This window comes from Macaca fascicularis, chromosome 10, assembly GCF_037993035.2.
Source record: "Macaca fascicularis isolate 582-1 chromosome 10, T2T-MFA8v1.1".
Classification (NCBI taxonomy): domain Eukaryota; kingdom Metazoa; phylum Chordata; class Mammalia; order Primates; family Cercopithecidae; genus Macaca; species Macaca fascicularis.
In genome coordinates, this window is record NC_088384.1 from 80,547,871 (window position 1) to 80,692,049 (window position 144,179).

The following is a 144,179-nucleotide window of genomic DNA, read 5'->3' on the forward strand; positions in this document are numbered from 1 at the left end:
GTGGGGCGGAGGGCGGGGGCGCGCGGCCGCCAAGGGGGGCGCTCGCGCCTCCACTCCCTGTCCTCAAAGGAGAGATCAGCTGGCGCGCCGGACCCTCGCGGGGACTCCGGAGGCGAAATCCAGGACAAATGCAGGGTCAGGGTCTGGCTTCTATTTCCCCTCTGGGCCCGTTATTCAACTTTCAGTTTGGAGTTTTTCGATAATATACAATTTCAAAAAACAAAACAAAACAAACACCTCAATTACAGCGCATTTTGGCATAGCATAGACGTCGGATTCACGCTTCTGTTTCCCCGGAATAGGAGGAAAATTAAAAGAAAACAGGAGGCTGGAAATTGAGTGTTTTTAAACATTAATACAAAGAGATGTATGTATTTACATATGTAAATGCATGTGTACAAATTTCCTTTTACATAAATATGTGTGTGCATTTATTTTCATATCCATATGCATGTTACAGTTATATAAATATATCCAATATACAAAAATATGTACATATATTTCTATATATTCATATATGAGAACATATGCAACCGAAGGTAAACATTTCGGTAAATATATGTCTACGTGTGTGACATGGATGTCATCCTGCTTTACGTGACATGTGTGTAACGTAGACTGTGTGTGTGGCAGCCTGAGGGATGGATGGGAGGGATTTGATTTCTTTTCATGGTACAACCACTTTGTGCCTTGTGATGTTTATCTCACCCAGCTCAGAGGCAGGCGATTAACAGCTCAGAGGAAGGTAAAATAACGCACTGTGTGAACCAAGCATACAGGACAATTTCAGTTTGGGACCTTGGAACCTTCTACTCCACCCTCTTCCATCAGGCCCCCAAGAAGTAGGGCTGTGACACGTGGCCAAGTCACTCCTCAGCTGAATATTCGCTCAAGTCACTCCTCAGCCGAAACATTCCTCAGAGCTGCTGCACGATGAGTCTGGGGCCAAGGCTTTCTGGCCTTCCCAGGATTCCAGGAGCCCCCATGCACAGCACCTCGGGCTTGCCCAAATGATTCCCGAAATCAAGGGCAGAACATTTTTGGAAGAGGCCACGGTCTACTTTCCCAGAGCTATCGGGCCTGCAAACCAGAGAGAAAAAAGTCAAGCGGGAGCTGGTAATAAAACTATTATCCATGTGTATTATTTTTTCGGTGGGGGAGCTAAAATAATACCAGGTTCCGCTCACGTAAATCGGATTAGCAACCCACAGAGGCCAATCAGGCCCTTGCTGTTTCTAAAGGTATGAAGGTCAAATAAGGTATTTTGGAGGAAGCCTGACTACCAGGAAAATAAAACGGGGTGGGGGGAATTATTCAGGAACATGCTACTTTATTTCCTGACCAAAAAAAAAGTGCTATAGAAGTTGATTGTCACTCAGAGTCACTGGACCGCAAACAACTCGGCGATGAAACGTATTCTACTCCTAGACACAGGCTTCTGAAACTATTTCCTTTCCTATCAAGTTTAATTAAGAAGTTAACAGTCGTTTCTGTCATTACTTAGATTGCAAAAACAAAACAAAACTTCAGTGAGATTTAAGTAGCCTTTAAAGATGAAGAAAAGTTGGTAACTATTGGATGCACCCGAAGAAAAAATAAAAAATAAATCTCCTGGGATGACATCAAGGATGTCTTGCAGCTTTAGAACTTCATAACTTGCTAAGTGGAAGCCTTGTCATTTTAGAATCTGAGGGAGAATGGGCACTTCTGAACACTGTTTCATGTTAGTGTTGCCCATTACAGAATCTCTTTTATGTAGGGTGTGTGATTTCTGAGGAATACTTACTGAATGCTTGTCCCAAGCACAACTTACATAAATTTTGGCCCTTTTTTTTTTTTTTTTTTTTTTTTTAAGAGATGGCTGCCCTCTTGTGGTGGAAATGAGTTTGAACGCTGGAAAGAAAGAAGTCCATGAATAAATAAATAGTCTCCAAACACTGATTAGGGATCGAAGTACAGGATGACTGTACCTACCCATTTTCCAGGGAAGAGCAATAGTCAGAAATGACAAATCTAAATAGAGACGAAGTATTTTTTTTTTCCTCTCTTCACTAATGGCTACCTTCCACCTGTGATTCAGAATGCTGGGTTATTTAATACTTTGGGAGAGTGTCTGTTTGCCTTGAAAATATCACTTGCTACTAACCATTGTCAATTCTACCTTCTTCAAAGGTTCATTCAAAGTTTTTCAGTTCAGAGGGTGAAATTCATTCTTGCTGAATTTATCAGATTTGGTGCATCTGCCAGCAAATGTGGAAGCGGCAGAGGTGGGAGTGGGGAGTTGTTTAAGAAAGGACTAGTAGAAGTTGCAAATTCAAGTGCATCAGAGGGTACAGACAAGTTATGTAACAAAGCAAAGATGACCAGATAATGATTCCACATAAAGGAGGTTGTTGCTATTCCATTTCAGTCATTTCTTGCCAGTTTCTCAAGAGATAGTGGGAATTTCCATTTGATTGTGTGTGGATGAAATTAAGTGCTTACAGTCATACTTCAGCAACTTTTACTTTAGCACTTCAGCTCACATGATATTCCATTTTATTGCATTCTGTAGTTATTAGCATTCAGCATTGTTCTTTCTAGGCAAAACATTATCCATATTAACCTTAAAATAGTGATCCTCACATATTGTAAAGTTCACAGCAGGCATTACATGATCCGTCTACCTTATAATTGTCATTCCATGGAAACCTGTGGCAACTGCCCTGAGAAACCCTCTTTGCTTTTTAGCATACGTATCGCTTTGTTACAAGTGTGACACCTATAACCAGCCCTACTTACTTTACTTGGATGAAGTTTTTTTTACAGGAACTTGGAGCCAAGGCAAATCAAATGTTTTCCTTTTTGGTGTTTGATTAGACGTGGTAGAAAGGATGGGAGAAGTGAAGTGATTTATATCAGAAACTAGGCCAAGTTGGCCAAATCTGGATCATTGCTTTCAGCAAGTACCAACTACATCTTCTTAAAAATTAAGAAGAATGAATTTTGTGCATTGACTGTCACACAGTTTAAGATGTACACCTTATGTCTGGAAGCTGTGTTGATCACAGTCCAAGATGTAGTTTGGTGACCTTGGTTCTAATTCCTTCTTCTGTCATGGATGAGTGACTTTAAAATGGTCATCTCTTCTGTTAATTGGGGTAAATAAATATATGTTTGCTTGCTTCAGACTGACATGATGAAGGTCAAATGGATAACATGTGTGAACTTAGAGAGTTTCTGATTGCTACTCACTCTATGTATCTTCAAATGTATTCTTTGGCCTTCTGTTTGCAATATGGCCTGGTTTTAAGAGATAGGACTTTGGATGACTTTCTTCTCTTTCTCTTTCTCCTCCTTCTCCTTCTCCTTCTCTTCACCCAGCTTTTATTAGATTGCTAAACAGTGGATATTTCATCAGAAAGGTCACCACTTGGGTCAGTCAGTCTAAAGCAGAGGTCCCCAACAATTTTGGCACCAGGGACCAGTTTTGTGAAGGAAAATTTTTCTACAGACCAGGTTGAGGGGGATGGTTTCAGGATGAAACTGTTCCACGTCAGATCATCAGGCATTAGATTCTCATAAAGAGCATGCAACCTAGATCCCTCACGTGCGCGGTTCACAATAGGGTTTGAGCTCCTATGAGAATCTAATGCCGCTGCTGATCTGACAGGAGGCGGGGCTCAGGCAGTAATGCTCCCTCGCCTGACCCTGCGGGTTTCTAACAGGCCATGGACCAGTACCATTCATGGCGTGGGGGTTGGGGACCTCTGATCTAAGGCAGTAACAAATTCTCATAGCCTCAGCTCCCTCGTGAATACTCTGTAGAGACTAACAGTTGACTTCTCATGGAGGTTGTGAAGAATAAATGAGAAGATATGTGTAAAGACAACAAAAAGTTGCAAATTTGTATCACTATATACATACAAATTAAGGCCATTGGTTCTGGGTCTTGAAAGATGAGTTTGTCTTATGTGATTTTCTTTTGCCCTTGGTAGATTTCAAAAATATGGGTTGAATGAACATATGCTCCTGGAAAATTATAGTCTTCAAAATAAGACTCCCATGAGAAGCCTGTTGGCTTTTTAGCATGAGTACCACTTTGTTACTAGTGCAACACCCAACACCAGTTCTGATTGCTTTACTTCCATGAAGTTTTTTCATGGGAACTGGGAGTCACAGCAAAAGAGCAGCATTTAGTCATTCAAACGTTTACCTATTTTGCATTTGATTAGACATAATAGGAAGGATGAATGGAGTGGGGTAATTTATATGCAAAGCCAAAGCCAGGCCAAATTGGCCAAGTACGATTGTTTTAAATATCCACTACATACTATTTAATTATCGTATACCAATACATTTGCATACCATGTCAATGATATTAAAATGTTTTGACTTTCTGTTTATTAGACTGTGAAGAGTCAACTATAGTATTTCCTTTTACATACCCAGTCTACAAATATTTATTGAGCAGCAACAAAGTCCATGGCACTATGTTATTAGGTTCCAGTTAATACAAAGATACATAATCTCTGCACATAATTTATTTAGAATTCAATGGAAGAAATGCAACATGTTTACAAGTAAATAAATATAAAATACATGGCATATGAGATAAGAACTTTAAGAGAGTTGAGAAGCAAGTTTCTCAACAGGTTTAATGAAAAGCAACTCACTTCTGAAATGTGGAACAAAAACCTTGCTTAGTGAATGTCACTACCCTTATTTTACAAGTGAAGAAACTGTGCTTAGAATGGCCATTTTTCCAAAGTCACATGGCTAGCAAATGGCATAGCTTACACTAGACTCATGTTTTGGGAGTTTTGGGCTTTTCCCCCCACGATGCTTATGATCTCTCAATTCTATACAGTGATAACAACTCAAAGCCAAGACGTCATGTGAAAAAAATGTAGGATGTTGTTTTGAGGAATACAAAGAGGTGGTTCAAGTTTGGAGGTGGAGTTGGATAGGGATAAGGCTATACTAGAAATTTTTAAGACTATTCTTTAGACTGAGCCCCAGTAGGGAAATGATGACATATTCTAAAGGGGCAGTTGACAAGAGCTGAACAAAGGAACATTATACAAAACCATGGGCAGAATTGAGAGAAAGTGGCAAGGGATCATGAAGTATCGTGGCCCTACATTGGGTAGCCAAACCAGGAACACAGAAGGGCCAGTTGCTAGAGCCCAGAGAAAGCCACAGCTGAAGGCAAGCCATTGACAGAAGCCGGGGAACTGGCAGGGCAAATAAATATGTCAACCTTTCTTTTCTTTTACTCTCTGAACATCTGTGGACAACTCTCATTGGCCTAATTTGACCAGAAGAGCAAGTGTATTAGTTACCTATTGCTGTGCAATAAATGACCATACACTTTGTGGCTTGATGCCCGTTTTATTATCTTGGAGTTTTTGTGGGTCAGGAATGCAGAAAGAACTTAGTTCTCTTCTCAGGGTCTTGTAAGGCTGTATTCAGTTTTGACAGGGGCTGCAGTTTCATATAAGCCTCAGGGTTCTCTTCCATGCTCCGGTGGTTGTTGGTAGAATTCACTTCCTTGCAGCTGTGGAACTCATTCTTGGTTGCTTTTTTCATCAAAGCCAGCAGGAGACTGTCTTTCTGACTACTAGACCCTGTTTTAAAAGAATCACATAATTATATTAAGCCTACCCAGGATAACCTGTCTTTTGATTAACTCAAAGTCAACTGATTAGGAATCTTAATTACATCTGCAAAAATCCCTTCACTGTTACCTTATAACATAACCCAATAAGAGGTGTAACATCTCATAATAGTCATAGATACTTCTCATACTCAAGAGGAGGGGAGTATTCAGAGCTTGCACATCAAATATTCAGACTCTCTGTCTCTGCAGCCTATAGAGGTCGGCCTCTCAGCCACGGAGGAAGGAAAAGAGTAGATCTGCTCATGTTGTGGATCTCCAGGTAGAAAAAGAATATCCAACCTAGAAAGATTTGAAAAGTGATGGACTACAGGATCTTAGGACTCTTGGCTTCTACTCCAAAGTGAAATGTTTTTACAGAGGAATGGCAGGTTGGAGATGCAAGTTACAAAAACAAATCTCATATTTGGTAGAGCATAATAGCGCAGTATAGAAAGTATAGTGAGAGACTGTAGGTAATAGAACCAGTTCCTAGCTTTTGTAACTATGCACAGAAGTGGTATCAGGGGTCATTGGAGCCCAGGTGAAAAAAATCAAAAACAAAAACTAGTGGGACCCTTAACATGGGGGACTATGAGCAAAAGCCTGATGAGAGACTCGGGGATGATTCTTTCTAGAAGTACCTAGAAAATTCTGGTTAAATATCCTCATGGAGTTCTTCTGGAGTGATAATTAGGCACTGGCCTGGAGTTCACGGGGAGGATTAGGGAATTGAGTTGTAGATTTCTGAGCTAAGGCTTAACCATTTGAGGAGGAAAAAAATGCCAAGGAAGTGCATAGAAGATGTCACAGAAAAAGTGTTCAGAAAAATAAAAAGCAGACAATGGTGATTTGTCTTAGAATTCATAAGAGAGGAGTTTTCAGAAGAAGAAGCCGGTCTGCAGTCTTAAATAATGGTGAGGAGTGTGGAACAAATAGATGAAGAGTTTGCAGATCCTTGGTGAGGTTTTTAGATTGTAGATATAGAAGAATAATGAAGTGGAGGGAGGCTAGTGGGGTTGATGTGGGAGTAGAAGGAAAGAAAGCTGAGTTAGAGTGGGGTGTAGCTTTGGAGGATATGTGATTTGGCTATTTAAAAAAATTCAAATAATGAGGAAGCTAGGGTCAAAAGAGAGACTTTAAAAAATTGAATGCAAACATGACCGACACTTGTAGGAACGGGGTGACTTAGAAGAACTCAACTTTTCACCTGAACAATAAATTTGATCAACTCCTCACTATATGGCCCTTTGGGCTCATCTGGCAAATGTTCTCAATTTCTTCAATATGATAGCCAGGAGTTTTCATCCTCAAATGGATCTTTGAAATCAGCCCTTGTGGTAGAAGCCCAGTTATTGCCTAGAAGATGTTTGCTCAAATGTGGAAATGCCTGAGACTTTTCCTCTTTATTAACTTATTCTCAAGATAACCTTCTTCCCAGCAAATCACCTGAGTCTCCCAACCTTTCTGTTTCCTGGTTTCTTGCCCTGCATCCTGGGACAGAGCTAGCTATGCAGAGGTGATTCTTTGCCAATGAGGTGGACCTAAGGTCTTATCTGTAACAATTTGCTAGGAGGTTCCTCTTCATCTGAACTTAACAGTGATCTGTTGGAAGCTCATCACTTCCAACCCGGAACACAGCTTCTTCAGAGTTCACTCTGAAAGAGGACAGGAGTAGAAACCTAAGCACTGCAAAGACAAAGAATTTCTATGGAGATGACAGATTGGAAAATTCTTTTCTCTTCCAATCCAGGACACCAATTATTGTATATGTGTAGGACTTTGAATGGAAAGCTAATAGAAAATAACATGAATGGGCAAGTGCATTTCTAGTGACGTAAAAATAGGAAAATAAGATCTTGTTTCTGTCTGAGCTGATCTTCAGGAAACCCCCCAATGTTGCTCCTCCATATCCAGGTATCTTCATCTCATTTATCTCCCAAGGGAAACTTCTAATACAGCAAAATCAGGCTCTTCTGTCTCCAGCATGTGATGTTCATATTCACCCTGGTGACTTCCACTCATGTCCTTTATTACCCTTGGGGCCACTGCCATTTTCCATAGCGGTCCCAATCCTATTGTTTCTTTCCATTTTGCTTTGTGAAGGAAGCGACCCAATAATCTGTCATACAAACAGATAGGTTTTTTTGAGAGTGAAATGTGAAGATATGAATACACTGGAATAATAGGGGTCAACAAGAACTGTCCCAGGCACACAGGGCCTGTGGTCACTCCATAAAGCCCTCCCTGACATTGCCAGATCTCAGCTCTTTCTCTTCTCTGAAACCCCATTCCATACTTCATCTACGCAACTTTTAACACTATTTCTTGTCTACCTCAGAGTGGTCTTGAGCTTCCTTTCCCTGGCCACATTTATTTGTAATTGTCTTAATTCCTTAAACTTTCTTTGTATGAATTGGTAGTACCTATCAGAGTGATAAATCTCAGTAAACTTTTATAAATGCTTTTAAGTTTGATTTAACTTACTGGGTACATTGAAATATTTTATCTTTTTTATTTTCAAAAACATTATTCAAATAAATAATTAAGAGTTACTAGGGGGCTAAGTACATATAAAATAGTTAGGTCCTTTCCTTGATTGTAAGCTGCTTGAGGTCAGAAATGTTTATTTAAAAAGTAAAAATAATTGTTGGTTTAATTCAAAGTGCCCTCAAGTTTTTAAAAGATTTTAAGTGCCGGATTCAGAAAAGATCTGATTGTATCACAGAAAAAAATAACCAGTTGACAAATGAAACTTTGGTTATTGACACAACTGTTGGAGTTACTTCTTCTTTATGAGTGATTTCTCCAGACATATATTTATCTCCAATAAGTAAGTAATACATTCAAGAGCAGAGGAGGTGATGCAAGTCATAAAAGAAAGTAAAAAGAAGGCATTATCAGTAGGTAGAAAGTATCTCCAAATAGTTCATTAAATAGTTGAAGTTATCTAGAGAACTTCAACAAAATCAACAAAGAGTTTATATATTGGCTTTGCTTGAGAATTTCTGTATGGTCATTGCTTCTTTACAAGACAAAATCTTCCAGGAGAATATTTTATATCTATTTGTAAGTTCTAATTAATATATTTTAATTTAAAAGAATAATATATTTGTAAGTTCTAATTAATACCTAGGCATTCATCATCTACTGATTTGCATATTTCTACACCTTTCACAGCTTGTTGGGCCACAACAAAGCCTAGCAGCCTGGCATAGTTATCTCTGAGCTGTTAGTCATGTGCGTCTCTCCATAGGGCGCAATTGTAAATTGTAAATTATTTTCATCTTGGTTACCTGTTAATTCAGGTGAGATAATTTGGCAAAGGCAAAAAGGGTTTGAGGGTAATGACTTTAGAATTATGATTACAACATACTCAAATTGGACAATAGCAACCCAAGAGAATCAATTTGACAGTGTTTTTTAGTGGATATTCTCACCTGGACATATTTCACTAATTGTCTTAATGGGAAACAAAAGGTTCTGCTCCTTTCCCTAATTAATATTGAACTGAGCAAATAGTCTGAGATATATGTGAGCTGAGAGATTATGAGAAATATCATATTTTATCCTCTTATATTTACAATAACCACTCAATAGCACCGAAGACCAGATGTAGCTGCCATGTCAAGGTCTACCACAGCACCCTCAGCCCTGACCACCCCAGAGCATACCTGATTGCCAACTAAGGGCTTTTCCCACTTGGTGCAGCTTATTCTGCCCACGTGCTGCTGGCCGGATGCCCTAGGGAATTAATATCTCCTAGGGGCTACCCTCAATCAGTGACCAATGGGAGTTAGCATATAAATACCCATTTGCCTCTAGGAGGGGTAATTCTGAGGTGCATGATCCGAACTGACTCTATTTTAGTCAGCCACAGTGATAACTGGCTTAAGAATGCATCCTTCATAGGCTGCCTTCCCTTCCCTATCTCACCTTCCCATTCCCCTAATTGTGTTTTCTTCACCTCCCTCTAACTTACTTGTACTTGAACTCTTGTCATCCAGTAAGCTTCTGGAGGAGCCCAAAATGAATACCGGAGTTTCTGTTGAACTGAGATTGTGCCTATCAAAATGGCTTTGAATTTAAATTGAATGGCACTTTGCCACAAATGAAATAAAACTGTTGGCTTTGGAGACCTATTTCCTGCTGCACTTGCTTCATTTACTCATTCAATGACTTTTACTTTTCCAAGCACTGCTAAGTTTCTGGAGCTACAAAGATGAATAGGGTGATGTATACAAATCAACCAAACAGAAGTTTATACAAGGTACAGAAATTGAACCAAGAATAGAGTTACCACCTGCAGCCGAAGGTCAGAAAAGGTTTCCTGGGAGGACATAGCACTTGAGTTGGATCATGAAAACTGAGCAGGTGTTGGGCAGATAGACAAGGTGGGGGAGGGAATTCCAGGCAGGAGGAACAGCAGGGGTAAAGGCAGAAGGGCATGAAACATCAAGATGCATTAAAGAAATGATCAGCAGCTTAGTATGACTGCACAGAAGAGGAGAAAGGGGTGCCAATATTTTGCTGGGCAAAGGAATTTGGACTTTTCCCCCTAGGCTTTACTTTGCTTTTGAGAAAAATCTCTTTGGTAGAAGTGGGCATGATGCCTTGGAATACAGCCAGATTACAGGCAGAAGGATAAATTAAAAGGCTGTTATAATTGTTTAAGCAAGAGATAGAGAGTCCTTGCACTCAGCAGAAGCGTGGGGTGAAGGAGAACGCTGTAAGAGATTGAAATGGTAAGATGTGGTAGAACTTAATGGTCTACAAGGAGTGAAAAATGAGTTGAAATGATAGCATAGAAAATACAGAAGCAGGAATATGCTCTACTTATAAATGCAAAGAGATTGAGAAAATTCTTGGAAAAAAAAACAAAAACAAAAAACGAACTCATTTAGGTTCCAGAATCCAAATTGTCAATTCCCACAATTGTCAATTACTATTATATCCTGAAAATTAGTCTCTTAAGATCACTCATGTCAGTAGGTGTATATCAAATAGGTAAGCTGTCTTTTTACAAAGTGAGACTAATCATTTTTAGGTTATTAGGGAGCCATTTTTTTGGTTTAAATAATTCATTATTAAAACACCAATTTGCATGTATACAGTGGCTAACAGATGGGCAGTATTTGGTCTGATCCAGAGTAGAGAATAAGTTATAAGATCATTAGGGAAAACAGCTATAATTTCATTAAATGCCTTAAAAATTAATGTTAGCAATAGATCTGCTTTTCTTGCAGTTGACTTTTGCTGACTTGGTATTGATTCAGCAGCTTACTGTTTCAATGTCTTATTACACAAGTAAACTACTAAGTAGGCAGAAAAGATGGAGCTCCAGGGAAGTTAGTTACTTTAATATAGTGAGGAATGAATGCTGATGAAAAATACATGAAAACTTAAAGCTTAAAACTTAAAGGTGAAAACTTAAAACTTAAAGGTGAAATGCAAATTAAATTTTATGTTTTACTTATATGTACCTTATACACAATTATAATAAAATATCCCTGAATACAATTTAATTTATTTTTCAAAATTTTAAGTTTGGTTAGCTTCCTATAATGAAAACCTCAGAAACATGTTTATGGCCAAGTATTATCTTGAACCAGCTGTTATGCAGGAAAAATATAGAAATTGTATTATATTTGTTTTACCATTTGAGACATTATGGAGTGGTTGTTGTAAAGAAGGAAGGAATGAAGAAATCAAGGAAGGAAGGAAGAAGAGAGGGAGGGAAGGAGGGAGTGAGGGAGGAAGAGGAAAAGAGAAATCAAGTCTACTTGTTACTTGTTCATTTCTCATGAAAGCGTTATAGGGAGAAAAGATCTCTAATTATTTGAGTGTTCTTATCTAGTTCAGAGCAAATTTGGATTTACCTCACTTTAGTTAGAGAGCTAATACAGTGTCCCAAAGTGCCAAACATAGAATCAGACAGAACTAGAACTATTTGGCTATTTTAAGTACTGATGTATTTGCCAAAATTTTACCTCGGTCATATATTTTAAGTGATTTTCATTATGGAGCTACCAGGAGATGTCTGAATTACATTCCCACATGTCCTCTTTCATTTTCAGCAGCAAACAAAAGAAGCACTTTTAAATTTTAGATCAATTGACTCTTGTTTAATGCCCTACATCAGTGTAGGACTTACACTGCTATAAAGAACTACCTGAGACTGGGTAATTTATAAAGGAGGTTGAATTGACTCACAATTCTGCATGGCTGGGGAGGCCTCAGGAAACTTACAGTCATGATGGAAGGCAAAGGAGAAGCAAGCACATTCTTCACAAGGCAGCAGGAGGGGTTGTGGGGGGAAGCACCATACATTGTCAAAGAACCAGGTATCGCGAGAACTCACTCACTCACAAGAACAGTGTGGGAGAAACTGTCTCCACGATCCAATCACCTCCCACCAACTCTCCCCCTCAACATGTGGGGTTTACTATTTGGGTCAGGACACAGAGTCAAACCATATCAATCAGTAATTAAAAATCAAAATTGGGCGATTCCCACGTTTTGCTGATTTGGCTTCTAGCTTCAGTTAAGCCACAAAAGGAACTTAATGTGAACAGCTTTTCTGTTCACATAGAAAGTGATTGTCTTTCTATCACTTTTTGAAATAACCTAAGTGAGGTGGATTAACCATAAAATGAATGACTAATTAATTCTACATTGAGTGTGCTTTAATGAACACTTTCAGAATTGTATTCTGAGTTACTTTTCTTCCCGTGCTCCACACTGTTTTCTGAGCACTATGGTCTCTCCACCAAGTTTACCTAATAGGAAAGCCTCCAGGCATATCTGGGATTTTTCTTGTTTTTAAAAATATTTATTTATATTTTATATATGTAGTATTTAACTGACAAAGTTTAAATATATTTAAGGTGTACACCATGATGACCTGATACACATATACATTGTATAGTGATTACCACTATCATATTAACTCACCCATCGCCACTCCTGCAGTACATGAGATCCCCAGAACCTGTTCCTCTTATGTTTGAAAGTTTGTACCCTTTGACCAACATCTCCCCATTACCTTCTTCATCCCCTCAAAACCATCATTCTACTCTCTGCTTTTATGAGTTTAATTTTTTTGGGTTCCACATATTAGTGAGATCATATACTATATGTCTTTATGTGTCTAGCTTATTTCACTTAGCAGAACATCCTCCAGTTTCATCTATGTTGTCACAAATGACATGATCTTCTTCTTTTTAAAGGCTAAGTAATATTTCATTGTTTATATGTACCATAATTTCTTTACCCACTTTTCCCTGGATGGGTGTTTAGTTCATTTCCATATCTTGGCTGTTGTGAATAATGCTGCAAGAAATTTAACTAAGGAGGTGAAAGATATGTACACTTTAAACTATAAAACATTGATGAAATAAATTGAAGACGACATTAAATGTAAAGCTATCCTGTGTTTATGGATTGGAAGAATTAATGTTGTTAAAAAGTTTATACTATCTAAAGCCATGTACATATTCAATGTAATCTATCAAAATTCCAATGTCATTTTTCAAAGAAATAGAAAAAAAATCTTGACATTCGTATGGAACAACAAAAGACCTGGATAGCCAAAGCAATTTTGAGAAAAAAGAACACAGCTGGAAGCAGCACATTCTCTTCAAACTATATTGCAAAGCAATGGTTATCAAAACAATATGGTACTGACATAAAAACAGACACATAGACCAATGGAACAGAATAAACAGCACAGAAATAAATCCCCACACATATAGTTGACTGATCCTTGACAAAGGCACCAAGAATAAACAATGGGAAAAGGAAATTATCTTCAATAAATGGTGTTGAGAAACCAAACATACACATACTAAAGAATAAAATTGGATCCTTTTCTTATACCATATACCATAAGATTAGGACTTAAATGTAAGGTCTGAAACCATGAAACTCCTAGAGGAAAACACAGGGGGAAAGCTCATTGACATTGGTCTTGGCAATAATTTTTTTGATATGACACTGGAAGCATAGGCAACTAAAGCAAAAATAAACAAGTAGGACTACATCAAACCACTAAGTTTCTGCTCAGAAAAAAAAAAAGGATCAACAAAATGGAAGGGCTACCTATATAATGGGAGAAAATACTTGCTGACATTTCTGTTTTTAATCAACTTGAAAGGCCTTGCTTTGGAAGAAGCAGGTTCAGAGCTGGAGAAGGAGTCCTAGGAGCAGAAGGCCACTGTCTTACTATGTGGGCCAGGCTGCCATCAGGGAAAGAGGAGAATGCAGCTGGACCCCACCCCCAAGATAAATGGCAAATGCTAGTCTTCTTTCGCCCCCAAGACATGTCTCACATAATAAACCAGATATGTTGCTCCCAGTTTACAAAAAAGCTGAATATTTTAGGGAATTCTCTCTCATTTTAACATGAGAAGTTTATAAACTATTAAAAATTAAACAATAATGACATCATATTTTATTTTAAATAATATTTTAAAGTATCTTTTTTTAAGACAGGGTCTCACTTGGTTGCCCAGGCTGGAGTGCAGTGTCATGATCATAGCTCACTGCAGCCTCAAACTCCTGGACTCAAACAATCCTCCTGCCTCAGCTTCCCAAAATGCTGGGATTACAGGTGTGAGTAACTATAGTTAGCCAAAGTATTTTTCATAGAGAAAAGTAAAGAAAGAAAAATATAATGACCCATAGTTCTCTTACCCAGATGACCTCTGTTAACTTAAAAAATGATATACACGTTAAAAATTTTAAAAAGTGCCAAAATATATAAAATTAAAATAAAATAATAAATACTAATAAAAGACTTTTTTTCTAAAGGTAAACAGGGCTAACATGCATATTTAAACACGAGAATCAAGGCACTTGCACAGATGTACACATGTGTGTATATTTGTGTATAAACCTTTGCAAAAATGTCTGACATCACAGTCACTAATATCCACATCTTCCTAGGTTTTCGATTTTTTTAAAAATAAATATATCTCGGCCAGGTGCAGTGGCTCACGCCTGTAATCCCAGCACTTTGGGAGGCTGAGGCGAGTAGATCATGAGGTCAAGAGAATGAGACCATCCTGGCCAACATGGTGAAACCCCATCTCTACTAAAACACAAAAACTTAGCTGGTCATGGTGGCGCACGCCTGTAATCTCAGCTACTCGGGAGGCTGAGGCAGAGGAATCGCTTGAACCCTGGAGGCGGAGGTCGCAGCAAGCTGAAATTGTGCCACTGCACTCCAGCCTGGTGACAGAGCAAGGCTCCGTCTCAAATCAATCAATCAATCAATCAATCAATCAATCAATCTTGGAGATCTATTCATACATATCCACTTCATTGTTTCTAAGGGCAGGATTATTGCCATAATTTAATTTCTCCTCCTGATGGACATTTAGCTATTTCCAGTTTTTTTTTCTTTCTGCTCTTATAAGAATGTTTTAATTAATACATTTATAAACAATTTTACCAATATATGCAGAGGGGACATTTTTAACAAAAGATTTTCTGGTCAGAAAATGTACATTAAAAAAATTTAAGATTGTACATGAATTGCATTTCACAAAAGTATGTACTGATTTACTCTATCCTCAATGGAATTCATTTCAGCTCTGGGCGCCATCAAATGTTAGTAAAATGATAAGGTAACAATTCTGCCTTATTTCAACTTGCATTTCTTTTTATTATGAATGAGGCTGAAAATCTTACCTTCTACTTACTAGCCATTGTATTTCAGTTTGCTTTTACCAGATTCGTTGCCCATTTTTCTGGCTTGTTTGCCTTTTCCTCATTGACTTAAAAAGCAAGCAAACAAAAAGAATTACATTACCATTATAACATCTACTTTTCAAAATTATTTTTACAGGAATTTTATCTATTAAAGAAATGTGTCCTGTCTCAGAAATGTGTTATAAATATTTTTCCGTCTATTGACTGTCTTATGATCTTATTATATACTTTTTGTACAAAAAATTTAAATGTTGATGTAATTAAATGTACTCATCTCTAGCTTTGTGATTTCTGTGCTTTCTGCCTTAAATTAAAAGGTATTTTCGTTCTCCAAGATTATACATTTACCAACGCTTTCTCACACTATTTTAATGGATTAATCATTTATTTTTAAATCTGTGACTCATCTGAAATTTATTTTTGTTTGCCAATTTCCCATCACATTTACTGAATTATCTATTATTACTAGTTGGAAATGACATTTGTCATATATTATCCCACTTACGTTTGAGAGTCTTTCATTTACCTGTCCATCCATTTCTTTTTATCTTATCTAGTTGCATTAGCTAGTCTCTTTCTACTAGAGGATAAAGTGTGAGGGAGCAGGGATCTTGTATGCCTTGTTTGTACACAAAGTCCTTCCTTACTTACCATGTCAATAGGTTCTTGGAAACTGCAATCGTAAGTGAAGAGAGGTATAAGAAAAACATTTTTTTCTCATAAAATTATAATAAAATGACTTTGAAAGGAACCATGTTATCAGAGAACCTGCCGTACCTCATTTGGCTCAAAGTCACTGTTTCTAAGAACCTACCAATGATATAAAATGAAGAATTACCATAGTTACATCCATACCACTTAAAACAGTGCCTGGCACATAGTGGTCTTCAAAAACACTAGATGAACACATGAATAAGAGGAAGCTCTATTTCATGATTCGTCTACTTTAGATATAATCTATTCATTCATTCTCCATACTAAAGTGGAGAAATCAGTACACTGACACATCTTCCCATCTCTGCCCCCTTACTTCCTGATATCCTGTTGCTCTATTATTATTTTTGCATTTTTGTTGCCCAGGATGGTCTCAAACTCCTGAGCTCAAGCATCCCCTACATCAGCCTCCCAAAGTGCTGGGATTATAGGTGTGAGCCACTGTGCCTGGCCCCACATTGATTTAATTTTAATTCTGTATGTAAATAGGTTTAGCGCACACATTTGTAGCCTTATCAGGGCTTCCCTTGTTAAGGCAGATTTTATTATGAAGAGCTTATGGACTTCATGAAATTCATTTTTTTCTTATTTAATGAATTAACTAGCAGTTACATAATGCTTTCTATATGCCACACACTAAGTGATTTAAAATATTAAGCAATTTAATCATAAAAGCTATAATTTTTGAATGTTTGCATATAATTCAGTTGGCATCAAATAAGTGTGCCCTCTTGACTTAGTTTAGAATTTTTACATGAACCCTTACCTTACCTACCCACCTCCATCCCAAATAACTTGAGGATATTGCTATATTACCACTAGTAATAGATGTTACTGTAGCTAAGTCTATGGCCAGCTTGATTTTTATCCTTATACTCAATTTTCTTTTTCTACTTGTATTCCTAAGAAAATTCTCATGATCTTTGAAGTTGCAATTTTTGTAAGACATATCTGTGTTTGCTGTCACGTATTCATTTGTTCCAGAACACATTATAAAACACATTCAATAAATTGGCTAGTTCAAATTGCTTTTATTCAGGTAACATTTTCTTGTATTATATATTCTAATCTTCTCTCTTCCATTTGTTAGGATTTATAAAGAAGATACTTCACATAGTCACTGGATTGCCCTCATACCTTCCAAGTGCACATTGCTTCCCATTGAAGATAGGAAGCATGTAGACTTTAAAAGAAGTTCAGTTGCCCTAGGAAGGCTGAAAAAGCTTTCTAATTAAGTCAACTCCTTCAACTCCATCTGTCATTCAGATATTCCATGTAGGATATTCCTGATGACTGGGTTTATTCAAGTTCTTGCTGAACTAATTGGGTGATTTGATTTCATGTTGACCCATCCTTAATTAATAAAAATAATTTTAATTGCTAGCTCCTTTACCATTTTTGTCTGCACATTTAGAGGTTGTGGCAGAGAATGTTACTGTTAACTGTTGTGTTCCAACAGCCATCTTTTGTCTGCTGCTGCATTGGTGGGAGAGGAAAGGACAAATTTGCAGCCAGTCATGTAATTAGAATTAACCTTGGCCATAACGACCCAACAGACCAACCAGCCTGATCACTCCAATATTTGTTTGTCTGCATGTGAAATTCGTGTCTTAGATCATGACACAGAAGGAAACCTTCTTTCGAAATTTTTCTCTATACCAATCAAATTGCTCCATTGGGAAAACATCATAAAGAAATGTCATTGAGTACATTAATAGTAGCATTCACCAGAGCTATTTTTTACAAAGCCACATTAGTCACAAACTCAGATTTTAATGAAAAACAGAATTTTGGTGAGTTGAGTGGTTTTCCCATTATTTTTCAGCTTAAATTTTTTGATAGTCACTGGCCTCATAAATTGACCTTGTATTCAAAAGATTGAGCTAAATTAGTTCAGTAGTTTATAGTTAAGTTAAAATAGAAATACCTACATTTTATCTGAGAGTCACACACACATACACGCACACTCTCTCTCTCTCTATCTCTCCCCAACATCACTTTATTAAAATATTTTTTTTTTCTTTTCTCTCTGCTGAGTATTACTCAAAAGTACCTAAAGGTTTAATATTCAAACTTGGCAGTTGTAAAATCCTCCCAGGGGAGGAAATTCAGGAGAATTTAGAGAAAATTGGCTTAGCAATGTGTTTTGAATATAGGCAACAGAACATTTTCTGTTTGGGTACAACTACATCAATGAAACTTGAGTCCGTGGAAGTCTTGTCCGATGCCATTTAGAATGTTGTCAGAGTTAAGGGAGGCGTTAGAAGAATACAAGTTGGAACAGAGAACTGCCTAAAGGAAAGACTCTATTTCCTTCCATTTCCTGCTGTAGATAAATGAGGACCAAATATAGGAAACCATAAGGTCATTTCAGCAAATAAAAACCAACACACCATTCTGGGTATCGTATATTGTGGTTATTGCTTCTGGTATTTTGCCCAGTGTGATGGATTCAAGCATGGCTGCAAATTCTTTGACGCTTTGACACTCTTCCCACACTCCTAGTTTTGAGTGGGTTCATCACCGCTTTGACCAAGAGATTACAATGCAAGTTACACTAGGTAACTTCTGAGGCCAAATCATGCAAGACCAGGCAGCTTCCACCTTGTTTGCTAGAATGATCACTAATAGAGCTGTGAGCCTTCATGCAATAGGTCTAACCTGAGGCTGCCATATGGAAAAGAATAGTGTAGCTTAGTGGTTAAGAACACAGACTTTAGAACTAGACCACCTGGGTTCAAATCCTGGCTCTACCAACTGCTAACTTTATAACTGTAGGACTATTACTTAATGTCTCTGTTCCAGTTTCCTCATTTGCAAAATGATGAGACATAATAGACCAGTGCACACGACCTGTTCTCATATCTGTACCTTCCATAGCTTGAAAAACTAAAATGTGATAATATTTATTAAGTCCTTGGAATAATGCAGGCAAATAATAGACACTATGGCAGTATCGGTTCAATAAAACATGCACATTATTTTAGATATGCCTTGCAGGTTTAGAAGCAGATTGCACTCAATATGTTTCAGAATCAAGTCATTCTGCATTTTGGATTGCAGAGAACAGATCCCCATGGCAGCAAGTAAAAAGTTGCTAAAACTGTGATGGACATCAGCAATTCAGATGAAAGAAAATTCTAGCATCTAAAAATCAGGATGCTTCTGAAATACTTCTTTTGCTTGCATTTCTCCTACTACATTCTGGGCTAATGTTTGCTGTGTTTATATCATTGAACCAGGCATTTCCCTACTCATGTCCTAGTACTGAGTAAGATATTTGAACTTATAAAATTTGCATGTCTAAAATAGTTACCAACATGTACTCCCTCACCTTCCAGCTTGTCTCACCCTCTGAGGGATTAGGTTATAAAAATGAATGAAATCATTATTCCTGTTTAGTGGATAATCCCAAGGCTAAAATAAAAGATAGAAGGAGGTAGACAGCAAAGAACATTTAAGGAAAAATGAAGATATGTGGGTACAGAGAGACCTAACTAGATATCTCATAGAGCAAATTATTGGCAAACACATCACAGCCTGATTGTGATTTTCCTTCATTCATTTTAAATCAGAATAATAAAAATGGAGCTAAAATTCACTCGTCAAAGTATACTTAAGAGATAGGTTAATTATCTAGGGCAAATATACAAATATACTTGTCTTCTGAGACACCAATGTCCTAGTCATTTGCCAGTTAGTAATAATTCCCATGTCCTGCTCTGGAAACTGCATTTCTAAGGCTGCTTTTCTCCCTGGGTTTCTTGTAGATTTAGGCAAAGAGATGCTCTGTTGGAAGGCTGGAGGGTGAGAGATGGAAGAAGCCAGGGTACTTCTCCCCCTCTGTCTGTGCTTCAGATTACATCCCTGGCAATGGTTGTCTCCTCTATGATTTAATCCACTGGGAAGACCTCACCATGGCTGTAGCTTACAAATTCTGGCCCTGGTAACAGCATTTCCTCCTGCTAACCTTAGAGGTTAATTGCTGTTATTAACATGTGGGTTGCCTCACCATCCCCTCTATGGGTTCCTTGCTCCTCCACATTTCTGTCAAGTCCCTCTATTAAATTCCTTCTGTTTGATACACCTAGAGTAATTTCAGTTTTCCTGACTGTACCTTAGATACTCCACAAGCAATTATTATTTATGATAAAATATATAAAGGAGTAGTGTCGTTTTATTGACCTGACTTTTATAAACCAAACATTTGCCTATACTGAAGATATTTAAACATTCATACTAATTATGATTTTCTTATTAAATAAGTGGTGGGCCATGGTTGTAATACGCTTAGGAGTAATTCCAGCAACTACTCCTGTGTATAGGAGTAATTCCATTTAGTAGACATCGGAGTTGAGTTGCTCAAGAGAGTGAATTGCCTCTCAGATGCAGTCAAATCCTCTCACAGTCACCTTCACATGGGCTTCTCACTGTGCATTCTCTGTTTTTGTCATACCAATTGTGTAATATGTCAAACTCATACATGTCAGACCATGCATAAAAATTCATCACCCAATAGAAAAAGCTACTCTCACTACCATGATTTAACAGATAATTAATTTTTATGCTGAAGATTCTTTTCCTCAAGTGACATTTTTATTGACCCTCAGGACTACCAAGACCTGGTAGCAATCGTTCCTCATAAACCATTTTATTTGCTTGCATTTCATCAATGTGAGTGCCTGGATACAGAATTGAGTGACTGACTACATCAGGAAATGCTGTCCTGAGGGATCTGAACCTCAGCAGAGAAGCTGGGATCCACAGTCAGAGCTGACTGTTTGCACGGAGGCTTTACTGCAGCTTAGCACATATGAAAAGGTTTTCTGTACTCAGTTGCTGGATGAAGCCGATTGCATCACCAGGAATTCCTGTCCTCTAACACATAGTGACCAACACGCCTTAATAAGCATTTGCTTTTTTTATTTTCAGGTCAATAACGTAATACTTTCTGTCCATTATGAAACCAGTTTTTAAAAATATATTTTTTAAGCTAGAAGAAAAGACATAAAATAATAATTCCAGTGCTCTGACTCTGGTATGTCCTGTGCACAAGTAGTCAGTCAGCTTAAGTTAGTGCAAACGATGGGGCAATGTCCATTCTTAAATATGACTGCGTTTCCAAGGCACAGCATCTGGCAAGAAGGGTTGTTGTCAGAGGAAGGAACTTGTATATCCTTCCATGAGGTAGATGCTCTTGGAGGGGGCGGGAAATTGGCTCCATGCAGAGTCAAGGCCAGCATCCTTTTAGCAAAGTAGAGTCCAGGATCCAAGGGTTCAAAGTTAATACATTTTGATTGGAAACACTGACATGAGTAGCTTAGGGATACAGATGTAGCAAACAGGATGCAGACCATCTCAGAAAGCCAGAAGATCTTAATCCAGCCAGCAGGCCACATCAGAATTATGGCAACCCCAGTCAAACAGTGCAGAGGCAAAGAAAGAGGAAGTAGAGGATGGCAATGAGGTCACAAGCTAGAGGTTGGCTGGGAGAGGGAGCTAACCTCAGGATTGCCTCTGGAAGGGCTCCTTCTTCCCTTGCTCTGGGAATTGTCTTGTGACTTCAGAATTGTCTTGTTTCCTTAAGGCTTTCAGATACCACAACACTGTGAAGTATCCCTTTTAGGAGCAGGAACCACTAGGCTGCTCTGAAATCCCTTAAAGGATCTCTTCTGTCACAGCTGTCCCCAACATCCACCACAGTCCTGTACCTAATGCCACTGGTACTGATCTGCGGCCTGTTAGGAACTGGGCCACACAGCAGAACATGAGTGGTGAGCAAGCGAGCATCACCCCCTGAGCTCCGCCTCTGTCAGATCAGCGATGGTATTAGATTCTCATAGGAGCTAGAAACATATTGTGAATTGTGCATGCAAGGGTTCTAGGTTGCGTGCTCCTTATGAGAAGCTAATGCCTGGTGATCTGAGGTGGAACAATTTCATCTCAAAACCATCCCCCTGCCCCAAGTCCATGGAGAAACGGTCTTCCATGAAATCGGTCCCTGGTGCCAAATAGATTGGGAACCACTGTTCTGGCATACTTAATTTTCTATGCTGATCCCTTGTTTGAGGAGCCTTTATCCACACAATGATAAACAATCATTTAGATGGGTTTTCTTACCCCAGGCCAACCCTAGGAATTGCACAATCCTAAGATTTTCCCTAGTGTTTAGTAGACATGATGCTGTTCTCAATGAGATCCAAGTGAGTGCTTACAAATCAGCAATCAACTTTATACAACTAGCAAAGAGGCACCTGGGTATGTATACAGATCATAGGAGCCAGAGGTTTCATATGGCTAACTGACTTTAAATGACTTTGAATCAAGGATAAATTAGGATTTAGTGAAACAGGAATATCGTTATGGAAATATTTTCAAGTTCTAATAGCATAATGCCCAAGCAGGAAGCTAAGTTTTCTAAACACAGACTGGACGTCAAGGAAAGGCATCCTTAGGTAACCAGCGTGTGTGTGCGTGTGTGTGTGTAAGAGTGTCTGTGCGTGGGGAAGAGGTGACTCTGAGAAGTAGAGAAGAAGGTGATTAGGATCCAGGAATGCCCTGAAAGAAGTTGAGTACTTTCTTGGTGGCTTCTAGAACATTCCACAATTTCTGTATTGTTATTATTGTAGAAGAAAATTAATCAGAGCAAACATTCCCTCTCCTTACTCCATGTCCAACTGCCCAGATGCCTTGCATTTGGGTCTCACTGAGTTTAGCAGCTCCTAACTCGTGGCCAGTCAGTAATATCTAGCTTTAACAAGTATCAGATTTGGTCTAAAAAGTGCTTTTTAACTTTTGCAAAATTGTTGCCAAAATCTAAACTTTCGAAATTTTTATATAAAAAGCTAATATTCTGTGTTTCTTTTTTTGTTTTTTGTTTGTTTTTGTTTTTGTTGTTTGTTTTTTTGAGAGTGAGAAGATTTGACAACACCAGCCACACCCTCCTTCCCATGTAGCATCAGTGCGCTGGACCAAAGCAGTCGGGCATCCCTCTAGATGCGATATATGCTCCCCAGTTTTCCATACCCCCAAATACGGGTCTCTGTTTCCATTTGTCATCACACTCACAATATTGTTTTTCTTAATATAGAATAAGACAGTAAAATATGTATTACACCAACATGTCTATTAAATGTAAGAAACAGATATAGGCCTAGAGCATCTATGTGTGCCAAAGTATGCTTTCTTATACCTGTTTTACTTAACTCATGTACATTACCTGAGTTAGACTTACTTATAATAGAAAAGTGAATGAAAATGGGTTGGACAGAAATCAATCTGTGGTATAAACATGAGCACTTGTGGGAGATGGCATTACCTCTGTCCTTTTTCTGTAGACAGACACGTCAACATGGACATCAAAAATATAGAAGTTTGACTGGCTCAAGAATCTGTCTGCTCAGGTCATTGGGATTTATTTGACTCTTTCATTATTGTAAGAAATGATCCCTGGAAATAGCTTTTAAAGGCTAAATGACACCACCTTTATTAACTGTGTGAATGACACAGAACTTTGCATAAACAGGGAGTTATGAAAAGAGTCAATGACCTCTTGGAATCTGGCAGGTTTAGACAGACACAGGTGAGTGGCAAAGCAGTTCCTGTCAGTCAAGACTTCTGAACAAACAGGGGCATGTGGTATCTCAGTGGAATGAGATTTTTAAAGTGACTCTCCCTGAGCTACAAAATGCCTCTTAAAAAAAAAAAAGATGAAAAAATTGTATGAGAAACTCTGAAGTCTTTAATATATTTCAGGTCCTGTAGATTTTTTTAAAACAGACTTCCAAGGTAGTTTAAAAGGGAGGGGAATGCTGTTAGAATGAAACAATTAAAGACCCTTAAAATATGAAACACACATGAATGGACAATAGCAATGACATTTACTAAGAGGCACAGTTTCAAAGAGAAAGGAAATAAAATGAAGGCAAGCACTGGATAAGGCTGATGAATGGAACGACTTGAATCAGTCGGCAACACAAGACCTTTCTTCCTGGGGTACGGGCAATCCTCAATGTGCAGGATGATAGGCACTCTGCAAATCCCAGGTCTAGGTTTTTGTAAATGCACCATAGACAATCTAAAGAATAATTAATCTCAAGGACCAAACCCATTTCCTGGAATTTAAATTCAAGTTAAATTTTTGCATGGTTTCTTAGTCTGGAGCTTCTACAAGAAAAAGATGCCAAAAGTGGATTCAATGAATTGAATGAAAGATTGAAAATTCAAATGTTGATTGTTCTTCATTTGCACTTCCTTCTCCCCAATCCACTCTCTTTGCACTATCCTGTTTTGTGTCCCATTAGGTGATATCTATGGATGGAACCATGCTATCCAGGACCTTGTAGCCTCTGGCTTCTTGCTTCTGGCTGCTACGGGTACTGCCAAGAGATTTGAGGGCAGGTAGAAGGAGATGGAGAGGTCCCTGTTCTCTTCCTGCTGGGTCTCATGTGTGAGAGTCGTTATGATCCCTTATCTATGCTCCAGCTCCCATGGGGTGTCACTCTTGGCATTATTGCTCATTTTCCTTGTGCCTTTAGACCTTGGAGTGGTCACAGTTGCTTGCTGTTGGTAGCTCCTGGGTGTCTCAACATACCTTACCAGTTTCCTTAATTATTCAACTATTCTCGCTGTTCTGCACATGGTCTGGGCATTAAACTCTCTGTAACCAAGTCTCTTGTGTTACAACTCCCTTGTAACCAAGTCTCTGCTCTTGCCAAGACCCTGGCAAGCATAATCCATTGGCTGGAAGTCCTGGATAACTGTAAGTGTTTCAGTGTTATGATCAATAACAATAATCTTTCTAATAATAAAGTTAATTGAGAGCTTTCTGTAGGTTAGACAGTATATCTTATGCCCACTGTCTCATTTAAGGTTCACATCCACCCCAGAGGTAAGATATTGTTTTTACCATCTCTATTTCATATATATAGAAATTAAAATTTAGAGAGATTAAATTGTTCACGGTTCGACAGCAACTAAGAGACCAACCTGAAACTCAAACCTGGGTTTTTTTGAAGCTATCATAGAAGGACAGAGCGGGCAAAGAGCTGTTTTGAAATTTCTGAGGGGCTGCTGTGGAAGAAGATTTGGACTTCTTCTATGGAAGGCCAAAGGACAGAGTCACTCCCCAAAGGTAGAAGCAATGATGTGCTGATAAATGTTTAACAAGTGGTTCTCGGTGTAGCAGAGTGGGTAGTACTTGTGGAGGGAGAAGCCCTAAGCTATAGCTTTTGGTAATTTCTGTGATGTAAACACATCCACCATAGCTGATTTCAAGCCACCAAATTGGCATGCCTAAGTGTGGAGTTGGGAAGAGTTGTGCACAATCAGCTTGAGAGTTGGTAAGAGTAGGTGTGAATCTGCTCCTGTGCACCCCTGAATTTTGTCTAAGAGGAAAAGCCATGCAAAATGGCTATCGGTTGTCCTGTGTAGGAATGAGTTAATCATTATTGTAGGTAACCAGAGGTTTGATGAGCTGTCATGGACCTCATAGAGGGAATTTCTGTGCTTGGTAGGACCTGAGACCATTTAGGTAATGTCTAACTCTAATACAGAATAATTTGTGTTGAGGTTACATGAATTCTAGGTGGAAGAGGAGAGAACTGTTGCATGGATTCTAGGTGGGAGAAAAGAGAAGAAAAGGAAGAGATCTAGACAAACCTAAGGATCTAATTCCAACTTCACGGAGCTGTGTGACCTTGAATAATATATGAAATCCCTTTAAGCCTTTTTTTTTTTCATTTCTTAAAATGAAGATAATAACACCTTTCTCTTAGTACAAAATTAAATGACAGAGCCTTGGAAAAGTTATCCAATGTATTTCCCATGTTTCTCACTCTAACATTTCCATTCATTCCTCTTCTACTAGGGCAAAGAACAAACATCTATATGAAAATGACTTTATAAAAAGTATGCTTGAAGAATTAATATTCAAGATTTCTATTTCATAGTTTGACCTGTGGTATTTAAAATATAAATATAAGACATTGATCTGTATTACAGTGTAGTTCCACTGAAATTGGCTGTAAATTAAAAGGAAAGAGAAAGGGAAACCTACCAGAATCTTGACCACTAAATCTAACTAAAGGCCATGGAACCATTTCGAGATATCAGAAAGTCCAGCCAGCTGGAATGTGTTTTGTAACCCTGCCTGCAGTGTAGCACTATCAGAGGAAACAAACTAATGACCTGCCAAATAGGTTTTGGATACACCAACCCACCTTGGCACAGCACAGCAATGTTTAAAAAGAAGAAAAATAGAGGCCACCCTTCCAAGACTTAAGTCATTTTAAGGGGCAAAGTCAGTATGTGACTCCAGAGCTTGCTTGCCCATTGAAAAAGGCTGCCAACATCCTCCGGGGAAAAGCAGGAAATTTCTTATGCAAATCCTTCCCCTCATTTACTTCTCCAAACACCCTCCTAAAAGCAGAGATGTCTGAATCTTAATTGCGCGCTTAAGAGCAGAGAAGGATGCCACTTGCATGAGCAGCACTTAAGGTATTTCCTTGTCAGAGTGGGCCAAGTAGATAGCAAGATGGAAATCATATAAAAGCTGTTAACTAGCTTTGCCTCAAAGAAAAGGGCCCTAATTACACTTCAGAAGTGATAGTCTCCTTAATTTTGTTTCAAAAAATTATTTGAAGAAGTTATTAAATTTATTTCAAAAGTCACCACCTCATTTAGTGTACTGCTTGATTTCAGAGAGGCTGACAAGGAAGAATTCTTCATTGCCAAACCAAACTAAAGATCTACAAATCATTTTGAGTTTTATCCTCTTATAAACCTGAGAGGCTAAGACCTCTGCAAAGAAGGGCATAGAGAAAGAAATAAACTTTGGCAGCACCTACGATGTGCCAGACACTTTGCTGTTATCTTGTCGAATCCTCATTACAACTCTATTTTCTTTTTGTATATGTAGAAATTGAAGCTCAGGATCAGAAAGTAAGTTCTTAAGATCAGAAAGAACCAAACTGGTAAGTATGAAATTCAAGTTCAGTTCTAACTGTAAGAACTGTGCTTTTTTTGTTGTTTTTCCACATTACTTGATTTCCCACACTACTTAACTCCTTGAGTGGTTTTAATCAATATCAAGCAGCTAGGCTAAAGATATCGGGCAGCAGAAAGATTGGGTGAAAAATACAAAGTCTAGTCCAATAGAGGCATAGCCTATGCCCGTCTGAATTTAGCCCAGTGGGTTTGTGTATGTTAACAGGGCCTACAGAGCTGGACTCTGCAGAGCCAAGGAACCCCATCTCCAGTTGGGAAGACAGAACAACACAGGAAAAATGCTTAGCCCATGACACTACCCAGCAGCTAATTGAGTATAAATGGAGTGGCTCCATATCTAAGCTCAACAAGAGCTCAACAAAAGGAAATGTCCATGTAGGTAGGTGGAAGAGGTGTTATGAGAATCTCTGTAAAGACAGAGTCTTTGTAAAGGGAAGACTTGAAGGTCAGGTTGGCTCCGGTTAGGTCAGGGGATGATTGGAAATTAACTAAAGCAGAGAAATGAAAACTAATGTGTGTGAGGTATGCAAAGTAAAATTACAATGCAATTGTCACCACATGCCCTTCAGAAGAGCAAAAATAAATACTGAAAATATGAAGTACTGGCAAGGATGTGGAGCAACTGGAACTCTCAGACATTGCCTGCAGGAGTATAAATTGATTATGGCCACTTTGGAAAATTATTTGGCAGTTTTACTAAAATAATTCACATGCATACCATATATCCAGCAATTTCTTTCCTAGAATTAAGCCCAGCAAAGATGTGTACATGTGTTCACCAAAAGATATGTACCAAAATGTTCATAACAGCACTATTCATAGTAGTCCAACTGGAAGTTGCCCTAATGCCCACCAACAACAGAATGGATATACAATTTTTGGTGTATAAAGGAATATTAATAGCAAAGAGAATGAACAACCTACAACTACACATGAAAACCATGACGTTCTCAAACATTGAGTGAAAGAAGTCAGACACAAAAGTGGATATGCTATGATTTCATTTATGTGGCCAAAATCAGGTTAAAACAGATGATATGTTCAAAAACAGATTAATTATAATATTAGGTGTAGTACAGTGATTACCCTTGGGGAGGTAATGACTAGAAGTGGGCATGAAAGAGGTTTCTAGGGATGCAATTGATGTTCCCTGTGCTTGTTACACAGGGGTGCTCAATTTCTGACAATTCACCAAGCTGTACACTTACGATAAGTGCAATTACCCATCGGTAGATGATGTGTACACAAATGGTTAAAACTTTAAGATATGTGTAGGTGACAATCCAGGCAAGAATGGATTTCTCTACAATCTCATCAGGGTCTAGTTGCTCTTGTTAAATGGAAAGGGGGACTGGGGTTGCTGAAAGATTTCTCCATCTTTCCAGTTCTCCCAACTCTGATGCTGTTCATGGTGGGTTACCTAAAATGTATCAGTGCCTCCAGATAAGACTGTACAAGCATGCACAGAAGTGAAAAAGTCACTTTCTCCTCTGTTCCTCCTGCCTTCTTCCTCCTACATCTCCAGCCCCCAATCAGCCTCTTGCTAAGTATTAGTTAACCTCCTAAATTAATACGTCTTGATCTTAAACCTAATAGGAAGGAATGTTTACTTTTGTATCTGGGTTCAAAGTACAGACTACAGTAGTTAGCTTTTAAGTTTATGTTATTGGCTTTATTTTCTTGCTCAAATGAGATAAGGGAGGGATACATTAAGATTAATAAAGAAAAAAACATGATTGATAAACTGGCTTATGTGACTAAAGCTCCTTTAGCAACAAAAATATTTGGTACCTTCCCTTAATTATTGAAATCAAGCAATGTGCCTGGATCTAAATGACACAAAATGGTTTGAATTAGAGTCAAATAATTGCCATTCTGGGTGAACATAAACTTTTTCAAGGGGAGTGGTGAGTGGGGATAAAATAATAACTAATAAACTCTGAAGCAAAGCTCACATCTAAGACTTAAGCTTCAAAGCTCTTAAAAAGGAGACTTTTTTTTTTCCTTAAGAGAGAGACTGAGATGCATGCAGAAGGAGGAGTGGTTTTCCCAAGCTGATTTTTCTTACGGGGTGACCAAGCCTGGGTCGGAATGTTACCATGTGATCAGCCCAGACCGTGGCAGCAACACAGTCTCAGCACAGAAGTTAGGACTTTCTGCAGCATCATTAAAATAATTGGGAGAGAAAAAAAATGTTAAGCTCTACAAGCTTGAATCACAAGCCTCTTGGAAAGGTTAATAAGCTTTCTGCTCTGCACTCTCCTCCCCTGTCTTCAATGCCCTGCCACCCCCACCCTTCCCACTTAGAATGACAGACTGGTTATCAGTCGGGAAAAGATTCAGAATAAAGCCTTTGTTTCCAACAGCTGAACAGGCCCCCATTCCACCACTGATGTCTGGGAGGTTCTTGTTTATGATGATGACCATGGAGTTCCAAAAGGGAGCTCTGCTTTTATTCCCATGGCTGGGAGCAACTAAGCTAGCAGACTCTTGGGGTCCAAAGGGAAGTCAGTCCTACAGTATAAAGGTGTGTCTGTCAGAGGAAAGGGGAGGCACTAGGAAAGTGGGTAGTGGCAACACACAGGCTGAGGTTGGACTCTGTTAATGAGAGGCAAGCAGCTTAGATCCAGGCAAGGGAAGACAGAACCGTCTTTAACCAGAGAAGCAGAAACAGTTGTAGCACAGCTCACAGAGAAAGTGCTGGAGCATGGAGTAAATTCAACTGCCTGGGTAGCGTGCCAGCTGGAGGAAGGCAGCAATTGGATAACTGGATTTGTGTCAGGAAAATGAGAGAGAGGAGGAAGGGAGTGAGAGAGACAGAGGGAGGGAGAGAAGGAGATGGAACTTTCTTCTTCCTCCCTTCTATTTGGCCTTGGAATACCCTGCAGACAAAGATGGACTTCCTTTAGCTGAGTCCTCTGGCCCAGGCCACTATCACCTCTGAAAGCCCTGAGCTTGAAACTGGGATCAAGATATGGTTATGAATGAGAGAACAGCTCCCTGCTCCTCCTCCTCATCAGTGAGCTTGAGTAAGTATAGCTGGTGCCAGTGCTGGCTACAGATGGAGGCCAAGAGAGAAATCAGCCTTCCCTAGAGAGTCAATGGCTTTTAAAATTTTGTTAAAACTGGTTGAGTTGGGTGAGCAGAGCTTCTAATGGAAAGAGAGAGCAGCTTAGACCTTAAGACAGATATTTCGGAAACCATATCCAGGGGAACAACTGATTTACAAAGGAAATCCTCACATCCTTGTGTTAAGTGAAAGCTCTCCCTGATGAGTGACAGTGGAAATGTGGACAACCGTGTGGATTGGATTTGGAGCTCATCCCTTGCGAAGGCCACACTCCTTGGCAGTTACAGCTGACTTCCTATTGAATTCAACCTTCTCAGCTGAGTGTGGCATCAGGAGGCCCTCCCAGCAGGGCATGTTCAGACCTTTGCAGCTGAAGTCTTTGCTCTGCTGATTAGCCTTTTATGTTTTGCTTCATTCCACACCCTAATCCCAATGGCTGCTATGCCATCAGCCCTTTTTAAGGGCAATTGCTCTGTTCCAATGCTGTGAAATGGAGTCTTTATTGACTGATATTAAAAAAAAAAAAGTTGAGTTCAAATGTTAGTGTATCATTCACAGGAAGCCTTCCATGTGATCAATCAGTTATCCAACCTCTTTCCCTGTTGTGGCTCTGCCCTCCTCTAGGGTCTTGGAGTTCTCACCATTTAAGTACTGAATGGGAAAGTAGAGAGTAGAAAAGGCATCAGCTTCTAGGGTCCTTTGTTTAGAAGTGGTACAGACCATCTCTGCTTCCATTCTATTGGGAAAACCTAGTCACATGATCCAACCTAGATTCAGGAGGCTCTGGGAAATGCAGGAAAGGACACCCCAGCCCAACAGCAGCTTTCCTGTAAGAGCATAACTCTTTGGTAGACAACCAGCCATGTCTGCCAAGGAAATCTTATTACGTATGACTCCCCCTCCACCCTCACCACCACAGCTGATTGAACCTGGAGTATGCACATACCTTGGTCACAAACTGGACAGTGGCATCCTGTTGCAAAATTATATGCCCCAACTGGCACAACATTAGCTGGGTTGATTAGATAATATCTTTAAGAAACTTGAGCTGCCCAAGTGGAGAAACATACAAGCAAAGACTAACTGATTACCGTTCATGGAAGAGCACAGGCATAGATATCCACAAAATCTTGCTAATGAATGCTTTTCCAGTTCTAGCATTTGCAAGGCCTGCCTATTGTTGAAGCCACATGGTCAGTAAGGAATGATGCCAATATTCAAACTCAGATTACCCTGGCTCCAAAGCCTGATTTTTAATACTAACTACTATTACTATTATTATTTACCTCATGATACCACTTCCCTATTCAATGTTTTAAATAGAGCCTCTTAATATTTTTGGTAAGCTGGTTTGTTTTCTCAATTCCTTGGCACTTCCTATTTTCACAAAATGTATGAACCTTTTGCCATATAACTCTGCAGTTCATTTTCCTAGAAGCAAACTCAATTTTTCTACCCATTGATGGTGGGGTTGGCCATGTGACTAATTTTAATTAGTGAAATGTGGGTAGAAATGACTGTGGGACAGTTCCCAGAAAAGGCTGTTTCACTCACCCCGTCCACTCTTGTGATCACAATAAGAAGAGTATAATACAGGTAGCGAAAGCCTCATGAGTTTGAGCACCAAAATGAGATCATGAACAGATTTGAACCCAACCTAAAGCCTAGAGCCAACCCTAGTCAACTCCCCAACTGAAGCAGAATAATCCCAGCTGCCCTGCAGACCCGTGAGTGAGAAACAAAGGCTTATTGTTGTAAGCCCCTAAGATTTGGGGTGATTTGTTATGCAGCTTTATTGTGGTAAGGGCTGATGAATACAATGCTGTAAAGAAAATGTTTTTCTCTTTGGCACAATTGTATACATCTGTACTTTTTCAGGACCTACTATAAACATTGATATATGCCATATTATTATTTTTGATCCTATGTAAACAAATAACCCTGCTTTAGCCTGAAGGGTAACGTACACCCTCTATGACTAGCAGAATTGAGGTTCTTACACACACATACACACACAGTGACTGTTTAACACTAGAAAGTGTACATTCATTTTCTTTATAGATTAGCAACCAAATTTATTAGAGTTTAAGAAAAGATTTAAGACTTGTCCAAGGAGTTTTCATACAGGTGATGCATTTATGAGGTTTTGCATAGTAAGAGAGGGGATACCATTTCTTTTTTTTGACTCACTAACTAGACTTGGTTTCTCAGTCCTAGCTCAGGCCAAAAATCTCTTTGTTCTACTCTCCACCTGTTTTCTAGGTAAACAAGAAAAACAAATCAACCATTAAAAATAATGACAGCATCATTTCTTTATTTAAATTTTTCTCTTTCTTCTAGCATCAGTCCCACAACTTCTGTCTAGGAGGCACAAGAAACATGGCACCAGAAAGATGCAGAAGGCAGCAGGGGTTGGATAACATGTTGAATGTTTATATGTGAAAGGGATTTTTAATTTCCAGTGCAAATTTTAAGTGTGTTTTTATTATTTACACCTTAAACTAGGAGCAATCTCCAAGTCATTTACTTATGTGTCAGGATAAAAATATGATTACATAGATGAGGAATCATCAGGTTAACAGTATCTTGAGATGTGGTTTGATCCAGCCACATACTCAAAAGGAAATGCTCAGGTCTCTATTCAGTTTGGTCAGTTCCTACATAATTTCCTTGATGTATTGCTTGTTTGAATGAATATTTTGCCCAGACCAGAAATAGAATATACATAATGTCTGTGCTAATACCCCATTGCCCATCCTCTTCCCCACTCACCATAAAGGCACCGCAACAGCAGACATTACTAATCAACTCCGCTATGGCAGACATTACTAATCAACTCTTGGCCCTTTTTCCTGCTAAGCCTGGAAGTGGCCTCAGATTCTGTCTTAGAACAACATTGCCAGCAGTCACTACTAATTGATAGATTGGCATCTGAGATGAAATCTAGTTACCTTCCTTGTCTTAGATATTTTGTGCATTTCTGATATCATCACCAATTCTATGCATTTCTACCTTCTGTCAATTTTCAGTTTGTAAAACCACTTTTAAAATAACAATCAATGCAATCATAAAATGACAGTACTTATAAATTACAGTACTCTGAACACATTGTTTTTCTGCCCCAAGATTGTCTACAAACAGCAATCAATATGATAAAGGTTAAGGGAGAATAAAAATGTTCTCTAAAGAAAACAAACAAACAAAATGAATAGGACACACATCTCCTTAGTCTGTTAGCAAATTTCTGTAAGGAATAGGTATGTTAAGAAGCGCAGCCTCACAGAAAGCAGTGGGAAGGCCTTAACCGTGGCAGAAATGATCTTCCTGATTTAGTACACATTGGGAGAATCTGGTCCAAAAACAAGTGGCTGCTTTTGGGGCAGAAGAACAAATTTTGTGTTGTAACTGTGTGAAATTATTCATAGTAGACACAGTATAGTTTCAGACAAACTGGAGAAAATGTGTTAAAGAGAAAAGACAAATTACCATAAGTGACTCACTGGTGTTTTCAGGCTGAGTGAAACACACAAATCTGAATTTATCAGTTCTGAGCTCCCTCTGCTTTCCTCTCCCTTTCCCCCCTGCCAGGCACCCCCTCCAATGTTCCCTTTTCTCCTATTCTGAATGCATCAGTGTCCCGGAAATTCTGGCAGCCCTCCTAGGCCAGCTGTTGCCTCTGACCTGGACGTTCCCAGCCTTCTTCAAGGTCATGGGACATGCTGTATTCTGGGATTCCTCTAATGGAAGATGGGAAGGGCTTGAGACTATGTGTCCCCACTGTCCCCATGACCCTATGAGTCCCTGGCTAGTGGGTCCAGTTTACAAACACAGGCCTGAGTATCAGCCTTCTGGCCGAAGCTCAATGGATTTGAATTGAATGTATTCCCTAACTTTTAAGTTCAGTACTCCACTTAGCTCCATAACCAACAATATAGCTCATGGAATAAATATTAGTGCTCCCATTCTCTAGAGGGGAAAATATAGACAGGAATCTTCAATTGGAGTGTTTGAATTTCAATATAATGAATTCAATGCCTTATTCTTGTATTTCAGAAACAGCAATTGTCGCCACAAATGAAGAATGTTCACATTTGTTTTACAACTTCTTAATGCACCGCATTCAGTCTTCCTGTAACCTTGACTGCTTAGTCCTTAAAGTATATTGGTGGAGCAATGTCTGCATGCCTTTGTCAATACATCTATTGGCCTGTTTGTCCCAGCATCCCAGTTGGAATGGGAACCCTTCTAAGAAAAGCCTTTATCCTTTATTCACCTACTAACTCACTGGGCACCACCAGAATTGTGGTCATGGGCATACAGCGGGTGTCTAGTCACTCTTTTCTGGTTGTGCCAATAGGGCACCTCAACAGAGAGGAACCAGCAAGAAACTCCTGCTTCCTGACCCATCTCCTTCCTTTCTTCTGTGGTGTAAAGTGGAGAAAACGCTGGAGAGTGTGGTCAGATAGATAGGAAGAAACCATGCAAAGCACACATAAACAAACAAATGAATAAATAAAAGGGAAAAAAATAGGGGACATTTTGAGTTGTCAAGAAAGGAGGAACTCTGAACTTCTGGCACAGACTCAAACCTGGAAACCCAGTGAGGTTTGCCCATCACTAATGATCACATAATAATATGTTCCCAGGGGAGGGGCTGAGAGAGGCTATTAAAATACCGCAGCTCTGGTGCGCTATGGGAGACAAGCTTTCTGAAACATGGTCCCTGTAAGATTTCCCTTGAGAGTCAAAGGAAAAAATGACTGCAGCTTGGCTTCTAAAAGGTAAAATGTTGGGAAAACTCACTGGGGAGGTTTCTTTCCCCAGCCCAGGGTTTGGAAACGCCTGCGTTTGCGTTGTATATTTTAAATGTGGTGATGGGCCAGCTTGTTAAGTGTGCTGGCTTGCTCACTGGGTGACTGGCAGGCAGCCGTAAGTGAGCGGAAACAAAACCATTTGTGGGGTATGAGGTGGCCAAGGTAGCCAGAACCAGCCTTTTGTGATGTCTTCAATCAAAACAGTTATTTCAAAAGGTGTTGGCAACTCGGCCTTTTCTTCTAGAAAGATAGGATTCTTGGGTGGAGTACACATGGGTCTATGGGCATCCTGACTGATCACTGTGGCCCATGAAAAGCCCTAATTTCACCATATCTTATGGGTTACACATGGTAGGGCTCAGTAAAAGGTGTTTTTTTTTTTTTGGTTTTTTTTTTTTTTTTTTTTTTTTTTTGAGACGGAGTTTCGCTCTTGTTGCCCAGGCTAGAGTGCAATGGCATGATCTCGGCTCACTGCAACCTCCACCTCCGGGGTTAAAGTGATTCTTCTGCCTCAGCCTCCTGAGTAGCTGGGATTACAGGCATGCGTCGCCACGCACAGCTAATTCTGTATTTTTAGTAGAGACGGGGTTTCTCTATATTGGTCAGGCTGGTCTCGAACTCCCAACCTCAGGTGATCTGCCTGCCTCGGCCTCCCAAAGGGTTTCTTGTAAAATAAACTTTATTGAGGTATAATTTAATACAATTAAATTATCATTTTAAGTATATAGTTCAAAGAGTTGTGATAAATGGATAGACCCATGTAACCACTACGGAAATCAAGACAGGACATTTCCATCACATTAAAATGTTCCCTCGTGCCTTTTTGCAGTGAACTCTGCCTCCTGACTCATGGAAACCGCTGATCGGTTTTGTCACTCTACATTGGTTCTGCCTATTTTAGAATGTCATACAAGTAGAATATTACATGTATTCTTTTGTATTTGGCCTACTTGGCTTATCATGATGGTTTTGAGTTTTATGTATGCTGTGGGTATCCAGAGGTCACTTATTTTTTATTGTTGCATCGTGTGCTGCTGTATGCATATGCCACAATGTATTTGTCTACATGCTGTTGGACATTTGGGGGTTTTAATGGAAAGGAGTTAACAGTCCTCCAAGGAGTGCAGAGAGTAGAGAAGATAGAAGGAGATTTTAAGAAAGATATGGAAATATGGGCAAAAGGCTTACTCTGGCAGTTCAACAAAGACAATATCCAAATATCTAACATCTGTGAATTTAAACCAAAACAAGTTACCAAATATCCTCACCAGAATGGCTGAAATCAAAACCTCTGGCAATACCTATTGTTGGCAAGGATGTAGGGCAAAGAAAATTCTCATGCTGTGTGTAGGGTAATGTAAATTGAGCCCGCTATTTTTCAAAACTGGCAGTATGCACTGAACATAACATATACAAACCTGTGATCTGGCAATGTCACTCCCAGGTTTATATGCAATAGAGTTTATATACATATGAGCATCAGTGAACGTGTACTAGAATATTTATAGCAGTGCTATTTATATCTCCAAACTGAAGATTACTTGAGTGATCATTGATGGTAGAATGAATCAACAAATTGTGGTAAACTTATAGATTACTAGACGGCTGTGAGAGTCAACATTATACAAGTACACATAACACTATGGATATTTCATAAACATTATGGTGAGCAAAAGAGCCAGATACAAAAGAGTATACTGTATGATACATTTATATATGTGTCTAAAATTCATGTATAGTGTTAGAAGTCAGAAATAGGGGTTATTCTTGATCAGGGTAGCGACAAGAAAGGAATACAATAGGAACTTCCATGGAGCTGGTAATGTTCTATTCATTTATCTAGTTACTCAAGTGTGCTCAGTTTGTGAAAATTCATCTACATCTGCATTTAATAATTTGTGCACTTTTTGGCCGGGCATGGTGGCTCTTGTCCATAATCCCAGCACTTTGGGAGGCTGAGGCGGGCGGATCACCTGAGGTCAAGGGTTCGAAACTAGCCTCGCCAACGTGGTGAAACCCCATCTCTACTATTAGCTGGGTGTGCTGGTGCATACCGGTAATCCTAGCTACTCAGGAGGCTGAGGCAGGAGAATCGCCTGAACCTGGGAGGTGGAGGTTGTGGTGAGCCGAGATCGTGCCATTGTACTCCAGCCTGGGCAACAAGAGCAAAACTCCATCTCAAAAAAATAATAATAATAAAAATAATTTGTGCACTTTTTATAAGCAGGTTATTCAGTGAAGAGTAGCAATTGTTTTAAAAAATTTCTTTCGTATTTTCAATCCTCTACCTTCATTTACACACACATACACACATAAATGCACACACACATCACAAGAACTGAGGAATTGCTGGCCAGGCTTGCTACTAACTTTGGTTCATAAAATGGGGTCATAAGGCAGGAGCAGCTGCCTTACAGTCCAGGCCATTAAGAAGCCCCAGATAGTTGCGATAATAGGTTCAGTTGTGCTAGGTAAGGCATCACAATCTACTTGTAAATATAAATACCTGTGATAACTACATAAGGATACATCATAATATTGGTGTGAATCTTTGGAAATGTCCACAAGAGTTCTGGTCCTCATTCTGACAACATAAAAAAGGAGGTGCAGCAAATTGCCCTCATCAGGTGATGACCCACACGAATCCTTCTCAATGGTTGGTCTTTGGTCCTGGTTTTTCAAAAAGTTAATTAAGTGGTTAGGAAAAACTAATGGAGAGTTTGGCATCACAGTTGCAAGCCAAATGAAGCAATAGGAAGGGTAATATAAAGCTCTCATAATCCTCAAAGTATCTTCCCTAATACTGTTTGAAATAGTACTGTTGTAGATGAACTTGTTTTGGTTAAGGCTTTTCATCTGTAAAGAAATGAATGATTTTTTGAAAAATAATTATCAGCGATAGCTGGCAACTCCTTAGTCTAATGACTCCAGATTTTGCCCAGTCTTTAGGTAATAGGGTGGCTGCTAGTATAACCATGGTTATTTCTAAAGGGCACTCAACCCTTCCTACCTCTGCTGCTCTACTTGACATAAAACAAACAAACATACAAGCTTTTCTTGTTCTTTTTTTGTCGATACTTACAAGAAATTTTGGAATTTTTCCAAGGAATTGCAAAATTAACAATAGTCCAATTTTTAAAATGATAACATACAAAATACCCACCTCTGTTTCTTAAATGTCTATAAGATGCCTGGGTTTCTCTCTGTGTTTTGCATTGACTCCAGGAAACAGCCATAGTTAAGTGAAAAGAAATCTTCACGTTGCCGTCATAAGACATATTTGAAGCCTAGGTCTTTCGCTTAGTGTTGTATGAGCTTAGGTAAGACCCTCAGTCCTCATTAGCCACAGTTCCCTCATTTGTCAATGACGAATGATGTGAGAATTAAACAAGATAAGCTGTGTGTATGTGTCTTCTGAATTATAAAATGTACAATGGCCTCTGGACCAGCAGTGTCCTCATTACCTAGGATTTGTTAGAAATGCGACGTTTCAACCAGGCACAGTGGCTCACACCTGTAATCCCAGCACTTTGGGAGGCCGACAAGGGAGGATCATTTGAGACTAGAAGTTCGAGACCAGCCTAGGCAACATAGTGAGACCCTCTTCTTTACAAAAATAAATAAATAAATAAATAAATAAATAAATAAATAAATATTAGCTGTGCATAGTGGTTCATGCTGTGTTCCCAGCTACTTGTGAGGCTTGCACTACAGTAAGCTATGATCATGCCACTGCATGCCAGCCTGGGTGACAGAGGGAGACTCAGACTTAAAAAAAATTATCAGGCTAAACCCAGACCTAATGAATTGGAAACTCATGGGGTGCAGCCCAGCAATCTAGTTTAGCAAGCCTCCCAGGTGTTTCTGATGCTGACTTAACTTTGAGAGCCACTATGCTGCATGGACACATGCCTGCACTTAATTAGAAAACTGCTCTTGTCACCCAAAGTCTTGACTCAGACCCTACCTAGGACACTTCGCCCCCTGAGAAAGTATGGGGAGGAAGCTTCTCCTCTCTCTCTTGTGTCTTTCCTAATTCCTCCTCTGCAGGGTGGAGAACGACTTATTAATAGTTGATGGTGAGATGGTGCAGGGTCAGTTCTCCGTGTGGACTGGGCTGTTTGTTTTTGGCCCTGTCTCTAGCAGGTCCCTGCTCCCAGCTGTTTATTCTCTGTCTGCTTCCATATAGGAAGCACTCCTGGTGCAGGTCAGGTGGTGCTGGCCTCTTAGAGATAGGCCTAAAACCTTGGGGGCTCCTTCCCGGGGTGTGAGCTATGGAGTGACCCCCATGGTCTGCCCAGTGTCTGCTCCACAAACCCAGCTCTTCCTGCGGGTGAGTTCTAGATGAGGAAGTGAAGAAGTGGGCAGCTCCCCTTGGCCCTTAAACTCAAGCCCTGTCTTTCTCAAATGCAAAACACAGGAAATCCTTCATTTGGAGGTCAAAACACTGATACTGGACTTGAATTCTCGTTGCGTCTGTCCTCAATTGATTTAAACCAAGAAGGAAAAAGTAGCATGATCATTTGGCACCTCAAACTCCAGTCTTCATCTACTGCAGTAGGCCAGCCCTGGGGACTAACTTTGATATTGACTCTGGACACCATCTTCCCTGAGAATCCACACCAGGGCCCTGCCCTACTCTATTGGCCCCATCTCAATATTCTCATTTTGTTCCCATTTCTAGTCTGCTGGACGAAACTACTTTTTACTTCTCTTGCATTGTGGAAAGGATGAACATACTTCAAGCCCACCAAATATTTCTCAAGTCTACCCAAGCCCATTTCTAGCTCCAATTCTCAAAGCTGTCCACATTTTTAAAAATCTCATGTCTATTCCTGCTCCCTTCTCTATGAGAATCATATGTTATAAAGATGTGTCTAATAAACCACCCAAAAGCTTAATGGGTGAAAATAACAATAATATATCTTGCTTACAAATTTGTAAGTGGAGAAGGGCGCAATGGGGCTGGCCATATCTTCTCCTTGTGGTGTTAGCTGAGTAGCTTGACTGGGAGCTGGATCATGTGCTTGCAGTCAAGACAGTTCATTCAAATGGTTGGCCAGTGGGTGCTGGCTATCATCTGGGAGCTCAGCTAGGGATATGGTCAGAGGCCATATGGACCTCTCCATGAGCTGCTGCAATGAAGTGGCGTGATCAGTGGCTTTGATCACTTAGCCTCAAACTCCTGAATTCAAGTGATCTTCCTATTTCAGCCTCCCAAGTAGCTGAAATTACAGGTGCAAGCCACCACACCCATCTATTTATTTTTATTAAAGAGCCGCTTAGATTTTATTACAGCATGGTAGCTATGTCCCAAGAATGAGCAACACAAGAGAACAGGCTAAAATGTATGTCATTTTAAAGACCTATCCTTGGAAATCACATGCCACCACTTCTACCATACCCTATTGGCCAAGGCATCTACAAAATCTTGCATATACCAAAGGAGGGTACATAGATTCTACCTTTGATGGAGGAATGGAAAGTTTCTAGAAAAGATTGTAGGATGGGAAATATTGTTAGAGTCACCTTTAGAAAATACAATCTGCTACTGAATTCGCTCATGGCATCAAACTAATTTTATTGAAATGCAAAGATTCCTATAAAGGCAATACAATGAACTGTTACCAGTCAATGCCCTATTGAGGATTTTTAAAAATTATATACTCATCTCAGAGGAAAAATGACATATATTGATTAAAGATGACAATAAACTTCTAGTTTGCATACTTACTGTATGTCAAGCACTATGTGTTATTGTCTACACGTGTAACCAACCTGTGAGACAGCGATTATTGTTCACATTTGACAGAATGTGAACATTTGAGAAACACAAGGTTAGATAGGTTTGGGGAACTAGTTTGAGGCCACACAGGTCGTAAGTGATTGAACTGGGATTCCAACCCAACAAAACTGGTTTTACCTCCTCAGTCTGATTTCAAGCTTTCTCCCAACTTACCAACCAAAACTTAAAAAAAGAAAAAGAAAAAAAAAGTATTTTAGTTTGAAATAATTTTAGATTTACAGAAAAGTTGCAAAAATAGTACAAAGAAGTCCTGGATGCCCTTCCTCTGATGTTAACTCCTTATATGACCATAATACAGTGATCAAAACAGGGCCATTAACACTGGTATTGTTAAAAGAAAAACTAGAAAAATTAAGTTTAACAGAACTTAACTGAGCAGAGAACAGCTCTCAAATTGGGCAGCCCTCAGAACCAGAAAACGTTCAGAGAGCTCACCTCACAGCACGGGGAGGCAGCCTTTATGAACAAAGAGCAGAAGTGAGGTACAGAGACAGCCTGATTGGCTCCCGTTCTGTGCTTGCCTTATTTGAACATGGATTAATCATTGGAAGCCTGTGATTGACTAAGACAAAGCTATTTATTACAAAATAATAACTAAACTAGGCTTTCAGTTAGTTTATGTACCAAGTTAGGTTGTAATTTGTTAAGGCCTCAAAGTATGAAGGCATCCTCAGGTCAACTGTAGTTGAATTTCATGGTACAATGTTAACTAAACTACAGATTTTTTTTTGAATCTTACTAATTTTTCCAAGAACATCCTCTTTATGTTACAGGATCTAATCTAGGATCCACGTTCCATTTAGTTGTTACGTCACCTTACTTTTTTTCCCAATCCGTGACAGTTTTTTAGTCTTTCCTTTTCTTCCATGATATTTTCACTTGTGACGAGTACTGCTCAGTTATTTCAAAGAATGTCTCCCTATTTGGATTTATCTGATATTTTTCTCATGATTAGATTGAAGTTATGAATTTTTGACAGGAACACCAAAAAAGTGATGCTAGACTCTTCTCAAGGCAGCACATCAGAGGATATATTATGACAATATCTCTCATTACTAGTGTCAGCTTTGATCACTTACCAGGTAGCATTTCTAAAGAAAGAGGTGGGAGAAAAAGAAACATGTGGACTTGATGTGGCAGTAGGCAATTCCATGCAGAAATGTTGTTATAAATAGGATGATGAATAATTATTCTTTTTAAAATTTTTTTATAATTTAGCTGGGATTGCAGGCATGCACCACCACGTCTGGCTAGTTTTTGTATTTTAGTAGAGATGGGGTTTCACCATGTTGGCCAGGCTGGTCATGAACTCCTGACCTCAAGTGATCTGCCTGCCTTAGCCTCCCAAAGTGTTGGGATTACAGGCGTGAGCTACTGTACCCTGATGATGAATAATTATAACAAACCTTCATGTGCCAAGAACTTAGCACTTTATTAAAATTAACTAATGGGCAATCCGGGATGCAATGATTTCTCAGGACCTTGGTCTCCACAACCTGTTAGGGAATTTGTTTGATAACAGAGCCAACTTGTGAGCGTCAACACGCATCTTGTGGGGCTCAAGGAAATGAGGGTGGAAAATGGGCATTTCTAGAGGGAATCTGGGGCTTGTAAAGAGCAGATCAGCATTTTAGGTCACTAGCTGAACTCCAGCAACTGACATTTCTGTCCTAAGTGCATGGAGCTTCCCTTCCATTGATCCATTGAGAGGCAGCCTGGCTAGAAGGGTTTGTGGTCCAGAGACCTGGCTCCGTGGGATAGCACCCCCTTTTACTATCATAAATGGAACTTCTTCAGCTTCAGCTTCTCTGCAAAATGATGACGATGCCTATTTGTAAGCAGGAAGGCTATGAGAATAGTGCTGTAAGGATAGTGCTGACAAGTTTCTATTCTATTAGTAATCAATCAGTGGGAGGTAGTGTTTTGAGAGCAATAACATGGTATAGAAAGAAAGAATGGAATCTTTAAGTTGTACACTCCTGTCTCTCAGCCTCGGGTCTGCCACTTTCTAGTTGGACAAACTTGAGTAACATAAAACTCACAGCATCAATTTCTGGAAAATGTTGAGAAGCATCCATAATTTGTAAGCATCCCTGGCTTGTGATAGTAATAATGTATTGAAAGCTCTTGGTATATATTAGGTGTCCAAAACCAGTCACTTTTATTTTTATTATTGTTGATTATGTCTTTAGTTAGTTAATTCTAAGGTTTTCTATCTAACCTTGGCCTTTCTCCAGCCAAATTCTCCCTTCAGGGTGCCCTCATGAGGGACTTCAACTAGGTGGGCTCTTGGCTCTTGAACTGGGCTCCTGAGTAGAGCTGAAAAATCCATGAGTATCCATGGTACCAAGGATAGAGCAGCAATGAGATTTTTAGATTTTATTTTAATGGCACAACTGTTGGCATCAAGACAAAGAAGAGATTTTTTTTATGACTCAGCAGTGATTAGCCTCTAAACTCTCAAAATATTTGCAAACTCTTGTATTCTCTATGGATACACAGGTATTGGTATGTTTCTAAAGAAAATATCGATGCAGAATACAGGCAGTTTGGAAATGGCTACTTGCCGAGATGATTAATATTTTATGACAACAGTTGAACCGAAATGGATTTTCCTTCTGGTCCTGTAATTGCTGGTGGCATTTCAGAGTGGAAAGAAAGCCTCGGTTTAAAATAAAACAAAGCTGTTGATGAGAATATCTTCAGCAGACTGGAGTTTGGGTTGAAGATGACTCCTCTGAAAGTGAGGGGGTACAATTAGGGCAAATTGTTGCGTCTTGTACGTAACTGTATGTGAAAATGAACTGTGGTGCTCACAGTTTTTCCAGTTGTAATGTAAGTGTAAGTTACTGGATTGGTAGGAGGAGACTTGGGTTCCAGACTCCCTTCTGCCATGTACCTGATATGTGACACTGGGGGTGTAGCAGTACCTGCCTTGTACTTGGTTGTCTCATCTAGAGATTTGTAAGAACAATATTTCTATAACCACATGCTCTGGATATATCATAATGTCCAAATGACTGTGGCCAACAGATGTACACAGTGGGTGCTTAGCAAGCACTTGATGAGTTTAGTAGAATTTAGCCTAGTCCATACTTGGCATGAATGGCCTTGGGCACATCCTATAAAATAAAGATGGTGGGCATTAAATGGCCATAAGAATTGCTTCCACATCCAGTTGTCTCTCTGTATCTTGGTGTGCATGTCTGTGCCGTCTTATGTACCTGTACAAACATTCCACCATAGCTTCCAAGTAGGCATTCTAAAGCACTGGCCACCTGTCTCAAAGGCATTCCCAGATTGAAAGCCTAATGTACTTTGCGTTGTACCCTCCAGTTCACTATGTGCCAAGAACTTCTCAGGAAAAAGCAAATAATGGAATATAAAGTTTCCACTGAGGCTGCATTTCGAACAATACGCAGAAGTAGTTTATTTAATCAAATGAGAATCTTTATATTCTCTCTCTCCTTAAAGCAGTTACAATTCCTAAACATCTCAAGGGAGTTTCCTTCGAGTTTCCAAAAATATATACCACAAACTAAATTTTAAATTTTCTATACAAATATGATTTACAAGGCAAACAAAACTAGCAACTCTGAAAAGTCGGTTTCACAAAGAGCATTCTTAGAGGAATGTTTCTTAATTCCCAACAAGTCATTGGCAGGTAAATGTGACCATAACTGAACACACATTTTCCTATACCTTCAAAACAAATGGAATTCGATCAATCTCTCATACTGATACAGATTTTTAACTTCAAGAAAAAGAATACTACTAATTAAAATTGCTTACAATAGTCATCAGCCAACATTTCAAAAGCTACTTTATTGCTTTTCAAAATGTATTTAAGTGTATTAGTTTCCTAGGACCACTATAAGAAGGAACCACAAACTGGGTAGCTTAAAATATCAGAACTTTATTCCTTTACAGTTCTGGAGCTAGAAGTCCAAAATCAAGCTGTTGGAAGGGCTTTGCTCCCTCTGAAATCTATAGGGGAAAAATCTTCTTCGCCCCTTCCTAGTTTCTTGTGCTGCACTTTTGCCGGCAATTTTTGGCATTTCTTGGCTTGCAGTTGCAGCACCTCAGTCTCTGCCTCTGTCATCACATGGAATTCTTCACTTGTGATATATATATACACACACACACACACACATATGTATGTATGTGTGTGTGTGTAGATAGACAGATATATGTAGATATATTGATGTATAGATACATCTGTTGGCCTTTTTTCCAGTGCATGCACTTTTCCACATATGTTTGTTGTATTGTGGACTAGATTCTGCTTGAAAACCCCAATGGCACTGAGTTGACTATTTCATGAGGGCTACAACTCCATTTTTGATGAAGGCTACCACTCCATTTTTCTACTTTCTTGGTTGTAAAAGATTCTCCTCTTAGCAAGTCTATTGGCTAGGATCATGCAGCTACTGTCAGTAATCTTCCTCTCCAGATAAGCCCAGGGTCTGGAGGGGTCTCCTTACCCCTTATGACAATTCTCCTGATATTTGATGAGAGTTAGAAGTGCTGTATTATGTTCTCTTCGCTTAACTTCTAATCCATACAACTCAGCTGCTGTAGGAATTGCTGTGAAAACCTATTCTAAACAATCTCCAATGCAAGTTATTTTAAATCGACATTAGCCAAATATAACTTGACAAGAAATCTGTGCAGAAATGGTCTCAGGATATCTAATGAATCCTTTCTCTTAAGTGGCTCCGTTTTCCTCCTCGTAGTCATATGTAGTTCTCATTTTCATTGACATCAGCAGTGTTGGACAATGAACATACCTTCCCTTGGATTCCTGTCTTTTAAAACTTGCATTAGAACTTACAGTTTTAGTTCTCTTCTTTACCTCTCTGATTACCTTTATGCTATTTTCTTTCTTCCTTCTTTGGTTTCTCTTTCCCGTCCAATGGGAAATTACATATATGATGTGATCTACACACATAATTCCATCTATCTTCACTGTGCCGAGTGCAATATTTGTTCATAATATTTTATTCCCTTGTCCTTGCCATGCCTCCTCACTCCATTGACTTCAGGCTTGGCTGTGGGACTTGCTTTGGCCAATGGGATGTGAGTGGAAATTATGTATGTCACTTCTGAGCAAGACTTTAAATGTGCTTGTGTGGTTGGCTCTGTGTCCCTTCTTATTCTGACCTTTCACTAGGAGAACAGTATGCACCAGATGCATATGTAACCCTGAACGGAGTAACAAAGCCCCAGGCAGAGCTACAACTGACTCACAGGAGACGTGCTGTGTGAGCAGCAATAGGCTTTTGCTATTATAAGCCACTGAGATTTGGGGGCTGTTTGTTAGGCAGCATAATCTACTAAACTATGACAAATTCAATGACCCTCAACCCTACCATGGCCTTTTTCCAGCACCACAGGGTCTATTTTCTAACTGCATATTTTGTTGGCATCTCCAACTCAGTTTGTTTAAAAATTAACTCATTAGGGTTGTTTTTTTTCTTTCCTTTCAAAAAAGTTCCTCCTTCTGACTTCCCTGTTTCTATAAATATGACCTTGATCTTTGAGTTAACTTGGACTTCAAACTTTGGAATCAGCTTCCAATCTCCCTCTGTCTTGCTACTTCCACATTTAGTTAATTTCCAACCCTGTTGAATTGTTTTCTTGACCTCAATAAATGCTTATGGAAACCTACTATATATCTAGCATGGCCCTTGTTTCTGTGGGGTTTAGAGATGAATATGACACAGCTCCTGCCCTCAAGAAGTTTTCAGTCAGATCTGGGAGCAGGATCATAAAGATGATTTCAGCACTATACTATTCGTGCTGTGATACAATTGTCTTGTAGGCGGAGAGAAGAGGCACTTAACCCAGCCTGCACATTCACGGAAGGCTGCCTGGGGGGAAATGATGCCTGAGCTGGCATTTCAGGAATGAGTAAGCAGTACTGAGGAGAGGGGGATGGGGACAAGGCAAGCAGGCAGACTCTTCAGAGGAGAACCAGGAAGGCATGGTTGAGTGTGGTGGGCTTGGAGAACTTTATGTGACACAATATTATCTAAACACAAACTGTGAGGTGAGGGTAGGAGATGAGATAGGAGGATGAACCAGGGGCCAGGCCATGGAAAAGTTTCTACATTCTGTTACCCAGCTTAGATTCCAGCCTACAGAGTTAAGGAAGAGAGGCATGGTTAACATCACGCGTCAGTGGAAGGGTGGATTATTTTCTATTTTAATTAAAACGGAAAACATTATATAGCACCTATGACATGCCAGATGTCATTCTAAGTGCTAGGCAAATATTAGCTCATGTAACTCTCCTAACAGCCTACTCTGATTGACCATCTTACAGATAAAGAAATGGAAGCAGAAAGAGCTAAATCTGTCCACGGCCATAGAGCCAAAAGTGTGAGAGTGGGGCTTTAAACCCAGGAAGTTTGGGTTCAAATTCAAATGTTGAACCACTACATTATTTTGATATGGCTGGATGAGAGAGATCTGATCACTGTGATCACACTGGTAATGTGATTGTACAATGATAGGATGAGCTAGAGATAGCCTGGCTTGTCACGAGGGGCTGATTTAAGAAATGTGTATGTGGTTGGATAAGGAAGACTTGAGGATGATTGGATGAACAAGTCAATCCTGGCTCCTTTCTCTGCTGAACCCTTGTTCATCTGACATTGGTGGTATCATGAGTGAGATGTGGAATTTAAGAGGAGGAGCACCTCCTTTTCTTGTCTTGTTCTTCCTGAAGTGGCCTATGCAACATCTTCTAGCTTTATGTTCCCAGTTATCACTTGCTTTTTCACGGCTCTATGTTTTTGTGCATGTCGCCTTCTACTCTCAATGCCTGCCTAACAGAACCGTACCCTTATTTCAAGACTCATACAAGACACCATTTCTTCCATAAACTTTCCTTAATTACTCCAGCCAGGAGGGGTCTTTCCTGTCTCTCAACCCCTACCATTGTATACAGTTGACACCTCACCTGGCACAGGCTTATGCCCAATGGCTACTTACCTAAGAGATTCATGTCTCATTTCAAGCCTAAAGAACTCTGTACACATTTTATATTCTTTCTATTACAAATGCATATTAAATTAATTACATTAGTCAAGATCAAGGTGAAAAATCATGGCTTTGAGTGTACCAACTTAAAAATAGCTTACCTTGCGGCTTTACAGACAAGTAGCCATCTTTTTCCGAATTCAACCTTCTTGGAAGGTGTGCCAGTTGACTTTTTGTCTTTATTATCTCCGACATGATATGGAAAGAATGAGGGAGAGGGAGGAATCATTCCTTTTGAATATATTCTCTAAAGGTTTTACAACATTTTAAAAGCAGTATGCTAACATGATGGCTATTAAGCCCACAAAGAAAAGATGTTAAAAGTAGCACTGTAATAGCAAATACATGAAGGAGTGCAAAGAGACATTAACTTCCACTGAAGTTTTCAAGCTCAGGTATTTGTGGCCATATCAGTCCCAAGTTTCATCTTTTCTGCAAAACAGGGAACATATCTTGGTGGGACCAGTTCCTGCAAGCCAAGATGCCCATTGGTTGTAACGTTGTGGGCATGGTTGTTTTGCATGGTTATTTCCATTTTCAAACATGCATGAATAGTCTCCCTGAGCTAGATCACGAGTGACGGGGCAACAGAAACTTATCTCCCTGTGGGTTCCCTGTAGAACCTAGAGAAGAATGACTTAGAGGAGTTGCTTTATAGATGTTTACTGAATGGGTCACAGTCATCCCCAAAATCCCAGGCATGTTTCTCAGGATCAGAATCTTCTGTGAGGAAAAAAAATGGTATACCAAGTGAAACTATCATCTTTTTAATTATATATTTTAAAGAAATTGTTAGGCAGGAGAAGCCTGAATGAACTTCATGTTTTAAAAAATTACTGTATTATTCATTTTCCTCCTGGGCTACTCCTGGGGAAGGGCTGTGTGTGTGTGTGACAGAGAGGGAGAGAGAGAGAGATTCAGTTCAAGTTTTCTACACAGCAAGCATGCTTTGCCTTAGCGGCGCTAAAGAAATTTCCTTTTCCGCATCTGTATTTAAATGAGGCACTAACTAAAATCAGGTTTCATTATCCTAAGCCTCAGCTCACACTTAATGAAAGAGCTGGTATAAATTATTTACTGAATGTCATACTTCAGGTTTTAAATTCAATATATTGTGATACATATCCTACATAATTTAAGAGGCAGACAAATTACAATATGGCACCTGCCCCTGTGTCTCTATTCGGTCATTCCCGATGCCTGGGTTAAAAATCTCCCTCACATCAATATTTTAGCAGAGACCCTCCAGTTCTCCCCTTTAAAATAAGCCACTATCCAAAAACCTACAAAGGGAAGTAATCCATTTAACTTAGGACAAATCTCATATGCTGAATGATTTAACAGCCCAATTCGGAGCTTCAATAAGTCACTGAAACATGTTGTGAGCAGACGTATCAAATGTGAGAACAGAAAGTCTCCCCAGCCAGCTTGACTCTCCTTCTTTCGCTGTCTTTGGGTCACTGCTCCCGGTGTGTTAAATTTTTTTGTTTGCACTTAACCGTCAGTCTGTTCCCCTCTCGTGGGCCAGAATCCATTCCGCCCGTCCCGCCTGCTCCTTTGCTCTTTCTCTTTCCTCTGTTTTCTTTCCCATTAGTAATTATTTATTAGTCTCTGAGGTGCAGCCCAGGATTTTTCACGGTATTTCTCCCACTTCCTCCAGCCCATTTGGTCACTGCTGAGTGTTCAGATGGGAGAGTAGGTTTTGACATGCCCCGTTATGTGGAACTGGAGCAGTATGCTGGAAAAGCTATACAATTACCGGTTCCCTGGCATCGTTTCCTCTCAGCGTTTTGGCCAGGAGGGACTGGCTGAAGAGGAAGTGTGGTCCGATGTTCAGAACACGTAGTGGTACAGAAGACTGGGCCCTGGCTCTGTCTCCTGGCTCTCCCATCAACTCCTTGTCTCAAAGCAATGTGCCCTTAGGCAATTTATTTTTGTTGTCCTCATTCTCTCTCTCTCTCTCTCTGTCCTTTTCTGTCTGTCTCTCTGAAGTCAAGGTTTTGATTGCTGACACCCTCTCACCTGGCATAAATGAATGTGAGACAGAAAACAGTTCATTAAGCCTGCAAAGAATTAAAACGGATGTTTCTAAGGTGCTTTGACATCCTGTGAAAAATAGACTCCCCTTCTATTATTCCGTGGAGAAGGAGTTTCTCATATGAGCATGGTCAGAGAGAGCTGAGAGCAATGGAAAGAATTTGTATTTACTCTTCCCTTACCCATCTGTAAGCACCCTGCCTATTTTTAGAGTAGTGTTTCTAGAATTTTAACTGGCACACACATTACCAGGGGATCTTGGTAAAATGCTGATTTTGAGTCAGTAGGTCTGAGTGGGTCCTGCATTTCTAACAAGCTGCCAGGCCATGCCTATGCTTCTGGTATTTGGACCACACCTACTGTGGCCAGGTGTTAGAGAACTCTCTGCAACCCCAACTGTTACCTTCTCCACAGTGTCTAGACTGTCCTCTCTGGCCGATCCTCCTCTTCTCTCCCGTCTCTGTCTAAACTCACCAATCCTATGTCCCATTGTCTGAGATCCTCTGTGCTATGTCACCCTGAGGAAGAGCAGTTTTATGGCAATTTCATAGATACAGAACTACTTTTTCTCCCATGGGTAAAAAAGCTCATTCCTCTTCGAAGTTAAAGCCTATGGCACCACTTCTCTGCCCTTATCACTGGCGTTGTGATTTTGTCCATCCGAGTCATTTGGTGGAGGCTGGCACTTAAAACATAACCATAGTCACCCATCCACCTCTTGTGATCAGTCTACAACAACTATACAGTCTGCCTCTTCAATACCTGCCCTCACGGTTTTTTATTTTTTTTTTTTAATAAAAATGAACTTTACCTTCGTTCCACTGCAGCTACCACTTCAAGGACCACACCCCAGACTTGGCCACCAGCCAGAACTGCTGTGTATCAGAGAACTTCAACACTGATAACCTACTCCGTGACCTCCTGTCTTTTCAAGTCTCTTCCTCCCTCCCTATGGCAGTGCTTGTTCTTTCAATGCCTTCATCCTTGATGTCACCACTGTCTCTTGACCTCTTGCCTTTGTGTCTTCTATATGACCACCCCGACTTTTTTTCTTAGAAGCACACTCAATTTTCTTGAGTTTGTTTTTCTCTTTCTTTCTCTTTTCTTTCTTTCTTTCTCTTTCTTTCTTTTTCTTTCTTTCTTTCTTTCTCTTTCTTTCTTTCTTTGTTTCTTTCTTTCTCTTTCTTTCTTTTTCTTTCTTTCTTTCCTTCCTTCCTTCCTTCCTTCCTTCCTTCCTTCCTTCCTTCCTTCCTTCCTTCCTTCCTTCCTTCCTTCCTTCCTTCCTTCCTTCCTTCCTTCCTCTCTGTCTCTCTGTCTCTCTGTCTCTCTCTCTCTCTTTCTCTTTCTTTCTTTCTTTCCTCTCACTGCATCTGGAACAACCCATCACCTGCCCTTATTTTTCCTACACCTGGGAAACTGAACATGGCTAGAGAAAAATTACCCAATTGTGCCACCACAAATGTGTTGTCTTAACCTCTGCTGGGCCTGTGCACAACTCTACAATGTATTCATTTATAGATGCTCAGGTCCTTGAACCACTCTTCTGAACTTTCACCTTCTCCTCAAACCTCCAATTCAATCCATGCCACGGCCCTCATCTCAGTAAATAACCACGCTTCTAGTACACAAAAATTAGAGAAGGCTTCCTAGGTGAACCTTCTTTCTTCTGCTATCTATAACCTTGTCTTCATCCACCCCCATCTTTACTCGCCTCTTTCTCTACCTTCTCAGATGATGAGGTGCCCTTCCTTTTGCTAAGGCCAGACCTAATCACCTGCTCCTGATCACCTCTCATCTCATCCCATTTCTTCCAGGATCAGCTCAACTATTCATCTCTAGCCTCTGTTTTCCTCCGACCCCCTTTTCCCACATCTGTGGCATGCTATATGTTAATTCTCCTCCTCTGTAATTCTCCAGCCTCATCTCCCACAATCACCCTGCCTCACACATTCGCATGGTTTCCATGCTCCTCACACATGATGCTGTTTCATGCCTTGATAATTTTGCTGAGGTTGTCTCTAAATGAAACATTCTTTCTTTGCTGTACAGTCTGGCAAATGTCTATTCATCGTACAAAACTCAAATTGGGTGCCTCCCCCAAGCAGGCTTCCATGTCTCCCACAGTCCCAGTCTCCTTGCTTCCAGGTTGCCACCCATGTCTTAAGATTACCATAGTACCCTTAATTTATTTCCTATATTTTATCATATTATCTATCTATGTGTCTGTTTCCCTTGTGGACTAGGTGCTTTTTGAAGGCAAGGACTATTGGCTTATTTGTTTTTCCCTCTGAAATGACTGGATCTGGCTGGGCGCGGTGGCTCATGCCTGTAATCCCAGCACTTTGGGAGGCTGAGACGGGTGGATCATTTGACGTCAGGAGTTTGAGACCAGCCTGGCCAACATGGTGAAACCCCCATGTCTACTAAAAATATAAAAATTAGCTGGGCGGTAGTGGTGTATGCCTGTAATCCCAGCTACTCAGGAGGCTGAGGCAGGAGAACCGCTTGAGCCTGGGAGGTGGAGGTTGTGGTGAGCCAAGATTGTACCACTGCACTCCAGTCTGGGCAACAGAGTGAGACCCTGTCTTTAAAAAAAAAAAAAAAAAAAAAAAAAGACTGGAACAGTGCCTAGAATAATGTGGTTAAGAAATAAATATTGGTGAAATGAATGAATTAATAAATAGAAATCACTCATAAAATAAATATATTACCTTACATGCCACCTTAGTTCCAAATGGCTTTATTTCACAGACCTCTTTTGGGGTCTATTTGTATTTTATCACAGGACCAGCTTTTGAAGCTTACTTGAATAATAATAATAACAACATAGGTAATAAAATTTTTGACATACATTGTCTGTTTATTGAGTTTGTCTTAGGCACTGTGCTAAATGATTCACATACATTATGCCATTGAATCCTTACGACAGCACTGTGAAGGCAATCTTATTATCATAATTTTAGAGGCGAGGAGCCGAGGATCAGAAAGGTTAAGTACATACCACAGGTCACATGCCCAGGAGGTTACAGAGCTCGTTTTGAACCTTCGCCAGACTGGCTGAAAGATGCATGCCCGGTGTACCACATTTGACTTCTCTTTTGGCCCCTGCCTGCTCTTCCCTAGTCCCTGGCCTCTCTCCTTCCTGGTAACATGCAGAGCTTTTCCCAGGCTTCTTCAATATAAGCACACTCCTCCCCGGCCAGTCTCAGAGCACTGTTAAAAGGGTGGCATTCGGTTCTATATTTGTCCATTGAGTCTACAACACATAATAGTTATTTCAAAGAAGCCTAAGGGTTGAGAGAATTCATTTCTTAATAATCGTTAAGTAATGAAATGCTACTTAGCACTGCTTGCCTTAGACAGAAGTGAGGCATTCTGTGGTTTTCAGTAGAATGAAGGTTGAGATAGTTGGAACTGTTGAGCTCTTTCTTTTCTTCGTTTGTCACTAGCGACACTTTGCAGAATAAATTCTGCATGTTCACCTTCAACAAGGAATGAATGAAAATCCAGAACCAAGGCTTATTAGAAAGCCAAGGGGATTCGAGGCCTGGCATGTGTGACCCTGAGACAAGGAGAATTAGTGGCTCCTTTACCTGGCCACCAGGGCAGGATGCATTTTACCCATATATTCACAGAGGGTGCTCTCTATATAGACTGCTTCAAGACTCTGGATTTAGGAGAAAATCAGGTGAAAAAGATTTGATCAAGGGTTTACCTGATGATTCTCATTTTTCTTATTGTCAGTTAACTGGATATTTGTTTAATGCACAGAATTATAATAAAGTTTTTACTGAAGGCTATATAACTTCATGCTAAATAATTATCAGGGCTTTTTTTAGGACCATCACCATCTCCCAACTTGGTCCAGCTTTCCCAGGTCTATAATGTTAACGTATTGCTATGCCTGCTATAATGTTAATGACATAATAGCTTTAGATGATCATCCTTAAATCTGAATTTTATTTCCCACTCAACCCGCATTTGAAGCCTGCATTCACTTGCCACAAATATCTCACCCAATTAAATTGAAAAAATATATGTATAACTAACAGTCTAAATGTGCACATGCATGTGTTTCTTAAAATAATAAAATCTGAGCCGAAAAGAAGTTTAGTCATTTTGAATTGTTTAGACATATATTGGGGGTCTATATTATTAGTATGTCTTCTGTATATAATTCTGTAAATGTAATCTTACATGTTATTGTTAGTAGTGTTTTTTTTAAATCTCTCATACATGATAGAATTCTATTGTGGAATTTTTATGTCCTCTCACAGGGTTATTTCATCATTAAAAACATCCTTTGGTTTGTTAAATGCCAAGTACTCAAGGATGCAATTGAGACCATTTCAATTTATTATTCACTTTTTTTTTTTTTTTTGAGACAGAGTTTCTCTCTTAGTACCCAGGCTGGAGTGCAATGGCGCGATCTTGGCTCACTGCAACCTCTGCCTCCCAGGTTCAAGTGATTCTCCTGCCTCAGCCTCCCAAGTAGCTGGGATTACAGGTGCCCACAACCATGCCTGGCTAACTTTTTGTATTTTTAGTAGAGACAGCATTTCACCATGTTGGCCAGGTTGGTGTCGAACTCCTGACCTCAGGTGATTCACCCACCTTGGCCTCCCAAAGTGCTGGGATTACAGGCATGAGCTACTGTGCCCGGCCTATAATTCACTTTTAAAACTTTTGACTTTAGCCTTATTTCCTGTAATAAATGCATATAAAGCAACAATTTCTTTATTGGCTCTTTTCAGAGAATAAGCATCTTCTCAAGAATACATATAAAACAAGCTTCCCAGACCAAGGTAAACAGAGATCTCCTAAACCTCTGCAGGCAAATGCAAAGACTGATGCTCTTTTGGTCCCTTCTAGAAATGGGGTTGTAGGATTCCATGGAGGCGATGGCTATCAGGAACAAGGTACGAGTCAAAAGTCACTCTTTTAGATCACAGAATCCCCAGGGGTTTGTCTCCCAGATAACACTCTGATAACTGTTGGTGTCTGAATTAAAACTAGAATGCCTTGCTCTTTACCCTCAGCACTAAGCCCTATTTCTCAGTGTAAACAGGCCCTATCTGCCAGGGTTCTTTCTCCATCTGAGATCAAAATATTTCAACTGTGACATCACCATTGGTTGTTGAGGAAATAATGAGGTTATCACAAATAAAGGCTGTCTCCTTGGCATAAAATGATGGAGCAAATGAAAGCACAGGAATAAAATGCCTGTTTCCTTCAAACATTCTTAGCCTTCCATGCGGAGGGCAATAAAGATGACCTATGGAGAAGGAGGCTTTGGTTCAAGTTCTCTGGGAGAGGTTAGAAAAGTAGCAAATTAACCTGTCTGATACCTTATCAGTCAGTTTTGAGTAATCAACTAAGTTAACATTCTTGCCTTTCACAAATCATTAAATCATACACCATGGACCCGGAAATCTCCTAGTTCCTCCACCATAAGGTATGGCTGGAATGTGAGGAAACGTCAGATTAGGGGGACTTTTCCCAACAAAGGAGAGTTAGTGATTCCCTTGGAACTTTAACTCTTTTTAATCTGAGTAAAGTCCTTCGCAGTTAGATCAGGAAGGTAAATTGTTCCTGATTTATGACACTGTCTGATGGGTTAAATTGGAACCTACTGGAATTCCACTAAGTTCTCAAAGGAACAGTGATGCATACAATAACCCACAACATCATGCACACAAATACACAACACGGCATACAAATGGATTAAGCTTGGGTTCATTCTTCATGGTTTCAGTTAAAGAGTAGCAGGAGGGACTGGCTTGTAGATAATCTTTTTTCTACCTTTCCTTTCTTCTCTTATCAATGTCCTGTCTTCTGGGGTTTGAATTAATGCTGTAAACGTTAACTCTGGCCTCAACTTCTCCACACCTCAGGGAAATTCAACACAAAGAATGGAGGTAACAAAACCAATTAGAAATAGCAGAAGCAACAGCAGCAAATTAAGAAACACCCCAGTGCCCAGGAAAACATGTCAAGAAGACTTTTCTATCCTTCCGCAATTGGTTCCGCTTGGGGCTCATATAAAATAGAGATTCCGTAAATTCTTGCTAAATATTTAAGTATTTCCTTATTCACTGAGTCACTGAGGATAAATCATCTGCTTATTTTAAAATGTGTAGCCCAAGGCAGATGGCTCATCTGAGGTCAGGAGTTTGAGACCAGCCTGGCCAACACGGTGAAACCCCATTTCTACTAAAATTACAAAAATTAGCTGGGTGTGGTGGCGCATGCCTGTAATCCTAGCTACGTGGGAGGCTGAGGCATGAGAATCACTTGAACCCGGGAGGCGGAGGTTGCAGTGAGCTGAGACCCCGCCAGTGCACTCCAGCCTGGGTGACAGAGCAAGACTCTGACTCATAAAAAAATAAATAAATAAAAATAGTAGGTATCAGAATTACCTGCAAAACCTCAAAGACCTGTGCACTCTTACGCCAGCAGACAGAGCTGGAGTGTATGAACTCAGGCTTGCATTCTTGTCCCAGAAGCCAGCAGGGCCTAGGACAGCTCTCTCAAGAGATTTCTGAATCCCTGCCATGCTTTGGCTAGGTGAGATTTGATACAATTTGACACCAAGGGCAACTCTGAAAGTAAGACATATAAAAAAAAGTAAAACCCAAGATGGTGTACTTTTTGCAAATAGAAACTATAGCTTATTTATCTTTTTGTATCTTTAAGGTGACTGCCCAAGTGTCTGGCACAAAACCTCCCTTAGTGTCCGGTTGGTGGCCTGGGCTTCTCCTCTGTCTTCTGCTGGACAGAGGGCACATGAGTTGGTTGTATGAACAGCACCAGCTGCTTGAAATAACGCCACCTGCCATGCCTGCATCCAGCCTGCAGGGCTACCTACACCAGTTCTAACCAAGACAGAGACCATTAGAAGTCTCCTCACCAGCAAGGGGGAAGATGAATGGGTTTTCTCCCATATGCACGTACAGTCCATACAAAAACCTGTACATTCTTATTTTTGCCAGTCTTCTCCCCAAAGAGCTGTACTTTGGGAAGATTCTGGGGTTTCATTTTAAGCCAGAAAGACCACAAGGCTGGCACTTTTCTGTCTAAATTTCCCTCTTCCAAACCTCACTTAGCACATCTAAGAGGTTACAATCTTGAATTCTGCCTGAGTTCCCCAGGACCATTCGGACATTGTTTCAGTTATCTATGACTGTGTGTGCCAAATCACCTCAGAACACAGTGGCTTAAAACAACTATCATTTCATTGCTCATGATCCTGTGGGTCAGGAATTCGGGCAGGGCTGAGTGGAACAGCTTGTCTCTGCTTCACGTGGGATTGGCTGGACTAACGCAGCTGCACTCAGCTGTCGGTTGAGCTGGGTTGGGCTGGGTTGAGCTGGAGGATCTAATATGGCCCTGGTGCTGGCTGGCTGCTGGAGCACCTTGGTTCTTCTTGTGGCCTCTCCTTGAGAGACCTCCATGTGGTCTCTTATGCTCCAGCGCCTTCCTCTCTACCTAGCCTCTCTCTCCAGCTGGGTAGCCTGGGCTTTTTCATGTGGTGTCTCAGAATAGTGAGAGTTAAAGTAGATCTCTTAAGGCCTGAGTTTGGAAATCCCAGAACCTCCCTTCTGCATCATTCAAAAGCTTAGTGTAAGGCTCAAGATCAACCCAGATTCAAGAGGTAGGGAAATAGACGCCCCCGATTGATGGGAGAAGTAGCACGCATATGCAGACTTGAGAGAAGTTGTGGCCTGTTTTCTCTGTAGACAATCTACCATAGACCCTGTGGTTTGGACCACTGACAGATGCTGCTCTCTGCAGCCATGCTGATATGCAAGGTAACCCTTGAATTCTTGCTTTTCTCAATTTCAGTTTCTCTCTTCACCAGACCAACTACGTGATATGCCTTAGCTAACCCTTGCTCACTCAAGACGTGGCCTGGGACATTTCCTGGTATACATACTCATGACGCCAGTCACCATTCATGTGATGGAAGGGGAGATTAAAGCCTATGCCTTCCAAAGACATCCAGGCTACTTCCTAAGAGAACCGTGCTGGGGAGTAATTTCTACTCCGTCTCCTTATCTCCAGCCTGATCTTCAGTCTAGGTCACCCTGCAAACATTCTTACAGACATGGCTCATTGGGTCTTACCCAAACTTACTCTCCCAACTCAGAGTTTAAGTGCCCTTAAACACCAAGCTGTATGTCCCTGCCATGTTCCAAGACCTATGGTGTCAGCCTGTACTACCTGTCCTTTCCCTAACATCTCTCTGTTGGTTAAAATGCCAGCATCGCATGTTGCATGGGGTGGAGAATGGGAAATGGCAACTGATTAGAATGCGTGGGTTCAGCCCCACCTTGACGCTGATCCTTTGTTGCTGTCCCCCTCCCTACAACCTTAGGCCATATTCCAAGAGATGATCTTTGTTCTCTATTGAGAAGAGTTGTAATTGACACACCTCCTAGGATGCTTTTCTATATCTCCAAATGGGTAAAAGGTCACATCACATATTTTATATGCACCTTCAGGCTTTGGTAGAACATTGTGATTGGATGAGGATTACAGGAAAATAAAAATCAGGATGGCATCAAGGAAAACACAACTAAATATTGTCTGAAAACAAAATGCCTAATCTGCATTTGGAGACAAACCTATACTGCATATCAATTTCACATGACTAATCTCTACGATTTCACATGGTACTGTGGTTCTTAAGCGTCATGGACCATGTTTGTTAGAAATATAAATAAAGGGGGATAAACTATTTTCCCAGAAAAATGCTCAAGTAGATAACATTTTGCATTCATTTCAAAACATTTGGCTATCCCCTGAGTTTCATCCATGAATTTCTTATAAAGAATTTTAGATGAAATGGGAGGTGACCTTTTGGAAAATCTCATTTACAATGACGATCAATTTAAAGTAATTTTATTGAGAATTATATGGTCAGGACAGATGCATCCTCCTTAAGCATTCCATTTTAATTATTGTCTCATGTGGATCTTATTACGTAGGTGACCTTCTGCCCTTTGGTCATCTCCACCTTTCTTTCGAAAGATCTGATGGAAGTACCTTTAATAACCACGTAAGCTTTCAAGCCAGTGTCCCTTCCTTGGAGAAGGAAAAAGCTCTCTTAATCTATGCCTCACATGAAGTACATTGCTGAGTTTTGTAAGAGGAGGATCCTACCCTGAAGGGTTTTGGTGACAATCCAATTTTCACATGAGCATCATAAACTGAAATTACCAGTTGCTATACATCCTGTCTATTCTCCTATTCTTCAAAGACATACACAGTCCTCTAAGGAGACAGAAGTAAATGCGCAAAAGGTCATGTGTAGTTTGGGCATTTCTGGGGCCAGGTACTAAGTCCATTTTGATGGGCAACGTCAGTGGATGCCTTGCTCTTAATGATTTACCATTTCTAAGGAAATCTAAGTAGAGTCATGAAATGTAACCTGACAGAATCTGAAAGTAATTAAGATTTCTTAAGATGTAGGTCAGCACCACATTTTGTGTATATAATTCAAGTGCAATGCCCAGTTCAATAGATATCCAATTGTTGAGGCAGCCTTCACATATGACGTTTTACTAATTTGTCTCGTTTCTAAATTATCATGGGTCTGATCCTGACTATGAAGAGGAAAATAAGATAATGTAATAACACCCTGGGCAGGCAGAATGTCTTTTATCAGTGATCTCAAAACATATCATAAGCATTAATTACTTCTGAAAACATGCTGAGAGGGAGATGGGACTATGACCATCGTGCTGATGAGGAAGCAGACGCTGGTTAGGGATTGGTGACTTATGATAAACCACAGGATCTTGACAAGGTCTGGATGAGAAAGGAGGAAAAATGGCCAATCCTGAGACAGAGCCTTCAAGCTAATTCCTTGCCCAGCTTTGTTCATCAGCTGCCTGCCTGCTCTGCTCTGGCTGCACCCATCCTCACCACTTCCTGTTTCCTTCTTGTCTGATCATCTCTGGTCTCATCACCAGGCCCCTCTTTGAAGCAGATAGTGTTCAAACTGAACTTTATAAACTGGGCTTCTTGCAAAGCAATAAAAAGAAATCAAGGGAGAACTAAGTATCACACATTTCTCTGGCCTTCCAGAGGATTCATTTACAGCAGCCTGGGTTGTAAATCTCAGACTCTATCAAACCCGCCTTGGCCCTTGAAGACTCAGTTTTTAATGAGTTGTCCTTCCTGTGGTCACTAGTGATAAGATACTATCTAGCCCCATAGCATTCCAACACATTGGGTGAAGAGCAGCTAATTTTAGCCTTGTGTGTTATACATCCCACAACATAAACTAGGTGAAGCACTGTTAAGAAAGTAACTCCTGATCACTGGGTATGCGTGCTATGATTTGCTCTTTTATTTTCCTTTATCTTCATGAATCTTTTCATTTTCTGGTCACACTCAGGAAAACACATTCAAGCCTCTGTCCAGGATTAGCATCTGAGTCAGAATAAAGCCATATCATGAATGCTCACAAGAAGATTCAAAGAAAATTCTAGAAGCTTCTCAACATGTCACAGCCCCTCCAGTGGACAACACCCTCCTCTCTGGTATTACTATATAAATTTTGTGATAAAACAAAAAATACATATCATTCTGAATATTTCTGCTTCCTTCTCTTCTCCTTTGCCTTCTTCAAAATAGGCAACACATAAGAGATTAAGTTTTAAACAATGATAGCCACTGTAGAATGAAGTATGGACTACAAAATAAAATCATGATAAGTTCGTTCCATGCCACGTCACTAGAGAGGAAGGTTATACACAACTAGGGGAAAAAAAATCTTTTTTTCCATTGACCCACTCAAAACAAGCTATGACTTCACCAGGGCAGGATATCTGGTGAGTTCCACTAGAATATCATGCTCTGGAATTTAGGAATTAGAGGAAGGGGCCAGAGGAAATTTTAAAATAGACCTAGAGGGTGGTGAGGCCTGGTTCACAGATCTGCTGCGCTGTGTAACCCACAGCCCTCTGGGAACTGTAGCAGTGATGTGTTTTACTTTTCTATTTTGAGCCTGTGACTCACATTACAAATATTGACTTCTATTTCTCTATTAGCATCAGATTTTTTCTTGAATCCTCCAAATTGACTTTGACTATAACTTTGGTTAATATTAAACCTCTTGGGTCAACACATTTTTATAGCTGTGAGCTGCTGCAACCACATGGAGTAGGGATTGGCAAAGAAGCAGTGCAACCAGGAGCAGGACACGGAGAGGCTCTTTCCAGGCCTCCCTTCCCCGCCCCCGGACTACCCTGCATGCTCCTGCCAGATTCATCTTCCCAAAGCACCAGTGGCATCATGGTTTCCTGGGTAAAAGCCTTCCATTTGGTACCTCTTTGCCAACTAAGGAAGATTTGAATTCTACACCCAAGCACTCCAGGATATGGAAAGGCTTCACTCTCACAGACCCCAAGGACTTTACCCAAACAAATCACTTCCATACACATACATCGTTTGTCCCTTGCTTTAATACTCCAAGCACTTTGGGCCTTTCCTTTGATACGTAAGTCATACATGAGGAGTGTGTAAATTCTCACTCAGCTTCTCCTGCCGTCTCCACCATAGGCCCTGACGTATTCACCTTTGTACCCTCTAAACACCTAGCACCAGAGCCAGGCACCCAGGAGATAATGAATAAACCTTTCCTGAGCTGAATTCTGTTTCAAAGTTTATCTGTTTCCTTTAGGCACATGATTAATAGTGACATGAAGTAATCAAAATAGCTGCACTGCAAGGTGGTTGGAACAAGATGTCTCAGGGAAAATGGAATGATTTTTGCTAATACCCAGCTAAAAACAAAAAACACACATATTAGTATTATTTTTCACCATATCTGGGATAGTAAAATAAATCACACTCAGAGTTGTAATAAGCATGAAAATATAAATTATAATACAATAAAAGTAGAAACCCACAGAGAACACAGCATCCTAACCACCCTTGTACCATGAAGTCTTTTTGAGGATACATTAAACAGAGCATGAGATGCATTTTTCGCTTACCTTTGCATATTTTCTAGTGGGTGATTGTTAAAGAGAAAACAATGGAAAGGCAGGAAGAGGATGCAGAAAGCAGGAAGAACTGGAGAAAAATTTAAAAGGGAGAGGAATCTAAAAACCAGGTATCTCACAAAACAGAAAAGGAATCCTTGACAACATAAAGTGGATTTGACCTCTCTCTTTTACAGAACTGAAAGCAAGCAGATAAGGTCCAATCACTTTGTTTGCAGTTGAGAAAATGGAGTGGGGTGGGGGGCCAGGGGGCTAAATTATTTCACTTCCTCGGGGTACAAGTACTGTAACTGAAGGCAGACATTTTGGTCATTATAGTTGGACATCCTAATCAGGTTAAAAAATCAAATGGAGACCAGGTGCTGCTGATAGAGTCCTTCCAGTTGACAAGTGTTTATCATGTCCCTACTCAATACCAGATCCCGAGGATACAGGAGGAAATTCTTGATTTAATCAAAATAAATTCAAGAGTGTAGATATGCCCTTTTTATTCTAGGGGACTGAAAAAAAAAAAGGCTGAATTATTCTAAAAGTTGGTTCACATGTAGCATTCTCAGCCATGTTAGGCAAGTCTTCTAATTTTCCACAGGTTTGATAAATGCCTTTAGCTCATATATTATTGCCTAGGCTCAATCATTGATTGGCATTTGCTTTCCTGATCTCAGATCATCTTTGTGGCATTTCCAATCAATTGCTGATATATTGGTCTCTTTGGCAATGCAGGCCAAGGTGTGAGTGCAGTTGCAGGTGGGCTTCTGTGCCCACTGACCCATCTCTCATCCACTCTCTAGTGTTTCTGCAATAAAAATAGTTGACCCATATGCAATTTGGGCCTTTCATCAGCTGCTTTTTTTTTTTTTTTTTTAAATCAACTTTGCTTGTTTGAAACACAAATACCCATTTGGTTTCAGAAATATTAAGGAAGTGGTAGGCTATTTGGTCAAATATTTTGTGAAATCAACCTTTCTAGAAAGTCTACGAGCGATTTGTGAGTTTTCTCATGGTTTGTAATAATGGACAAACAGGGAGCATATGTTTCCATTTGATCATATCCCTGTGGATGCTGAAAGTCCATATTTTCCTGTTGCTAAAATTTAATGGAAACAAAACTAAATAAAAAAAAATCCCTCAAAAGGAAAGTAGCAACACTTCTCTTATGACTCATTTTCAATGTCAATAGAAAGATTTGTTTCCTCTGAAGGAGCACTTCAAAAAGGAAAAAACAACTAAAAATTCTAAAGCAAAATAAAAATCCCACTACATATTTTATTATTGTAAAGCCAAGAGAAAAAGTGTCTGTGACCAAAATATTTTTTTTTCATTCATTTGTATATTCTCACTCTTTCCTTCTTTCAAAGCAAACAACTGGACCGTCTTCACCTTCCCATATAGTCATGTGTAATACATATGCGATAAAACTCAAAACTGAATATTCACTGAGGTTTGTTAGGAATCAAGTCTGAGGTGAGGTTACCTTGCTCCAGACATTCAACGATAGGTCTATCAACTTAATATCTGACTGTGTCAACTTCCCTGTGCAGTTTTTATCAGTTTTAAATAATATTGACAGCCACAACAACAACAGCTAACAGTAGCGAGAGCTTGCTAAGTCTCAAGCACTATAGAAGCAGGCCAAATTTAGAGGTAAAACAATAAAGTTTGAATTATTACGAAAAAAACTCCTAGGCCCAGCACTTTGGATTTGAATTGACTTTGCTTCTCAGAGCTCAGGAAAGAAAGATGGAAGGAGATGAGTTCAGGAAGTCATGATGACCAACTCTGACGTCTACTGAAAAGGTCAGGCAAAAAGTAACACAGAAGAGGAGGACACTCCCTCCGGGTGTCACCCCTCACAATTGCACCCTAGTACAAGGCATGTGCCTGGTATTTAGTGTGTTCAGTAGTCATTTTCTGCATGGGAGGAAGGCTGCTTCTCTCCTGCATCCCAAGGGATTTCTGGAACATTCACAACCTCTGCTCCTAATGGCACATGGCCCCCAGGACAAAAGAAAGAGAGAGAAGATACAGGCTAAATTGGAGTACTATTATGAGCACTTCTGCTTCATCTGATTCTGCTTTGGAATATTAAAGAGTCAGGAGCTGTTAAAGACCAAATTGGGCAGATGGGAGTGCCTGCCTCCTCTGGGCTCAGGACTTCTATCCTCTAATGCCTGCGGTTTCAAGGCTGTCACAAAGCCTTGACAAATTCTCACTTTCAAACACTAAATGGGCATGATTAGCCTGTGATCTATGTAGGATTAAATGCTCAGCTTCCCTTTCCTGATTTCTTCCAGCTCACGAGACCCGCGGGCCAAAAATACACTCTCCCTGCTGCCCACAAGGCTGCAGAGCCCCGTCATAGTTCCTGCCCTCTGAGTGCCCTTCCCGTTTTCGACCCCTTTTGCTATCACAAGCTTCTTTCCTGTTGTGCAGTCTAATTCACCAGTTAGCACAGGCAAAACGTCCAGCAAAAATCTGTGTGCCTTGTGCTTTCTGCATGCTCTGTCCCTATCCTTAAGCTCCCATCTCACATGTTAACTGGACTCCCTGACTTATTTTGCACCTCCTGCGGCCCGTACCCTATTGCTCAAAATAAGACATAGCTTCATGCTTTCCAAGGTCATTACTGTGCTGGCCATCGGACCAAAATGTCCCTTAAATCAAGCTGTTTCCCACTTATCATCAGATGCACACCTCATCTAACAAGAGTATGACTATCCAGCATGTCATTTTCAGGTCCAACTCCCAGGCAGTGACCATTGATGGTAATTGATCTTATAAGAGCATCTGTGCTAATGTGGTATTTGTCTTTGAGGCAACTTTGCCTTAACTAGGTGGGAAAGCACACATTTTCAAAGGTTATTCAAGACCTAGTGTGATAGTTTGGATTTTGGCACAGTGGAAAGTCAGGGGCCAAGGGTTATTGGAATGCCTCTCAACCACACCAGCAGGTAAGTGTTAGTGTTTTAAAGTCTGATTATGTTTCCTGCAGCCTCAGCCTTTACTGCTGCCTCTCTGCACTTAGAAGCCTGTCCTCCCTGTGGCCCTCAGTGAGGACTTGATAAACCATTGACCTCAATTATTAAGTGTGGTGCAGAAACAATATTAAACCTGACTCTTGGTTCCCTGTTGAGCTATCATGTGTCTCTCAGCAACTTGGCAGGAACCTTTTCCTCACCCCATGTCCTTCCTATTACCCTGCAGCATGTCCTGAACCCTCCAAAGCAACCCCAGAAACTCAACTCTGGCTTCTCAAGAATGAAATTGTTGGACACCTGTGCTGGTAATTTTGCAGGTCAGCACTTAATCAACAGGCTCCTTCCTGCTCTAGCGTTCTGATGGTCACCTGGGGTCATGAGGGTTACTCTTTTTATCGCTAATCACTGCTGATTCCTGGGAAGCAGAGTTGAGCCTCCCAAAAAGGAAATTGAGTCATTCGCAAGTAAAGAGTTGCTTTTGTGTTTTGCTTTGTTTTAAAAAATCTGAGTCTTAGAGGAGTCTGGATAGGGGTTTGGAAGGGACTTCCTCCTTCCAGGTCAGCACAGTCTGCAATTTCTAGGACACCTGATGGCTGCATCATTAACCAAAAGAAACCCAGAAAATCCATTGACTATTAAAATACTTACAAGAGCAGATTATATTTATTTACCAAACACATTGTGACATGAATGTCTTCTGTATCACTTAATTCTCACAGCAATCTTAATTGCTGTGAGAATTAAGCAGGTACTGTTACTATTTACCATTCTAGAGATCAGGAATGAAGTAAAAAGTCAGTGATGTGCTGGTAAATCTCACAGCTGACTCTACAGGCCAAAAAGAAAGAAAGAGAGAGAGAGAGAAGAGAGGAAGGAAGGAAGATGGAAAGAAAAGAAAAAGAAAGAGAAAGAAAAAAGAAAGAAAGAACGAAAGAAATAAAAAGAAAGAAAGAAAAGGAAAGAAAAAAGAAAAGAAAAGAAGGAAGGAGGCAGGGAGGGAGGGAGGGAATGAAGGAAGGGAGGGAGGGAGGCAGGGAGGGAAAGAAAGAAAGAAAAAAGAAAAGAAAAGGAAAGGAAAGAAAAGAAAAGAAAAAAGAAACCCACCCAATGTGCAACATTTGCCAGTTTCTGAAGGGGTAAATCTTCACTACGTCATAGACTTTTTTTTTTTTTTTTTTGAGATGGAATCTCACTCACTCTATCACCCTGATGGAGCCCAGTGGCGCAGTCTCAACTCACTGCAACCTCCGCCTCCTAGGTTCAAGCAATTCTCCTGCCTCAGCCTTCTGAGTAGTTGGGACTACAGGCGCCTGCCACCATGCCCACTAATTTTTTCTTTTTGTATTTTTCGTAGAGACAGGGTTTCGCCATGTTGGCCAAGTTGGTCTGGAACTCTGACCTCAAGTCATCTGCCCACCTCGGCTTCCCAGAGTGCTAGGATTACAGGTGTGAGCCACTGTGCCCGGCCTGTCATGGAAGATTTTAAACTACCAGTGTGATGCTGGTGAACACAGAGTTGGGAGAGATGTGCACAATCGGCTTTTTTGAATTGGCTCCAGCACAACTCTCCAGACAGAGCAGTTGTTACTTCCCTCCTGTCACAGAGCATGTACCTGGTAAAGCTGAAGTTTAAACACAGAGAAGACTGGCTCCAAATTCCATACTCTTAACCACTAACAAAGCACAGCTAGAGCCAACGACTAGGGCCCCTCTGATCAGCAGGTTGTTTGGAATGCTTATTTTAAGTAATCAGTTAATTTCACAGATAATCACAATGGTATTTGTTGGCAGAGATGAAATGACAATATGTCTCGATCATTTTTGTCTTCCCTGCATCTGAGATAGTACCAGCATGTTTGAGGCACTCATACATGTTATTGGAATTTTACCAAGTATAATAGGCTGGCATTAAAAGGATGTGGGATGTTCTTTGGTTAAGTCCTTAGAGGATTGAAGATTAGTATTCTGGAGATGGGGCAGGTGGGAATGAGGATGGGGGAGCTACGTGCCAAAGTGCAGAGACTGGCAGAGTGGGGTGGGGCAAGAGGCCCTTGGAGTAGACTTTTCCCACTTGCCTCTTTCCCTAGGCTGACTCTGCTCCTCAGAACTCTGAGAGAAGCATGGTTGGGGGCACCCTACCTGCTGAGACTTATTTGTCTTCTTTGCTGCATTAGGCCGCTGATGAGTCACTCTGCTTTGGCTTTCAAGTAACAGGTGGAGACAGAAGAGGCAGGGCCCTCTTCGCAGATCAATACTGGCAGCTGCCTTAGGTATGGAGCTAGAATGTGTGACATCTCCCAGTTTTGCCTCCAGATCAAGGGATGAGTTCACAATTTTATGCCTTCAAAGTGAAAACTGCAAGGCTCTGCCACAGGTCAATTTGACTGACCTGAGAAACAGAGAGGGATGGTTGGGGTGCCCCTGCAGTATGCCAACGTAAAATCTAGTTAAGGCATAAGCTATGATTGGCCCAAAATCCTTATATGATCCCTGGTGAAGACAAACCTTCATCTGGGCCAGACAAAAACAGCACATTTGCACACGTGACCTCATTTGATCCTCGCTAAAACTCTGAGTAGACTGTTGTTATCCCCAGTTGTCAAAGGAAGAAACTCTTCTGGCCTGGCAGGAAGTTCCCAGTCCACTCAGATACTGAACGGAGAAGACTCTAGAGAAGTGACTGCATGTAGAGGTGTGGACAGGATGAAGGGGGAAGCAACAGGGGGCTTAGCCATCAGGGGCTAGCAACAGTGGGAGCCTGTACCATCCCCAGGCTTAAAGCAAAGGGGAAGGGGCAATGCCACAGAACCCAGAAAGAACTGTGGCCATGGGAGGGAAGCCACTGACTGGGGTCATGGACATTAGCAAAGGCGTGATCACTGTCAACACCAGAACCGACCTGAAGGAATGTGGAGACAAACACTCCAATTCTCTCTCACATCATGGAAGCTAGGAGGCACAGGAAGTGGGCCCCAAGGGTCAGCCTCCTGGGCACAGAGCAGGACAAAGAAGGGCAGAGAATGCATCTGGGGGGACACACGGAGAACGACCAGCATGTGAAGCAACTTCTCTAGGATAGCAGAGGGAGTGTCTGCTAGCAAGACCTGAGAGGGAACACAAGCGTCATCCTGTTGCAAAAGAGAGAGCCAGGAGACAGGGTCCAAAGCCCATGAGTCCATGTGGCATTGACCAAACCACTTCAGTTCCCTTGGTCTCAGTTTTTCACCTCTAAAACCGAACACCAGACTTAAGTAACCATAAAACATTGCCACTTAAATAGTCATAGTTCTTCGTTTTCCCCCAAATGATACTCTTTGCATCACATCTTGCTGAAATTGGAATTAATTTCCCTCTTCTCTTCTTTTCTCTCTTTGAACATAAAATGATTAGGGCATACTACACAAATGACATATAACAACAAATGACACCACAAAAGGTGAGGATTTCTCAGTCACCATTTGTCAGCCCAATGAACTGGACTCATGAGACATGGAGAATTCCTGGTTACCCAAGGTGGCAGCAGGAGTTACTGTTGCTTGGCTGGGAGTCCTGCCGCACAGCCCTGGCCTCCGTGTTTACTACAGGGCATGGGGCTTTAGAGAGGATGAGGGGACTGGCTACCCAAACAGTGTTGCTGGGGGAATGGTGGAAGAAGCTAGATGTATAAACACACATACAAACACACACACACACACACACACACACACACACACACGGCCACACACAATCTATGCAACTTTTCTGGACATAGTTTTAGGATGATTAGTGTGTGCCACACTGTGATTCATTAAGATTATAAAATGAACAGAGGCAGCATGGAAGCCTTGAGGAGTGCCAAAACTCTTGAAGTTTTTTGTCTTTATTCAGCCATCAGGCAAACTATTTCACAATGAACAAATTCAGGGAGATGGAAAAGACTAGAAAAACTTGTATATGCAGTAGAAGTTCAGCCTATTTATGTCCTAAAATGGAATCATTCATAACTGAGAATTTATGTAAATGACACAAAATCATGATTCTGGGCCTGGAATGCGGTTGGACACCCGGCCTTCTGGATTATTCTTTTGCTATTCAACTTTCCTTTCAAAGACAAGACAGCTGACATTTTTACAATCACTGTACTGTAAAAGGAACAGTTGAAAAACGAATGTCCAGTGAACAAACACGTGTCTGTATGTGGGTTATCTACCCACGTCTCTGAGTAATCTGGCTAGCAGGCCCACCATACCCTTTTGGGTCACCTGAGGTCACCTGCAGTAGTTCCCAACACACAGATGGCCTCCTGTGTCTCTCTGCCCGAGGTTGGTCTCTGGCCACAGGACTGCTTGACCCATGTGCCAAGGCATTAGTGCCGTAGGAGCAACACGTCACTTCTGAGGTATGGAAATTAACATGGCAGGAATACCGCAAGCTCTTTACCCCTCACTGGGACAGCTCTGAGCATGTTCCACACAGTGTCTTAGAACAGGGCTCCCCAACCCCTGGGACACAGACTGATACCAGTCTGTGGTCTGTTAGGAACCAGGCTGCACAGTAGAAGGTGGGCGGCAGGCGGGAGAGTGAGTGAAGCTGCATCTGTATTTACAGCCATTCCCCATCGATCACATTACTGCCTAACTTCTGCCTCCTGTCAGAGCAGCCAGGGCGTTAGACTCTCATAGGAGTGCAAACCCTATTGTGAACTGCTCATGGGACGGATCCAGATTGTGTGCTCCTTATGAGAATCTAATCCCTAATGATCTGTCACTGTCTCCCATCACCCCCAGATGAGACGGTCTAGTTGCAAGAAAACAAGCAACAAGCTCAGGTCTCCCACTGATTCTACATTATGGTGAGTTGTATAATTATTTTATTATATATTACAATGTAATTGTAATATAAATAAAGTATACAATAAACATAATGAGCTTGAATCATCCCCAAACCAACCCCCGCCACCTCAGTCCATGGAAAAATTGTCTTCCATGAAACTGGTCCCTGGTGCCAAAAAAGTTGACCATTGTCTTACAGGGTCCATGGTGGGATTAAGCCTCAATTGCTCATAAGGGTAACCACTCATCCATTCATTTGGCCTTCCTTCCTTCCCTTTCTCACCTTACTTCCACCACTGTTCTCCCCAGAATTACCTCTCAAAAAAACTACCTGCATCCAAATTCTTGCCTCACACTTGCTTTGGGGGAACCCAAACTAAGATAATATCTTTGTGCAAATTAGAAAATGATGCCCCTTCCTCCAGGCCAGTTTGCAGCATGTTGGGCAGAGCACAGGCTGGGTTCCAGTGCCCCTCTCTCCTCACTGTGCCCCTTGTGCAGTGAACAACTTACACCACTGCACACAGGCACTCTGGTATCACAGACCTCACTTCTTTAATATAAAAATTAAATAAGTTAGTGCATGCAGAAGTGCGTGACACATAGTAGGTGTGCCTAGGTATTTCTTCTAATGCTATCCCTCCCCTAGTCCCCCACCCTCCGACAGGCCCTGGTGTGTGATGCTCCCCTCCTTGTGCCCATGTGTTCTAATTTGTTCAACTCCTATTTATGAGTGAGAACATGCAGTGTTTGGTTTTCTGTTCCTGTGTTAGTTTGCTGAGATTGATGGTTTCCAACTTCATCCATGTCCCTGCAAAGGACATGAACTCATCCTTTTTTATGGCTGCATAGTATTCCATGGTGTATATGTGCCACATTTTCTTTATCCAGTCTATCATTGATGGGCATTTGAGTTGGTTCCAAGTCTTTGCTACTGTGAATAGTGCTGCATTAAACATATGTGTGCATGTGTCTTTATAGTAGAATGCTTTGTAATCCTTTGGACATATACTAAGTAATGGGATTGCTGGGTCAAATGGTATTTCTGGTTCTAGATCCTTGAGGAATCGTCATATTGTCTTCCACAATGGTTGAACTACTTTATAGTCCCACCAACAGTGTAAATGTGTTCCTATTTCTCCACATCCTCTCCAGCTTTCATTGTGAACAGGCAACCTACAGAATGGGAGAAAAATTTTGCAATCTATCCATCTGACAAAGAAAAATTTTGCAATCTATCCATCTGACAAATCTATCCATCTATCCAAATCCATCCAGAATCTACAAGGAACTTAAACAAATCTACGAGAAAAAACCAACAACCCCATTAAAAACTGGGAGAAGGATATGAACAGACACTTCTCAAAAGAAGACATTTATGCAGCCAACAAACATGAAAAAAAGCCCATCATCCCTGGTCATTAGAGAAATGCAAATCCAAACCACAATGAGATACCATCTCACGCCAGTTAGAAAGGTGATCATTAAAAAGTCAGGTTGTTGTGTTTTAAAGGCTGATACACACTTCAAAATTTGTTAAGAGGGTAGATTTCATGTTCAGTGTTCTCACTACTGTAATTTTTAAAAGATCACATGTTACTCATGAGAAAAGAAGTAATAGAAAACTCAGGTCTTTGCTTGCTCTGTTTCACATTCAAACTTGATAAAGTAAAATTGCTTGTAGCTGAGTTTAAGGTTTCCTGTTGAAGTAGTCGAGATAACCACTGGAAATGGGGAAGGAGAATCTGCTGAGAGGGAATGTTGCCTTGAGCCCAAGGCAGTTCCTTTAGGAGTGCCCCAAGAGTCCAGCCCTCCTAGGAATGACGGCTGGAAAGATCATTCGAGGACAAGCAGCTTTGCCTACGCTGGGCTACTGACTCGCCTACTTTACCTGAACTGATTCTCTAACTCAGTGAAACAAATGGTTTGACTAATATTTTTGCCCTGAATCAACCACTTATTTGGACATCTTGCAAACACAGGGTTTCTGTGAAATAAGATCAGGTAATGTCAGCTCTCCACTGGCAGACAGATACAGACCGGATGCACAGCATGTTTTGAAAGCAACGGCAAGAAAGTAATTTAAAGTTTGTTACTGTTTAGGAAAAATAAAAAGATAATTAGGCATTTATTATTCAAGCTTAGGAAGGAAATTAGCCACTTGCCCTGAGAGTGGATATCATCAACCCGAAATACACAGCTATTTGTGTACCTATTTAAAACTGAGTTTGAATGCCTGGTAATAGGACGACGGAACAGATGTTCTTTTTATCCAGTTGTTTTAAAACTGTGTGGTTAAAAGACGCATCTGTTTGGATGCTGTTCCCCTTGGGATTGCCTGACTTGGATTTTAAAAACCAAAAGGGTTTTTAGCTGGACACGGTCATTAGCTGGGTACCATGCTCTGTGCAGAGGGGAGGACCTGAAAGTGGCCTTTCCTTGCATTGCAATGAAGCCTCCCAGGGGTGGCATTGCAGAGCTCCAGCTGCACGAGGCCTTTGAGGCCGGACGCAGTATGTTCTTCTGAGGATGGGTGATTGATGTGAGCGAGCTCAGAGGCCCAGGAGTAAATGAGTCAGCAGCAGGGAGCAGGAGCAATGAAACAGGGGTATTCTCTCGAATCCTTGCTTATTTTGGGACAGCCCGATGCTCTTCTCAGAGGGAGCAAATAAATAGTGGAGGGAGACGCGCTTATGTAACTCATTTCTAAAACAAGTGGGTGACGTCACCGAAGGAATCAACACCTTAATTAAAGAAGTTAAATAGAATGGATGTAAACACAGCTGGCCTCCTTTCAATGTAGACTCATACTATCCTTAGCACCACCACTAATTAACTGTGTGAACTTGGACAAGCATGCTGGGCCTCAGTTTCCTCAAATATAAAATGAGCAGGTCATCCAAGGCAATGGCCCAGCTACTTTCTAGATCTAATATCCCTCAGTTCTATCAAATATAAATAGTGGCAGAAGTTTTCACAATTGTTGCAATGACAATAGTACCTAATATTTCCCAATATTACCTAATAGTACCTAATATTTCCTGAGCACCTCCTATGTGTCAAGCACCATGCTAGAGGCTTTAAAATATATTCTATCAAAACACATGATCTCATTGTTTCCTTTAATAATCTCATGAGGTAGAGAACATTATTATCCTGATTTTGCATGTGGAGAACCTGAGGCCATAAAAGATTATGGCCCTTGGACAAAGTCACGTAGTAAGTAGTTGATTTTGTAAGGGTCTCAGCAGGAAAGAGATGACATATTCAAAAGAATTTAACTGAGAATAACTTAATATAGGGGCTCCTTATGGATCTGTGGGCAGAGCTAAAGCAACCAACGGGGAATGGTCAGGCACTGGAACTGTCAAAAGCAAGGAAGCCCAAGGAGACATGGGAATGAAGTGGATGTCTCTGGAGCTTGGGGAAGGCAGAAGCAAAGGAGACGGGACACCTGTCTGGAGCTGGAGCCATGGAGGAGCACAGCCACCATCAGAACCACAGATGAGCAAGGAAGAAGCAAGAAGAAGAAATATCCCAGCCTCTCCTTCTTACTGCCCTCCTACATCCTGCTAGACCCTCTCATTGCCTATACACAATCAAAGCCAAAGGATAAAGGAGCCAGGGAATGTAGTCCCTGAAGTCAGCCTCTTGGTACAACAGCAGGGCAGAAGAAAAGAGAGAAGGGGTCCGGAGACCACATGGAGAATAATCAGCAAAACAGAGCCAGGGTTGTAGCATTGCTCTCTCTGAGTCCAAAGACCATGAACTTTCCCACTGGGTCCATCTAGAGGACAGATGTGTAAGAAGGCGTATTGCATATTCCAGACTATAATAAGATTATTGGAACTTGAGAAGCTGTAAATTCCTTGCCAATGCCTCCATGGTCCTTGTCATCAATGTTAGTGGCATCACAACAACTCATATCATAGCATCCTCACTACGTTTACGGTTTTTCCCTTGAAGACATATCGGTGGGTTTCTAGTGCTGCAGGAATGGGAATGTGGGGCGGGGGGGGGGGGGAGGGGGCGGGGGAAGAAGAGCATTACACGTAAGTCTTTTCTTACATAATGTAATAATATTTAACTTTTGAATGTAAGTTCCTATAAAGAAGCAGCCCCAGATATGCACAAACACATGGAGTTGTACACTCTTTGGTCTACTATTCTTTTTTTTTTTTTTTTTTTGCATGGTACCCTATATACCCTCAACCCACCTCTCACCTCCTAAGAGACATTACCATAAGCCCATTTCCATGCAGTCATCTTTTGCACACACTACTCCCTCCGCCTGCAACAACCTCTTTCCTTACTTAGTGAAACTAGATTTCTTCTCCAGGAAATGAATCAAAGTTCACCTCTCCACTGTGAAGCCTTCCTCACTTCCCTGTTCACTCCCTTATCTACATTTCTTTGCGCTAACGTCTATTACAGCACTTTGAAGTTGTAAATATTTCTGTTTGCTTCTGCAGTGGACTGTGAACCCATGAAGAAAGGTGTTGGTTAAAAAACAATAAAAGGAATAACACTAACTAACATTTATTTAGCATTTACTAAACAGCAAGCACATGGATTAGTTCAACTAAGCCCCACAATAAACCTACGTGTTGGGCATAATTTTTATTTCCATTTTGCAGATGTAGAAACTGAGGTCTGGAAAGATTAACTTGCCTGAAAGGTCATCTAGCTATATTTATAGATGTTTCAGATGTTTATAGATTTTTTTTTTTGAGACAGAGTCTCGCTCTGTTGCCCAGGCTGGAGTGCAGTGGCGTGATCTCGGCTCACTGCAAGCTCCGCCTACTGGGTTCACACCATTCTCCTGCCTCAGCCTCCTGAGTAGCTGGGACTACAGGTACCCGCCACCATGTCGGCTAATTCTTTGTATTTTTGGTAGAGACGCGGTTTCACTGTATTAGCCAGGATGGTCTCTATCTCCTGACCTCGTGATCCACCCACCTCGGCCTCCCAAAGTGCTGGGATTACAGGTGTGAGCCACCGCGCCCGGCCTATAGATGTTTTTAGAAGTCAAGCAAGTAAATGTGTTCTCTCAAACAAAATGTATAAAAAGTATAGCAGAGTGGGCATAGGAGCCAATCCTGGCTATGTAAGAATTGGACAAAACATTTCAACACGTGTTTATTGAGCAACTACTATGTACCAAGCACAGATACAGGAACAGTGTGATTAAGTAGTGTAAATATTGAATCCTTCTATTCAAACACTTAAATTGTGAGCCATTTTTAATAAAAACTTAGGAAGTAAAAAGAATTGAATTTTGCCAGCGATTTTTATTTCTTTTATTCACACATACATTGTTTATCTTGAGAAAATATGATTAAGTGTTGGCATTTGTTAATTCTGAAATCCTACTATATGAGTTTTGTTATATTAGTCTCTATGTTTTGCCAAATCAGAAAGTTTTTCAAATTGAACATACACCGAATAATTACATGATATTTTATATGTAGTAGATACTAAATAAATATTTGTCAGTAATAATGAAAATGAAGAGGCAAGCTATTAACACAAAAAATTAACACAGAACAAATGAAAGCTCAGACAACAAAAGCTGCATGAATTTCAGAGTCATCATGGAACATAAAACACTGTCTGGTGTCTGAAGTTCCAAACATATCAAAAACTTAACACTTCTGGGTCCTGAAAAATATTCCCAACTAAATAAAAATTCCACAAAAAAGTCAAGGATATTAAATTGCTGAATCATTAAACATGACATGACAATACTATGGATTGTTCCATGGCAAGAAAGAATAGTAACGACACCACCACCAAATCACTCACGTAGTAGATTGCTAATTGCTTCTCCTAGCTCTGAAGTCTTTAGGTGGCCATACTCCATTAAGTCTGATTTCACTCTAATTTTGTGTGTGTGTGTGTGTGTGTGTATAAGTTGGTGTGTATATGCACACACGTGCGCACATCTGAATTAGTGTACAAACATGGCCCCAAACTAACTGAGATTGCAACATTCTCACCAAATGCATATGAGACCAGAAGTCTGATAGGAAGGTCCCCACCCTCCCACGTACACAGATTGAGTGGAGAAGCTCCTGCCCTCACCTGTATATTTCGTCTCTATGGTGCTGTAATTCTGGACTACAAAAAATAAAAATAAAAATAAGATATGCTGTGAAACCCCATCTCTACTAAAAATACAAAAAATTAGCTGGGCGTGGTGGTGGGTGCCTGTAGTCCCAGCTACTTGGGAGGCCGAGGCAGGAGAATGGCGGGAACCTGGGAGGTGGAGCTTACAGTGAGCCGAGATTGTGCCACTGCACTCCAGCCTGGGTGACAGAGAGAGACTCCATCTCAAAATAAACAAATAAATAAAACTAAGATTTGCTTCTGGTTTTAGATTCAGGAAGGTAACTACGGGTTGATGTAAGTGTGAAAGAGTCATTTAGAATGTTTGTACACATTTGGCAATGTATTACATTATATATACCTATGTGCATATGTATCTACTATGCACATTAGTGTGTGTGTGTGTGTGTGTGCATGTGTGTGTGTGTGTATGTATATATATGACAGGTTGAAATTAAGCCTGACTGAAATGTGGGCAGAAAGAAGTTTAGGGAGGGAGATGATATTTCAACAGCCTCCCAATAATTTTTCTTAGGATTTTTCTCATTCCATCTCCTCATTGGCTCTCCCTACGCATTCCCAGCACTGTGCCCCTAAGAGCCAAGGGTTATTATGCATTGCTAAAAGGCTTCTTGGATTGTTTTCATCTCCCAACAAGTCCCCTCCTTCCCACTGAGAACTGCCACTGAAATCCACTCCTTGTAAGGCCACCAGAGTTACCTTTGCATGTCACACAACCAGCCTGAAATTTTACACCAAATTTTCCCTGCACAACTCCTCAGAAAGCCCCCAACATCGACCCTTCACAGTTTGGTTTCTGCTCATATTTCAGTCTTTGCCACAATCCTTGCTCACTCCATTCATAGGTAACTCTGAGGTCCCTGGATGACCCTACAAGGATACAAGGCGATTCAACATTCCTAGATACTCACGAAAGCAAAAATCTCTTGAAGAAACAAAGCATTCAACCTAGTTGTTGAAGGTCAAATCAGAAATCTGTCTCCCATTTACTTTCTGATTTAACACTGATATTAGAATACATTTGAGAGGGGCTTTGCACTCTGGTTCCATTATTCTTTAGATTCCCCAGAGATCTTAATCTGGTCATTTTTTTTTGAGACGGAGTCTTGCTCTGTTGCCCAGGCTGGAGTGCAGTGGCCAGATTTCAGCTCACTGCAAGCTCCGCCTCCCAGGTTTACGCCATTCTCCTGCCTCAGCCTCCCATGTAGCTGGGCACCCGCCACCTCGCCCAGCTAGTTTTTTGTATCTTTTAGTAGAGACGGGGTTTCACCGTGTTAGCCAGGATGGTCTCGATCTCCTGACCTCGTGATCCGCCCGTCTCGGCCTCCCAAAGTGCTAGGATTAATCTGGTCTTAATGTGAACTTGTCAGGATATTTTCCACCTACAACCCTTTTCATATCCTTCTCCCTGTGCTTGAAACGTCCTCCCAGTTTCATAAGCGGGTACACTGTGTCTACCTAACTTGTACTTACTTTTCCTTGAAGACTCAGCTGAAACATCCGTGATGCTTTGAAGCCTCCCCGAGGTGAGCTCTCTTGCCATGAAATTACTGTCATGGCTACCACTTATGGCCACTTAACTATGTGACAGGCACTATTCATGTGCTTTGAATGAATTTCTCATTTAACCCTCAATCACATGTTGGGGTCGTGCTATTATTATCTCCACTTCACAGATGAAAATTTTGAGGCTCAGAGAAATTAGGTAACTTGCCCAAAGCCACACAGCTAGCATATGGTAGAGCCAAAGACAGAAACGATGACCATCTAGATCCATGATAATTGGCTTTCCAGCCTCTCTGCCTCTCTGCGGTAGCCTTTGTCTCACTATGTTGTGACCACTGGTTTAGTTGTCTATTAACCTGTCTGTCTGTCTGTCTGTCCCACTAAATTGCAAGTCCCTTGGGCGCAGGACGCATTGAAAATTCATTGTTACTGTCACACTTCTGGGATCCTGTTGGAGGGATCTGGGTACTTGGAGGAAAGAGGGAAAAGAGAAACAAAAAAAAGTTTCTCCAGTAACCCTGGAATCATTGTCAGACCTTGGAATGACGTTTTCCAGGGCTCTTCATATTTTCCATGGTAGCCTAACCCAGTTTCTCACTATTCCTCATTCGCATTCAATTCCAATCCAAGGAAACAGCCTGACCCCATGCCTGAGAGGGCTGTGTGCGTTATGGTACATAAAAAAAGAAGCCTTACAAATAGCAAGTGTTTTGAAAACTCTTTACTATATTCCCATTTTCCCTACCTACCTCCACCCAAAAAAAGCTGGAGTTATGAAACGCGTGCTAAATATTGAGCCATTAAACTTAGGGATATTGAGAGAACTGTTTTCTTAAAAGCTTATTTTTTTCTGCTCTCCTTGTTTTGCCCTGAGTGTTTTTAGCAGTTCAAACAGGTTGGGTTGCCCACAAAGAGCAGGGCACAGGTTTTTTCCACCCCGTAGGTTGAGGTATTCATTCCCACTTTAAACCTCTCTAAATTTATGTGCCAGTATTTTCCAAGTAGATGTATTTGTAGATATGTTCAGGATAGAATTGGACATTCACAGTATTGACTGAGACTGGGAGATGACAGCTGGACAAATTCGAGGTTTCAAGCCTCATCCTCAGCCTGACCTTTGGCAGCAATGGAAATGTTTGCACTTTGCAAAGCTTGTTATTCTCTCTGTGTGTGTGATCATGTGAGCATGTGAGTGTGTGAGAGAGAGATAGAGTGATGGGGCGGGGGAGGGAGGGAGGGAGGGAGGGAGGAGAGAGAGAGAGAGAGAGAGAGAGAGAGAGAGAGAGAGAGAGAGAGAGAGAGAGAGAGAGAGAGAGAGAGAGACTTGGCTTTTAAGAATAGTATTACCATAATTGCCGGAATGGATCAGGCCTGGGGCTTCTGGGCTCCTGGGTTCCTACTGGCCAGAGTATTGGCTCTGAAAGAAAAACCACAACATACTATTACATTATTGTCCGAGTTCTTTATGACAGAGTTCCTTATGACACTTCTCTCTTTCTAATCTCTTTTCCCATGTCACCTCTACCTTCGTGACCTAGCATGGATCTACCATTTTTTCTTTCTTATTTTTTTTTCCGGTGGGTGTGAGTCAAGTTTACTGAGATGCAACTTATTTAACGTATTTTGACACATGCACCTAGTCCTGTAACGGACACTGCAATTAAGATACAGAAGAGTTTCCCCAGCCCCGAACATCCCTGTCTGCCCCTTTATAGTTACCACTTCCCTAACCCCCAGGCCCTGGCAACCACTGATCAGTTTGCTGTTCTTATATAGGTTTTAGACTATCTTACAAATGGAATTATACAGTATGTCATCTTTTGTTTCAGGCTTCTTTCACATAACAGAGTATGCTGGGGAGGCATGCCTGCTGTTGCATCAATCAGTACTTTATGATGATGATTTTTATTCTGAGTATTATTCCATTGACTGGATGCACTGCAGGATGTTATCTGTATACCAGTTATTGATTCACTAGTTGATTGTTTCTAGATTTTATTGATTATGAATAAAGCTTCTGTAAACTGTATATAGTTTTTTGTGTGAAATTTTGTGAAAAATTTTCATTTTTCTTGGGTGAATCCTCAGGAGTGAAATTGCTGGGCCATATTGATAAGTGTACATTAACATTATAAGAAAGTAACAAGTGTTTCCAAAGGTAATCTGCCATTTCTTCTTTCATCTAACAGTTTGAAACGACTTCAGCAGGGTTCCTGATCATTCCCATTAATGCCAAAAAGCATTGTGTGAAGCAACATGTTAAGGATATGGGTATAAAGTGGTTCAGACCACTTAAGATTCCAGTCCAGTGGCTGCAGGAACAGTGTATGAACTATTACCATTTTCCAGGGTTTTTAGGCATCCTTTGTCAGGAAATAATCACCAAAAAGGGTTAACTCACCTCCCCTAGATGACTCTGTGAATAAGTCATTCTATCTCATGGGAGAACCAGGCCTATTATTAGCACCCATTTCTCCATTTTCAGGAGGAGATGGTAAAGCCAGAGGAGTTTAAGAATGACCTGGAGTTTAGATGTTCTAATACCTGATTCCTTCTGTGACAGTGACTCACTGGATGACTCTGGTATATCAACCTGATGCTCCGAGATTTCGTTTCCTGAAGTCTGAGATAGGATTGCCCTGTTGACTCAACTCATTGCTTGGGGAAAAGAGATTACAAATAGGAAGAGTGTCACACAGGGGCGTTGATGCTGGCAGTCCCACAGCATCATGGGCCTGGACACCTTTTTTCCCAAGAATGAGAAAGACCATTATTATCCCATTCCCTAGATGGAGACTCTCTCATAAAGAGAGATCACATGCCTGACCCTGTGAGACACAGTGAGTCAGAAGAGTTTAAAGAGTTCTCAAGACTCCCAACACTCTTTCTGAAGGTGTCCACTGACTCACTAAATCCCTTCCTTCTAGAATAATTTTACAAGCTGAAAACATGGTTGGGCATATAACTTGGCCCTTGGCCCTTCTCAAAGATGTTAATAGCTGAACTCATCTCCAGAATGGGCATGTTACTTTCAGGTGTCCTTTTCCACACATCAGAATTCTTTAATAAATTGGTCCAGGCTGACCTGTAAAGGGTGAATAGGGGATCCCAAGACATACCTGCAGCAGACATTGCCTACCTATAGGTTCTTGATTTTTCTTACCACTGCTGGAATGCCAGCCTGATTTCCCATGTCCATAACCTGCATCTCTTTTTTTCTTCTCTGTTTTTTGTTTGTTTGTTTTTCTTTTATAGCACACACCAGTTTGGGGATAACACCTTCATCTTTGTCATGGGACATTCCCTAGGCTCAGAACCCACATTGCCCTGTGCATTGCCAATGGCTGTGTCTATGAATTCACATGCTACCAGGGCAGCCCTAGCCAATGACTGGACATTGGGTGTTTTGGCTGAGATAATATTGAGGTGTGTGTTTTCCATTGTGTTGTAGAGCTTCTCCCTGGACTTTTGTCACTTTTGTGGAAAGTGCCTTAATTATACACCATTTCTTGCCTGTTTTTTTCTCCCCACATCAATTCCTCCCTTCACCCACCCAAGCTCCTCGTACTGTTCAAATAAACTACCTGCCCTCAAACCTTTGCCTTGGGTCTGGTTCTGAGGAATCTAAACTAAGACAATGATCCACATTTTGCATTTTCATATATGTGCACATTTTTTTCTGAGGACATCATAGACTTTCTTAAATTCTAAAAGGAGTCTGTAACTCCCTTACGATGATTAAGAACACTGCTAAGACATTCTTTTTCTCCTTTGGAAATCTCTTCTCCCTCTGTCTTTGGAATTTACTTCTTCCACAGACCTCTCGGTGCTACCCTCTTGCTGTTAAATCTACTGGAATGAATCTTAAATTTATGCACTTTAATATTTAGTTAATAACTGTTAATTACTTACATAATAACTAAGGGCATATACGTCCCAGGGACGTTTTGACTTGAAACAATACTGAAGCACAAAGTAGAAAATACAGGCTTTGTATCTACAAGGAATCCAAATAATTCTGGATACCTTAGGGGAAAATTTTAGTCAAAGTATTAAAGGAAAAGAGTCAAGTTGATTGTTGAGCGTTCTTCTAATAAAACATTGCTTCATGTGTTTTCATCACATAGATGGGGCTCTGGCAATTGAATTTATATATGAACACAAAATCTGACATACACACCAAAGACAATTATAAAACTTACAAGCATATAGGACAGGCACAATTGCTTTTAACTGTCTATAAAAAGTAAAGGTGTGTCCCTTTCTAGAAAAGGTTGGTAGCTCACGATGTCATTCAAATAGTTTTACTCACTGACTATATGACCTGGGATTCTCTTAGTGGTACCCTCAAGTTATTTCTAATATACTGAACACACACACACACACACACACACACTCACACACAGAGTTTTTAAACGAAATGTGCAATGTTCTTTCATATCCAGTATCAACATCAAGGAATATCAAACATAACGGCTGACAGTCTGAGGCTTACTGTCTGCTTTCAAAGAGCTGCCAAAACATTCAAAAGAAAACACTCCAATTCACAGCAGGGCTCGTTGTCAGTTTACCTGATCTGAAATTCAACACTATCATAACTCCTAACATTCTCACTTACTTGCCTTAGGAAAATGGGGGGGAAAAGTAATTTTCCTCGGTAGAAGTCTACCGTCTGTTTGACAAAGCTTGCATTTGATCTTCATGTGTCTACCCGTGCCAACAAACACAGATCAAATTCCGCTTCTGTGACAGGAGGAAGAAATATAACCTTGCAACTTACTAAATAAATGGTATGAATGTGGCCATTCCAATGCCAGTATTGTCAGATGGCAGCACTGGCTTGTGAATAGAATCCAGTCACTGCAAGTTAGCAGGGGGTGTGTGTGCCCATCATTTCCACTGTCCACAAAGGAGAAATGTCTATGCTTAACAGCACCCACTTCCTTCAGGCACAGTTGACAATCAGGCCTCCCCTGGCAAGCTAACTAAAACTCTGTTTTCAACTGAATGAGCTAGAATTCCTCATTCACTCACTGGTAGCCATGTGGATGCTTAGAAGGATGCATCTGTTCTTAGAGGTACCATCTTTTGCTTTGCAAACACTGAGAATTCAGTGGTTACAATTCAATCAGATGTAATTTTCCATATAAAAAAAGGCCCATTCAAGCTTCCCAGCCAACTAAGTAAGATGCAGCTCTTGTAGTTCTGAATAAACAGTTGCAGTAAATTGTGGGGCTTGGGATTTTGTAAAGACACAGGACTTAAAAAAAAAAACTTTATTCAAAAATGTTCTCTCTCTCTTTCCTTCCCTATTCTTTCCTCCCCTGTTCCTCTTTTACTGTCTATCTCTACTTTTTGTTAAGGTACAAGATGGACACAGAAAAGATTCTCAACTTCATTTTTACCAAGTGTATAACCGGATCTCAGGTTAAGAACAAAAGATTACCAGCACCAGAAAGCTGCCTTGTGCTAGCTTGTAGTCCCTACTTCTTCCACCAAGGGTAACTGCTCTTCCGATCTCTAATTTCATAAATTCATTTAGCCACTTTTTAAACTGTGTAGCTATATAAATAAAATCATACAGATGTACTTTTCGTGTCTAGCTTTTTGTTGTTGTTCTAGTTTGTGCATTCCCATTGCTGTATAGTATTCCTTTGCACCCATATACCACAATATGCTACAATTTGTTTATGCATTCTTCTATTTCTGGGTATTTGAGTAATTTCCAGTTTCTGACTATAACATATAGTGATACTATAAATCTTGAACAAGTCTTTTGATGATCATCAACCGCCATTGTTTTAGTGACTATATATGTTCAGTAGTAGAATTATTGGGTTCTTTGGCATGTTTAACTCCAGGAGACACAGCCAAATAGACTGGCAAAGAGCTTGTACACTTGGTGTTTTTCGCTTTTACATCTTAGCCATTCAGGTGTGTGTATTATTTTATTTGTAGCAAGGTTTTTGTTTGTTGGTTTGTTTTAGAGATATATCATGTTCCAAAGCACGTCCTAGGCACAAAGAGCCAGATCCTGATCTTAGAAATTTGATAAGAGAGACAGAGAAATAAAACAATGCATACAATCCACAGTGGTGAGATGTATAACAAAGGTAAATATGAAATTCAGTGGAAGCAACAAGGGAGCATTTCACCAAAGAGGTGACAAAGAATATATAAACTGAATAGATTTATTTTTATTTTATGTGAAGCTTCCGAACTTAATGTAAATTTCTCATAATGTGAGCTAATAACCCAATTTCTTGTTTTGTATATTTAAGAACGTGTTACTTAAAGCTTTGCTTACTCCCCTAGTTTATTCTTCATGCATTTTGCAGAAGATTATTTGTTTACCATCTTATCTACTTTTTGACATATTTTTCCTACAGTTAAACAGAAGTCATGGAGGGAAAGAAATCCTCCAGCTCAAATAAAAGCAGTCTATCAAGCTTCATAATTAAACAAGGAATAAGTCTGAAATACATGGAAAGTAAATTTGTTTTGAAAGAAACCAGAAAATAAAGAATTATGAGATTGTCTTGGAAGGATGAGTATAAGCCAAAGGAGAAAATGAATAATCAAAGAGAGAAAGAATCAAGGCTCATTTAGAGACCAGCAAAAGGTTGTTCTCATGTTGAGTAATGGTGGGAGAAGTGTGCCGAGGCAGACGGGGAGCAGAGGTAGCAAGTCTTGATTGCTATCATGGAGAGCTGAGAATTTTTTCTTCAGTTCTTCGTGAGATTAGAGAGGTGTTTGAAAAGCAGATTACCCTAATCAGAGTTTTAAAGTATGATATTTGTAACCACACTAAGTCAGCAAGCACAGAAGTTACTGGTGGTATTTGTATCAAATTTGCTGTGAGGTTGTGCCATTGCTTCATGTTTAACAGTGATGACTTTACTATCCATGACTGCCTGGGTTCCAATTCTGCCCACAGCACTGACTGACTGTGTGATGCTGGGCAATTCAGCTTCAATTTTGTCAACTGGATGGTAGTAGTTCCAACACTTCCTACCTCCTAGAGCTGACGTGGGGGAAATTACCCAAGCAAAAGCCTCAGCTGCAGTCTGGCAAAACATAAGAGCTCTAAAGGTGTTAATTACTAGGTTAAACAGGAGATTAAAAAAGCACCAGGTTGATGACTTATGCCTTTCCTGTGGAACACCATGGGTGTTTTATGTACAAATGTAGAAAGGTAATCACATTGGCATATTCAAAAACAACCTATGATTCCAACTATGCATTCATGTACTCAACAAATAAGTATCATGAGTGTTCTGTGTACAACATAGAAAGGTAATAAAGTTAATACATTTAAAAACAGTCTAAATTCACATTCATGGATTCAACAAACAGGTGTTAAGGCTCTTACACAGGCAGATCCTGTGCTGGACACTCTAGATGCTAAGAGAAAGAGAATTGCTTCTGCTCTGTGGAGCCATTATGCAGTGTGAGTAGTGCTCCAACTGAAGAAGTGTAGAAGCAGCACCCAATCCGGCCTGGGACAGCCAAGAATGATTTCCTAGAGATGACAAGTAAACAGAGATTTGAAGCGTGAGCTAAACAAAGGACACTTAAGTGTGGGCATAGCAAGGGATGGAGAAACAATATATGCAATGAGAGCAGAATTTATTAGAAGTAGGGATAAAAAGAAGCTATTTGAGCCCATTGCCTCTGGTTGCAGTGAGCTAATCATATGATAGTAACAGTTCATCTATTATTTCATGCACCAAATCTTTATTGAGCATCTACTTTGTGCCCAAAAATGTTTCAAGTACTAGGGATACAGCCTTCTATATGAGATGCTTCTGTTATCTTGGAGTTCATATTCTGCTTGTCAAGAAATAATTAGTAAAGAAGAAAGTGACAGATGTGACAGATACTGCAAAGGGCATAAAACAAGGTGGTGTGGTGATGTGTATGATTTAGATAGGAGAGATGGAGACGAGAGAGTGTCTCCAAAGACATGACATTGGAGCTGTGGCTTTAAAAGAACAGGGAAAGAATATTCCAAGGAGAAGGAACCGCAAGCCTAAGGCAGCGAGGTAGGATTGAGCTGGAGGGATGGGTATAACATGACTTTGGAGATGTAAACAAGAGTCAGGTCACATGGAATCTTGGAGGTCAATGTCAGGTGCAGATTTTATTCCAACCGCAGCTGGGAGCTATTGGGTGGATGGGTAGGAACTTGAAGCAAAGAAATGTCATGCCAAAAGGAATATTGTATGGTAAGTGATATTGGAGCAGGGCAGCAAGGGAAAGGGAAGTCCGCCCAGCAGCCTGAAGAGCCCTTCAAGGTGAAACCCAATGTCTCTACTATACATCAAAGGGTGCAGACACAAATAACATCTACATTGCCTCCAATTCACTTTGTCAAAGGAGAAGGAGGCCTGTCTTTATCTGGAAAGATACCGTATCATCCTAAACACTTTCTAAAAATGCACTGGTTTTCCCATCCCTGAATGAAGTTGTATCCACTCAAAAATATCCATTGCTACTTCCTTTAGTCAGCCTCCAGGGTGGAAGTTGAGTGGCTCTATTTTTTAAAAAAAAAATCAATCCAAAATAAATAAAAGAATGTAAAATGTTAATCAGAAGTAAACAAAGGGATAGAATAAAGGAGCCAGGCACTACTAGTGACTTTTATTGCTTTTGTTGGGAGCCTAGCAAGGGAATTTTAGATGAAATTCTCCCTTCAGCCTCCAGGAAATAGTGACTTTGTTCAAGTAAAGCAGTTTCCCTTCCCTGTGGCCCTCTGTGGTCCACTGTGATTCAGACCTGGCCTGTTGTCAGACTGCTAGAAGAGTGTCAGAATATGTGACCCCTTCTCTACCTTTCCTGATTTCTCAGTAGCAAGGAGTCATTCACACCAACTCTTCATGTTATAAGCCCTGGGAAACAGGTATAAGAGGCACTACTTGGGAACAAGAGTTAGTTTGAAACAGAGATACTTCATCCTGGTGGTCTCTAGCATTGTCCCACAGTTGGTTCACATGATTTATGTTAGCAGAATCTCCAACTGCCCAGGAGTGTGAACTTCACAGGGGTTGCTGGAAGATGGGAATCATTGCCAAAAAGGTGGATTCATTTTATTTCTCTGGATTTTTTATTATGGATCTTTAGCCATTCAGAGGAATTAAATCATCCCTAACTTGAGGATCTATTAAAATGGTGAAACCACTGAAGATAAAATGAGGATCAACCAGAATTTCAATCTTAAAGTACACACCTGTCCACCTATGTTGGTTACTTCCAATACAGTGCTCAGTAGCAGACATCTGGCACATTTAATTACCACCTATGGGCACCCTACCTGGCAATACCAAGCTGTCTGTCTTTGTCTCTCAGCCTGATTCTGGAAACCCACCATCCTCTGCTCATTGAGGCTTGCAAACAAGTTTAAGCATTCGATCAAACCAAAAACAATTTTTATTGAAAAAATGCAATAAATTTGACAGCCAAAAATGACTAGAGATACAGAATAACTTCACTGCTCCCCTCCTCATTGACCTGGCTTAACAGCTATTTTTATTTCTTCCCAGGAACCAAAGCTCTGGAAACATCTATTCAGAATTTTAAAGCACATTCATTTTTTCAACATGAATGTTGATCCAGTTAACATTGTCTTCTCAGTGATGTTTTTCCATTTAGAAAGATGGTTTTTTCCCCCTTATTAAGATCTCAGGTCAGGGCTTATACCCAAAGTAATCATAGAGCTGTTTTTTTTTTTTTTTCCTGTCTCAAACATGTTATCATTTTTCTGTTCCACGGAAGTGATGTATTTGGAGCTGTGAAATACTTATCAACATCATAGCACCTGACATTCTTATCTTAATGATTAAAATTAGTCAGTTCTTAGACGAATAAATTCCATACTCATTGCTCAGAAGCAAGCTTCCTTAGTTGATTAAGAAATTTCAACTGTGATGATAGGAATTGTAAATTTGATTTTGTGCTAAGAATATGATTATCCAAATCATTTCTAAGTAACGTCAAGGTGGAAAAGCAAGACTTCTGTTTTCTTCCCTGACTTCTAATATTTTAATTTATGTCTCTCTATTTTTTAGCAAGTTTGCATTTTCACTCCAGTATTCTTTTTTAGTTTTTGTCTCATATTCAGAGATACTAGATCATCAAACTAAATATAATCAAAATTGAATTATAAAAAAACAAAAATGTGATTCATACATAATCTATAATGAGGTTGTTATGAGTTCAGAAACTTACCAGCTCGGCAGTTCCCAGTACTACATAATAATATCTACTCTTATTGTTATTAAAGCGTTAAGTAAAGTTTCTCCCCTCCATAGTTTTCATCTTCCAAAATAATCCACCACCAAGAAAAAATAAATTCTTCATTTTTTGAAGCTTCCTCGGTTGGTTAACAGGTATTGATAGCTAATGATACAAGACTGGAATACACTTTAGAGTTTTCATTGTTAACTTTTAGTTAAGGATTGAATACATGTTTTTTTTTTTTTCCTCTAAGAATGTATGTTTGATATGATCTCTAAAACCTGAAAAGTTGCTGGTTATTTTTTAAAAGCAATTGAAATGTATCATTGATAATGTGATGTCTCATAAGACCTGATGTATGCCAGTAAATTTTGGACACACAAAGCCATTTATTTATTTATGCATTTATATGCTCAAACCATTCTTAGACGGGAATAAATGAGAGGAGGCATTTACAATTGAAATTCTGGTATATTGACTTCAGCCAATGGTTTTAAGTCAAGTTATTTATGTTCTTACAGAGAAATTCTTCATGTCTACTACTTTTAAGATTGGCTAAATTAAGCTATTCTTCATTTATGAACAATCCTGCATTCATTCATGTAATCATAAAACATTAGAGCTAGAAAAAAATAAACTCAGTTTAGCTTAATCCTAGTCTTTCATTTTATAATTGAGAAAATTGAGAGGTGAGGACGATGAATGACTATAAGAAAGTCATTTCTTACTTATTCATTCTGTATCTTATAAAAGGACTTAAGGTAATTTACAGACATACTATGAGAGAACAGAAAATAAGATGGGATCGAAACAGTGGCGAAATTTGGCCACAAATATAGTTCTGGGTGTCCAAGTGGCAAAAGCTGAATATAATCTTCATAAAATCCAAGGTGCCTCTGAGCTACCTCAGATCAATTACTTAAGTAAAACTTAGAGTCCCTGTGGAGGGCTGAGAACAATGCTTCAATCTACTACATTCTCAGTTAGAAAGGAAGTAACCAACTCCCAACCTGATTGTTTTTTCTCCATGCCTCTGACATCAGTTTTTAATAGTATTATGAGAAACATTACTTAAAACACCCCTCCAATTTCTTACAATTTCTCTTCCTTTAGAATCAATTGTACTGTTGCTTTTTTCTCCCTTATGGCATTCTTGCCTGTTTTTGTTAGCACTCTTTATACACCTGCATCTCATTGCTTCAACCAGCCAGTGCTCTATGAAAGCAGGGAACAGCTTTCTAGTGTTCATGGACGTGGCAGAGTATCCACAAATAGTAATTGTCAAAAACTGCTGAACAGAAGGAGGCCGAGGCGGGATCACGAGGTCAGGAAATCCAGACCATCCTGGCCAACATGGTGAAACCCTGTCTCTACTGAAAATGCAAAAATTAGCTGGGTGTGGTGGCAGGCACCTGTAACCCCAGCTACTCAGGAGGCTGAGGCAGGAGATTCGCTTGAACCCGGGAGGCAGAGGTTGCCATGAGCCGAGATTGCTCCACTGCACTCCAGCCTGGCAACAGAGTGAGACTCCATTAAAAAACAAACACAAAAACAAAAACAAACAAACAAAAAAAACACCCTGTTAAACAGAGAAGGAAAAGAATAGAAATATTGTTGTGTGTTCTTATAATCTAGCTATGGGCCACTTGATTAAAAGATGGTGGTGTACAATTGTGTTTTATCAACAATGTTTCTTGTGCTTGAAAGCATATGAATGTAATAATGGTTTATTTCAAATGTCCAAACACAAGGAGAAAATTCTTGACTTATTTTCAAAGGTAAACTTTAAGGGGAATTTATTTTTGTTTTGTTTTCTTCCAAAGGTTTGAAACAAAATGTTTCAACATCTTTCGAGCAGTTATTTTATGCCAGGCACAATTCTAAGTTCTTTGCACATCCAGACTCATTTAATGGCTGCCTGTTTCTAAAGCTTCATCCAGTGTCCCCCTTGCTCTCCCACAAAACTGCCCAGAGTTTAACAAAACCCCTTGTCTGCCCTCCTACACATTGTTTTCTGATGCTTTAAACTGTTCTTCATATTTTTCCTTTTCCTTACTACTACCTGCACCATTTGCTGATGGGAAACTGCCAATATTTAAGCACCTTTGAGTGAATTCTTATGAGAAAAATTTGGCACTATTTTGGCGACTATGGAGACACATTTGCAATAATGGTTGGATACCTAGGGTTTCTCTATAAATAGCAATCAAGATGATGTCTCATTGAAAAGAATGTAGATAGTTCTGTTCTACGGGAATTTAGAAAGAAACAAAGATTCACAACAGAAAATATGTTGCAATGATAATTTGGTATTGCACAAACTGATCCATACCATTATACTCACTGAATACAACACAATGACCTAGACCAAGTAGAAGACTGTGTAAGTCACCCCAGCTTCCTAAGGAAAATAAATACCTCTTCAAAGATCATTGAAGTATAAATGTTTAGCTGTCAGGTAGGATCCTACACACATACAGGTTATTATCTTGGGAAAATATATTTTTTGATTTTTTTAAACTATTTGATTTTTAAAAAATATTCATAATATCATAGAGCAATTACTTATAGCAGGAAATGAAATATTATAATTAAAGTTCTTCAGGCTTTCCTATATACACATAAACATATATATACATATATATGCTATATATATGCACACACATACATATATATTGTAGCAACTGTCTATGGTCACAATAATGCTACATAGCAAATCATACTGGAACTCACAGATTAAAACTTGTCTGCAGGCTGACAGAGAGTATGCTGATCTTGATGGCACTTGGCTGGGCAGTTCTGGCTTCCACTAGGTTACGGAAGTGTCACTGCTCGAAGCGACTTTCTTCCTCCTCCTGGGACCTGTGTACTGTCCTGGGCATGTTTTTTCCTCATGAAAGTGGCAGAGAGGAAAGAGCAAACAAATTCAATCATGAAAGCACTTTTCAAGGCCCTGCTTACGTCATAACTGCTACAAATCCCACTGGCAGTGTCAGAGCTCAAGGGTGTAGAATCACATATACCCCACAATAGAAAGACACTGTTTGCATGGTGAAAAACATGGATACAGAAAGGGGTAGAGAATTGATACCAACAATGCAGTTTATTTTATATATATACACACATATATATGTATAAATATATATATAAGTACACAGGTTTCACTTCATTTCTTTCCACAGAAAACATCTTTAAACTAATGACAATTTTAAAGTTCCCCCTTCTTTTCCAATAACAAACGTACTGGCTTTCAACATAATAATAATATTGACAATAGCCATCATGTGTTAAAGCTTTTACCAAAAAACCAGACACCATGCAAAGGATTTTTTCATTCACTACCAAACTTAATGTTTACAATTTGGAAATATTTGTTTTTACAACACTGAAATGTAAGTGGTATTAATATTATTTTAAAGATCAGAAATGGAGGCTCAACCAGATGAGCCAACCAGTGTGACTGTGTGGAGAAGACTGGATTCAACCTCAGTTCCATATGATTCCAAAGTGTGTGTTGTCATTTCTTCATATTCCTATGTATCTCCTGATATACTTAAAAGCTCTCTACCACTGGCCTTGCCATACTTTCCAACACCATTCATCACTTCTTTCCTTCCTGCCCAATAATCTCTAAACAGGTCCCTTATTATAATGCATCCTTAGTCCAAAATACCACATTATCATCTCCTTCTACCTCTGGACATCCAAATTCTCTCTATGCTATGAGACTTACTTCAAACCTTGTCCATAAGGCCTGTCATCATTTTCTCACTTGGGTTTTAGGAAGTCTGCCAGTTGGCACGTCTTCAAGAAAAGGAGGCAAATCTTTTTATTCCTTCCTAGCACCTACCTTACAATCAGTCATTTTTTAGATAAGTAAATTAATAGATATCAATTTTTCCTTCCAAATTTAAGCTGAGCATCAAAAATTCATGGAGAAGATACCTGTACTCAGAAGGTAATTTCTTCTTGCACACAAGATCCTTTGAGTATGGGAAGACAATTTCTAGAAAGTTCCTCTGAAGAAGAAATGTTTTACAAATACAGGGTGGTTTTTAACCAAGGGTATGAGAAAAGGGGATGCCTTTATAAGGAGAGGCAAAAGAATTGAATAAAAAACAGGATGAAGGGAGTGAAGTGGACGAAGGGAGTGAAGAGAGAAGGGGGGTGACACGCTGCAATAGACTGAATGTACATGTGCCCTCCAAATTCATATGTTGAAATCCTAACTCAATATGATGGTATTGGGAGGTGAGGTCTTTTGGAGGACATTAAGTCATAAGGATAGAGCCCTCATGAATGGGATTAGTGTCCTTATAAAAGAGACCCCAGAGAGATCCCTTGCTCCCTTTCTACAGGATAAAAAGAGGAGGATAAAAAGAGGAGATGAGGATAAAAAGAGGAGATGACAGTCTTCAACTTGAAAGAGGTCCCTCACCAGAACCTGACCACACAAGAACTGTGATCTCAGACTTCCAGCTCCAGAACTCTGAGAAATACATTTCTGTTGTTTGCAAGCCGCCATCTATGGTATTTCTTATAACTAAGACAGAAGTCTAGACAGAAGAAGAAGGAGGTTGGGGGCAGAGAATGACAAGGAGGAAAATAGCAAGCAAGTAAGAAGTAAAGAATCAGAAGAGAGATCAAAATGAGAGCAACATGGAGCCAGGACACTGAAAATCAGTCATTTGGCACTGATCCCAGAGAGGGCAAAAGTTGACAATCTTATTATTTCAGTGTCTGGGTAGGTTTTCTAATTAATGCTAGAAATCGGACAGGTGTGATTATGATCCTAATTGCAGCAAACACTTGCCCAACTCTGAAACAGGACTTTTGCCTAAGTGTAAATAGCTTCTGTTTAATACATTTCATTCTTTAAATACATTTTTAATCCAATCAAAAGAAGAAAAATACCAGTTAGCAATCATTGAGCTAGTAAATAATGTATGGTATCTCATCTTTTCCAAGCTTCTTTGCCAGTGTCAGAGAGGATTCATGGTTTTTGAAAAATCATCAAACACACTAGTGCTGAAGCTAATCTGAAGTGCCCAGAGGCAGGATGTGTCCAAACAGTCCACAAAAGACCTCATATAAAATTTAATGCATCTTGAGGATGGAGTGTCTTCTCTGGTCTCTGGTTGAAATTCCACGCTCTCCAAGAGCAATAATCTCCTTCCTTCCTTGGCTGTTTCAATCTTCATATACTTTTAGGTAGAAATACTTCCCTTGGAATTTTCCAGGACTTTCACAGTCTTCCTGAATGTTTCCTAAGGTGATTGCTGGGAGCTAAGATGCTCAGAAGGCCAAGAGGATTTGACTTATTTAATCAATATACCCAAACCCAACAGCATTCAGCCGGCTCTTGGAATTTTGGCCAGGTCAACTACTCCCCTACTGTAACAAGGCACCAAATTCAAAGATGGTATTCCAGATGAGTCCTCACCAGGATCCCCTTTTTGTTGTTGAATGTGAAATGGAGATTTTCCTCCTGCTGCTAAAAGCAAACCAAGATCCTTTCCACCCAAATATTATGTTGCAAACTCCTGTGAAATTTGCCCTCTGTCATATCCCTCTCTTTTCTTGGCCTCACTAATTTCCAGGTTCTGAACTCCCATGGAATATCTGTGTTTCTCATTAATTTCCACAGATGTATTTCCCTTTTCTCTAAGTGGAATCTTGGCATCTTGAGGCTGGTCTAGATTTCTAGGCTACACTCCTTTTGTAAGTTTCTGCAGTCTTCGTGTTGGAGGACATTCTCTTTCGCCTCATTTCATCACTCTCAGGTAATGAACTTGGTCCAATGAGGCAGACTGAAGTTGGGCTCCATCAGCAGCATATGTCGTCCCTTACTCACTTGCTTGGCTTCCTACTGTTCATCACATCGTGAGTCATTTGTAGATGGACCAGCCTTTCCCCGAAAGGTTATATCAGAGGCAATCCTTGAAGTACTCATGTTAATGGGCTCTGGTTTTGAATTCTGGCATACCAGAAACAACATACTCATTGAGCACACTCAGCTTAGCTATTTCATTCAGGTACTATAGGGTACAATGTTCTGCCAACCAGAGTTGAAAAGCAGACATTACATTCCTTTCACAGTTTCAACCTGGAAGAGAATTTTTCCATTCCCCTCACAAAACCCATGAAACATCCCACTCTGTGGGTCTACTATAACCCCTCTTAGGACAAATTGGCTTAAAATAATTTCCTAATGGTCCCATGAGCTATTTCAGGATTGCATGCAAAAAGGGTTCCATGTCAAAGAAGATGGAGATAAATTTCATACTCTGTGTCCCTCTTGGAGGACATACACGTAGTTACTAAAGTTTCTAAGAAGATAAGAAATATAGAAAAACATTTTACTTTGTTCAAACCAAAGTTTTCTAAACATATTTGCAATGACTCATTCAAGCTTGATGCCTATCATAAATACACAAGACAGAGATGAATAATGAATGACTCTCTAGGCTTTCCTTGTCTGCCTGCTTCCCCATGAGGATTTTCGAGTTTCCCACTCAGTTTCTTTCATTTCTCCTATCTCTGCAGTTGTCTTATGTGTTATTTTAGGCATGTGGACTGGAAAAATGAAGTGTCTTACAAGAAACTCAAAGGATTGAGCTTCATGGAAAATTATGTATTTCAAAGATGGCTGCACCAATAAATGCCATCCCACATGTTCTTCTTCCACTGCGACCTGTAATGAGAGATGGGATCTATGTTCCCCTCCTGGAATCTGGACAGCCTTTTTTGTGACTGTGACTAATTGAGTACCATTGAGGTACTGTTACGTGTTTTCTGGAGCTACCTCATAGGAAGCCACACAGCACTCGGTTGGCCCTCGCTCTCTCTGTCAGGATGCTCACAGCCTCCATGTTGTGAGGAAGCCCGGGTCACGTGGAAAGGTTACATGTAATTTTCTGGCCAAAAGCATTAGCTGGGATCTGCTAATAGCTAGTACCAACTGCCAGACAGGTGATGAGAAAGACTTTAGATGGTTCAAGGACCCCCTCACTGCACTTTTCTAGTTAATGCTGAGTGGAACATAGATAAGCCATTTCCATGGAGTCTTCCCAATTATAAAATCATAAAGAAAACAAGTTTTGTCATTGTTTTAAGCCATTAAGGCTCTGGCTAATTTGTTATGCAGCCATAGTAACTGGAACAGGCTGGGAAAGCCTTGAAGTGGAAGAGATGGGTCAACATCATTTAGCATTTTGATGACGACAATGACCAATCAATAACAAATGACTGCTAACAAGAAAACAATTATTTCTAAAGTTTACAGTGCCCACAAATATTACCTAGAATACTAGTTTTCTTTGTGCTTATCAAGAAAAACCATGTAAACATCTATAATATTCCTCCTGGCACACTGTTTATTCATTAGCTTCATTAATTCCAGAAGGGCTATGGGATGAACATCCAAGATTTCCCTTGACCGGCTCCCTTTCCTCTTCAGAATTAGTACAACTATCACCTCTAGAAAGAAGCCCTCCCTTTCTCCTATGCAATGATTTTGCATCTATACACTTCATAGTATTCACCATTATATGAATTATTTCACTGACTTGATTACTTGTTTATTGGTTATCTCTTCCCACTAGAATGAATATTTTTTACTTGTGTTATGCACCACTGTATTTTCAATGCAGTGCCTGAATTGAGTGGGTCTTTATTGAATGAATGGATAATAATAAAGGGAAATCTCAAGGTCACAGTCCTGGTAAGTGAAATACTGGCTTCTGGAGCTGGCTAGTAGCTATATAGGTATAGAGCAAGGCCTCTGTACTCTGTACCTGATCCACCGTGTGGGTGGTAGACAAATGACCCTGCCTGCACCAACTCTCCACAGTTCAAGCTATTGAGGAACTCATGGGGCCTGATTTTCAACTTTAGCAAATCCTTATACTACTTAAGGTGATTTTTCACTACAGAAATTGCATTCAATCATTATAAGATCTAGGTTATAGTTTCATCTGATAAAAAAAAATTGTTTTTGGAACATTTGGTCCTGGCAGACACACCTTTGTTCACAGTCTAGTCTATCTGTTCCAGAAAGTGCCCAAACAGACAAGCTGGGGTGAGTATGACTAGACTCTGTTCATGGTGCTTTGTAACTCCTTTTGCAAAGAAAGTCTTACAGGCACAACAATAACATAACTTATTATCCATATCAGGACATGTTTGAGAGGAAAATGGAGTTCTGTTAATAACTACATTCAGGAAAACAGGCCTAAGTCAGGATTGCCCCAGGAAAACCAGGGTGTTTGGTCATTCTTTATTTTCTAAATCTTAGGTAATGCCAAGGAATAAAAAAGATATATACCCTTTACTTAGTTTTTTAGCATTGGTGATATGAAAAGCCACCAATATTTTGGTGCCTAACAAGCATTTCATGAATAACAAGGTTTTGATAATATTATCACTTTAGCTGTTTTATTTTCACAACGTCTTTTTGATACAATGGATAATAGTCAGGCCCTGGGCGAAATAGAATTTCCCAGGAAAGAGAAGATAAATAATAGAAGAAGAAGATAAATAATAAAAGAAGAAGAAAAATAATAATGGGGTTATGCACAGAGAAGAGGGTAGGACTTTTCCCAACGTATATACATATGGTTCACTGATATATTTAATTAATGAACTTCATTTTTAAAGTAGTTCTAGGTCTCCAGAGATGTTAAGCTGAAAGTATAGAGTTCCCATATGCCTCCCATGCCTTTCACAGTTGCCTCTATTATTAATATCTTGCATTTGTGTGGTACCTTTCTTACGATTGATGAACTAGTATCAATACATTATTATTAATGAATGTCCATGGTTTCCATTAGGGTTCAGCCTTTGTGTTGAACATTGTGTGGGTTTGGAAGGATGCAGAGTGCCTTGTATCCACCAATGCAGTATCATACAGAATAGTTTGCTGCCCTAAGATTTTTCTGTGCTCCACCTATTCTGCCTTTACTCTCTCCCCACATCTCTGGCAACCACTCATCTTTTTCCTTTCTCTGTAGTTTCGCCTTTCAACTATGTCATATAGTTAGAATCAGAGAGTATTCAGCCTTTTTGGACTGGCTCCTGTCACTTATCACTATGCATTTAAGGTCCTCCTATGTCTTCTCGTGGCTTGACAGCTCATTTATTTTCATCTCTGACTAATATCCCATTGTATGAATGACCACAGCTTGTTTATCCATTCATTTGCTGAAGGACATCTTGGTCGCGTCCAGTTAGGGGTAATTATGAATAAAGCTTCTATAAATAACTGTGTGGAGGTTTTATGCAGATATAAGATTTTATCTCATTTGAGTTAATACCAAGGAGCACAATTGCTAGATTATATACTAAAATGATGTTCAGCTTTGCAAGAAATTGCCACACTGACTTCTAAAGTGGCTGTACCATTTTGCATCTCCACCAGCAATGAATGAGGGTTCCTGTTGCTTTATGAGATGTTGATAATTTCTTTTATTTATTGTATTTTATTTATTAAACTTTAAGTTCTGGGTTATGTGTGCAGAACGTGCAGTTGTGTGACAAGTAATACACGTGCCCTGGTGGTTTGCTGCACCCATCAACCCGTCACCTATATTAGGTATTTCTCCTAATGTTATCCCTCCCCATAGTTTTAATGGAACTGATAAAAGATGTTGACGAACTCTGAGTCCAGCAACAGCTAGAAGCCTTTACCAATTGACCTGAAAGACAAAAAAATAAAAATAGGGTTGACAGAGCCAGAAAAAACTGGAACCGCAAAGAAGTTTCCACCAAGCAGGAGCTGTAATCATGGAGGCCAGTAGCCACTACCAGGAAAGAAGTGCCAAGGCTGGGTAAGGGCAGGAGAATAAGTATTCTGAGCCCTTTCTACTCTTTCTCTCTGTTCTCCTGCCAGCACCTCCCATTAGCTCAGGCAAGTAGAAGCTAAAGAACAAGAGAATTCACATGATGTAATCAGTAAGGGTCCATCCCCAGGGACACAGAACAAGGCAGAGAAGGATGGATGATGGATATGAGAGGTGAGGGGGAGGTGAGGAAAGAGTACCTCTTTCAAACATTACAAAATTATGATCAAGGTAGTATAATAAGCAAGCGCAGTTTCAAGAGCATTGTTAATTTTTTGAAGAGTTTTTAAACGATACATTACTATTTTTTAGTAGAATGTGTTATTGAGTCATTCTATAATATTTAGAAAGATAAAATCTAGACCTGCAAATACCAGCGGAGTGGAGGGGCAGTATCTCTCTCCAAGACTACCTGTCCTTCCTTCTTATCCTAAACACTCCAGGCAGGTGGGTGTCTATTCTACTTCAGAAGAACTTTAGGGATGAGGAAGACTTATCCTCATCTACACATTACAATGCTTAATGATACAGCCTTTGCATGATTATTTCTTTTTTTTTTTTAATTTATTTATTATTATTATTATACTTTAAGTTGTAGGGTACATGTGCATAACGTGCAGGTTTGTTACATATGTATACTTGTGCCATGTTGCTGTGCTGCACCCATCAACTCGTCATTTACATCAGGTATAACTCCCAATGCAATCCCTCCCCCCTCCCCCCTCCCCATGATAGGCCCCGGTGTGTGATGTTCCCCTTCCTGAGTCCAAGTGATCTCATTGTTCAGTTCCCACCTATGAGTGAGAACATGCGGTGTTTGGTTTTCTGTTCTTGTGATAGTTTGCTAAGAATGATGGATTCCAGCTGCATCCAAGTCCCTACAAAGGACTCAAACTCATCCTTTTTTATGGCTGCATAGTATTCCATGGTGTATATGTGCCACATTTTCTTAATCCAGTCTGTCACTGATGGACATTTGGGTTGATTCCAAGTCTTTGCTATTGTGAATAGTGCTGCAATAAACATACGTGTGCATGTGTCTTTATAGCAGCATAATTTATAATCCTTTGGGTATATACCCAGTAATGGGATGGCTGGGTCATATGGTACATCTAGTTCTAGATCCTTGAGGAATCGCCATACTGTTTTCCATAATGGTTGAACTAGTTTACAATCCCACCAACAGTGTAAAAGCGTTCCTATTTCTCCACATCCTCTCCAGCACCTGTTGTTTCCTGACTTTTTAATGATTGCCATTCTAACTGGTGTGAGATGGTATCTCATTGTGGTTTTGATTTGCATTTCTCTGACGGCCAGTGATGATGAGCATTTTTTCATGTGTCTGTTGGCTGTATGAATGTCTTCTTTTGAGAAATGTCTGTTCATGTCCTTTGCCCACTTTTTGATGGGGTTGTTTGTTTTTTTCTTGTAAATTTGTTTGAGTTCTTTGTAGGTTCTGGATATTAGCCCTTTGTCAGATGAGTAGATTGCAAAAATTTTCTCCCATTCTGTAGGTTGCCTGTTCACTCTGATGGTAGTGTCTTTTGCTGTGCAGAAGCTCTTTAGTTTAATGAGATCCCATTTGTCAATTTTGGCTTTTGCTGCCGTTGCTTTTGGTGTTTTAGACATGAAATCTTTGCCCATGCCTATGTCCTGAATGGTACTACCTAGGTTTTCCTCTAGGATTTTTATGGTATTAGGTCTAACATTTAAGTCTCTAATCCATCTTGAATTAATTTTCGTATAAGGAGTAAGGAAAGGATCCAGTTTCAGCTTTCTACTTATGGCTAGCCAATTTTCCCAGCACCATTTATTAAATAGGGAATCCTTTCCCCATTTCTTGTTTCTCTCAGGTTTGTCAAAGATCAAATGGCTGTAGATGTGTGGTATTATTTCTGAGGACTCTGTTCTGTTCCATTGGTCTATATCTCTGTTTTGGTACCAGTACCATGCTGTTTTGGTTACTGTAGCCTTGTAGTATAGTTTGAAGTCAGGTAGCGTGATGCCTCCAGCTTTGTTCTTTTGACTTAGGATTGTCTTGGAGATGCGGGCTCTTTTTTGGTTCCATATGAACTTTAAAGCAGTTTTTTCCAATTCTGTGAAGAAATTCATTGGTAGCTTGATGGGGATGGCATTGAATCTATAAATTACCTTGGGCAGTATGGCCATTTTCACAATATTGATTCTTCCTATCCATGAGCATGGTATGTTCTTCCATTTGTTTGTGTCCTCTTTGATTTCACTGAGCAGTGGTTTGTAGTTCTCCTTGAAGAGGTCCTTTACATCCCTTGTAAGTTGGATTCCTAGGTATTTTATTCTCTTTGAAGCAATTGTGAATGGAAGTTCATTCCTGATTTGGCTCTCTGTTTGTCTGTTACTGGTGTATAAGAATGCTTGTGATTTTTGCACATTAATTTTGTATCCTGAGACTTTGCTGAAGTTGCTTATCAGCTTAAGGAGATTTTGGGCTGAGACAATGGGGTTTTCTAAATATACAATCATGTCATCTGCAAACAGGGACAATTTGACTTCTTCTTTTCCTAACTGAATACCCTTGATTTCTTTCTCTTGCCTGATTGCCCTAGCCAGAACTTCCAACACTATGTTGAATAGGAGTGGTGAGAGAGGGCATCCCTGTCTTGTGCCAGTTTTCAAAGGGAATTTTTCCAGTTTTTGCCCATTCAGTATGATATTGGCTGTGGGTTTGTCATAAATAGCTCTTATTATTTTGAGGTACGTTCCATCAATACCGAATTTATTGAGCGTTTTTAGCATGAAGGGCTGTTGAATTTTGTCAAAAGCCTTTTCTGCATCAATTGAGATAATCATGTGGTTCTTGTCTTTGGTTCTGTTTATATGCTGGATTATGTTTATTGATTTGCGAATGTTGAACCAGCCTTGCATCCCAGGGATGAAGCCCACTTGATCATGGTGGATAAGCTTTTTGATGTGTTGCTGAATCCGGTTTGCCAGTATTTTATTGAGGATTTTTGCATCGATGTTCATCAGGGATATTGGTCTAAAATTCTCTTTTTTAGTTGTGTCTCTGCCAGGCTTTGGTATCAGGATGATGTTGGCCTCATAAAATGAGTTAGGGAGGATTCCCTCTTTTTCTATTGATTGGAATAGTTTCAGAAGGAATGGTACCAACTCCTCTTTGTACCTCTGGTAGAATTCAGCTGTGAATCCATCTGGTCCTGGACTTTTTTTGGTTGGTAGGCTATTAATTGTTGCCTCAATTTCAGAGCCTGCTATTGGTCTATTCAGGGATTCAACTTCCTCCTGGTTTAGTCTTGGAAGAGTGTAAGTGTCCAGGAAATTATCCATTTCTTCTATATTTTCCAGTTTATTTGCATAGAGGTGTTTATAGTATTCTCTGATGGTAGTTTGTATTTCTGTGGGGTCGGTGGTGATATCCCCTTGATCATTTTTAATTGCGTCGATTTGATTCTTCTCTCTTTTCTTCTTTATTAGTCTGGCTAGTGGTCTGTCAATTTTGTTGATCTTTTCAAAAAACCAACTCCTGGATTCATTGATTTTTTGGAGGGTTTTTTGTGTGTCTATCTCCTTCAGTTCTGCTCTGATCTTAGTTATTTCTTGCCTTCTGCTAGCTTTCGAATGTGTTTGCTCTTGCTTCTCTAGTTCTTTTAATTGCGATGTTAGAGTGTCAATTTTACATCTTTCCTGCTTTCTCTTGTGGGCATTTAGTGCTATAAATTTCCCTCTACACACTGCTTTAAATGTGTCCCAGAGATTCTGGTATGTTGTATCTTTGTTCTCATTGGTTTCCAAGAACATCTTTATTTCTGCCTTCATTTCGTTATGTACCCAGTAGTCATTCAGGAGCAGGTTGTTCAGTTTCCATGTAGTTGAGCGGTTTTGAGTGAGTTTCTTAGTCCTGAGTTCTAGTTTGATTGCACTGTGGTCTGAGAGACAGTTTGTTATAATTTCTGTTCTTGTACATTTGCTGAGGAGTGCTTTACTTCCAATTACGTGGTCAATTTTGGAGTAAGTATGATGTGGTGCTGAGAAGAATGTATATTCTGTTGATTTGGGGTGGAGAGTTCTATAGATGTCTATTAGGTCTGCTTGCTGCAGAGATGAGTTCAATTCCTGGATATCCTTGTTAACTTTCTGTCTCGTTGATCTGTCTAATGTTGACAGTGGAGTGTTGAAGTCTCCCATTATTATTGTATGGGAGTCTAAGTCTCTTTGTAAGTCTCTAAGGACTTGCTTTATGAATCTGGGTGCTCCTGTATTGGGTGCATATATATTTAGGATAGTTAGCTCTTCCTGTTGAATTGATCCCTTTACCATTATGTAATGGCCTTCTTTGTCTCTTTTGATCTTTGATGGTTTAAAGTCTGTTTTATCAGAGACTAGTATTGCAACCCCTGCTTTTTTTTGTTCTCCATTTGCTTGGTAAGTCTTCCTCCATCCCTTTATTTTGAGCCTATGTATGTCTCTGCGTGTGAGATGGGTCTCCTGAATACAGCAGACTGATGGGTCTTGACTCTTTATCCAGTTTGCCAGTCTGTGTCTTTTAATTGGAGCATTTAGTCCATTTACATTTAAGGTTAATATTGTTATGTGTGAACTTGATCCTGCCATTATGATATTAACTGGTTATTTTGCTCATTAGTTGATGCAGTTTCTTCCTAGCCTCAATGGTCTTTACATTTTGGCATGTTTTTGCAATGGCTGGTACCGGTTGTTCCTTTCCATGTTTAGTGCTTCCTTCAGGATCTCTTGTAAGGCAGGCCTAGTGGTGACAAAATCTCTAAGCATTTGCTTATCCGTAAAGGATTTTATTTCTCCTTCACTTATGAAACTTAGTTTGGCTGGATATGAAATTCTGGGTTTAAAATTCTTTTCTTTAAGAATGTTGAATATTGGCCCCCACTCTCTTCTGGCTTGTAGAGTTTCTGCTGAGAGATCTGCTGTTAGTCTGATGGGCTTCCCTTTGTGGGTAACCCGACCTTTCTCTCTGGCTGCCCTTAAGATTTTTTCCTTCATTTCAACTTTGGTGAATCTGGCAATTATGTGTCTTGGAGTTGCTCTTCTCGAGGAGTATCTTTGTGGCGTTCTCTGTATTTCCTGGATTTGAATGTTGGCCTGCCCTACTAGGTTGGGGAAATTCTCCTGGATGATATCCTGAAGAGTGTTTTCCAACTTGGTTCCATTTTCCCCCTCACTTTCAGGCACCCCAATCAGACGTAGATTTGGTCTTTTTACATAATCCCATACTTCTTGCAGGCTTTGTTCATTTCTTTTTCTTCTTTTTTCTTTTGGTTTCTCTTCTCGCTTCATTTCATTCATTTGATCCTCAATCGCTGATACTCTTTCTTCCAGTTGATCGAGTCGGTTACTGAAGCTTGTGCATTTGTCACGTATTTCTCGTGTCATGGTTTTCATCTCTTTCATTTCGTTTAGGACCTTCTCTGCATTAATTACTCTAGCCATCAATTCTTCCACTTTTTTTTCAAGATTTTTAGTTTCTTTGCGCTGGGTACGTAATTCCTCCTTTAGCTCTGAGAAATTTGATGGACTGAAGCCTTCTTCTCTCATCTCGTCAAAGTCATTCTCCGTCCAGCTTTGATCCGTTGCTGGCGATGAGCTGCGCTCCTTTGCCGGGGGAGATGCGCTCTTATTTTTTGAATTTCCAGCTTTTCTGCCCTGCTTTTTCCCCATCTTTGTGGTTTTATCTGCCTCTGGTCTTTGATGATGGTGATGTACTGATGGGGTTTTGGTGTAGGTGTCCTTCCTGTTTGATAGTTTTCCTTCTAACAGTCAGGACCCTCAGCTGTAGGTCTGTTGGAGATTGCTTGAGGTCCACTCCAGACCCTGTTTGCCTCAGTTGAAAATGCAGAAATCACCGGTCTTCTGTATCGCTCGCGCTGGGAGTTGGAGACGGGAGCTGCTCCTATTCGGCCATCTTGCTCCGCCCCTCTGCATGATTATTTCCAAGGGAAACTTAATTGAAACTCAATGTCTGTTCTCTGAATCTAAATAAAGGTTTAATGATGGGCAGTACTGTTGTCAAGCTTCTCTTGTCTTGTCAGCTTCTCTTGTCTTAAAACTCTATGTTCAATCAAGTAAAGAATTTTATTATGAATGTGAAAACCAAAAACAACATTTATTGTCTTTGATTTTTGATGTTTAGTTTATAAAGTCCTCTAGGTCACAGGGCCAGGCAGGGAGTAGGGGGTCACCTCTTGTCCTTGTTCAGGGTTTTTCATCCTCAGCACTATTGACGTTTGGAGCTGGATAATTCTTTGTTGTCAAGAGCTATCCTGTGCATTTGGAGGATGTTTAGTAGCATCCCTGGGCTCTACTCATTAGATGCCAGCATTCTCCTCTGTAACTATGACAATCAAAAATGTGCCCAGACATTGTCAAATGTCCTCTACCCCACTCCCACCCACTGTTGAGAACTACTGCCCTAGTCTAAGGGAGGCACTAGCTTCTGTCTGTGCCATTGTCATAGTGACTCAACAGTAACCTCCGTTAGACATGGTCCTGTTTTTTGTAACCAAAAGATTTACAAACTGGATATAAACTTATTGTTACAAAATGTCATCTTCCAGAAAATTCTGTGGGGAGATGTCTTTTCTGATCTAAACCAGCTTTCTTACTTCTCTCACCCTTTTGCTCACACTGACATGGTTTCCTGTTTGATTCTAGCTCTACTTAGAAGAGCTCAGTATCCTTTGTGGCCAGATTGGGGTGGGTGGGGGGGCATTGATGATACATAGGACTGTGGTAGAATTTCAAATGGCAGTTGGAATAGAAGATTTGGGAGCTACAGGATTGCTCTGCTGCATACAATTAGCAAAAACAAAACAAAAAAAAAGTGGAAGTACCAACTTGTACTTTCTCCAAATCACAAGTTGTCAAAATGCTAGCCCCATATAATCTACCATATTTATCCAATGGCCCTTGTTTATTTAGTGTTCTTGTTTACATCTAAAATATAGCAGCTTCTCTCTTTTCAATCTTTATCTTCCTTCAAGTGTTTGAGAGAAAACAAATCTTCAAACGACTCAACTCATTTTACGTTAGGGACAGTTTTTATTTATTTATTTATTTATTTCCTGCTTCATTCCAAAAAAGGTTTTGAGGAGGATGAAGAAATTGAATGGCACGGGTCAGTGAGAAAGAAACTGAAAATGACATTCCCCAATTCAACACTATTTTCTGAAACAATGTCAAGCCCTTACAAGGATGGGAAAATAACAAAGTCACATACCGTGAAAGTCAAGGATTTTCTCTTAGGGAATAAGTGTCCTCTAGCTACTGTCCTCCCAGTACATTTGTGAGCTTAGCAGTTTGGAATGTCAACAAGAAGGGTGATTAGGGGCAGAGGCCTGCAAGAGGCTTCATGGCCCACTTGTTGATCAATGGAAGGAAGCTGTTTAGAGAGTGTGCAGACTAACCACTTTAAATTATCGTGAAAGAGATATTTATCTTCCCCAGTCATGAGATGAATTACAACCAAGAATCCTGGGCAAGCAGATCTTCTGAAAACAATACCCTACAGTGAAGGGGCTGAAAATCTGTTCAATAAATGGTGAGACTTGAATTGATTGTCTTTTAACTCCTGTCACTCATCACTCTTCCAAATGTTCAGTCCAAATGTTCAGTTCAGGGAGATTCAATTGATCACTTTATTTACAATAGTCTTCAAGACCAAATCTGGGCTTGAATTTTTCTGTGTTGACTCAGAATTTAGAAGGAAGGAGAGACAGACAGAGAAAGAGGAAAAAAAAAGAAGGGAAGAAGGGAAGAAGAGACGGAGGGACGGAGGGAGGGAGGGAGGGAGAGAGGGAGGGAGGAAGGAAGGAAGGAGGGAGGGAGGGAGGGAGGGAGGGAATAAGGAAGGAAGGAAGGAAGGAAGGAAGGAAGGAAATAAATAGTACGTAATGGATCTAGTTGGGGTTACTGAGTCTGGTATAGTCTTTAAAAAGAGTAAGTAGAATGTTGAGACCCAGCTTTTGAGTGGAAGTTCAGTCCTCAGGGAATGTTTTGAGCTCACCAGAGCACACATTACTGGAAAGCATTGCTGCAGTTGCACAGGACACCCTTAGTTATTAGTGTTCTTCAGAAAGGTCTGAAGGAGCAGACCTGTAAAATCACCCACTCTGCAGAGTCAGCAGAGAACAGAGGCCTTGGAGCAGCTTGTGTGGCTATGACTCAGTCACCGCGGCTGGAAACAGAAATGGAAGTAAAAGCAAGACCCTGATAGACCAAAGACATGGAGAATGTAGAGATCAGTCTGGTTAATCTAGAGCAACAGCATAAATACAAATAAGCAATAGAAATGCAATGCAAGCCATATGTGGAATTTCGAGTTTTCTAATAGCCACATTAAAAAAATAAAAAACATTATTAAATAGAGATAATGAATTTTAACAATATATTTTATTTAACTCAATATATCCAAAAGAATACCACTTCAACAGGTAATCAATATGAAATAATAAGATAATTTACATTTTCAATACTAACTCTTGGAAATCTGATGTATATTTGACACCACATGTAACTCACAACACATGTAGCTATTGACTACCGTACTAGACAGTGCAAGTCTAAAGGTATCATGTACAAGTTTCAATCGCTCAGTAGCCTAGGGCTTCAGGATGTGCCACAGCATATCAGTGAAGTGACTCCATCAACCTGACTTGAAAACAAGGTACAGCTGCACATAGCAACAATGAGGGAGCTAAATCCAGTCCCTGGGGCCAGTTAGTTGTGTGACCTTGGGCAAGTCTCTTGAGTTATTCTTCTCATCTCTCAACTGAGGCAGCTGTGCTAGTTGATCTCCAAAGTGCACTTAAACTTTAAAATTTCTAAGATATATGAGTTGTAAAAGACACTTGTGGTTTTAAAAATATGTCACATTTGTTCTTGATACTTGTTCCCACAAGAGGTGGAGTCTAATTCTCTACCCCTTCAGTATGGGTTGGACTTAGTGACATGCTTCTAACAAATAGAATATGGCATAAGTTATGGATTAGAGTATAAAAGATTTTGTCTTTTGCTTGCATATTTTTCCCTATCTCTTGCTTTCTCTTTAGTCCCTGGAGCAAGCCATCTGTTATGTCATGAGGACATTTAGGCAGTCTATGTAGAGGCCCACATGGTGAGGAACTGAGACCTGACAGCATCCTTGTGAGTGGGCTTGGAAATCGATCATCCTGCAGTTGAGCCTGAAATTGCACCAAGCCAATCACTTGACTGCAACCTCATGAAAGACCCATAGCCAGAACCTCCCAGCTACTCAGAAATTTCTGACCTGCATAAACTGAGATAATAAATGTTGTTGTAAGCTGCTAAATTTGGAGAATTTGTTACATAGCAAGAGCTAACTGATACACTCCTGGCATGTAAAAAACAAGCTGAATGAACTAAGAAACTGGTTGGCTGCAAGCATGACTGCACAAAGCTATCCTTTCCATTATGCACGGGTACTTCCAGCAAGTAGCAGTGACAAACAGGCCCACCATGTGTAAGAAGTAACATTAAATGAGCATTTTGGCATGCTGGGCACTGCTCCTGGTGCTTCATAAAGCTTAATGCATTTAATCCTTTTCATGACTCATGAGGTGGGCAGTACTCACACCTCCATTTCACAGATAAGAAAACATTAGCACAGAGAGGTTAAGTAATTTTCCCAAGATTATACGGGCCATAAAAGACAAAACTATGATGTGAACACTGATTATCTTTACTTCTATGCTACAGTGCCTTTTATAGGAAATTAGGTGAATGTTCTTTCTCCCCAAGGCCTACATCACAGAAGAAATTCATGAACACAGTGAAAAGCCCTGAAATAATGACTTCCCCTGGGAGAAATGTGTGGGTCCCAAGACTTAACTCTCTACAGTCTGGTCATTTGCATGTAGGGATCCTGGCAGCAGCCACAGTCACATTTTTTGGTTGCTCTGAGGGATCCTGGCAGCAGCCACAGTCACATTTTTTGGTTGCTCTGAGATGGGAAGACTGTTTAGGGCATTTGTCCAAATTTTCTTAAAAGTAAGACCTTCCAATATTACAAATGATAATGTAGAAATTAACTGAAGAAAGCTGATGTCTGAATTTGGAGGACTCGTTATTTTGGGGAATCCATTTTTCAGGCAGTAACAAGAGGAAGTTGAGATGTTTTCAGGGCATGACATGCAAGGGACAGTGAGCAGAGCTGCCCTTTTAACTAGAAATGAAAAAATGGTGTTAAACCACAACAGATGACCCTGAAGTTCAAGGTTAGCTAGGATTTCCTGTCAGGGAAGACTGTGAAACTTGAGCCTGTGAAGTTTCCTTCCCTGGAATTTCCCCTCTAAGGTTTTTAGGCTATAACAGTGAAAAGGGGGAGGAGTGACCTCTAGCAGAGAGGTTAGAAACATGATTTTGAGGTCAGAACTGATGTGAAGCCCTTTAACTTTGTTTGTCATGTACAAGCTTCATAAACTCAGTTAGACGACCACCATGCCTAGACTCCACATTCTTCAAGTGTAAAATGAAGACTTGTAGCATATCTGTATTCTATGGTTACTACAATGATTTATCCCACAAACTGACCTGAGTGGATTTGACCAGTCACAATTACTAGTTCCTTTTTTATTGACATTGGTAGCTTTCAACAACTAGAGGTAAGCTAAGTCTCTTCTCCCCAACCTTCCCATCAGATAATATGTAGCAATAAAAGTAATTGTCAGAGATAAATTTCCCCAAATACGAATATTTATTTGCAAGTAGGTACTAAGTGCCAGGAATTCCTTACTTAACTCTCTGTCTAGCTAGCTGCTTCCACAGAGCCTTTCCCAGAAGGTACACTTGAGACAGATTAAAAATATATATATTTCCATGCCAAAATTTCACCCAATTCAGGTAACGATGACCTGCTATAAACAGAGTCGGGATTATTTCATATTCCTAAGCTAAAGATGCTATTCAGAAGTTTGCAGACTCTTGGGGTCACTCACCCTGTTCACACAAGGGAGCAGCCCTGTGTAATATTATCCCACAATCCACATGACTTTAACAATCCTGGCTTCATGAATGAAACACCACTCTCTGCACACCATTATGCAAATATACCAGGCTTCTGTTATTCACCAAAGACACAATGAGAGCTAGGGCTTATAGCAGGGTTTTTAAAGTACAGTGCTATGCTAGTAAAAGGGATCTCAAAATTGTACTGTTTGCTGGTTTTCATTGTATAAGTATTCCCATCATGCTTACTTCAAGCTATTAGATTAACATGCCATCTCTGTATACAGAGTCAGAAAGAGTAGTGCACGAGCACCCCTCACAAACCAGTTCAATCTGGCTCTGTATTACCATTAAGTGTGGTCTTATGATTTGAGTTTTCCAAATGCTGACTACCTAGTCCCTAAGAAACATCCTTTGTCAATAAATTTGTGTTAATTATCTCATGTTGCATTAAAAATTATCCTTAACCTGGCAGCTTATAACACCACACATTCATTGACTCAGTGTATGTGCTTCAGAAATCTTGACATGACTTCACTAGGTCCTCTGCCTCAGGGTCTCTTTGAAGACTGTGATCAAGGGGTCAGTCTTTTCTGTGGTCTCACTGGAAAGCTTGACTGGGGAGGGATCCACTTCCAAGCTCAGTCTTAAGGGTGTGGACCTCAGTTCCTGCTGGAAGTTAGCAGGAAGCCATTCACCCTTCCTTGCCATGCAGGCCTCTCTGAATTCATCATCACAGCAAGCATTCAGGAAAAACCAGAGAGTAACAGGTCAGCAACAGAGAGAGTGAAAGATAGAAGTCACAGTGTTTTATATTCTAATCTCAAAAGTGACATCCCATCACCTTTATCACATTCTGTTATTCTGGAAACAAGTCACTAGGGTCAACCCACATGGAGAGGGAGGGGATTACACAAGGGTGTGAATACTAGGAGGTGGAAATCATTAAGAGCTATTTTAGAAGCAGCATACAATGAGCTCCTAGAGTATAGGTAAAAATGCATCTCAAGTGTATATCACACTGTCTGTGCCAAATATATTCCAAATAAGATTATAAATAATATTAACTAAGGCAATGCAAGTTGAATATTAACTCCAAAAAATGTTTAATAACTCCCCTCCCCCTCTTAAGAAACAGTACTAGGCAAATCATAAGACATAAAGCTGGTAAAAATATGGCCCCTTGGCCTAATTGAATGAGCTATGCCTCATTTTATTTTCTCTTGTCAAACTCTGATGTTCCAAAGATGCCCAATCTGGTGGAAAGATTAACAAATGGCTGGGAAAATTCAGTAAATAAAACCTCACTCCTTGAGCAAAGGAGCCCTCTTCACAGAATGTTGAAGCGATATGAGGTGACCCAGGAAAATCTCCAGAGCATAACCAAGTAATAACAGACTAGAACAGCGGTTCTCAAAGGTGGGCCCCAAATCAGCAGCTTGGCAACATTTGGGTACTTGTTAGAAATGCAGATTCTCAGGCCCCATCTCAGATCTTTAGAATCAGTAATCTGGGGGGTACCGCTCAGTGGTTTATGTTTTGTCGAGTTCTCGAAGTGATACTGATAATTCTTCTAATTTGAAAATATCTACACTCTAGTCAGAGTCTTGACAGAGACTGTGCTCAGTCTATGTCAGAGCTAAAAGGTATCTGAGGGATAATATGTTCAAATCCCTCACTATTCAGTAATGAGGAAACTGAGGTGCCAAAAGGTGACATGACTGGTTAATTTCACCCAGCTAATGAGCAGTTGTCTCCCTAAAGCAAAAGCATTATGAGTCCTGAGATTTCAAGCAGCCTAGCAGGCTGGGCTCCCTATGTCAGCCCTGAGCTCCTGCCTAAACCCATTCCTTGGCTCCGAGTGTATCAGTGCCTCCGTCCAGTCATGCACGGCACGTCCTGCCAGGTTTGCAGGTGTGGTCCATGTACTCAGAGGAGTGCCACTGGAAGAGTTAAACAATTACCAACCCTTGCTGGCCTTCCTGCTCTTTAATGCCACATACCTGCCCCATTACCTGCAAAGGTGAGCTCAGACAGAAGCTGTGATCACACCTCCCTGGCCACCTGCCAATGCCGAGGGGGGTGGGATTGGGCTGCCGTGGTTACCACCTTATTTACACAATTAAGGTACAGAATCCCTGGCCCAGGTATAACTTTCCTTTAAAAAAAAATATTTTTGCAAATTTTTGCATAGAGATGGGGCTCGTTGTGTAGCCCAGGCTGATCTTGAACTCCTGACCTCAAGCAATACTAACCACCTCAGCCTCTCAAGGTGCTGGGATCATCAGTATGAGCTTCTGTGCCCAACCTAGGTATAACTTTCTGAATTATCCTATGGAATGAACAGACCTCACAAAGATACATTATATGAGTTGGTGAACAGCTTGAAAATTAAAAAAAAAAGAACTCGGTGTTTATTTGAGAAAAAGACTCCTTATTAAGTCAGAAGGCAGACAATTCTTAGCCCTATCCTTCCATATCCATAGGAACTGAAGAAAGGAAGATGAGAGGGAGGCCCTCCAGAATTTTTTTCAAGGTCACTATTTCCATGAATGGCATTACAAAGCACATGTCCTTATCTGGGCTATCAGACATACTTTAAGCTATTTTTAAATCACATGTCAATTTCCAAACATATTTAGAAAAACTAGATCATGAGGGATGAAGGGTGGTAGACAATGGATTATTCTGAGTTTAGAGGTACATGGCTTTTACAAACAAATGAAGAATTTAAGTGGTAAGACTGATCTGTAAATATATAAGTACCAATTGCAATGTAGAAGTCTGTTTAGAACAGTGCTTCTCAATAGGAAGCAGTAGAAAGCTCGTGTTTCTGAAGCTTCTCAAAATGTTAAAAATGCAAATGCCCCTCTTCTGGATATAGGTAAGCTTCTTGGGGCTGGGAATGGGGGGATTGGTCCATTTTTCAGGTTATTCTAATAAATAGTTGCCTCCTAGCCTCAGTACCCCTCCCTACTTTCATCCAACTCCCCTCAACTCCAGCAAGGGTACAAAAAGTATAAATATGTAATTCATAGAGATTCCAAAATTCCACAATATAAGACTGTGTTCCCTGAAAAGAGGAGCCAAATCTTAATCATCTCTGAATTTTATACCTTATAACAGAGGTAAAAAACTAGTGCACCCCTCTGTTATGCTAGCCTACAAACATGCATTATGCTGTACACACTGTGTTTAACTTATTTTTAAAATAATGGTTTTTTTTGTTGCTGTTTGTTTGTTTTTTGAGATGGAGTCTTGCTGCTCTGTTGGCCAGGCTAGAGTGCAGTGGCACAATCTAGGTTCACTGCAACCTCCACCTCCTGGGTTCAAGCGATTCTCCTGCCTCAGCCTCCCTAGTAGCTGGGATTACAGGTGTGCACCACCACGCCTGGCTAACTTTTGTATTTTTAGTAGAGATGGGGTTTCATCATGTTGGCCAGGCTGGGACGATCCACCCGCCTCAGCCTCCCCAAGTTCTGGGATTATAGGATAAAATAAAGTTTTGAATTAGTTACTACAGCAAATTCTATTTTTCAAAGATGCCTGCAACAATATCTCCCGCGCTCATGCTCTTCTAGAATGTAAACTTGTCACTTCCCCATCAAGAGGTAGAGACTATCTTTCCTCTCCTTGAATCGGGTTGGGCTTGTAACAGTTTTGACCAATATAGTGTGACTGAAGTGACGTTGTATGACTTCTAAGACTGGATCATAAAAGGCCATGCAGCTCCCTCCTTCTTTTCAGGAACACTTGTGCTTAATGCTCTGAGCCACAGTGGAATAAGTCCCACTATCTTGAGCCCGCCATGACGTCAAGCCACATGGGGAAGGCACATTAAGTTGCTCCAATTAATAGTCCTGATCATTGAGTCTTCCCAGCCCAAGCAGTAGACATGTAAGTGAGCCTCTAGGTGATCCTAGCCCTTAAATGTTTAGTAGCTACCCTCACTTCCCCCAGCCTTTGAGTCTTACCATCTGAGACTTCAGACATGGTGGAGTGAAACAAAACAAAACAAAAAAAACCAGCTCCACTTTGCCTGTGAATTCCAACCAAAATAATCCATGGAAAAAATAAAATGGTTGTTTTAAAGTGGATATATTTTGAGTAAATTTGTTTTGCAGAAATAGTACTAAAATAGTTTCCAACATTTATTCATAAAGAGATTTCTATAAAATGTCACATTGTCTTGAAAAACTGGAGAATATGGAAGATAGATTTCATGTGTACACAAAGCAAGGCCCCAGGTAGCCATGCCAGACGCTGTGAACCAAAGTTTGACAGCATGAACTGTTACATTCAGCTTGTTGTTTTTCTTATGCAGTCGAACTGTTTCCTTCAAATTGCAAAAAGAGAAGACTGAGAGAACCCTGAATCGTGTATATCAGCACTGTCTTGCCTGGCTCCTCTGTGTGTTTGAGATTTCAACCCCTGCCCTAGAATATAGCAAGCACACAATAAATATTTGTTGAATTTCAAAATCAATCTATCCTTCTTCTTACTGATTTATATTATCTCTGGATTCTGCTGATAAAAATTTCCTTTCCCATAGGTTTAAAAGCACTTCCAACATCTTTTCCCTTTCTTTTTCCCTTTCTTCTTTCTTCTCTATGCTTTTCTTCTTTCTTTCCTTCCCTTCCTTTCTTCCTCCCTTCTTTTTTCTTCCTTTCTTTCTTTTTTATCTTTCTCTTTCTTCTTCCCTTTCTTCCTTCTTTCCTTCCTTTTTTCTTTCTTCCTCCCTTACTTTCTTTTTGTCTTCCTTTCTGCTTCCCTCCCCTCTCCTTCCTTTTTTCGTTTCTTTCTTCCTTCCACACTTCCATATTCTCGTAGCTGCCATCCCTGTTTGTATATCACATCACTACATACAGGCTGTCCATTCATCTCCTGCTCAGAATATAGAATAGTAAAATAATAGCTTTTAAGCTGGAAAAGACTTGTCTCTTAGCAGAAGAGCACATTCTTGTTCAAGGAGCATCTTCCTCAGAAGCATTTAGGGAGTTCTTTAAAATATAGAAACCAGGGCCTCTCCCAAGACCCATCAACTCAAATTGAGGGTGTTGGTATAGAAATACGGATTTTATCAAATACATCAGGTGATTTTGATGTACATTGTGCTTTTAAAATCAGTCTAACCTTCTTTAAATAGCAAAGCATGAAAGATGGGTTCTTCCATCGAATCCTGAGAGTGCAAACACAGACCTGATGCAACCTGAATCATGGGTGCAGGGGTACTGCATAAAGGTCACAGAGCACGCAGGAGGCTGTGGTGCAAATGAGATGATAAGACAAAGAGAAGTTGGGGCCACGACCTCTCACAGCACAGAGACTTAGGAGACCAGCTAAGCAAAGTGGGGGCTCCTTATCATGTGGTCTGTGAACCTGGACAGGAGAGAAAATTCCACCTTATTTGTTCTAACCTCCAGCTGAAATGTTTCACTTCCTTTAAATATGTACACAGGTCACAAATCACAGAAGCATTAGCAGGGCACATGACTTTGCCCCAAAAAGAAATCAAATATTTGTATATCCTAGAGATGTCCTATGGTACCATTTTCACTCATTACTACTTCAAAATCATTATATTTTTAGCACCCACCTCATATCATTCTAATTGACTATTAGAGAAATATATCCATTACTGTAGTATAATTTAAAAAAAGAAAAACCCCATTTTGATATGCAGTTTGTTTCCCTTGAAACCCTACTTATTTTATCTTATGGATTTAAAACTATCCTCAGGAAGGAATCCATAGGTTTCACCAGACTGTCAAAGGTCCGTCTGTCAGAAGCCCTGGCTTAAAGGGACAGGCAAGCTGTGACACAAGCCAGCCTGGTTTTTACAGCTCTACTGGATCTATCCCAGAGCCCGCCACCTTCTGTCTGTACCTCTTCCCAAGGAAGAGGAAACTGAGGCAGACAACAGAGGTGGGGAAGGCCCCCAGGTACGTTCAGTAGCTAAGCTCTTCTTCCTAGGTGTCTATAGGCACAACCTGCAGCTCATAAACCAAGTACACCAGCCTAGCCTGCCAGGAAGAATCCATGACCTTGGGCCTGGATTGAGATATACAAGACCGAGGGATCATCTTCTCCAGGAGACTGGGACCCCCATCCAGCCTCATGCCTGGGTGTCACCAGGCTCATGACCTGCCTCTAAAGTCACTTTGCAGTCATCTTTTTTTCTTTTCTTTCTTATTTACTTACTTATTTTTGTTTTTTGAGAAGGAGTCTCGCAACACCACCCAGGCTGGAGTACAGTGGAAAAATTTCAATTCACTGCAACCTCTGCCTCTGGTGTTTAAGCGATTCTCCTGTCTCAGCCTCCCCAGTAGCTGGGATTACAGGTGCTCACCACCACACCTGGCTAATTTTTCTGTGTCTTTAGTAGAAATGGGGTTTCACCATGTCAGTCAGGCTGGTTTTGAACTACTGACCTCAGTGATCCTCCTGCCTCAGCCTTCCAAAGTGCTAGGATTACAGGTGTGAGCCACCGTGCCTGGCTGCAGTCATCGTTTATAGACAGCAATAGAAGTGCTGGAATGAGACCGTCACACTGGCTGAAAAGCAAAGTGACACATTCCTTTACAGAGGGCCTGAGAAGCACAACTAACCTCTCATTAAAAACAGCAACGCTTTGTTACAGGCTGAAGGGCCAGGCGCTGTGCAAAGGGCCAGGCACTGTGCAAAGCCATTTATTCATCTTCATGAAAACCCTACAGAGTCAGAGGTTTTTCTCAATGGCCATGTTAATCTCTGCTTTCTAGATGAAGAAAAAGAGCTCCTGCAAGATCAATCAATGTGTAATATTAATATCTATAATTACCAATGAATAATTATTGCTTATAAGTATTTATTATTTAGATTATAATTTTGACATAATACTGTTTATTATATTAATTATAGATAATTATGAATTATCAATAATATTCATAGCAGCTAATAGTATTAACAATATTGCATCCTGACCCATAAGAGATCACAGACTGTGCATTGAACTTTCATTTTTTCATGTAATGTTAACCAACCCACTAAGATGGGTTCCATTATTATAGCTATTTTCTAGATGAAGAAATCAGAAACTAAGAACTAGCTCAAGGTCCCCAGCAAGGAGCTGGCTATTCCTTGGGGGACTGGTATTTGAACCTAGTCTTCTCTGACAGAAAGCTCACGTGTTCTCCCTTATATCCAAGGCTTCTGGTCCTCACTGTATCACTTATGTTAATATTAATGTCCCTTTAGCCCTACATATTCTTGGCTAGTTGGTATTAGGAAACTAGTCATGGGACCTTCCAGGAAAAGGGAGGGGCAGGCAGCTTCCATGTCTCAAAAGTGCAGAGCTATGGAGCCTTTTCCTTCAGGCCCGAATCTTGCAGACCTTGCTCTGCTATCCCCCATGTCTTCTGCAACTTGAGTCAGCAGCTGAGCAAAAGCCACAAAGACAGTCCCAGGAGGTGTGGTCTAACCAGGAATAAACACAGGCAGGGAACATTTGAACCAAAACGCACAGAAACTTGACAACCAGGACATGCCAGGACACGCCAGCTCATGGCTCATAAAAATTGCTACTTTTATTGTGAACATTCACAGTCAGCTGATGAAAATAATAATAATAATGATAATAATAATAATAACAATAATAATACCTGCTGACACTACTGGGGTTCTCTGGGACTGGGGGATATAGCATTATGCAAGCTCTACTGTGGAGAAGGCGCTGTGAAACCAAAGGCAAAATGGACATTTTCTTGCCCTTGAAGAGAAGACGTGCAGGGTAGGGTTAAGGGGAGGAATTTCCCTGGCTCGTTCCATGACGCCAAGACCAAGGTTAGAAATGAACTGAACCACCTTGTAAAAAGCATTATATATAAAGTCATCTGTTTACCTCTGCTGCTGCTGTCACAAGCCCATGTTCCTATCAAGGGTTTAAAGCAAACACTGTAAGCGGCTAAAAGAACAACGTTTCTGATTCTCTCCTAAGACCTAATTCACTTACAAAATGGGTTTATGAAGTTAAAATTATGGGAGGGGAGGAGAAAGGGGAAAGACAAGAACGCTTTTATTTAGCATCTTATTCACAATGAAAATTGGCACAGGAGCCAACCACATACATTAACAGAGCTTGGGCAAGTTTAAAGCTTATGAATACATTTCTGTGGAAAAATGTGAATATGGAAAATCCCCTCTCTTATTTTGCCTTTTCCAAAAAAGCAATGAGTTCTGGGCTCAATGTGTATCCATAACCTCAGTTAGAAATGCCAAGTGGGACTGAGCTGGGGGAGCCCAGGTCTGAAGGGAGACAAGGGTCTGCTACCCTGGAAACCAAAGGAGAGGCAGGAAGGAGGCTGCGAACTCACTCTGAAGTCAGATTTCATCATAAATTGCAGAGGGGAAGTCCATCCAGAATATGCTGAGATTCTCTGCATCTCTCTAGTGATATGGGTGCTTGTTAGAGAAGACGCATTAAAATTCGAAGAGAGGGAAAGAGATCTGCTTCAAATCTTGCTCAAGATACATCAATGAAAATGAGAGTTAGAGGTAGGGCATTGCACATAGCAATAACCAGAAGTCCATTATAAAGATCTTGTCATTGAGTTTTATTCAGAGAGGTTTTCCTTGAGGAACTTTCGTGTATTCAGAAACACAAAGTAATTAACCTTCCTAAAAACTGCATTGAAAATAGAAGTTTCTGCCAATTTTCTTGTTGCTTTAGCACTGTTAACAAGCATTAGGAAATGCTTTCCTTGACAGTGTCTCTAGTGAAAAAGGGATCTGACAATCTATTCACAGAGGGGAGAGGAGTTTAGAGAAAAACAGGCTAAAGAAGTTGTCAACATCTTCAGCACCCCATCCATCAGTATATCTGTCTTCCATCCATCCATCCATCCATCCATCCATCCATCCATCCATCCAACCATCCATCCAACCATCCATCCATCCATCCATCCAACCATTCATCCACCCACCCATCCATTTATCAATCCACCTGTCCTTCCCCCAGCAAATGTTTATTGAGGGCCCAAAAGGCACTTGCCTATGCATATGCAAAGGTCTGTAGATGGCCTGGGAAGACACTCACAATCCCTGAAACTCATCTTCACTGTAGTCTGAAGAGCTACAGCATTATTGGTCCTGGTGAGAGATCCAGCACGTACAAAGGCTATGAAGTAGGGAAGAGACCACTTATGAAACAAATGGAATTCTAAGTAAATATAGAAACAATCACTTTGCTAGAAAAGATCAAATAAGAAAATCTAATGATTAGAAAGCAACAGTTAACACATTTCTAGGAAACACTTGGCAAGTAGTTATTGAGCATCCACTATGGGGCAGGCTCTGGACTGGGCCCTGGGAAAACAGATGTTTCTTCTATATCCATCCTCACAGTGCTCAAGTCTAACTGGGAAGGCAGACAGGAAACAACATATGCACCTTGCTGTAAGTGCTGCAGGCTCTGTGAGAGCTGGTGCCAAAGCATATATTGGTCTGCAGGCTTGGACAGAAAGTGACATGTGCAAAGGCCCCAGGATGAGAACTAACTGGGTGCTTCTGGGGACATGTCTGAAGGCCAGTGTGGCTGAAGGAGCAGGTCACTGAAGGCGTTGTTGGCTGTGCTTAAGGGAATGAAAAACCACTGATGGCTTCCCACAGGGAAAAGACACTATTATGTTAGCTTTCTGAAACTATGCTATTGGCTTCTGGGAGTAGAACGACTTATAGTGGCAAATGGTAGAAGCAAGAAGATCACCGGAACAGTCATTCAGGCAAGATGGTGGTGGCACATGAATTAGCACCTTTCAGGTGGGGATGAAGAGAATGAGAGGAGGTTAAGAGCTATATAGAGGAAAAAGCACTGCAAGAGAGAAGAAAATCAGAGCTCCTCTTTTGGAAGCAAATGAATGAGAAAGGAAGAAAATGCTTGCCTACTCAGTGGTGATGGAGGTGTCCAGGACATGCAGGGGTTAGGGTGGGATCTAGGGCTGACAACAGCTTCCGAGCTCAAGCAGGTTCATGCCAGGAGTTGGAGGTTGTGGGTGGACTGTTCTTGAGGCCAGCTGCCCACCCAATTTAGCTATGGGGAGAGAAGATTTGAATCTAGCCTGCTCCCAAAATGTCAGATACATCTCCATTCATTCTCCTTTTTCCTGTAGTCTAGGTTTTTCTTCTTATGTTTTCCACACTGTGAAGTTTCTAGGCCTGTAATCCAAACATGAAAAAAGAAAGTGGCAAGATTTTGATACTTGAAATTAGCTTTTTAATCTATTCTTAGAATAAAATTCAGCAGTCATAGACATGGATGCTCACATATTAAAATGTTAAAATTGTTTTCAACTTAATTTTTTTGAGATAATATCTCACTCTGTTCCCCGGGCTGGAGAGCAGTGGCAGGACTGTAGCTCACTGCAGACTCAAACTCCTGAACTCAAGTGATTCTCTTGCCTCGGCCTCTGAAAGTGCTGGGACTACAGGTACACAGCACCATGCCCAGCTCAGATTTTTTATTTTTAGTAGAAATGAGGTCTTGCTATGTTGTCCAGGCTGATCTCAAACTCCTAGTCTCAAGTGATCCTCCCATCTCGGCCTCACAAAGTGTTGGGATTACAGGCATGAGCCATCACACCTGACCCAACTTAATTTTTGAAAATGATGAAATAAGAATTCTGCTGGCCTGGAATCATAGTTTTAGCCCAAACCACATATGCTTTACCTTTCTGGGAAGTGAAAGCTTTCCCTGCCACATGAGGATATGATGTGACACTGCCCACATTTGTAACGTCACTCTGCTTGCAGATAACCTGTCACTGCATTGACTGCAGTAAGTTAACAATCACCTTGAACTTTCTGCTAATGCGCCTTCATAAATTACTAATTAGAGTCCCTTAAATGACTGGAAAGTTGAATCTGGATATCACATCATATGAATTTGTCACAACTTTGTCAATTTATTGTATAAATTTGGCAAGTGATTATCTTCAAGTAATACAATTATCATTTTGTCAACCTGTTATTCAAAAGATAGCTATGGCCACCACTTCTATAACAGCAAAATTGACCAAGATTCTAAAAGTAAATAATGATAATATGTTTATATATCTGATAAAAACTTATAAAACTTCTAGTTTGCTTTCTTTTTAGTTATGGAAAGAAGGTAGGTATGTAGAGAATAGAAGGTGGTTCTTGTTATTTTTCAAAACCAGTTCATCTTTTTTAATGAGTCACATCCCTGTGTCTAAGCCAAGTTCTTCCATGTCCCCACTGGCCTCGGCTTTGGGAGCCTTGGGTGTGACTCATGGGTCATGATCCTGAAGACAGAGCCCTATATTTCTCCAAAAACAATTTAGGCCCCTCCACCTGTGATGCAATGCTACAACTCCATATAAATCAGTGGGAGCTTTTATGGGTTGACTAATATGTTAACACCCTGTGATCCAGAAATGGAGTTGCCTAAGCTTTTTTTTTTCTTAGGTTGGGTCATATAAATTGTGTCTCAGGCAGTGGTTCTAGAGTTTTCAGTGTCTCTCAAGATGATGGCAGGATGAGATCAAATTGGATGATTGACATGCATGACTTTGTGTAAATCTTACCCATTTTTGGTTGGAAAGAGATCAATCCCTGTGCATTTACATTGGCTCTCAGCTTTATACCATCATTCTTTGAATTAAAACAACTGCCCCTACCTCCCAGTATAGGAATCAAAAAATTATAATATTTGAACTTAATAACTGTGAATACAATGCCATTCAGCCTTATTTGAAGGATTGAATGAAATTCCTATTTATACTTTTTTCATGCTATTTCAACTTAGCTTTGCAATGTTTCATATCCAAACCACCTGTAGGCTGCAAAAACCACTTCTTGCTATCTTAACAATTTCCTCAGGAGGCTATCTAATATCATTCAACAATATGTAAAAAGATAAGAAAACATAGTTTTTAAAGAAAAATCAGAATAAAATATATTTTTGATTTTTTTAACTTTTAGATTCAGGTTTGTAACATAGGTAAATTGTATATTGCAGGGGTTTAGTGTATAGTTTATTTCATCATACAGATAATAAGCAATCATTTTGGATCCTCCTCATCCTCTCATGCTCTACCCTCAAGTAGCAACTCAATGTATCTGTTATTAAATGGATATGGTTTTGAAACTAACCCATGAGGGCAAATGAGTGTGAACTATAATCAATTTGTTGCTGCCCAGAGCATGGTTGGAAAGGATACTGGTTCTGAAGGGAAAATTACTGAATTGATTAGTAATGCCACAGGCTCAGAATTGGGGAGTGGTGGCTTTAGTGCCATCTATTTGCTATCCATACCCTACTTCATAAGCCAGAACATTAAAAATTACTTTATTGTAAATAAGCTGGAATACAATCTTAAGATAACATATTATTTAATAAATACCCATTTTTATAAGTACTCTGTATTTCTCCTCAGTCAAGAAAGCCTTATTACCAAAGTTTAGAAGGGCTAAGCAGTGAAGAACACATCTACACAAAATACCCAGATACCCTCCCCCATGGCTTATTATTATTATTATTATTATTATTATTATTATTATTATACTTTAAGTTCTGGGGTACATGTGTAGAACCTGAAGGTTTCTTACATAGGTATACATGTGCCATGGTGGTTTGCTGCACCCATCAACCCATCATCTAAATTATTTCTCCTAATGCTATCCTTCCTCTAGCCCCCCACCCCCCAACAGGCCCCAGTGTGTGACGTTCCCCTCCCTGTGTCCATGTGTTCTCATTGTTCAACTTCCACTTACGAGTGAGAACACACGATGTTTGGTTTCTGTTCTTGTGTTAGTTTGCTGAGAATAATGGTTTTCAGCAGCTTCATCCATGTCCCTGCAAAGGACAAGAACTCATCCTTTTTTATGACTGCATAGTATTCCATGGTGTATATATGCCACATTGTATGGCAATCCTCCATGGTTTCAACATTAAACGTATGCCAATGACTTCCAAATGTTTATTCTTCAGACCCAGAATTGTTCCTGAGCTTTGGATTATATTTTTAGTTGCTTATTAGACAGCTTCATCTCAAAGGTAACAAACTAAAACAACAATAAAAAACACTTCTTACCTGAAAAAAAGAATCTCTTTACACATTTTTCTGTTCCATTAATGGCATAATTATGAACTCAAACTAGAACCTTAAGATTATTCCTTTTTTCCTTTCAATCATTTGACACAATCAGCCACTAAATTCTAGCAATTGTAAGGCTTGACTTCTACCTCTATCCTAAACCTAACACCATTTTGGGGGGTATTAAGTTTCTATGGTTACATACCAAATAACCAAAAAAATTAGCAGCTTAAAAGAAGATAATTTGTTATCTCACCATTTCCCTTGGTAAGCAGCCTGGGCATGGTTTGGCTGAGTCCTCTACTCAGAGTCATACTCATTGAAGGCTCTGAAGGAGTTTCTGCTTGTGTGCTCTTTCAGGCCATTGACAGGATTCAGTGCTGTTGTGGAACTGAGATCCCATTTCCTTTTTGGAGTCAGCTGTGGGCTACACTGGACTCCTGGAGACCCACCATCCCTGCCACATGGCACCTCCATCTTCAAAGCTACAATGGAGAATCTCCCTCCTATCAAATCCCTCTTATGCTTTGAATCTCTCTCATCAGGAAAATGCCTATCCCTTTTGAGGACTCATGGGATTAGTTCAGACACATTCATGATAACTCCCTTGCTTAAAGTCAATTGATTTGTGAGTGACCTCAATTATTTCTGCAATATCCCTTCACAGAAGCACTGAGATTAACGCTTCATCGAATAGCTTGGAGAAGATGTGTGGACATCAGGGGATGTGGATTTGGGATGATATCTTAGAATTCTGCCTTCTGCTTTTTTCATGGTCACTGTTTTAAATGAGGCCCTAATAATCTCTGTGTAGATCATTAAAAGGACCATGTGACTCTGTCTTGAATGGGGTTCTCCGAGAAGCAGAACTCGAGATATAATATTGCAAGTTTGTGAAGTCTATTTGTAAGGTAAACCCAGGAAGCATTCCTGGGGAAGTAAGGCAGTTAAATAGAAAAGAAAGGAAACCAATACAGGACATGTTAGTAAATATAGTACTTCCTCCTTATCCCTGATGGATATATTTCAAGTCTCCCCTATGGATGCCTGAAACCGTGGATAGTACTGAACCCTATATATACACTGTTTTCTCCTATATATGTTATACCTATGATAAACTTTGGTTTATAAATTAGGCACAGTAAGAGATTAACAACAATGACCAATAATAAAATAGAATAATTATAACAATATACTGTAAAAGTCACGTGACTGTAGTCCCTCAAAGAATTTTATTGCTCTGTACTCACCTATTTTCAGCTCTTGGTGGACTGGGTAAGTGAAACCATAGAAAGCAAAACTGTGGATAAGGGGGACTACTGTATTTACCACCATGGGCATCTGGGGCTCGTTCCTGCTGACAAGGATGGGGAAGCTGAGGTATTTATCTCCCACCTCCCACCTTTATTTCTTGAGGACTGTTCTTTCCCATTACACACATGCTGTCTGAATTTTTCTCTTCTTGACTAAATACACAGATATGATCCTGTTGCTTCTCTTTCTAAAAATACCTATCTGTTAATACAATCAACAAACATTTATTGAGCATCTATAACATGCAATGCCCTGGAATAATCATTTGAACTCAACAGTGAAAAGGCAGCCACTAATGAAGCTTATGATGGAAATGGTCTAAAAGTTAAACTTAGGCTGGGCATGGCTTACATGTCTGTAATCCCAGCACTTTGGGAGGCCGAGGCAGTCGGATCACTTGAGCCCAGGAGTTCGAGACCAGCCTGGCCAACACGGTAAAACCCTATCTCTACTAAAACTACCAAAAAAAAAAAATTAGCTGGGTGCAGTGGCACACACCTGTAATCCCAGCTACTCAGGAGGCTGAGGCACGAGAATTGCTTAAACCTGGGAGATGGAGGTTGAAGTAAGTTGAGATCACGTCACTGCACTCCAGCCTGGGTGACAGAGTGAGACTCTGTCTCAAAAATAAGCAAAAAATAAAATAAAATAAAAAATAAAAGTTAAACTACAAAATTCCTTGCCACAGGTCACAGGTCCTTCAAAATCTGGTGTGAATTTAATTTGAAAGCCTCTTCTTTCACATTCTCCATTAAAACTATCCTCTATTCAAGTCACCCACAGTTCTCCGTGTTCTTGGAAAATGTATTCTTTCACAGTTTCATCAATTTTGCTGAAACTAAAAATGTTTTTCTCTCCTCCTTTTTAGATATTTTATTTCTGTAAGATACCTGGTTCAACATCATCTTCCTCTGAGCATCACTCTGATATCTCTGCCTCAACTGTATTTATTACTCTTATTACTCCTACCTCACGGCCTGCTGCATAGGAGACCCTTCTGGAATAAATGCACTTAACAACCATGAAAGGATGCAACAATATCCAAGTGAACTGTTTCTCATATAAATAATTGTTTTAAGCTTTCTCTTCGTTTTAGATTTCTATGTATGGCATTATTATGCTTGGTTTCATGTGTATATTTATTTAGATAGGTAATAGAGATAGAGATGACTATGAATAAAGAAAAACAGATATATAGAAATAAGGCAAGAATAATAATTTTAATAAGCATTTAAATTGGTTCTTAATATTCTGGGATTCAGCACAAGAGTTGGCTGACCAATGTGTTCTTGGGGCTAGTTTTAAAGCAGAAGTTCTTGTAGACATCAGGGAGAATTAAGCAATGCCGAATTCTCAAATTTATGTAAACTGTATCTCCTTTCTTCTGAGAAAAAAAAATATTTTTCAATATATCCTCACTATGTTTTCCCCTTATTTTCCTCCTAGACCAAGTATTTGGGAGCATATGGTTAAAGTGTCTGACTTACTAAAAAGACTACTATTTTAAAAAATTCCAACTTCAATTTTGTGAAGTCCAGTGCATGTTGTAAAGTAGATATAACTAATGTCTGTTAAGCAACATAAGGGCATTTAAAATCACAGTGGACCTATACAGTAAAATATGTATTTTAACCAAAAATGTCCCACATTTGTACTGCCACTGAAAATGAACTTCTGGACTCAGAAATCTGAGGTACATAGTTGAGATTCCTTTTGTTTCCCTTGAGCCTTTCTTGGTTCAAGAAAACTGCCAGTTCTAGAACACATTTCTCTTACTTAATATTTTGTTTTTAATAGCTATTATGAACTCCTATTGTATGCTACGCATTCTACTATGTGTTGAGGTTTTAAGCATAATATTGAAAGAAATGCATCAAAAAAGAAAATGTTAATTACTTTGTCTCAATAAATGTTATACCCAATAGGCCCCAGATCTTAAAAATTCAATTAGCAAAGGACTGACTTATAAGGTTTGTGTAAAACCTCTTTACCTTCTAGCAGAAATTGTTTAGATTTCAGATTAGGAATCCTATCATCATAATACCAAAAGAATACTTTACTGATTGAAACAGGCAATATTGTGTTGTCCCAGAAGTCAAGAAAAGCCTAAAATACACCATTCTTTTAAGTTCCTATAATATTGAAAAATAAAGGTTATCATTTTATTTTAAAAATTACTAAATGTTTTAAATATTTATCTTAAACATGCTAACACTTAATTTAATAATACAATGCAATAGAAAATTGTGATATAAGATTAGTACATGTATTTATAAATAATACTATTTCATGGTTTATTGGAAATTGAATGGTTCAGTTAAAAGGACATTAGTTTAAAGTTGTAAAATAGACATCTCTGGATTCATCATTAACCTATATAACAGTATGCATGTACGCACAATCACATTTGGAGAAAACATCAAAGCCTTAGTTATTAACTCGTTTGGACGTTGAGTGTTTAAATGTGAGGTCACACTGAAGTGCCCCAGGACCTGCCCTGGTCAAAAAGGGGAAAGTGGCTGATATTTTGGAACTGTCATTGCCCAGGACCCTGGCATACATGAGAAGGGATATTTTACTTTAGAAATATTCTCTGTTTTCAGAATCAAGACAGACTTCCCTCTCGGCACCCCCTCTCCTCACCCACAAACCAAAATCCTTCCTGCCATTAATCATGAAAATCCCTTTTGATGCAAATAGAAAGTACTCTGTTCCTCCCTAACACACAACATACTTGGCCTATAGCACTTAAGGGTGATTCTAAGTTAGAGGAGAATGTAGTATCAGAGCTAGGAGAAATTAGGAAGATACCTGGAAACGAGATAAGGTAGGAAAAGAAAGAAGAAAAGAGGAAGAAAGAATGGAAAGAAAGAAAGAAGGAAGGAAGGAACGAAGGAAGGGAGGGAGGGAGGAAGAAAGGAAATAAATGAGGGAAGGAGGCGGGAAGGAAGAGGAAATAACAAGATTTTTCAAGGAAGAAAAGACAGAAAACCTTGTCTAACAGGGCAAAAATAGAAAGGTGAAAAAGCTCCAGGGCCTTTGCAGCACAGACATTGAATCAGGGCTCTAGCCCTTCCCAACAATGAAACGATAGGGGAATTCAGGGCTCGGGCACTGCTCCGGCATAACTGTGGACAGATTTTCCCCCATATGTTTACAGAATTCCGAAAGTACAGAAATAGCTGTTGAACTCTAAGCAGTTTTTGTAAAATTACCCTAGCTTGGAGATGTTTTCATTCTACCCTGGGGACTCTTCGGTGAAATCTAAATAAGTGAAAAGCTTCAGCTATTTTGGAGATTTCCTTGCGCTAAATAATATTCTGTAGATTGGATTAAACACAGGAAAAAAATGTAGATATTTTCACATTCACATAAATCAAAAATGGCTGAATATTTAAAAACAAACCAAAAAAGTGCCCTCAGGCTGAAACCAATTATGGAAATTCTTAGCCAAAAGAGATAATTTATTAGATCATTTATAACAAACACAATGAGCAAATGAAAACTGATGTCCATGACCTCAGCTACCACAAAAACTAGGATGTTTTATATTTATAAGAATGATCACAATAATGTGTCCACATGGGCCCATGGGAAGAAGGATTGGGCTGGGAGTCTGCAAAAAGCCTTCCTCATCAACACCAAGTATCACTGACTTGGGAGACAGTTGGCTGAATAATTGACAACTGGGGTTGACTTTTCATTCTCCTGTGATTCTATTTGTTGACTTCATTGGTTTTCAGGAGATAATTGTTTGATTAATTCACAAAGTTATTGAGAACAACCCTCTTCATCTGGTTAGTTTCTATGTATTCTTCAGATAGCAGCTCAAGCATCACTTCCCCAGGTAAGCCTTCTCTGACCACAAACTCCCAACACAATGAAGCTAAATATTACATTGGGTAGCCCCTAATCAACTTCTGTCTTTCCCTTAGGTGAGAATCTCTGGAGTACAGAAATAATGTGTGTTGTGCTCACCATGACAGCCCAGTGCCTATCACAGTGGCTAGCCTTTAGTGAATACTCAGTAAACATTTTTAAAATGTATTAGTAAAGCATTGTTAGGAAGACTTTGACTGCAAAGAACAGATACCCAACTACATTTAATAAGCTGTCCAGAGGCAGGTGTCTTCAGAGTTGGTTACTTGAGCAGATCAACCATGTTGGGACACTTCACTGTCTATCTCTTGGTTTGCCTCTCATAGTCACAAGGTGGCTGCCACAATTATGAGCACATATTCTCTCACAACTGGCTGTACAGCCAGCAGACAGACAGGTAAGGAATCGCTTCTCAAACATCAGGTTCTAAATAGAAAATAAAATCTTTCTGTAGGGATTTTCTGTGCAGACTTCTCCCTCAGTACTCATTGGCTGGGTTATGGTCACATGACCTGAACTTATTTGCAAGGATGGCTTGAGAAAAAAAGATCTGGCATTTTCCATATCTATAATAAGGGGAGGACTCTGCAGGCAAGAGAAAAGGATGAGCAGGTGGCTACTGGACAGTAATCAAGTGCCTTCTGGAAAGGCCTAAAATTATATTTTTTATTTACCATTATTTTAAAACACCCATCACTAAAATATGACCCCTGTTGTGCCATAAGAACATGGGAAGAATGTGTTTCTCATAGAGCTTTCCCTGGTCCAAAGGAACAGATATGCAAGTGAACTCAAAAATGCTTCATGAATTATTACCCCCAGTGTCTGATAAAAAAAAAAAGTGCTATCAATATGATAACCTTGAAGATTATTTTTAACCCCTATTAAATTGGAGACTCACATGAAAACTGTACCCCATATTATCTTGCCATCACAGCAAAAAGGTTTCGTTGAATCTAGAGAATAGTATTCCATACTCTTGTTAATTTTTTTTCTATGAATAAAAAGGCTGCTTTTTAGATCAACCTAAACCTTTTTGATCTAACTAGATCAACCAAAACACCTAGTAATCCCAGTTAAATAGATACATATTGTTTGGGGGCCAAAAGAGTTATAGATTGACTGATGTATTGACAGAGCCTCTAGAATGTCTTTGCAAGTTTATTGAACCCAATATTATTGAGAAGTCAAAATACACAACTTACTTCATGATTCAAATATGGGTTTTAATTGAAGTGCAGACACTGGAGATAGATTTTATGTCTTTTACCTCCTCCTCTGTCCAGATTAGCTCCACTTCTAACCCGGGTTTAAAAATTCCTCAATAAGGGGCAAGGTGCTGAAATGTTCTGTTGTAGCTTTGTTGGCAGGAATTTGACATACCTGGGAATAGAAGCCACTGGTACCATTGACTTAGAGATGAAGGATGAGTTCCTTCTTCAACTTGGAAAGATAGGAACACGAAGGCCCCACTCAAGGTTTTCCCAGATCTTGAAGATTAGTGAGTCCACGGTTTTGAAACTGTTAATCCGACCTGGCAAATTCATTCATTGGTTCAACTCACCCTAGTACTGCCAAGAGTCCTGCAATCATGGGCCCTCCTCATAGTGGGACATCGTTACACACTGTGTCACTTGGGATCACTTGAAATTTTGTTCAGGTGTGGGAAGTGACCCCAGGAAAACCCATATGATGGTGGTTTGGTATTAGAGGAAATTCCTGGCTTACTTTGTGGCTGCTTCACAGGGGGAAAAAAAAAAAAAGTTCATTGTATTATTTAAGCTTTTATTTTCCTGGCCACATCATCACCTACTACATTTTATCTTCTCTTAAACTTATTTCTTATATTTATAAGCTTTGCTATTTCCAAAAATTTGAAACTGAACCTTTCTAAGAATATTGTTCCCTTTTCCCTCCATTCTGAAAGGTTCCATACACACAGCCATTCCCCTATGTGCAGTGATTTGCATGTCATTCTCTATGAGGTGATGAGCCTCTCAAAATGTTTAAACAAATACCAACAGAGGTTAGTTTGTTCACATGAATAAATATTAGAATGGCAGCATTTTGGGGGAAATTTAGAAAATATTTAAGTTTGAGGATTTGCTATTTCTCAAAGTAACTGAACATGTTCAATAGAATTAACCATATTTAGGACGCTTTAAAAAAAAAGCCAGGGAAAGATAAGTGATATGTTTCTTTGTGTTGTCCAAAAGTTACTTGCATTAAAATTAGCCAAGGAGCTTGTTTAAAAATGCAGATTCTTGGTTTCCTTCTTAAATGTACTAAATTTAGGCTCTTTCAGATTGGGGATTTTGAAATATGGAATTTTGGAATCTATCCTTTTGTCTTTTCCTCAAGATAATTCTTACATACTTTTGGGAATAATTGGCAGAAGACATTTCCAGCCTATTAATTTCCCTGATTCATTGATCTGGAACAGAGAAGGTAAGTGGGTGATCCAAAGGAGACAGGAGAAAGTTGTTGGTTTCTAAATACAGAGCTGGTCATAGCTATAACTTAAGAGTATATAGATGAAGGGTTTGGAGATATCTTTGTGTCATAGACTTCTTTGGCAGACTAGGGAAGCCAATATACCCTTTCAAAAGCATCAAATAATACATAGATTATGAAATGAATTATGTTAAGGTATAAATTCATATGTGGACCCCTTGAGGATCTGTGAACAGCAGGTTAAGAATCCCTGAGCCAAGAGATAAAGTAACCCAACTATCAGAAACCTGCTAAGTTGGAATGATCAGGTTTGGTTAGACCCTGTCTGAGGCTTGCAGTATGATCAAGAACTTGCTTCAGCAGGAGAGTCTAACAATGTGTCAGAAGGAAGTCACTGAAGATGATAACAAAAGTGTTTAAAGGTGGAACCCATAGTTAAAGGGTAAAACACATGTCTCAATTCTTTTATTTCTCCCTTTCCACTGGATCCTTCTCAGCCTACACAAATGAAATTTTTCTTCCATTTTAGAAGTCTTAGCTTGGTCCTACATCTCCCTCTAGCTACCATCCCACCTCTCTCTCCCTCTGTCTTTCTCTCTCTCTCTTTCTTCTGAGTAGAGCATCTATTATAGAAAGAGACATCGGCACTTCACTCTTCTCTCACCTGTAACCTGCCTCCTGTCTTCATTTCACCACTGCTGTTTTTTCTGCCAAAGTCAACAGCGTTTGACACTTCAGATCATTCCTTCTGTTTAGTACACTGGTTTAGTCTCCTAATTCCTCTTTGCCTGGTTTTCTCACTACCGCAGATGCTCCTTTTCAGTCTCTCCTCTGCTCCTAGTTTCCATCACCCCCGCAAATGCCCTCAACCTTATTTCCTTAACATTTTATCCATCCCTTCTTAAAATTTCCACATACTGCCTGATCTCAGGCCTTCCTCCATTTCTCCCAATTTATCGCACCAGTTGCCTAACTCATCCTTCCAACTTTTGCTCACCCCTCTGATCCATTCTGTACTCATTACCAAACTGGAAGGAAGCATTCTCCTCTCCACAGCTAACCCTTCCCTTGGTTTTCATTGTTTGCCATAGTTTTCTTCCTAAATATCCTCTTGGAAGCTGTACCTGTCTGGGTAAGGTATGTCTCTGTGTGTAGCCAGAGTACCCTGAGACCTAAGTGATTCTTTCAATATTGCCTCATTGATTATCTCTCCTTCTAGACTATGAGCTCCGAGAGGCTTCAGAGGACTCACCTAGTCTTTTATGTCTCTCCTCACATCACACATAGATTATAAATTTTTAAATGAAATTAGAAAAATTGTCTTAACAAAGGACTGATTTAATAAATAAAATCATAAATAAATAGGATAATCATAAACTACTACCAATCATTCTCTGCCTCTTTGGACAATAAATGCTGTGGGAATTTTTGTGCAATTTATTCATTCACCAAACACATAATTTTGAGTGACCTGTACATGCTAATATTCAAGGTATTGGGGATTCAATAGTGAACAAATATTCATAGTTTTATCCTCATTGAACCAAGAGATTAATGTGTAAGGTAGATGATATGGTTTGGCTGTATCCCCACCCAAATCTCATCTTGAATTGTAGCTCCTATAATCCCCATTTGTTGTGGGGGGGGGGGGGGACCGGATGGGAAGTAATTAAATCATGGGGGCAGGTATTTTCCCTGCTGTTCTCATGATAATCAATAAGTCTCATGAGATCTGATGGTTTTATAAAGGGTGGTTCACCTGCACATGCCCTCTTGCCTGCTGCCATGTAAGATGTGCCTTTGCTCCTCCTTCACCTCCTGCCAAGATTGTAAGGCCTCCCCAGCCTTGTGGAACTGTGAGACCATTAAACCTCTTTCTTTATAAATTACCCAGTCTCAGGTATGTCTTCATTAGCAGTGTGAGAATGTAATAATACAGTAGGCAATACATAAATACCTGCTAATAAACTGTGATAATTGTATGAAAAGAAAACGTCTTGAAGCACCCATGTAGCCAAGGACAAATGCACACTATTTCTAGGAAGGGCTCTGAGTCCCTGGAGAATAGAACTGGCCCTTGCATAAGTCTTAAATATTTCCTTTTCCCTTAACTGAAGGCTTATGATAAAAATATCCTAAGAAGTTTATTCTTTCTTTTTCCTCCACACGCTGTTCTTAACCCTCTAGACTGACTATCCTCATGGGATGAGGAATACCCCTCTCCTCTGAAATCTGGGGTAAACCTACCCTGCTTTACAGGCTATTTTCTTTATCTGGATCCACTGTGGCATTCCACAGGCAAGCCTGCTTACCGACGACAACATGGTGTGGGAACAAAAGAGCTTCTTTTTGAAAAAGTCTGTTTCATGTCCCAGTTTTATTTCCATCTCCTTTACTCATCCCTCTGAAAGTGTTGCCACCTCCTTGGGCCAAGGGGGCCTCACTGGGGTGGCCTGGTTTTCTTGAGATCCATGACAGAGTTCCTTCTCTTTGGGGTTGGTGTGGGATTTGTGCTCCCCAAGGCATACCCTGAGACCAATAATCAAGGAAACTATGATAGTGCTGTTCTTCTTCTTCCTTCCATGCTGTTTACTTCCACCCTAACTTCTTGGAATTGGTATGTATCTTTCCAAGGAAAGAAGAGGAAGAAAGTAATGAGAGAAAACAACAACATCAACAACAAAAAAAAAAAGAGAGGAAGAATACTTCAAATAGAAGGAGAATGGTAAATAGAAAGGATGGCGGGGCGCAGTGGTACATGCCTGTAATTCTAGCACTTTGGGAGGCCAAAGTGGGTGTATCACCTGAGGTCAGGAGTTCAAGACCAGCCTGGCCAATATGGTGAAACCCCATCTCTACTGAAAATATAAAAATTAGCCAGGCATGGTGGCAGGTGCCTGTTATCCCAGCTACTTGGGAGGCTGAACAGGATAATCACTTGAACCAGGAGGCGGAGGTTGCAGTGAGCAGAGATCGCACCACTGCACTCCAGCCTGGGTGACAAGAGTGAAAAATCTGTCTAAAAAAAAAAAAAGGTCAGGGCGCGGTGGCTCACGCGTGTAATGCCAGCACTTTGGGAGGCTGAGGCAGGCAGATCACGAGGTCAGGAGATCGAGACCATCCTGGCTAACAAGGTGAAACCCCATCTCTACTAAAAATATAAAAAATTAGCCAGGCGCGGTGGCAGGTGCCTGTAGTCCCAGCTACTTGGGAGGCTGAGGCAGGAGAATGGGGTGAACCCGGGAGGCGGAGCTTACAGTAAGCCAAGATTGCGCCACTGCACACGAACCTGGGTGACAGAGCGAGACTCCGTCTCAAAAAAAAAAAAAAAAAATTCACTGACCTTTTAAGTAAAATAGGTGCTGAGCTGAAAGATATCACCAACCCATCTTGCCCCCAAAGATCACTAGATTTAATAATTGTTTATTGAGCAACTGCTATGTTCCAGGCATTGTGCCCAAGTTCTATAGTGCACAAAGACTGTTGTAATTTAACAAAAACATTCCATGAACTTGGGAGGGGGTTATCAGCATGCATGTTCCATGTTTTCCATCATTGGTTTAGGCCTGTGGTTTTCAACCTTGGCAGCATATTAAAGTCACAAGGAAATAATTTTTTTAATAGCAATGCTCAGGCTCCACCCTCAGATATTCTGACTTATTGACTTAGGGTGAAACCAAGACATCACTACATTTTTTGTTTTTGTTTTTTGTTTTCGAGACATAGTCTTGCTCTGCTACCCAGGCCGGAGTGCAGTGGCATGATCTTGGCTCACTGCAACCTCTGCCTCCCAGGTTCAAGCAATTCTCCTGCCTCAGCCTCCTCAGTAACTGGAATTACAGGCACATGCCACCACACCTGACTAATTTTTGTATTTTTAGTAGATACGGGGTTTCGCCATGTTGGCCAGGGTGGTCTCAAACTCCTGACCTCAAGTGATCCACCCACCTTGGCCTCCCAAAGTGCTGGGATTTCAGGTTTGAGCCACCACGCCTGGCCCAGAGATTGCTAAATTTCTTAAAGGTGATTTTAATGCAGAACCAGGGCTGAGAACCATTGGCCTAGGCAATAGGTAGGGAAGGTGGTCTGATCATTCTGAAAGGTAACCAGTCTAGATATTCCAAAGTCCAAGAAAGGATCTCCCTTCCTATACTCAATTTCCATTCTGGACAATACGCTGACTTAGAGCCTTTGGAGGAATTGCTTTCTTTCCCAGCTCCTCTCTCCCAAGCACTGATCTCCACTCCCAACATCTCCCTACATTGAATTCCTCTTGTGGGTGCAATGCTTGGACTGCACTTTCTGTTTAATAATGGGGTTCTCCCATTGGCTACATCCCAACCAATATTCCTGCCCTTTTTCTCCAAGCCCCTCCCCTCACAAATAATATATATCCAGAACAGGTTGAAATCTCAGTGTTTGTTGGTAATCTATAATCTATATAATTACATTACTCAGCTACTAAACCTACTCCTGTAAAAAAGTAAGAGATATGTTTTTCCTGAGCCAGAAAGGTGGGACCTTGACACTCCCTCACAGTTACACCTTGGGTTGGGAAGGAGCCTTTATTTGCATGACAATTCCTCCCCAAAGAATATCCACACCTCCTTTTCTGAGCCTTCCTTCCTGGCTGAGCTGGTGCTCATCAGGAAACAAAATCTCATCCTAGCCAATAGAACAGGCAGTGCCTTCAAAGTAGGCCAAAGAATTTGGAGCTTGTCTAACCAGAAATTCTTACCCACTCCCAAAAAATGCATATCCTGTTCCTCCAAAGGATGGTAATTAGCACCTGCTTCCACCACTGAGCTCCTGTGGGATCTGGCTACTTGCTCTCACAGCTCCTCTGGTCTCTCTTGGCTCCCTAATGAACCACATCCGTCACATGATGTGCCACCTAATCTAGTAGAGAGGGTGTTGCAGGACTCCGTGAACTTAGGTGTGACTGCCTTAACAAAACCATTAGAGAGTACATAAGAAAGGAAGTGGCTAGAACATAGTTGGGGATGTCATCCAGTTAATTTGACAGCCACAAATTCCTTCCCAGAAAGATTATAGCATCACAGAATATTGAAGCTTGGAGAGGACCTTAGAAATGATCTGATCCAGATGTTAACATTTTAGGACTCCTTGCCTCTGATTAGAATCTGTCAAAAGCAATGGACCTTCTTCCCAGAAAAATATGTGTACACATAAAGTTTTTTTCACAACTTCAGAAGGTTGGACTACAAATTCCATTGACTGGGCTTATGAGACCCCTATAGAAGAAGCCTGATACAGTCTACCCCCCTCCCTATCATCCCAGTACACTTATACACATTTTATAGGTGAGGACACTGCAGTCCGGAGAAGAATGAGATTCTCCAAATGACTCATAGATTAGTAGCAGAAACACAAGCTCTAAATTCCTGATTCTAGTCCCATAAGACTCAGCCAAGACCACTGTGCTAATACCTCTTTAGAAGATGTTTTGGAACTGACTTTTTCAGGGACTATTGTCCTTTATCTGAGGATTCCTGTTGTTGGACTTTTCTCTGTGTGCACGTTGTGTCTTATTGGCAAAATGGGCAACCAAATTCCTTTTACTGGGCAGCCTCTTTCTTAGGAGAAATGACTTAATCTATTCAAAATATTTCCAAGCATAACGTCAAGGGGTTGGAGAGACTGAGAACCATGTCTTCACCAGAGCACCACCTGGTGGAACACTGAAATAAATTCTATCTAAGCCCAGGGAAATGCCTAGAATGTAGGGAACAGCATTGACCATTTCTTCCATTTTTGATGCCAGTACAGTAGTTTTATCCGGATTTTTTGGCCTGAGTAGTTTTCAAAATATTACCAAATAAAACTGGATTCAAAGATTAAGTGATAACCTGTAAAACTCAAATTATTTCCTCACTATTTATACACAATTGATACTTTAGTTCCCCCCTTTTAACAACAGATAAATCTAAAAGCAAGGGGAAAAAGTATTTCTCTGGGGTAATAAATTGCCAGCTACATTTGTCAGTTGGAAAGAACTTCAAGTGAGTTGAGTTTTCTTATACTGTCCCATTATCTAGAGGTAATGAAATTCTATTTCTATCTCTGCCACCTGGGGTGAATAATCCTGGGTAAATCATTTAATTGCTATCATCTGTGGCTTAGAGATAATTGAAGGTAATGACCGTAACACTTACTAGCCGTATGACTTTGACACTCCAGTACTCAAATGTCCTGTGCCTCAGTTTCCTCTTCTCTAAAATAAGGAAGACAGTCATATCACACATCTATTAAGGTGGTCATGAGGACTGACTGACACAATGTGGGCTTTGTTGGAAGAGCTCTTCATAGTACCTGGGACATCTCAAGTGACAGACACATTTTTTCTGAAAACATTAGTTGTTGCCGAATTACCTGAGACATAGACGTGAAGCACCCCGTATAATGCGAGGTTCACACTACATACTGAATATTTAGCTTACATCTATAAAGATTGAGTGGGAATGACTCAGTGGTGAGAACATAACCTCACACATTTCAACATCACATGTGATTTGGCATACTATTAAGACCTAGAAAAATCAGATGTTAGTGAGGGCAGGAAACCAAGAGACTGTCAAATTCACTTGCTTTCTTTATAGATAATGAAAGTGAGGTTCCGAAGCGTGAAGGGATCGTTCAAGGACACACAGCTCTGAGTGGTAGATCAGAACGAAAACCCAGTGTTCAAACTTTTAGTTCTGTGTCCTATCAGGATGATTAAATGAAAGAAAGAAGGAAAGAAGGAAGGAATGAAAGAAAGAAGGAAGAAAGAAAGGAAGGAAGGAGGAAGGAAGAAAGGAAGGAAAAAATAAAAGAAAAGGAAAGACGGGGCAAGGGAGGGAGAGAGGAAGGGAGGGAGGGAGGGAAAGAGGAAGGGAGGGAGAGAGGAAGAGAGGGAGGGAGGGAGGGAGGAAACACTGAAGAGTTAAATGCACAAAGCGAGGCTTCTTATTAGTCAATTGAGCTGGGTCTGTAAGCTTCGAACACTGGGCATGACATCTCAGGCTTCATCCATGGGCTGAAAGGACCCAGTTTCCAAAGCTCCACCTCAGTAGCCACCAGTCACACTGTTTTCATCTAGAAAGCCTAGGCCAACGCCCATCTCTGTGTGTCATCAGACCTCTCTGCCCAGGCAGTATCTGGGCTCCAGGACACATGGCACCATTCCACCTGAGGGCTAGGACCTCCTCAGCAACCAGAAGCTTCACATTTCTGGGTTGGGAAAGCAGAAGTCCAGACACTAAGTTGGCCATTGCCAACATGAAGGAAGGAAGCTTTGCCAGGAAGTTCAAATGTCAGGGACCTAGTTCCTACAGACCATCCCACACCCTGAGACAGACTTCAAAAATAATTCCTATGGTCTTTTGATTTGGAAACATTTTCAGAAAAAAAAAATGCCTCATAATCAATTAAGACAGCTGTCTCTTTCCACTTTAACTTCTGTTCCACCACAATTCCCTTTGTGTTAGGTGCTGTTGAATGGGGGTGAGTGTTTGGGGGATGATATGTAGAAGGGAAAGTTGAATTAGAGATGCATTTACTTATTATTTAATGGAAACAGTTAAGTGCTTCATAGTCACACGTATAATGTATAAGAAGTTATCATTTTCCACTGTAGTAGTAGTAACGGCTTCCAGAAATACTCCTGTTGCCAGCTGTGTAAACTCATCCAGTGTCTTGACAAGAAGGTACAGGGTCCACCTTGTATCAGGGCATGAATAAGGCCTGCGGTACCTGACATGGCAGCTGTACAGGTGGTGGACAAGACACAAGGCTTGAAGGCAGGACTCTGAAGCTAGTCTACAGTTTGTGAAGTTATAAGTGGAGCATTCAGTTCTTGTCAAAATGCAAGTTCTCTGCTAGCAGAATGCACTGAGTTTCCCGACATGAACAATTATAAATGCACCGTGCATTTTTGATGGGGAACAAGTGAAACAAAACATACCACAATTTCTGTGTTTGTAGGGCATGAGCTTGTTGCAGTACTAAAAACTTAAAAAAAAAAAAATGGGCGCGCTTGTGTGTGAGGTGGGTTTTTGCATTTCATGCATTTCATTTAATAAAAAATAGATTTTGATCAACTATGCTAGCCCAAAAACTAAATTATCTATTTTCTATTAAAAATTATATATAAAATCCATTGTTGTATCAAAAGGCAATCAAAGGGAATACAGCCAATCATGTAGGAAAAACATATAAAGCAGTTCATTATAAAACATGGTGTTACTTTTTTGGTGTTATATAATGTTGAAGGATTTTCAACATTTAAACATTTGCAATTTCTGGTGATTTAGTTTTTTTTTAATTTCAGATAAATGTTTACTTCATTGCTACTTTTATAATAATATCTTCCTCTTCCTCTGGCCCCCGACTGTCAATTAAACTTCAGCCTTACAAAACCTGTATCTGTACCCTGAGAGGGGGCAAATAAAAAGAGGAAGGGCAGGAGAGACAGAGAAAAGAAAGGTAGAGACAGGAGGAGAGAAGAAATGTCCCACAGGATGGAGTCAGTCTCCATGAGATCAACCAGTTTGAATGTGACTTGACATCTAAGTAAGACTTTTATCTCCCAGCAGACAAATGACCACTTACTATTTTTCTCTGACTATGCTTTGCAACTGATTTTCCCTGCATAAAAAGCAGGGAAATCTGACTGGGAGTTCATTTTCCGATTCATGCCTAGATATTTGAAGACAAGTAATATCCATTTTGTTTCGTCTATGGGTCAGATAATCCATCAGTTACTTCTTTAACTGGCTTTCTTAGTGGTAAACACCCTCATTTTTCTCCATTGGCCAGGCAAGAGTCTGTAGGATTTTGAGGCATCCCATGAGGAGAGTGGCAGCAAGATAAAAGAGATTCAGCTAGCAAAATTAAAAGCAGGCTTTTAAAACTATGGCTCTACAGTATATCAGGAAAAATATGCATTGACATTATCATGCTTCAGTTTCTATTGGTTTTGGTATGACAATCCATTTCTCAGATTTATTCTAAAGAATAATTTACTCAGTAACTATTCTTGAAATTATGAAATTTTCCTTCCTGAATTTCCCTGTGCTCCTTAAGATGTTATTACCAATGGGAAAAACAGGGTGTAGTTACATAATAAAAGTGTGCACCACCCATTCTATTCTACTCTGGCCAAACAGAACTGTATGTCTGAAAGCACATGTCATGTCTGAAAGTACATGTCTAATAACACGAATCTTGCCCAAATCACAGTGGCTTCACCTGGCTCCTTAACTCTACTTGAATTTCTTAACTAATTATGAAAAAAGGTAACAGAAATTTTGATTCTACAAAGCAACCACCATGTCTGGAAGATAGGCAAAGACATAATGAATGGTTTGCTGATATTATATGAACATATATGACAAAATAATATTGTCTGCCTCAATACTTTATGGCCACTTTGGATTACTACAAGAAAAGGTCAGGTTTGCAGTTCAACACTGCAGCATGCAAAGGGTTAACACCACATGGCATTGGGTTGATGGAAGATTGTAGAGTGTGAGTAAGATTTTCAGATATGAGCAATCACAGGGTAAAGAAATATTCCCTGAGGTTGGGCAAAAGAACATGAAAGAAGATAAGAACTGTCATCCTTTGGCCTCATGCCAGGAACTGAGACAGCTGCCATATGGAACTCTGAATCCACTCAGCGAAACTCGGTGTTGTTCTGAAGTTCTCCGAATATGAAAATAATGTCCCCACTTGATGAAGAAAGGACAGAAAAGGCCTCCTCAGGGACCTCTTATTCCATGCCTGTGGTTTCTCTGGGAAAGACAATTCCATGCTTCATTATCTCCCTTAGTCATGGCCTACTTGATTGTAAGAAAGAAATCCATTCAAACTGGCAAAAGTAATGGAATAATATTCAGCAAAAAGAATGAATAAAATACTGCTGTATGCAACTACATGGTGAATTCCACAAGCATCATGTTAAGTAAAAGATTCCAAAGACAAAATTGTTCCGAATGAAAACTATAGGATTCCATTTATCCAATAATGCAAAACTAATGTATAGGGTAATATCTAAGGAGAGGCCATCATAGTTGTCTGGGTGGCATGGACAAGAGGTGGAGCAATAGAAATAGAGACAAGTATAGGGCCCATCTTGAGAACAAGATGGTGGTTCTCAAAAAAGGGGTTTGTGAGTGAGCAAGGCAAGGCAAAGACTCTTCCCTGCTTTTCAGGTTTCCTTCCTGAGCAAAAGCAGGAAGTGGAGGTGGTGCCAGGTAGCACCTTTTGGCCCAAGGCAAAGAGCCTTTTTATCTGTACCAGTTCCTGGTTACTCACCATTGTCCCTCTCCTCTCATTTGTCAAATAAGTCTGAAGGAACTCTTCTTTTTTATAGCCCACCAAATGCTGTGCTCTGAACAAAGGGAGTGGGGACCCTCACATAATCTAACAATCCAGTTTGAAAAAACAGAACACTGAAAAGATTACAAACTGAAGCAAAACAAGTATAATTTAACAATCCCTCCTGAGTGAGTAGCAGAATCAGTCTGAGAAATGTATACCATATTGAAGGAAGGGTTACACTTCAGAGAGAGAGAAAGACACACACATACTACACACACGCAGAGAGAGAGAGAGAGAGATTTATTGTGGCCCTACCTAGAAATGACATTAATAATTCATAAATATTTCATACATTTTCACAGTAAATATAAACCATTTACATCGATGTGTCTGCTCTTTACACATGTTTTAGAACTGGCAAGGAAGCGTTAAAAGACCCCATGAAGGTAAACAAAGGAAAAAATATTGGTATGATGAAGGAGAGTGGTAGAAGAAAGAGGGAGCTACCAGCTATAGAAGCATCTTGGTGGACCAGACAGTGACTAACAGTGAAAGATATATCAATAATGTATACATCCTTCACAAACAATTGCACACATGCTCTGTTAGCAAATCAACATTCCACCAGTATGCCCTCCCACAAATTATGGCTGTGAACAGACAGTCATAGTTGAGTGAGGAGTGGCACATTAGGAGTAGGGGATAGAGGGTAGAGGTAACAGCAGATTACTAAATTGTGGCTTAACATTGAATAAAAAAAAACCAAAACAGACATAATACACTAGACCCAGGCCCATGACATTCTGCATCTGCATGTCTTTTAAACCACTAGCAGGAAGATGCTGGGGTGTCAAGAGTGGACCCCTCAGGAGCCAAAAACTTTTGGCAGCAGACAGCAAAAATCTCAGAACTACCGAAAAGTATAAGACTTGAGAACAAACATTGCAACCCGTATGCTGGGTTATTTGTTGGTTTGCTTTTAAATCCTTCCCATGCCCTTCCTTTGCAAGCTCCATTTCCTGGACTCTCTTGCCAAGTGGCTTCTGGTTTGGTTTAGTCAACGAAAACCACTGGAGAGATTGGAGGACAGACAGAAGGAGGAAGCCAGGTTTTCATCCCTTTTCCTCTGTTTCAGACATGGGCTCTGGCAGGGGCTGTGTCTCAAGCTTGGTTCGTGCTCCCAACAGGAAACCTCTGCTATCCATGAGCTCCTGTGGATGGCTATGATTCTTGGGTTCTAATTAATCCAATTATTCTCTTTATCCCTCTTGTCCTACTAGCAGTAGTAGTGAATTCAAGCTGTTGCCTTATTGGCCTTCCTTCAACACCATTTTTTCCTACCTTCAACACCATTGTAGCTAGTTCCCCATATTAAATTCTTTCTACCTGAGTACCTGGAATGACCTCCGTGCTCCTGAGTGAACTTTGACCGATCCAACCAGAAAGCCCTTCTTCTGCGGGATAATGTGTGTTTATCGGGCTATTCCCCCGATAGGAATTTCCATTCGGAGTTATTGGAAGAAGGAGGCCATGGAGGATCGCATAGAATTCCACAGTAACTGTTTTCATATTTTTAAAGAGAGTTAGACAGTACTAGGAAAGGCATCAAAGATCACTGGGTAAAGTGGCAGATGGGCTTGTGAGAGAAACAAAAGATTCTGGCTCCTACACTGGAAATAGGGAAAGACACCTTACAATAGGCAACCTGTGCCAGACACCATTGGGTACCAGAAGTACATGATTTTGTAAGGAGTGTAAAAGCCAGTGATGCAGGCAAGGAATAAAATGAACTATGACTTGGAACACACTAGGGAAATATGGGAATAGACTGTCTCACACACAGGAACACAACAGAACTACATCAGCTTAGAGGGTCATTGCCTTGAGGTGGTTCATGAGAGAAGGCTGAGAATTTGAAGTCACTGTTATGAAGCTCTCCCACACTGCTTATATCCTTACCATGGCTGCTATTTTAGCTCCTGCAGGTGGCAGAAGGCTTCCCAACCTGATTACAAATTCTCCATCATAGGAAGGAGAAGTCCTAAAATCAGGTCCAACCATCTCTTCATTTGTAATGTGTCTCACACTAACCAGGCTGGTCCTGGGTCTCCTTTCCCACAGATTCACAATGTATCCTTTCCATCACCTGCTCGCTATTGTGGAAGAAGGAGGCTGATCCCACCAGGATGGATTTTCCAGCATCCCACATTATCTTGCCTCTGAATAGGTTTGGCCCACTACTAAGAGACCAGAGAGTGACAGGAAGGAAAAAATTAATAGTATTTCTCCCTGACTTTTACCCCTTCTCCATTTTGGGCAGCACTCCTGCCATGGCTGTGTTTTCTTGTTGGTTGCAGCTCTTTCTTGCAGTGCTTCTATCTTTCACCATGTGATCCCAGTCTTTAAGCATCAGTAAAACCACCTCTTTCCTCTGTCCTTCCGGCCAGCGGGTGGTAGAGGATTCTAACTGTTACTAATTCCCGGGTTGCCTTTTGTACCTTGTGTGGCTTCCAGAGCTTCCATCATCTGAGTAACTAATTTCTTGCATTGTATTTTTTCTGTTTCAAATACTCAAGTGGTTTGTAATCCCTAGTTTGACCTTGACGGATACAGTAACACTATTTAGATGTTACAAAGGCCAGAGAGAATTAAGCCAAGTAAGGCAGTAACAGGCAACTACAGTTCTTGACCTCAGATCCAAAAAGCTAGGTTTATACATTTTCCCTGAAGTTGAAAATGTATACATGGCTAATTTTCTACCTTCAGTCCTCCAAGCCAGAAAGCATCAAAACAAGAAGTTATCAGAAAATTTTATAATATTAGGGTTTTCTCTTCCTATATCTGAGAATTAAAAGAATTAAAATCAATCTTTTATTACTACTTCTCTATTTTATGAGTAAGGGCATGGTAGAAGTTCAAGGTTTAGAGCACTTAGGTAGCTGTGGCTCTATGCTGCTCAGCAGGTTAGATTTTAAGGTTTCAAATCTTTGGACACCTGTTCAAAAAGAGAGTATCACTTGTGTCCACTCTGTCTTGCTTAGCACAGATTTCTGCTTGACTGACTTCTAATAGCAGAACAAATCCCTAGCCAATGAAAAAACCTCATGTAAACTCGTAAGGTCTTGACCACCTAGCAGAGAGAAGATGAAGAAACTTCCAGTCTACAATGATATGAAACACTTTTTTTGTGTAAAGCTCTGGGAATGGAGGGATGGAGAGAAAAATGGAAGACAGAACGTTGGGAGAAAAGCAAGCAAGTGTTGTAGAAAGTCTCAAATGACCATGCTGCATGACTAAATGCAGAAATAATAAAAGAACTAGGCATCTTGTGGTGTGAGCCCAATCAAAGATGGTAGGTATCAGAAACCCATCAGCTTCATCTGCAAGAAGACTAAAGGAAACTCCAAGATAAGCTCAGAATCTTCCCTTAACAAGAGCACCTGAGTTCCTTTCACTATTGTGAGCACTAAGAATTAAGGTCATTGGAGAACTTCACCCATGCAAAGAATCCTTCTCTGACTTGAGAAAAGATGGATCATGAGCTTTTGGGAAACAGATTTGAAGTTCCAGGTTAGATCCAACCCAACCAATTGGGAGCAGTGAGGGTGGAAATAGGAGGAGGGATAAAGCTGGTAATTCAGTGTTCAAAGCATGGACTTTGCAGATTCCCCAACTGCCTGTAGAATGGGATGAGAGGTGGAGGATAAAGCTACTAGCTAGGAGTAAGTAGTTTCCTTCCCATAACTCGGTTGTGGGCTAAGCATAAAGCATTTTTCTACCTTTTGGAAAGTGTTCTAAGAGTCTTGTTGGTTAGAGAGCAATTTAAGAGATATCTGAAATAATACCAGTTTATCCCAGTCTCATAGTCTGAATGTGGTACTAATTGTGGTGGGGTTGAGAATTTCAAGATTAGAATGTGTGTGGAACACGGAAACACTAAATAAGATTGGTGATTACACCAGCTTCAGGTTTAAAATGTATAAGAATACCTGACAGAGGAGACAGAAGTTCCCAGCATCAGCTGTATAAGTACTGGATATTACAGGTGACCCTCACTGAATAAGATAAAGATACTGTTTTGAGTCAATGTTAGGTCTTTCCAGTGTGCCCTTCAGCAAGCGTGGCTAAAACTACCCCTGGGGACGCATCGGGTGTGCTTCATCCCAGTGAGGATTGTGGGACACCAGTTGTAGCTGGGTCTAGGAGAAATTTCTTACCCCAACCTCTGGTGGCACCACACTGATGTTCATTGAAGAATTATAAAGTATCTTATCAGTGATTACACTGTTACGGCTAAACGGCCTACAATGTGTGTTTTAAAATACAGAATTCTCCAGGTTGTTTTTTCTATAGGGAAACCACTAGGAGTAGCCTCAGAAATAGAGGTGTCCTCAAAACCATTTGAAGAGAAATGCAGGAAAGCCAAGAAACCAGAATTGATGCTAGTGAATATTCTATTGGGAATTTCTTGCCTTAAAGTAAGCTGTTGTGTTTAAGTGTTTAGAATTCACCTTGCAAAATACATATGGATAACAATCTCTCTTGTATATCCTTACTAATGTTAAGATGAACATTATGAAGCAGTGTAATGAATGATCATGTCTGAACCTCTTACTGATCAGAGTTAAGCAGTAGAGATGCAGACATGCTGTCTGGTAAGTCCCATCACCCGACCACTGACAGCACATCTAACAGATGTTTGAGAGGGGCTTCTACCTCTGGAGACCACATAGCCTGGAGCACCCTCCGTAGGCTTC

At 40.2% G+C, this 144,179-nt stretch overlaps 1 long non-coding RNA gene across 1 annotated transcript; it reads right to left on the reverse strand.

Annotated features, from left to right (window-relative positions):
* Positions 1-4,505: 4,505 nt before the first annotated feature.
* On the reverse strand, positions 4,506-49,674 carry LOC135965368 (uncharacterized). Its single transcript, XR_010578243.2, has 2 exons — positions 47,912-49,674; positions 4,506-5,609 (listed from the first exon to the last, which is right to left on the reverse strand). It is a non-coding gene; the product is annotated as an uncharacterized lncRNA (long non-coding RNA).
* Positions 49,675-144,179: the final 94,505 nt, after the last annotated feature.